At 43.6% G+C, this 144,179-nt stretch overlaps 1 protein-coding gene across 3 annotated transcripts; it reads right to left on the bottom strand.

Annotated features, from left to right (window-relative positions):
* Positions 1 to 52,525: 52,525 nt before the first annotated feature.
* FBXL4 (F-box and leucine rich repeat protein 4) lies at positions 52,526 to 138,328 on the bottom strand. Of its 3 annotated transcripts, none has more exons than XM_077289678.1 (8): positions 113,639 to 113,806; positions 96,057 to 96,652; positions 94,178 to 94,520; positions 83,658 to 83,902; positions 62,206 to 62,419; positions 57,283 to 57,354; positions 56,333 to 56,645; positions 52,526 to 53,206 (listed from the first exon to the last, which is right to left on the bottom strand). In XM_077289678.1, exons 2-8 carry the CDS (start codon positions 96,566 to 96,568, stop codon positions 53,043 to 53,045), a joined length of 1,863 nt encoding a protein of 620 aa, XP_077145793.1. In that variant the 5' UTR covers positions 96,569 to 96,652; positions 113,639 to 113,806; the 3' UTR covers positions 52,526 to 53,042. The 3 variants fall into 3 exon arrangements, with proteins under 3 accessions (XP_077145793.1, XP_077145792.1, XP_077145790.1); XM_077289677.1 differs by lacking the exon at positions 113,639 to 113,806 and adding an exon at positions 138,306 to 138,328 and having other exon boundaries at positions 52,650 to 53,206; XM_077289675.1 differs by having other exon boundaries at positions 52,650 to 53,206; positions 113,745 to 113,880.
* Positions 138,329 to 144,179: the final 5,851 nt, after the last annotated feature.

The raw sequence follows: 144,179 nt of genomic DNA, 5'->3' as shown, positions 1-144,179 counted from the left end.
CCACACTGTCAGTTCACCGCGGGTCAGGCAGGGAGTCTGCACAGCCTCAGGGACGTCAGCGGTAGTCACTGAGGCTGGCATACTCCCCGCGGATGACATATGTATCACTGTTCGGGAACATTTCTGCTAATCTCAGCGGTGAAAAACAACCAATTTTGTATACCTTTTCAACAGATTATAGAGTAAAAAACCTATATAAAACTATTACACGCACTGTATACTCCTAAATTTATATTCCTTTCAAATACAGCATACACTAGATGACACTGTGAGGGTGGTGAGGATGGCATACTCATGTCGTTTAAATGAATGAAAATGCATTTTACTGTATTGTACTTTATTTTATCCTTCTGTGGCTGCAGTTCCTGTTAGTTGGGGATAACAGGGTTAATTGTAGGGCTGGGCCATAGTGGGGAGGAGGCCTGGAGAATTTCTGGGTAGTTTCAGGGATAGGAAGTTAGTTAAATGTTGGCACGTAGAAGTAAGGACACCCTCTGGTCAAGGTGATCTTAACCTGGGTGTGTGTAGAAGAAGTCAGTTGAGATAGTAGTGAAGGAGAGAAAAAGGAACATCTAAAGAGAACTACATCTGTGTCAGCAGAATACTCTCAGCAGGCAAGTTTGGGAAGGGAACGAATGGCCAGCAACTTTGATAGAGTCCCTAAGGGTCTCTGGGGAATGGGGAAAGTGTCAGCCAGGTTTTAGAAGCGGGTCTGAGAAGAGATGAGTCAGCAAGGCTGCGGGCACAGTCAGTAAAGGGGCAGCCACAGGTGCTTCTTTTATGTGGTTCCTGAAAAAGTGGGCTAAAGATAGTGATCACTAAAAGGATGAGCTAGGAAGCCTGGAAGCAACTAACTCTGTTCTGCATATTTCATCAACTGGGCCACTGAAGATGTGCGCTGGAGACATGTCCCTGTGTTGTAACTTGAAGGACGATGTCTGCATCTCCTTCTACCTTTTGTGTACAAGTGAAACTGTTAGTAAACATGAGTTTTTTTATCGACTGCTGTGGTTTCCCATTCGTGGGGTTGCGGTAAATCAGAGCCATGCAATGCATGGCAGACCAGAGGAGCTGGCAAGTGTCCATTGTGGTTATCTGTTCACACACACACACACACACACACACAGACACACACACACACACACACAAAACAGACCTTCTTTTTCTGTAGGGGGCCAGAGCGTGGAAAACGAGTACCTTATTCACGGTTATCGCCCTGAGCCACGTTACAACATAACCATGTTAAACCACAGCACTTTTCTTTTTTTCCCTGCACATTTGGTCTTTTTGACCTTGCACAGGCAAAGTACCTTAGCCTGAATGGTGCCCTATGAAAAATTGCAGTTTAGTGCCCTATCCTATTGATTTTTTACACTGTTCACCAGAACACAAATGACAACAGAAGACCTTTTTTGTATCTGAAGAAAATTTAATTGAGCTTTCTTTACAGTTTTGTTCTGGCATTAAATGACCCTCTCACATGTATTGTACTATAAACTCCTCCGAATATGTGGTGTGCAAAGTACACCTCAAATCCACATAAATTCCATCAAGTCTGGATTCACTCTTAGGGCTCATACCCATCACCGTTAAAAAAACGGTCTGATTTTTCTCCTGAAAAGTGGGATGGGTGTCATGCATGTGTCGTTTTCATATGAGTACAATCCATTTGTTAACCCCTAGCATCCAATTCATATCCGATCTCCATGCGAACGCGATCTGATTGCAATGCGATTTTAACATGAGCTTTTATATAGAGCAATTCACTATGTAATTTACACATAGTTTTCCAAATAAATATTCTTCAAGATATATATGTATATACTGTATATATATAGTACAGACCAAAAGTTTGGACACACCTTCTCATTTAAAGATTTTTCTGTATTTTCATGACTATGAAAATTGTACATTCACACTGAAGGCATCAAAACTATGAATTAACACATGTGGAATTATATACTTAACAAAAAAGTGTGAAACAACTGAAATTATGTCTTATATTCTAGGTTCTTCAAAGTAGCCACTTTTTGCTTTGATGACTGCTTTGCACACTCTTGGCATTCTCTTGATGAGTTTCAAGAGGTAGTCACCAGGAATGGTTTTCTATTCACAGGTCAGGTTTAATAAGTGGGATTTCTTGCCTTATAAATGGGGTTGGGACCATCGGTTGTGTTGTGCAGAAGTCTGGTGGATATACAGCTGATAGTCCTACTGAATAGACTGTTAGAATTTGTATTATGGCAAGAAAAAAGCAGCTAAGTAAAGAAAAATGAGTGGCCATCATTACTTTAAGAATAATTGGGCAAACTTTGAAAGTGTTCCCAAGTTCAGTGGCAAAAACCATCAAGTGCTACAAAGAAACTGGCTCACATGAGGACCACCCCAGGAAAGGAAGACCAAGAGTCACCTCTGCTTCTGAGAATAAGTTTATCCGAGTCACCAGCCGCATAAATCACAGGTTAACGGCAGCTCAGATTAGAGACCAGGTCAATGCCACACAGAGTTCTAGCAGCAGACACATCTCTACAACAACTGTTAAGAGGAGACTTTGTGCAGCAGGCCTTCATGGTAAAATAGCTGCTAGGAAACCACTGCTAAGGACAGGCAACAAGCAGAAGAGACTTGTTTGGGCTAAAGAACACAAGGAATGGACATTAGACCAGTGGAAATGTGTGGTTTGGTCTGATGAGTCCAAATTTGAGATCTATGGTTCTAAACACCATGTCTTTGTGCAACGTAGAAAAGGTGAACAGATGGACTCTACATGCCTGGTTCCCACCGTGAAGCATGGAGGAGGAGGTGTGATGGCGTGGGGGTGCTTTGCTGGTGACACTGTTGGGGATTTATTCAAAATTGAAGGCATACTGAACCAGCATGGCTACCATCCGGTTTGCGTTTAGTTGGACCATCATTTATTTTTCAACAGGACAATGACCCCAAACAGACCTCCAGTGTGTGTAAGGGCTATTTGACCAAGAGGGAGAGTGATGGGGTGCTACGTCAGATGACATTGCCTCCACAGTCACCAGACCTGAACCCAATAGAGATGGTTTGGGGTGAGCTGGACCGCAGAGTGAAGGCAAAAGGGCCAACAAGTGCTAAGCATCTCTGGGAACTCCTTCAAGATTGTTGGAAGACCATTCCCGGTGACTACCTCTTGAAGCTCATCAAGAGAATGCCAAGAGTGTGCAAAGCAGTCATCAAAGCAAAAGGTGGCTACTTTGAAGAACCTAGAATATAAGACATAATTTCAGTTGTTTCACACTTTTTTGTTAAGTATATAATTCCACATGTGTTAATTCATAGTTTTGATGCCTTCAGTGTGAATGTACAATTTTCATAGTTTGAAAATACAGAAAAATCTTTAAATGAGAAGGTGTGTCCAAACTTTTGGTCTGTACTTGTATTATATATATATATATATATATATATATATATATATATATATATATATATATATATATATATATATATATATATATATATATATATATATATATATATATAAACCCCATTGAAAACCTCTGGAATGTAATCAAGAGGAAAATGAATAGTCACAGGCCATCAAACAAAGGACTGCTTAAATTTTTGCGCCTGTAGCAGTGTGAAAGACTGGTGGAAATCATGCCAAGATGCATGAAAGCTGTGAGTAGAAATCATGGTTATTTCATGAAATATTGATTTCTGAACTCTTCCTGAGTTAAAACATTAGTATTGTAGTTTCTAAATGATTATGAAATTGTTTTCTTTGCATTACTTGAGGTCTGAAAGCACTGTTTGTTTTTTAATTTTGACCATTTTTCCTTTTCAGAAAAAAATACAAAATGTATTGCTTGGAAATTCAGAGACATGTTGTCAGTAGATTATAGAATAAAAGAAAATTTACATTTTACTCAAAAATATACCTATAAAGAGAAAAATCAGACAACTGAACATTTTGCAGTGGTCTGTTAATTTTGCCAGAGCTGTAAATTAGATTACTAGATAGATAGATACAATAAGCCAATAAGGTATATATAAATACAGTGGGGGAAATAAGTATTTGATCCCCTGCTAATTTTGTAAGTTTGCCCACTAACAAAGACATGAACAGTCTATAATTTTAAGGGTAGGTTAATTTTAACATTGAGAGATAGAATATCAAAAATAAAATCCAGAAAATCCCATTGTATAAATTATATAAATTTATTTGCATTTTGCAGTTGGAAATAAGTATTTGATCCCCTACCAGCCATTAAGAGTTCTGACTCCTACAGACCATTTAGATGCTCTTAATAAACTCGTTACCTGCATTGAAGACTCCTGTCCACAGACTCAATTAATCAGTCAGACTCTAACCTCTACAACATGGGCAAGACCAAAGAGCTTTATAAGCATGTCAGGGACAAGATCATAGACCTGGACAAAGCTGTAATGGACTACAAAACCATAAGTAAGACGCTGGGTGAGAAGGAGACAATGTTGGTGCAATAGTAAGAAAATGGAAGAAATACAAAATGACTTTCAATCGACATCAATCCAGGGCACCATGCAAAATCTCACCTCGTTGGGTATCCTTGATCATGAGAAAGGTGAGAAATCAGCCTAAACCTACATGGGGAACTTGTGAATGATCTTAAGGCAGCTGGGACCACAGTCACCAAGAAAACCATTGGTAACACATTATGCCGTAAAGGTTTAAAATGCCAGCAAGGTCCTCCTGCTCAAGAAGGCACATATGCAGACTCATCTGAAGTTTGCCAGTGGATACCTGAATGATTCTGTGAATGATTAGGAGAAGTTTCTATGGTCAGATGAGACAAAAATTTAGGTCTTTGGCATTAACTCAACACGCCGTGTTTGGAGGAAGAGAAATGCTGCCTATGACCCAAAGAATACCATGCCCACTGTCAAGCATGGAGGTGGAAACATGTTTTGGGGGTGTTTCTCTGCTAAGTGCACAGGACTACTTCACCGCATCAATGGGAGAATGGATGGAGCCATGTACCATATAATCCTGGCAAGTGGGGTGACAGTGTTGGGGTTGATGCAACCTTTGTATTGTCAGGTGACATGAAGCCCAGGGGTTAGTAGTGGAGAGGTGTCTATGCGACGCTCCCATTACTAACCCCATAGTGATATTATAAAAAAATACACACATAATAAAAGTAATGTCTCTGCTGGATAGCAGGCTGTATAGTTGCATTATGCAACAATCCTGCATTCTAGTTGTAGCAGAGCTAGATTCGTGTCAGGACACATGGATTATTATCGTCTTGGCGGACACTTGAGGAATATAGTTGTTTATTATTTTAATTCTGTTACAGGAGACATATACTCAGTGCAACCCCCAATCCACTGAAGTCAAAGTGTTTTTGATAAATGTAGGTTCATTAACTGAGTCTGTGTTACTATTTCAATTAAAGGTTTTTATTCTGGGCGTGTGTGTTTTTTTATACAATATCACTATAGGGTTAGTAATGGAGGCATCTTATAGCCACTTCTCCATTACTATACTCTGGGCTTGATGTCACCTGACAATACAAAGGTGACATCAACCACCCAACTATCACCCCACTTGCCACCGCACCAGGACAAGTGGGAAGAGCAAGGCTGAGTGCCAGAATTGGTGCATCTTATGGATGCGCCTTTTGTGGGGCAGCTGAGAGCTAATGTTTTTAGTCTGGGACAGGGCCAATATCCAAGGGCCCTTAGTAGGCTAATAATATTAGCCCACAGCTGCCTGCCTAACCTTAACTTGTTATTATTTATAGGGGGACCTTATGTCATTTTTGGGGGAGTTCCCCATTTTAATAACCAAGAAAGGCTAAGTATACAGCTGTGAGCTGATATTAATAGCCTGGGAAGCTCCATAGGTATTACCCGCTTCCCAGGCTATAAACATTTGCCCCCAGCTGTCCGCTTTCCCTCTGCTGGTTAATAAAATGTTGGGGATCCCATGAAAGTTTTTTTTTCAGAAAACAATTTAGCAAGTAAAGAAATACATATACAGTAAGCTACACAAGCACAGTACTAATTATATATGTCACTGACATCTGTATATCTATGTATTCTATGTGTTTATTTCTATTCTGTGTATTCTATTCTGTTGGGTCACACTGTGATTTTACTGTATGTGGCAGATGAATAGCCAGCTTTTCAAAGGACATCAGTATGTAAAAATCAGACAGCACTCATGTGGTCTGGATGCCATGCAATATTTTTATTATGCTCATTGGCAAGTCTAGTCTGAGATACGAGGACAATCACAACATGCTGAGATTTTTTTCTCAGTCCGATTTTGGCTGAGAAAAAAATCGCAGATGAGCAGGGAATAATAGATAAACATTGGTCACAGTGCAATGCAAATTTTATCAGATTGCACTAATCCGTTTTCCTCACAGATGAGTTTTAGTCCTTGAAGGTATATTCTGATCTCATATATGTATGCCGTATCATGGATATTACATAATGGATAGTATATGTGGATCTCACCAATGTGACCCACATCTATCTTAAGAATGAGGCACTGTTGCTTTTCTAAAACATTAAAATGTAAGTGTCCTGAGTGGTTGATACCTTTTAATGGCTAACTGAAAAGATGGTAACAGATTGCAAACTTTCTAGACTACTCGGGCCTCTTCATCAGGCATGGAATCATGTTGCTTTTCATGGAGAGGTGGTAAAAATTCCAATCACATGAATGGGAATTCTGTCCATCTCTTGGCTGAGAGTGGCATTGCCATGGCCACATTGTGGGGGATCTGCATCTACTGTACATTTTTGACAAATTCTGTGGCTATGTTATAAATGTTTAAGATGTGAATACCCAATGTATCTGTTGGCCTCACTGTACATTTACTCAGGGCCAAACAGGCTAAAATACAAATATTAAAGGGGATTGTACAAAATTAGAAAAAAAAATCTGCTTTCCTGCATAGTAAAGTGTCCATGAATGATATCTGGAATTACCTCTCAGCTCCATTAACCTGAACAGGGCAGAGGTATAGCACCACATACACAACATAAGGTTGGTTAACAGAGCTGTGTATGGAAGAATACCAACAGGTTTATCCTGAATAACCTCTCAAACTAGTTGGCAATGCTGCAAATAATTCTGCAGGAAATCTGTAAAACGAATGCACACCAAATAATGGCGCAGATTTGCGTCTGATTTTCTTGTGTGTTAAAAAAAGAAAAAGAAATCAATGATCTTGAAATTCACAGGAAAATATACAATACAGTACATTGTACATAGTACAGACCTCAGCTGCTGCAGAACCTCATAATGCACACCTCAGGTGCTGCAGAACCCCATGAGCCACATCTCAGATGCTGCAGAAACTCATAATGCACACCTCAGCTGCTGTAAAAAAACAACTCAGAATGTACAGCTCAGCTGCTTCAGAACTTCATAATGCATCTCAGCTGATAATGTTTCCTCATTGAACCATTGCATGTGATCTGGAGATAGCAGTGATTGAATGTAAAGGTACCGTCACACTAGGCGATGTCGCCAGCAATCCGTGACGTTGCAGCGACCTGGATGGCGATATCGCTGTATTTGACACGCAGCAGCGATCTGGATCCCGCTGTGAAATTGCTGGTCGCTGCTAGAAGGTCTGCACATTATTTGGTCGCTAGGTCGCCGTGTATCGCCGTGTTTGACAGCAAAAGCGACGATACCAGCGATATTTTACACTGGTAACCAGGGTAAACATCGGGTTACTAAGCGCAGGGCCGCGCTTAGTAACCCGATGTTTACCCTGGTTACCAGCGTAAAAGTTAAAAAAACAAACAGTACATGCTCACCTGCGCGTCCCCCAGCCTCTGCTTCCTGACACTAAAGCGCCGGCCCTAAACTGAAAGTGAAAGCAACAGCGGTGACGTCACCGCTGTGCTGTTAGGGCCGGAGCTCAGTCAGTGTCAGGATGCAGAGGCTGGGGGACGCGCAGGTGAGCATGTACTGTTTGTTTTTTTAACTTTTACGCTGGTAACCAGGGTAAACATCGGGTTACTAAGCGCGGCCCTGCGCTTAGCAACCCGATGTTTACCCTGGTTACCCGGGGACCTCGGCATCGCTGGTCGCTGGAGAGCGGTCTGTGTGACAGCTCTCCAGCGACCACACAGCGACGCTGCAGCGATCGGCATTGCTGTCGCTATCGCTGCAGCGTCGCTTAGTGTGACGGTACCTTAAGGTATGAGACTGAGATTTCCAATGTTATTTTGCCACAAGATAAGGGAACTTAGTAGCTGATCCTACTGCACAATCCATGCATATATATGTGTGTGTCATAAATAAGGTGTAAATTATAATATATAATATTACACCCTATATTATATATAGGGTGTAATATATTATATCTATATAGTGTGTGTCTCATGTGTAGGGTGTAATATTAAATATTAAGTTATACCCTATGATACATAAAGATTACAGTCCTTCTGGAAGCCATGTGTGCAACTGGAGGAACAAATGAAACATACTGACAGTTTTTAGAAGACACTTTCTTCAAGCAGTGGTAAAAGAAAAAGGCTACATATTTCAAGAAAACCATGATTATACAGGCATATTCTCCATCCCATACATCTAAGTAGTCTAATGCTTGGCTAGACAGTAAAGGCCTTAAATATGAGAGAATAATGACATGGTCCCTTCCTCACCTGACCTAAACCCTATTAAGAACTTGTGTTCCCTTAATAATTCCTTCCAGACATGCACCGTGTATGTATATGGCGCTGTGGGAGCTGCGCTCCAACAAGCCGTAAAAATACGGTGCCAAAATCGCGCGGGCTCACGCTGAGCACCTCCGCAATCGAGTGCGGGTGTCAGCTGTATGTGAGAACTGACACCCTGCAGCGACGCCCAGGATCAGAGCTAGCACTGATCAAGGGCCTTTAAACCCTGTGATGTCACTGTCAATAGTGACAGCGACATCGCGGGGCATCGCAGAGAGAGTGATTTCCCACTGTACTCCCGTTGGCACAACGCGATGCGATCGAGTTATGCCGATGGTCTCTATGTTGACTCCTGGGTGAAAGATGGCAGAGGGGTTATCCAGGGACGATGGCCTGTCAGCTCATGCTCAAAGCACGAGCTGACACAACTCCTCCCTGAATGTCAAAACAAAATTTTGATGGTAAAAATGTAATTACTTTTTCTTCACTGCCCAATGGTATAACATTCTGTGACACACCTGTGCTGTCAATCGGCACCCATAGATTAATTCATTGAGAGGTGTAATTTGTAAAAGAGGGCCAGTTATGGGGGATCTGCTATTTTGACACATCAGGAGAACTGATGTGCTTTCTGAGATTTGCACTGTGCCTCAAAAGTAGTTTTCGGCCACATATATTAGTGTACTCAGGTGAAATTTTAAAATGCATTTTGGGGTCCATTTTTCCCTGTTATCCTTGTGAAAATAAAAAATATGGTGCTAAAAGAAAAAGTTTGGGGGAAATAATGTGATTTTTTTATTTTCATGGCTCAATGTTATTAACTTCTGTGAAGCACCTTCAGGTTCATGGGGCTCACCACACATCTAGATAAGTTCCCTGAGGTGTATAGTTTCCCAAATGAAAAAAAATAATTTCACCCCCAATTTTTTATTTTCCCAAGGGTAACAGAACCCAAAAGAACCCCAAAAGTTGTTGTGCAATTTGTCCTGAGTACGCTGATACCCCATATGTGGGGGTAAACCACTGATTGGGCACAAGGAAGAGCTCGGAAGGGAAAGAGCGCTGTTTGACTTTTCAATGCAAAATTGACTGGAATTGAGATCGTGTTTGGAGAGACCCTGATGTGCCTAAATAGTGGAACCCCCCCCCCACAATTGACACCATTTTGGAAAGTAGACACCCTAAGGTATTTATCTAGATGTGTTGTGAGAACTTTGAAACACCAATTATTTCACTACAGTTTATAACGCAGAGCCGTGAAAATATAAATTCTTTTTTTTTCCACAAAAAATATTTTTTAGCACCCAGTTTTGTATTTTCCCAAGGGTAACAGGAGAAATTGGACCCCAAAAGTTGTTGTCCAATTTGTCCTGAGTAGGATGATACCCCATATGTGGGGGGAACCACCGTTTGGGCGCATGGCAGAGCTCAGAAGGGAAGGAGCACCGTTTGGAATGCAGACTTAGATGGAATGGTCTGCAGGCGTCACATTGCGTTTGCAGAGCCCCTGATGTACCTAAACAGTAGAAACGCCCCACAAGTGACCCCATATTGGAAACTAGACCCCCAAGGAACTTATCTAGATGTGTTGTGAGAACTTTGAAGTCCCAAGTGTTTCACTACAGTTTATAACGCAGAGCCGTGAAAATAAAAAATCATTTTTTTTCAAGCAAAAATAATTTTTAGCCCCCAAATTTTTATTTTTCCAAGGGTAACAAGAGAAATTGAACCCCAAAAGTTGTTGTACAATTTGTCCTGAGTACGCTGATACCCCATATGTTGGGATAGACCCCTGTTTGGCTGCACGGGAGAGCTCAGAAGTGAAGGAGCACTGTTTTACTTTTTCAACGCAGAATTGGCTGGAATTGAGATCGGATGCCATGTCGTGTTTGGAGAGCCCCTGATGTACCTAAAGAGTGGAAATCCCTCAATTCTAACTGAAACCCTAACCCAAACACACCCCTAACCCTAATCCCAACTATAACCATAACTCTAACCACACTCCTAACCCCAACACGCCCCTAACTTTAATCCCAACCACACCCCTAACACCAACACACCCCTAACCCTAATCCCAACCCTAACCACACCCCTAACTCCAACACACCCCTAACCCTAATCACACCCCTAACCCTGACACACCCCTAACCCTAATCCCAACCGTAAATGTAATCCAAACCCTAACCCTAACTTTAGCCCCAACCCTAACTGAAGCCCTAACCCTAACTTTAGCCCCAATGCTAACCCTAACCCTAATGGGAAAATGGAAATAAATATTTTTTTTCCCTAACTAAGGGGGTGATGAAGAGGGGTTTGATTTACTTTTATAGAAGGTTTTTTAGCGGATTTTTATGATTGGCAGCTGTCACACACTAAAAGATGCTTTTTATTGCAAAAAATAGTTTTTGCGTCTCCACAGTTTGAGAGCTATAATTTTTCCATATTTTGGTCAACAGAGTCATGTTAGGTCTTATTTTTTGAGAGACGAGTTGACGTTTTTATTGCTACCATTTTCGGGCTCGTGACATTTTTTGATTGCTTTTTATTCCAATTTTTGTGAGGCAGAATGACCAAAAACCAGCTATTCATGAATTTTTTTTTTTTTTTTTTTTTTTTTTGGGGGGGGGGGGTTTATACTGTTCCACGTTTGGTAAAATTGATAAAGCAGTTTTATTCTTCTGGTCAGTACGATTACAGCGATACATGATTTTTTTTTTTTAATGTTTTTGCGCTTTTATACAATAAGAACTATTTTATATAAAAATTATTATTTTTGCATCACTTTATTGTGAGGACTATAACTTTTATTTTTTTGATGATGACGCTGTATGGCGGCTCGTTTTTTGTGGGACAAGATGACGTTTTCAGCGGTACCATGTTTATTTATATCTGTCTTTTTGATCGCGTGTTATTCCACTTTTTGATCGGCGGTATGATGATAAAGCGCTTTTTGCCTCGTTTTTTTTACCGCGTTCACTGAAGGGGTTAACTAGTGGGACAGTTTTATAGGTCAGGTCACTAAGGACATGGCGATACTAAATGTGTGTACTTTTCTTGTTTTTTTATCTACATAAAGAAATGTATTTATTGGAACAATATTTTAATATTTTTTTATTTTTACACATGTAAATATTTTTTTTTTTTTACTTTTTGACTTTGTCCCAGGGTGGGACATGGTTGTATAGTGTCAGATTACTGATCTGACACTTTGCAAAGCACTGTGTCAGATCAATGATCTCACAGGCAGTGCTGCAGGCTTGCCGATGCCTGCTCTCAGCAGGCGTTTGCAAGCCTCCTGACGAAGCCTTAGTGGCGAAACGCGCGTCGAGGTGCCCGCCAGCATGATAGCAGGGGAGATATACCAGCTCTAGCTATGGCCACAGGTACTACATGAATATTTGTTGATGCTATGATCAGTTGTGACTTTTTCATAAGTCAGTAACTGTACCTAGTCAAAAGCTCACAAAAGTTCCATCATATGTGTACTGTGAATGGAACTTATGCTATATTAATGATGTTATGTTGGTACAGCTCCTCCTCTTGTGCAGTTGCAATTTGATATCTCAATATATCTGGTCATAGCTATCTATATATCTTATCATAGGTATATATATGTTTCCTCTTATTGAGGTTTTTTCATCTTTAGTACTGTTGGCCTATAGGCACCCCTGGTTACTTTCACTATGGTGGATGTTGCTGTTTTGTCTCAGATTGCCCTCTTTGTACTTGCTCACAGTAATTGATTTGTCCATGTGATTTTATGTATTATCTTGATATATATAATAAAATTTGTAATATTTCATTATATACGTATAGACTATTATTTGGTCTCCTTTTGAATCTATATAGCCCGGGATGCATTAAGCAACAGTATTATGTTGTGGCAAATCTAGGACTATATGGTGATGGGTAAAATGTGTATACATCGATTGATGTTTTTGGGAGCTTTAAATACATTTGGAAGCATAAATTTATAGGTCTTGTTTGCAAGCCACCTCCCTGCAGGACCCGGAAGGAGCCCCGCGGCCATCTTGGATTCGGGGCCTGCAGGGAGGAGATGCTCGGAACAACGCAATCACATCGCAAGCAGAAAGCAGGGAGGTATGGCGGTGTATGCCTGAATATGGGAATTGCCCTTTAACCCCTTCGCGCCATGCGCCATACTAGTACTGCGCTGCTGGCACTGCATTTGTGCACCGATCACCGCGGTCTCATGCTGAGCGCCGTGGTGATCGGGTGCGGGTGTCAGCTGTATATGACAGCTGACACCCCGCAGCAATGCCCACGATCGGCGCTAGCGCCGATCGCGGGCATTTAACCCCTCTGATGCCGCTGTCAGTAGTGACAGCGGCATAGAGGGGGATCGCGCAGGGACGGGGGCTCCCTGCGCTCTCCCACCGGAGCAACGCGATGAGATCGCGTTGCTCCGGTGATCCGGAAGGAGTCCCTGGATCCAAGATGGCCGCGGGACTCCTTCCGGGTCATAAAATGACCTGGCTTGCCGGCGCCTGCAAGAGCTGCTGAGAGCAGGCGCCGGAAAGCCTCCTAAGCTTGCCTGTCAGATCGTTGATCTGACACAGTGCTATGCACACTGTCAGATCAACGATCTGATGTAATACAGTGATGTCCCACCCTGGGACAATAGTAGAAAGTTAAAAAAAAAAAAAATAGAATGTATAAAAAAAAAAAAAAAAATCCCCAAATAAAGGAAAAAAAAAACATTTCCCAGTAAATCCATTTATTTATGTAAATTTTAAAAAACAATATAAGTACACATATTTGGTATCGCCGCGTCCGTAACGACCCGCTCTATAAAACTATCCCACTAGTTAACCCCTTCAGTGAACACCGCAAAAAAAAAAAAAAGGTAAAAAACAACACTTTAGTATCATACAGGCGAACAAAAAGTGGAATAACACGCGATCAAAAAGACGCATATAAATAACCATGGTACCGCTGAAAACATCATCTTGTCCCGCAAAAAAAAAGCCGCCATACAGCATAATCAGCAGAAAAAGAAAAAAGTTATAGCTCTCAGAATAAAGCGATGCAAAAACAATTGTTTTTTTATATAAAATAGTTTTTATTGTGTAAAAGCGCCAAAACATAAAAAAATTATATAAATGAGGTATCGCTGTAATCGTAGTGACCTGAAGAATAAAGCTGCTTTATCAATTTTACCACATGTGGAACGCTATAAACGCCCCCCCCTAAAAGAATTTCAGGAATTGCTGGTTTTTGTTCATTCCGCCTCCCAAAAATCGGAATAAAAAGCGATCAAAAAATGTCATGTGCCCGAAAATGTTACCAATAAAAACGACAACTCGTCCCGCAAAAAACAAGATCTCACATGACTCTGTGGGCAAAAATATGGATAAATTATAGCTCTCAAAATGTGGTGATGCAAAAACTATTTTTTCCAATAAAAAGGATCTTTTAGTGTGTGACGGCTGCCAATCATAAAAATCCGCCAAAAAAAGCTATAAAAGTAAATCAAACCCCCCTTCATCACCCCCTTAGTTAGGGAAAAATAATAAAATTTTAAAAAATGTATTTATTTCCATTTTCCCATTAGGGTTAGGGTTAGGGTTAGGGCTAGGGTTAGGGCTAGGGTTAGGGTTGGGGTTAGGGCTAGGGTTAGGGCTGGGGTTAGGGCTAGGGTTAGAGTTGGGGTTAGGGTTTCAGTTAGAATTGGGGGGTTTCCACTGTTTAGGCACATCAGGGGCTCTCCAAACGCGACATGGCATCCGATCTCAATTCCAGCCAATTCTGCTTTGAACAAGTAAAACAGTGCTCCTTCCCTTCCGAGCTCTGCCGTGCGCCAAACAGTGGTTCCCCCCATATACGGGGTATCAGCGTACTCAGCACAAAATGGGCAACAACTTTTGTGGTCCAATTTCTCCTGTTCCCTTGGGAAAAAATAATGTGGGGGCTAAAATATCATTTTCGTGGTAAAAAAAATATTTTTTATTTTCACGGCTCTGCGTTATAAACTGTAGTGAAACACTTGTTGGTACAAAGTTCTCACAACACATCTAGATAAGTTCCTTGGGGGATCTAGTTTCCAATATGGGGTCACTTGTGGGGGGTTTCTACTGTTTAGGTACATCAGGGACTCTGCAAATGCAACATGACGCCTGCAGACCAATCCATCTAAAATGGGGTCACTTGTGGGGGGTTTCTACTGTTTAGGCACGTTAGGGGCTCTCCAAACGCGACATGGGTTCCGATCTCAATTCCAGCCAATTTTGGATTGAAAAGTCAAACAGCGCTCCTCTTCCGAGCTCTGCCGTGCACCCAAACAGTGGTTCCCCCCATATATGGGGTATCAGCGTACTCAGCACGAATTGGACAACAACTATTGTGGTCCAATTTCTCCTGTTACCCTTGGGAAAAAAAGTTGCGGGCTAAAACATCATTTTGTGGAAAGAAAAAATGATTTTTTAATTTTCACGGCGCTACATTCTAAACTTTAGTGAAACAATTGGGGGTTAAAAGTGCTCACCACACATCTAGAAAAGTTCCTTAGGGGGTCTTCTTTCCAAAATGGGGTCACTTGTGGGGGGTTTCTACTGCTTAGGCACGTTAGGGGCTCTCCAAACGCGACATGGGTTCCGATCTCAATTCCAGCCAAATTTGGATTGAAAAGTCAAACGGCACTCCTTCCCTTCCGAGCTCTGCCATGCGCTCAAACAGTGGTTTATCCCCATATGTGAAGTATCAGCGTACTCAGAACAAATTGCCAACAACTTTTGGGGTCCAATCTATCCTGTTACCCTTGGGAAAATAAAAAATTTGGGGCGAAAAGATCATTTTTTGTGAAAATTAATATGAAATTTTTTTTTGACGGCTCTACATTGTAAACTTCTGTGAAGCACTTGGAGGTTCAAAGTGCTCAGCACACATCTAGATAAGTTCCTTAGGGGGTCTACTTTCCAAAATGGTGTCACTTGTGGGGGTTTCCACTGTTTAGGCACATCAGGGGCTCTCCAATCGGGACATGGGTTCCGATCTCAATTCCAGCAAATCTTGCATTGAAAAGTCAAATGGCGCTCCTTCCCTTCCGAGCTCTGCCATGTGCCCAAACATTGGTTTACCCCAACATGTGGGGTATCGGCGTACTCAGGACAAATTGTACAACGACTTTTGTGGTCCAATTTCTCCTGTTACCCTTGGTAAGATAAAACAAATTGGATCTGAAGTAAAAATGTTGTAAAAAAAAAGTTAAATGTTCAATTTTTTTAAAACATTCCAAAAATTCCTGTGAAGCACCTGAAGGGTTAATAAAATTTTTGAATGTGGTTTTGAGTACCTTGAGGGGTGCAGTTTTTAGAATGGTGTCACTTTTGAGTATCTTCTATCATATAGACCCCTCAAAGTGACTTCAAGTGTGAGGTGGTCCGTAAAAAAAATGGTTTTGCAAATTTTGTTGCAAAAATGAGAAAATCGCTGGTCAACTTTTAACCCTTATAACTCCCTAACAAAAAAAAATTATCTTTCCAAAATTGTGCTGATGTAAAGCAGACATGTGGGAAATGTTGTTTATTTACTATATTATGTGATATAACTCTCTAATTTAAGGGCATAAAAACAAAAAATTTGAAAATTGCTAAATTTTCATAATTTTTGACAAATTTCTGTTTTTTTCACAAATAAATGTAAGTCATATCGAAGAAGTTTTACCACTATCATGAAGTACAATATGTCACGAGAAAACAATGTCAGAATCCCCAGGATCCGTTGAAGCGTTTCAGAGTTATGACCTCATAAAGTGACAGTGGTCAGAATTGTAAAAATTGGCCCTGTCACTTAGGTGAAAACAGGCTTCGGGGTGAAGGGGTTAAAGTCCAAATCGGTCAATACAAATAAATTTTACCCCTTTGTTAACACCCATCATAATGATGCTCTTTTTTTGTCAAAACCAACCTTTTTAAAAGGTTCAGGCTGCCATATTGATTGAAGAAATGCATGGCTTTTCCCCAACATAAAGCAATTGATAGTATCCTTGATGGGAATCGGCCATTGGTTTAAAGAAAAGAGCTGCTGTGTACGGAAGGAGGTAGATACATTTATAGCATAACAGCCTTATAGAGAGCAGACAAGAAATAGGTCAGTAAAAAAACAGATTATAAAGATACAAGAGATTTGTGAAGTCACTGCCTATATTGATTGTTGCTGAACACACATATATATTATGAAGCAAGAATAGAGAATTGCGCTGTCTTCTTCGTTTCAGGTAAGAATTTATTAGGAAATCTCAAGTTCTCGCTACTACAGGGCTATAAACAGTAAAGGTAATTTGTCTCTCTAGATTGCATAACAATAAATACTGCATGCAATGAATGATGGAGAAACAAATATGTAGGAGCCTCCTTTGTAAGTATTGTGGGGGTATTATGACTGTCCATGAGCATTTAGTATAGGGCTCATTTTAGTAGTTCGCCGAGCAGCAGCGGAGGCACAGTAGAAAGGAGAAGGCCAAGAACATGCTACATTTGTCTTTTTTACTACAAAAGCAGATCAATGGTGTGTAAGAAGGTGAAGGCAGAAAATTCTGTTAATATCAAAAACTGGTCAAAATGTGAACGTTGAATACTGAATAAGTGAATGATGCACATCACCATTATCTCATTTACTAAAAACTCATTTTCCCACCATGTCACATAAACTTCCATTAGTAATATACAGGGGCTGGCTGGCAATTTTCAGCCTGGGGGGAAATCACAAGGCAGTGGCCCTCGTGTTGCAGTGGCCCTCCTTTTTCCTGCTTATATCTGGCCACTGCATTAAAGTAGCAGAGATAACAGGCTTTAAAAACAGGCTGGTACACAGATATGGGAACAGAACGGAGCTTGCTGCATAGATATGGGAGCAGAATCGAGCTTACTCCAGAGATATGGGAACAGAACGGAGCTTACTACAGAGATATGTGAGCAGAACAGAGCTTACTACAGAGATATGGGAGCAGAACAGAGCTTATTATAGAGATATGGGAGCAGAACTGAACTTACTAGATTCAGAGATATAGGAGCCGAACCGAGCTTACTGCAAAGATATGGGAGCAGAACCGAGCTTACTACAGAGATATGGGAGCAGAACCGAGCTAACAACAAGGATATGGGAGCAGAACCAAGCTTACTACAGAGATAGGGGAACAGAACCGAGCTTACTACAGAGATATGGCAGCAGAAATGAGCTTACTACAGAGATAAGGAAGCAGAAACGAGCTTACTACAGAGATATGGGAACAGTACCGAGCTTACTACAGAGATATGGACGCAGAACCGAGCTTAGTGCAAAGATAATGGAGCAGAACCAAGCTTACTACAGCGATATGGGAGCAGAACCGAGCTTAGTGCAGAGAAATGGGAGCAGAACCGAGCTTACTGCAGAGATATGGGAACAGAATCGACCTTACTACAGAGATATGGGAGCAGAACCAAACTTACTACAGAGATATGGGAGCAGAACTTAGCATACTACAGAGATAAGGGATCAGAACCAAGCTTACTAGAGAGAGAAGGGAGCAGAACCAAGCTTACTACAGAGATATGGGAGCAGAACCGAGCTTACTGCAGAGATATGGGAGCAGAAACGAGCTTACTACAGAGATATGGGAGCAGGACCGAGCTTACTGCAGAGATATGGGAGCAGAACCGAGCTTACTACAGAGATAAGGGAGCTGAACCGAGCTTAATAAGTCTACTACATGGAACCAAGTCTGCGACATAGAAACTGGAGCAGAACTGAGATTACGACATACATACAGTACCATAATCTAGATTACTACATTGATAGAGTACCAGAACCAAGCTTATTGCTTAGATATGGTGCCATAACGGAGCTTACTTACAAACATACAATACAGCTACACAGTGCCTAGTACTATCACCACTACACAGAGAATACATAATATTATAATATCACCATTACCTCTACATGAAACTACATTCTATACAAAGACCAATGATGCCACCATACACTCCCTGACAGAAGTTATGTCGCTTATCCATGTTATGTAAATAAAAGCTTATAACCTGATGTTAAATTCATCCATTGGTTGTATAAGTTATTCTTTTGAAAGCTGGAACCCTCCAAAATGTGATTTAGGTTAAGAAAATAAATTGTTATCAAAGCAGAAATATTGATCAGTTAATGGACACAGAATGGACAGATTTTGGCAAGACAACATTTTTGTTGCCCATAGACAAATAATTAACTTAAAATACAAATATATGTTGCATAACATTGATGAATGAAGTTGTGGTGCTCATCTACATTCTTTGGTTTTGTCTTCCAAGCTTCCTCTTTCATCCTTCCCCAACATGCTCAATGATGTTCATGTCTGGTGACTGGGCTGGCCAGTCCTTGAGCACCTTGATCTTTTTTGCCTGGAGGAACTTTGTTGTAGAGATGGATGTATGAGATTGAGCACCATCCTGCTGCAGAATTTGACCTCTTTTATGATTTGGAATATAAGCGGTAGCTAATACTTCTTGATATTTTAGGCTATTGATATTGCCTTCCACCTTGCAAATGTTTCGCACACCCCCATACTGAATGTAACCCCAGACCATGATCTTTCAACCACCAAATGTAACTGTCTTCTGGGTGTATTTTGGATCCATACGGGCTCCAGTAGGTCTCCTACAGTATTTGCGGCTGCTGTGGTGTAATTCTACTGAAGAGAAATCCATCTTCTGCCACTTTTCCAGTGTCCATCTGTTTAGCAGGCTGTGGGAGTTTGCAAATGCCACACGGTTTTTTATTTGCCTTTTGTTAGTGCTGGCTTCTGGGCACTGATTCGACCATGGAGGCCATTTTGAGACAGAATCCTACAAACTGTTCTAGTTGACACAGGTAAAGGTTTAGGTGTGCACTCAGCCTTAATATGGTGAGGTGCTGGTGTAATGGAGCAATGGCCCAGAATAACAGTAAAAGTTAAATTCACTGCACTCTCTCTAGGTTTCTTATGCAAAGTCTGGTATAAATTTATTATACATAAACTGGGAGCGTAACAGAATATTACAGCATCTGTGATTTTTTATATACGTTTCGGCTCAACCAGAGCCTTTGTCACGTAATCGCTTGTTCCAGCTAAGATAGTGATACACAGAGAAGGCGGAAAGTCCCAGCGGTGCAATATAAGCTCTATTGTAATCTAAATGTCCGCCTATGGAAGATCCTGTCCAGTAGTGTGGACCTGCAGTGTCTGTTATGACAAGCGGCGCTCCCGCGCCTTGCTAATGATCGGCGTGTCACGTGCGGTGAATTTAACTAGTTGACACAGGGACTTGAGGTGACCAGACCTGTTGGAGCTCTACTGCTGTGGAAGAGGGGCTTGCTTTGGATTTTCTAACCAACAAACATTCCTCGTGAGCAGTTGTCTTGCGGGGTCCGGGTAATCAGCTGTAGTCTACCCAGTACCCCTGTGACATCCAGTCTCTTCAAATCTTTTTTTTAATTCTTTGTACTTGATGCTGAGACACATTAAAGGTGCCCGCCACCTCTGCAGTGGATCTGGTCTTCAGCCTCTTGATAATCCAGGCTTTGATCGCAGGGTTTATTTTTGGCATGTTGTCAAGAGCTCAAGTTGCAGTGCAAATGAAGGTCTGGGGTGCTGGGTTTCTTTTTATACACACACACTAAATAACCGATCATTTACTGAGCACAGGTGAGGATGTAATCTAGGATTGGGTGCATTATATGACCAGGCGACAAAACTTTTGTCTTGCTAAAATCTGACCATTCTGTGTCCATTAACTGATCAATATTTCTGCATTGATGTCAATTTATTTTTTTAACCTAAACCACATTTTGGAAGGTTTCAGCTTTCAAAAGAATAATTTATGCAACCAATGGATGAATTTAACTTCTGGTTATAAGCTTTTATTTACATAACATGGATAAGCGACATTACTTCTGTCAGGGAGTGTACAACTTTTACTACTTGTATACTACAATACTGATCATTAATTTTAAAAAAGCACAACACTAAGTGCCATTGTATACAGGAACTCTGTATTTACGGTCAGTGTAAAGATATTACAGTGATCACTGGTGACATTATACACAGGAGATCTGTATAAGGTGTCAGTGTACAGGTAATACAGTGATCACCACTGCCAGTGACATTATACATAGGAGCTTTGTATATAGTATACAGTGTATAGTGTCAGTGTACAGGTAATACACTGACTCACTAGTGACGTCTCTAGCTGAAGTCCTTGATCTTTGCTTTTCATTTTCATCCAGCACAGACTGCCATCACTTCTTCCAGCCAGGACTCGTCTCTGCATAAAATAACACAGTTACCTAGAGCACGGCTTCCAGACCACATTCCCCACTTTTTCCCTTTCTTCTACACCATGTTCCAAATTATTATGCAAATTATATTTTTCTCAGATTTTCCTAAATGGTTGGTGCAAATGACAGTCTAATAAAAGTCATCACCCGTTAGAGTATACATCGAATTTTATTGGAGAAACCTCCCAATGATAACAGTATAATCTCCAAAATGAAAAACTCAAAATGCACTGTTCCAAATTATTAGGCACAGTAGAATTTCTAAACATTTGATCTGTTTTAAAGAACTGAAAATGCTAATTTGTGGAATATGCAGCATTAGGAGGTCACATTCACTGAACAAAAAAGCTATTTAACTCCAAAACATCCTAACAGGCCAAGTCACATGTTACCATAGGAACCCTTCTTTGTTATCACCTTCACAATTCTCGCCTCCATTGAACTTGTGAGTATTTGGAGAGTTTCTGCTTGTATTTCTTTGCATGAAGTCAGAATCGCCTCCCAGAGCTGCTGTTTTGATGTGAACTGCCTCTCACCCTCATAGATCTTTTGCTTGGTGATACTCCAAAGGTTCTGTATAGGGTTGAGGTCAGGGGAAGATGGTGGCAATACCATGAGTTTATCTCCTTTTATGCCCATAGCAGCCAATGACTCAGAGTTATTCTTTTCAGCATGAGATGGTGCATTGACATGCATGAAGATGATTTTTATACCATGGAAGAAAGTTGTCAGTCAGAAACTCTATATACTTTGCCGAGGTCATTTTCAAACCTTCAGGTACCTTAAAGGGCCCTTCCAGCTGTTTCCCCATGATTCCAGCCCAAAACATTACTCCTCCATCTCCTTGCTGACGTTGCAGCCTTGTTGGGACATGGTGGCCATCCACCAACCATCCACTACTCCATCCATCTGGACCACCCAGGGTTGCTCGACACTCATCAGTAAACAAGACTGTTTGGAAATCAGTCTTCATGTGTGTCTGGGCCCACTGCAACCGTTTCGGCTTGTGAACACTGTTTAGGGGTGGCCGAATAGTAGGTTTATGCACCACAGCAAGCCTTTGAAGGATCCTACACCTTGAGGTTCGAAGGACTCCAGAGGCACCAGCAGCTTCAAATAACTGTTTGCTGCTTTGTAATGGTATTTTGGCAGCTGCTCTCTTTATCCAATGAATTTGTCTGGCAGAAACCTTCCTCATTATGCCTTTATCTGCATGAACTCTGTCTGTGCTCTGTTTCAGTCACAAATCTCTTCACAGTATGATGATCACTCTTAAGTTTTCGTGAAATATCTAATGTTTTCATACTTTGACCAAGGCATTGCACTATTTAATGCTTTTCAGCAGCAGAGAGATCCTTTTTATTTCCCATTTTGCTTGAAACCTGTGGTCTGCTTTATAATGTGGAACATAATTTTTAAGTAGTTTTTCTTTAATTAGAATCACCTGGAAAACTAATGATCACATGTGTTTAAGATTGATTTCAGTGATCCATTGAGCCCTGAGACACAATACCATCCACGAGTTTATTTGAAAAACAAAACAATTAAATCTTTATGACACTTAAATCCAATTTGCATAATAATTTGGAACATGGTGTACACTAGACATCTGAATACAGAGGTGCACCCACAAAATATATAATTGGTTATTATGCAACCTCATAGATTGTAAGCTTGCGAGCAGGGCCCTCATTCCTTTTGGTATCTGTTGATCTATGTGTTTACTGTTATGCTTAATGTCCATTGTCTGTACAAGTCCCCTCTAAAATGTAAAGTGTTGGCACTATATAAATAAAATTATTATAATTATTATTATTAACTGACCATTCCAAATATAAATTATAATCCACCACTGTGCACCCACTAACTATAAATAGCCACTTTCCCCATTTAATATATAGATTAATTAGCACCTGTACTCTTTCCCCAATGCATTACCAGTCACTTCATCCTCAACGCCCTGCACTATGTACCACTCTAACCCTAACCCCGATTCATTATAGTTACATGCCCCTCCCACCCCAATTCATTGTCATGTCTTTCTCTCTCACCCTCTATTCATTATCAACTGCTCTACCCCACATTCAATACATCATTTACTTCCCCACCCTTAAAATTCATTATTTGTTCTTCCCCTAGATCATCATTTGCTCTCCCCACCCTCTTCAATTGATCATTTGCTCTCCCCACCTTCAATTAAATTGCTGTCCCCTGTCCCTCACACTGAATTTATAATTTTGCAGTCCCCCCACTTTAATTTGAAGTCCCCTTACTTCATTCATTGCAGTCCCCGATTACCCCCTCACTTCATCTGCAGTGACTCTTCATCATTTGCAGCCCCCTATCCCCCTTCCATTTCATCATGAGCAGTCCCACATCAGACACACTTCATCATGTGCAGTCCTGCAGTCCCCTTCTCCCACTTCATCATGTGCAGTCCCCTTACCCCCCACTTCATCATGTGCAGTCCCCTTACCCCCCACTTCATTATGTGCAGTCACCCTTACCCCCCACTTCATGTGCAGTCCATCTTACACTCCACTTTATCATGTGCAGTCCCCATTACCCCCACTTCATGTGCAGTCCCCCTTACCCCCCACTTCATCATGTGCAGTCCCCCTTACCCCCCACTTCATGTGCAGCCCCACTCCCCCTTCATCATGCGCAATCCCCCTTCATGTGCTGCCCCATTCCATCATGTACAGCCCCACTCTCCCCACTTCATCATGTGCAGTCTCCTTTATCCACTAAACTATCATGTGCAGCCCCACTCCCCTTCATCATGTGCATCCCCACTCCATGTACAGCCCCACTCAACCTTCATGTGCAGCCCCACTTACCCCCTCACTCCATCATGTGCAGTCTCCTTTAACCCACAAATTCTATCATGTGCAGCCTCCTTACACCCCCCACTTCATAACTTGCAGTTACCCACCATTACATTTATTTTATAAAGAAAACAAAAAAGTTCTTCATACTTACCTCACCAGTCGCTCCCCTGCAGTGCCTCTCTGCTCCTAGCATCCGGGTCATGTCGGCGTGTGCGTGAGGACGCCATCGCGCATGTCCAACAGCTAACCTGGAAGTATAGAGAACATGAAGGGAGCAGTAGCTGCGCAGCCGTCAAGGTGACAGCCAAGCATAGCTCCTGGCCCCAGCGCAGACGTGTGTGCTAACTGTGATGCGGCTGTGTCTGCTGCCAGCCACGTCACAGTACAGCAGACATGGCTGCGCACAATTTGCTGTGTGGCTGTAGCCACCACCAGGCAGCCGGCCCTGAACAGCGGCTGGGGGAGCGGCCCGGGGGGCATTTGCCTCTTTGCCACCTGGGCCAGTCAGCCCCTGGTAATATACAAACAGGTTAGTATATATTCAAAATGTCAGAAATGACCAATATTTTCCCACTACTCTTAAAGAAGAGCCCATTACTATTCAGTGCAAACTGTAGCATAAGGAAGGCTGTGATTATGGATTTAGGTGGAGTTACCCTTTAAAAATGTAAGAGATATATAGTAGATACATACTGATAAGCCAATAAATTTAGACATTTTTGTAGCAAAACAACTAAGAAATTCCGATCAGGCGTCTGCTAGCTGAATGCTGTAAATTAGCCGAAAATAAGCACTGTGAAGGAACTAGGAATCTCGTGTCTTGTGTACTGTAGACTCCCTTGGTTGCAATATAACGCCAGCCTGGTGCAATTTATCAGTGTCCTCAAAATAGATACTTCTAACATTGCTGCGGGATGTAAGTATTGACAGCAGTAAATGCTCCTGATGCTTCATAAAATAAAATTAAATAGACTCACATTCTAGAAATCATAAATTAAGCTCAACCTAACTCAATTATTAATTGAGACTTCATTAGCAAAAGAGTCTCAGGGCGGTTGTTACTGCAGTTGCCATTTATTCTCAAACCATTAGACAGAGGCTGTCAGATACAATCTTTGTGGATGCATGCGGAGTTCAACAAGTTATAGTAATAGTCAAAGTAGGACATAAGCAGCGTGCAGCAAGCAGAAGACAAGGTTTACGGTGTAATCAGTGGCGTTCACTTCATAGGGAACAGGAACATTTCTTTTCGGGAGAATCAGTTCTTCACTATGTGCAGTTGCTGCTTGTTTTATTGCCAACTTTCTTTCAGCAAATATGCAGTGACTAACATACAGGATCCAGTTGGATAAAACACGTAAGGTGGGCTGCGCTTCTGGAGTATTATTATTGTTCAACAATGATGATAATAAGATTTTTTTATATACAACATGTTTCAAAGCCGTTTCGGCATCTTGATCAAGTGACAAAAAAACAACAAAAAATAACCAAAAACAACATTTGTTTTTTTCACATGATAAAGATGCCAGTACGAAACACATTGTAAATAAAAAATAAACCTTATAATCATCATCATGGTTGACTAATTGGATTACTCCAACAGCTTAGCCCACCTAACATGTTTTATCCAACTGGGTCCAATATTTCTTGGAAGATTTACCCACTAGCATGTGAGCAGTCTCACTCCTGATTCTGGAAGAGCTGGCCACACCATGAAGACTAGAGGTAACATTGCAACTGATGCCACGTCTAGTCTCTGCCAGACCATAGGTCAAGGCAGCAGTGGCATGACTCAGCTGATTGGACAAACCAACTCTATCAATTGTTAGCAGGCACTGCAAAAGTGAAGATGGAACAAAAAGCTGAAAGCTCATTCCTCCACTGTTCAATCTCAGGAAAGATTGAAGATCCTGCCAGGACTTTTGGGTCACATGATAGACTCATGTGACTGGAAGAAAGAAATAAGAAGCTGCTGCTGAACCCTAGGAAGGAAAAAGCATCTACATAGGGGAGTATAATGTGCTTTGTGTGTTTTATTTGTAATGTACTTTGAGTTATCTATATGTGTCATGCATGAGATGTGATATAATTTATAATCACATTTCATTCATGATGCACATATCTATCTATTTATCTATCTGCAGTAGAGAAAATAAGTCTTTGATATACTGATAATTTTTGTCTTAGATACACTTCAACTGTGAGAGACAGAATCTAAAAATTATAACCAGAAAATCACATTGTATGATTTTTAAATAATTAAATTGCATTTTATTTCATGCAATAAGTATTTGATCACCTACCAGCAAGAAAGAATTGTGGCTTTCACACACCTGTTAGTTTTTCTTTAAGAAGCCCTCCTACTCTGCATTCATTACCTGTATTAATTGCACCTGTTTGAACTAATTACCTGTATGGAAAACACCTGTTCACACAATCAATCACACTCCATGGACAAGACCAAGGAGCTGTCTAAGGACACCAGGGACAAAATTGTAGATCTGCACAAGGCTGGGATGGTCTACAAGACAATAGGCAAGCAGCTTGGTGAGAAGGCAACCATTTTCACAATTATTAAAAAAATGGAAGAAACACAAGATGACTGTTAAATTTCCTTGGTCTGGGGTTCCATGAAAGAACTTGTCTCGCCGGGTAAGGAGGATTTTGAAAGGTCAAGAATCAGCACAGAACTACATGGTAATACCTGGTCAATCAACTGAAGGGAGCTGGGACAACAGTCTCAGACATTACTGTTAGTAACACACTACGCCGTCATGGATTAAAATCCTGCAGGGCACCAAAGGTCTCCCTGCTCATGCCAGCACATGTCCAGGCCCATTTGAAGTTTGCTAATGACCATCTGGATGATCCAGAGGAGGCATGGGAGAAGGTCATGTGGTCAGATGAGACCAAAATAGAACTTTTTAGTATCAACGCCACTCACCTTGTTTGGAGGAAAAAGGATGAGTACAACCCTTAGAACACTGTCCCAACCATGAAGCATGGTGGGGGGAAACATCATACTTTGGGAGTGCTTTTCTGCAAAGGGGACAGGACGACTGCATTGTATTAAAGGGAGAATAGATGGGGTCATGGATCATGGGATTTTGGCCAATAACCTCTGTCCCTGAGTAAGAGCATTGAAGATGGGTCGTGGCTGCGTCTTCCAGCATAACAAAACCCGAAACACACAGCCAGGGCAACTAAGGAGTAGCTCCATAAGAAGCATTTCAAGGTCCTGCAGTGGTCCAGCCAGTCTCCAGACCTGAACCCAATAGAAAATCTTGTAGGGAGCTGAAACTCAATGTTGCCCAGCAACAGTCCCGAAACCTGAAAGATCTGAAGAAGATCTGTATGGAGGAGTGGGCCAAAATCCCTGATGAAGTATGTGCAAACTTGGTCAATAGTAATATACCTTGTAGGAAAAAAAAAGCGCAAATAGTGTCTTATCTCACGATTTAAAGGAAGATTCGCCAGTAATGTAACTGCTCACCTGATGTAGAAGATTCATAAGCATATAGTGCTGGCTGCCGCAGATCCACCGGTCGATACGTGACCGTAGCTAAATCGCTGAATAGGAGGATTTGTGGGTTATGATCCGCGCTGCCAGCTCATCCAGAAACAGACAAAATGTACAGTTGAACAGTGGTTTGAACCACTGTTCAATTGTACATTTTGTCTGTTTCTGGATGAGCTGGCAGCGCAGATCATATCCCACAAATCCTCCTATTCAGCGATCAAACTTGGTCAAGAACTACAGGAAACGTCTGACCTCTGTAATTGCAAACAAAGGTTTCTATACCAAATGTTAAATTCTAGTTCTGTCTTTCTATTGTATCAAATATTTATTTCATGTAATAAATTGTAAATTAATTATGTAAAAATCATACAATGTGACTTTCTCATTTTTTTTTAGATTCTATCTCTCACAGTTGAAGTGTACCTACGATAAAAATAACAGACCTCTCCATTCTTTGTAGGTGGGAAAACTTGCTAAATCGGCAGTGTATCAAATACTTATTTTCCTCAATGTATCGAGCTGTCTATCTTTCTATCTACTATCAATCTATTACACTGTTCTGCATATTTTCAAAAGTTGTTAGGTTCAGTTATGAAATGAGTCATTCAGTTATGAAATGAGCCATTTCTTAATGATTTTGACCTCCTGAATTCAAATCTAAAAATGAGAATGTTTAGTTGGCTCTTTCTTATATGATATCAAACATTATTCCTTTTACTGCTACATAGAATGAATACATAACAGTTTCAGTACCTTGAAACATTATTATTTTTTCAAATATAAAGATGCAGAATATTTTGTTATGCCATTTTTTCTGCTATCTATTTAGAGGAAACTAGCAACAATTCTAATATGGTAACTAAAATATATCTTAACTAGTGTTGAGCATTCCGATACCGCAAGTATCGGGTATCGGCCGATACTTGCGGTATCGGAATTCCGATACCGAGATCCGATACTTTTGTGGTATCGGGAATCGGTATCGGATCCATATTACTGTGTAAAATAAAGAATTAAAATAAAAAATATTGATATACTCACCTCTCCGGAGGCCCCTGGACATCACCGCTGGTGACCGGCAGCCTTCTTTGCTTAAAATGAGCGCGTTGAGGGCCTTCCATGACGTCACGGCTTCTGATTGGTCGCGTGCCGCTCATGTGACTGCCACGCGACCAATCACAAGCCGTGACGTCATTCTCAGGCCCTAAACTCCTCATTCTAGGAATTTAGGACCTGGGAATGACGTCGCGGCTTGTGATTGGTCGCGTGGCGGTCACATGAGCGGCACGTGACCAATCAGAAGCCGTGACGTCATGGAAGGCCCCCAACGCGCTCATTTTAAGCAAAGAAGGCTGCCGGTTACCAGCGGTGATGTCCAGGGGCCTCCGGAGAGGTGAGTATATCAATATTTTTTATTTTAATTCTTTATTTTACACAGTAATATGGATCCCAGGGCCTGAAGGAGAGTTTCCTCTCCTTCAGACCCTGGGAACCATCAGGATACCTTCCGATACTTGGTGTCCCATTGACTTGTATTGGTATTGGGTATCGGCGATATCCGATACTTTTCGGGTATCGGCCGATACTATCCGATACCGATACTTTCAAGTATCGGACGGTATCGCTCAACACTAATCTTAACACTATTTGCGAATTATAAACAGCTACAAACATTGCACTACATAATTTGGTCCTCATTCAGTGACAACTCTTTTTTGCTTGTCTCCTGTACTTGTGCATCAGATCATCTCTGACAATTGTCCAACAGTAATCTGCTTGGTTTTCAGTATTGATGGTTTCCATTGTCCTTGATATCTTTTCACCATAGCCGCAATACCTTGGTGAAATCTCTCACTGTGCTTTTTGTTCACTGCTCCAAAATTTTGTGTAAAAACGTCTAGATGCAAATATAAGAAATTAATCTTTAAGGCCATGTTACAGTCAATATCCTTATATGTTTTGAGGAGATTTTCCACCAACTCTTCAGTTATCTGTTCTTGAGTTTCCCAAAAATTTGTCACCACTAAAGCGAAACCTACCCATGCAGCCTACCCTTGCCCTGCAACAAACTGAGAAATTCCTCATCTTGAAGAAGTTTATGAATCTTAGGTCCAGTAAAGACTTCCTTTCTCTTTGCTTTGCTCAAACTTGGAAATTTATCATTGAGATTCATTGAGAAACTGGAATGCTTTTTCCTTTTTAACAATTGCCTTTAAAACCTTTTTCATTAGGTCCAAAATGAGATGTAATGGTGGTAATCTTATACTGGTCAACAAGTGCTGGATGCAAGATGTTTTAACTGAAGTGAGTGTTGGAGAGGCTAGTCTCTTTTACTCTAGTGATATTCTCTTCCATGACTATCCCACTCACAAAGAAAGCAGACGTACTTTCTGTTTCCACCCTGGAGACCAAGTAAGAGGGCAACCACTTTTAAGTCCCTACAGAGGGGCCTCAATGTAGGTCATAGTTCAGGCATCTCAACAGCTGCTTCATTTTGTCATAGGATTCTTTCATGTGGACTACATAACCAACAGTAATTGATGGTAGCACATTGCCATTATGCAGCAAGACGGCTTTTAGGGTTGTTTTGGACGAATAGATGAAGAGCCTCCATTCCTCTGGATTATGTCTTATCTTTATAGTTTCCATTAAACTGTTGATGTTATTGCATGACATAAGATCAACCTCCATGAAGAAGCTTTTGACAAGATCTTTACCAAGTTTGCAGAACAAAGAAATCAGAACATTGCTCGCTAAGAGATTCAACTGCTGTAGCCTAAAGCCTAAGAGCTCAGCCTTAGGGTACCATCACACAGTGCCATTTTCATCGCTACGACGGCACGATTCGTGACGTTCTAGCGATATCGTTACGATATCGTTGTGTCTGACACGCTACTGCGATCCGGAACCCCGCTGAGAATCGTACGTCGTAGCAGATCGTTTGAAACTTTCTTTCGTCGTCTAGTGTCCCGCTGTGGCGGCATGATTGCATCGTGTGACACAGGTTGTATACGATGTGCGCACAGTAACCAACGGCTTCTACATCGCAAATACGTCATGAAATTATCGCTCCAGCGCCGTGTATTGCAACGTGTGACCGTAGTCTACGACGCTGGAGCGATAATCATACGACGCTGCAACGTCACGAATCGTGCCGTCGTAGCGATGAAAATGGCACTGTGTGACGGTACCCTTACTCTTGGGAGGATCCAAATCTCTAACAAGATCATTCAGTTCCCTTTGTGTTTTAAGGTGTGGTTCAGTTGAGGTTGCGTACAGAAAGTCTGGGTTGTGAGAGAAAGATGCTTCATGACACCATGAATGTGGTAATGGGCATATTGAAGATGGAATGTTTAGATACTGTAAAGTCTACTTCCTTGAAACGCCTTTCCTAATGGGGGCACCATGCAGAAATAGCAGTTGGTAGTGTGATAGACTGGTTCTCTCCAGATCATTGGGACTGCAAAAGACATAGATTGCCTCTTCCAATGCAATCACTGGGTAAGATGTGATGAACATCTATTGCAGCATATGTGTGGAGCCCAACTTTTGTCCTTATCGCTTACTCTGCTGCCAAAATACAGGTTGTAGGCTTTCTTTATCATGGTAGTCAAGTTTCGCCTTTGTGACACAAAAGTGAAATTTCTGCATATGTAGCAAATGCTATCTGCTTTGTTAATGCAAGAACAAGGCATATCTGAAAAACTATAGAAACTAAGCTAAGAAATCCTAAAACTATATACCTTACACAGAGAGCATTTATAAAAGTAGGTGATGCACCTCTAGTTAGGAATATGTCATCGGAGCTGATTTCGCGTCTTTTGATTGGTCACTCTAAAATGATAAAAAACTGAAGGCTCAATAGACTAAATGGATGATGTAATAGGCGAGGTACTAACAATGCAATAATTATTATGAAGTAATAAAGACAATTGTTCTATAAGCCTACATGAAAGGTGTCAGAAGTCATTACAACCTCCTCTGGATCTTGACAATTAGAGCCAATCAGCAAAGCATCATATATGTTTTCAGTTTTCAGCACCACAAAATTGGATACGCTCAACTGTTTTCATCTCTGGAACAATTTGGCTGCAGAACAGTGTTATTTATCCCATATTTATCTATCTATTTATGTATTATCTATCCCATATCTATCAATCAATCTATAATATAAAAAGAGGAAGGCACCATTCCAAAATAAATGCAAAAAAATGTGGACTTTATGAAGCACAGATGGCAGAAAGAGTTTAAAGGTTGTGTGAAACCGAAACATTGCTATCTGGGCTTAATAATGTCCAAATTTTTTGCATTTATTTTGGAGTGCTGAATTCCTCTTTTCACATCTTGTGTACTATAACAACTGGACAGTTGTTTCGGAGAGCCTGAAATCTGCTGAACATTATTGTGGTGCTGTGCTACTATTTCTTCTACTGATACCTATTTATCTAATATATCTATCTATCTATATAGTAAGATGGCCGCCAGACAGGTCCTTGAGGGGAGATATGCATCATAGAGGTTGTAAGCTTCGGTGATGTGAGCACAGAAAGCATGTTTTAGTACAAATTGTGATGAGATAGTTATTAGGGCATTCCAGTGCTAGGTTTTATGAGCAGTCAAAAGAGATGGGTGGGAATGAGTGCTCACATACCCCATCCTAGGGGCGTGGTTTGGCAGATAAAATGGAGACCAAGTGTCTCATTCAATGTCTGGGGCTGGAGATGTGTGGATCTCCTATGTGTTGGTCTGTCCTAAGGCCTTAAGAACCGGACACTATCCTGAGTGGGCAGACCCTCAATATTGTATGGACATTTGTGTTTTCACTTAGTGCTGGAAAATGCTATCTTGTGTTTGCTTATTCTTATTCAGGTTTATGGAGGTTTAATAAACCTGCCTGGACAATTTAATGAAACTGCTTCCTGTGCCTACCTCAACTGCATATATATACGCATACAGTGGGGAAAATAAGTATTTGATACACTGCCAATTTTGAAAGTTTTCCCACATGTAAAGAATGGAGATGTCTGTAACTTCAACTTACAAAATCTTAAAAAAAATCCAGAAAATCACATTGTATGATTTTTATATAGTTAATTTGCATTTTATTGCATGAAATAAGTATTTGTTACAATAGAAAAACAGAACTTAATATTTGGTACAGAAAACTGTGTTTGCAATTACAGAGGTCAGACATTTCCTGAAGTTCTTGACCTAGTTTGCATCCAGTGCAGCAGGGATTTTGTCCCTCTCATCCATACAGATCTTCTCCAGATCTTTCAGGTTTCAGGGCTGTCGCTGGAGATCTGAAGACTTGCTAGGCCACTCCAGGACCTTGAAATGCTTTCTACGCAGCCAATCCTTGGTTGCCCTAGCTGTATGTTTTGGGTCATTGTCATGCTGGAAGACCCAGCTGCGAGCCATCTTCAATGCTCTTACTGAGGGATGGGGGTTGTTGGCCAAAATCTGGCAATACGTGACCTCATCCATCCTCACTTCAACACAGTGCAGTCGTCCTGTCCCCATTCCTGAAAAGCACCCACAAAGTATTGTTTCCCCCACAATGCTTCACGGTTGGAATCCTTGTACTTCCTCCATACACGGTGAGTGGCGTTGATACCAAAGAGTTCCATTTTGGTCTCATTTGACCTATGCATCCTCTGGTTCACCTAGATGTTCAGTGGTGAACTTCAAACGGGCCTGGACATGTGCTGGCGTGAGCAGTGGGACCTTGGATGCCCTGCAGGATTAAAAATCCATGATGGTGTAGTGTGCTACTAGTGGTAATGTTTGAGACTGTGGTTCCAGCTCTCTTCAGGTCATTGACCAGGTCCTCCGGTGTAGGTTTGGGCTGATTCTTGGAGATGCTAACAGCCAATGAGTGTGTAGTGGGCGGGCAGAGGCGGTGCTGGACACTCAGGCAGGGGGTTGGGCTACATCTGTCTTTGACCTTAGAAAAATGCACAGGAAGCTGCTTGGTCTGGGAGAAAGACATGTTAGACTGGGTGCAGATAATGAAGTGTAATTCAGGAGGAACCAAAGGTAGAAATAAAAAACAAATTTTATTAGGTTGTTGTTGCATATTACAATACTGAACAGATTAGTTTAAAATTTTTGAGGGGATATATACACACCCACACATAGATACAGTGGCTTGCGAAAGCACGCACATCCTTTGGCAGTTTTTGTTTTGCTACCTCATTACTTGGAATTTGTTTTTTTGAGGGTTTGCATCAGTTCATGCAAAGAACATGCCTACAACTGTGAGCATTTGGTTTTATTTTTATTGTGAAGCAAACAACAAATAGGGCAAAATAACTGAAAACTTCACTGTGCATAATTATTCACCGCCCCAAAGTCAGTACTTTGTAGAGCCTCCTTTTGTAGCAATTACAGCTGAAAGTCACCTTGGATAAGTCTTTATGAGCTTTCCACATCTTGCCACTGGGATTTTTGCCAATTCTTCAAGGCAAAATTGCTAAAGCTCCTTCAAGTTAGATGGTTTCCTCTTGTGAACAGCAATCTTCAAGTCCGACCACAGATTCTCAATTGGATTAAGGTCTGGGCTTTGACTATGCCACTTCAAAACATTTAGGCCATGTTCACACTTTGCGGTGTGCTCTGCAGGTTTATCCCGCAGCGGAATTGATAAATCTGCAGGGCAAAACCGCTGCGGTTATCCCTGCAGATTTATCGCGGTTTGTTCAGCGGTTTCCGCTGCGGGATTACTCCTGTACTATTGATGCTGCATATGCAGCAATATGCAGCATCAATAGTAATGATAAAAATAATAAAAATTGGTTATACTCACCCTCTGATGTCCAGATCTCCTCGGTGCTGCACCCGGCGGTCCGGTTCCAAAGATGCTGTGCCGAGAAGGACCTTCGTGACGTCACGGTCATGTGACCGAGGCGTCATCACGGTCATGTGACCGCGACGTCACCACAGGTCCTGCTCGCACAGCAAACTGAAGACCGGACGGCCGCGGGCAGCGCTGAGAGGTGAGTATAACATCATTTTTTATTTTAATTCTTTTTTTTTACACTATTTATGCTTCCCAGGGCCTGGAGGAGAGTCTCCTCTCCTCCACCCCGGGTACCACCCGCACATTATCCGCTTACTTCCCGCAACATGGGCACAGCTCCATGCGGGAAGTAAGTGGTTCAATGCATTTCTATGGGTGCAGAATCGCTGCGATTCTGCACAAAGAAGTGACATGCTGCGGGTTTTAAACCGCTGCGTTTCTGCATGGTTTTTCCCGCAGCATGTGCAGAGCGGTTTGCGGTTTCCATAGGGTTTACATGTTAATGTAAACGCTATAGAAACTGCTGCGGGGTCCGCAGCATCAAAATCACCGCGGATCCGCGGTAAAAACCGCAAAGTGTGAACATGGCCTTACAGTTTTCCATTTAAACCACTCGAGTGTTGCTTTAGCAGTACACTTTGGGTCATTGCCTTGTTGGAAGGTGAACCTCTGTCAAACAGATTTTGCTCAAGAATATCCGTTTTCACACCATCAATCTTCCTCTCAACTTGGACCATTTTTTGTCCCTGTTGTTGAAAAACATCCCTACAGCATGATGCTGCTGCCACCACCATGTTTCACCTTGGTGGCAAAAAACTACAATTTTAGTCTCATCTGACCACAGCACTTTCCTCCATACATTTAGGGAGTCTTCCACATGTCTTTAGGCACTCAAAACGAGCCTTACAATTTTTATGTGTAAAGAGCTTTTTTTCTACCCCCTCTTCAATAAAGGCCACCTCTGTAGAGTGTATAGCTTATTGTCGTCGTATAGACAGATACTCGTCTGTGCCTGGAAACTCTGAAGCTCCTTTGGTCTCTGTGCTGCCTCTCTGATTAATGCCCTCCTTGCCCGGGCTAAGAGTTTTGTTGGGTGGTCATCTCTTGGCAGGTTTGTTGTGGTACCATGTTCTTTCCATTTGATAATTGATTTGATGGTGCTTCGGGGATCATTAAAGGTTGGGATGTTATTTTATGAGCCAACTCTATCATGTACTTCCCAACAACTTTGCCCCTGGCTTGTTTGGATATCTCTTTGGTTTTCATGGCTTTGTTTAGTCAGTGGTCCCTCTTTCTTAAAAGTATTGTAGACTTGTGGCGTTTCAGAAAAGGTGTATATATACTGACAGACATTGTGACACTTGGATTGCACACAGGTGGACTTCCTTTCACTAAGCATGTGACTCATGAAGGTAATTGCTTGCATCAGAACTTTTTAGGGGCTTCATAGTAAAATATGCATATGCCAAGTTTTAGTTACTTGATCCCATACATTTAATGTCTATATTTTTCTCACTTCACTCCATCAACTTAGAGTATTTAGTGCTGATGCATCACACAAATCGGATTACAAAAATATTTAAAACACAGGTTGTGATGTAACAAATTAGGTAAAAATCCAAGGAGGTGAGTACTTTTGCAAGCCACTGTATAGTGAAAATCATGAATTCATATGAATGCCAGCCACGGGTTGGTTTTCACAGGAGGATCATAATGACAGGCACGGGTGTCTTGAACAGACTTTGCTGTCATGACAACCCACTGGAACCCTGCAATCAAGTCACAGGTACAACGCATACCCATTAACGCGTGTTAAATGCCACTGTCAGAGATTGACAACAGGATTTAACAGGCAGTGCCCCACTCTATCTGAGGCTGCTAGAGGCATATGATACCTGATTAAATCAGCTGTCATGTGCAGGGGAAGATGCGGGATTGACGTGTGAGCCTGCAAATGGTATACTGTGTCAGAGATCGCAGTCTGGGAAGATCACGCAGAACCACCGGCTATGATCTTTGTGTCGAACAGCTCTCTGCTATCCTCTATCGTCTGGGCAATTACACGTTATACAAATGATTAACGGAGGAGGCCGCAGGCTGTTTCCCCTAATAGGCTGGTTATTGGGAAGCTAACAATGAGCATATGGTATATACACCTCTAATTCCAATGCAGGAAATATATGTATATACCCCCTATACCGACACTGCAAACTCCACAATACCTCCAACACTACTTGCTGCCACCATCATTTAATTTTTATATTCAGGCTGACTGGAGGCCTGGCTCTGGTAGCGTATGGTTTTCAGGAGCGGTTTACAGAACAAAAGGAGCAGAACTAATTAATTTTATATTTAATCCAAACATTAGGCAGTGTTTATAAAAAATATGCAAAAAATGTTTCACATGGGACAAAACAATACAACATATACAGTACATAAAATAAAAATCAATAACGAAAGAAACTTACTACGCCGCTCACAGAGATGAGTGAACTTAGCCAAAGGAGAGCACTTAGATTTGGGGGACGTTCAGTGATGTGTACAGTGGGGGAATTAATTATTTTATCCCTTCCTGATTTTGTAAGTTTGCCCACTGACAAAGACATAAACAGTCTATAATTTTAAGGGTACGTTAATTTTAACATTGAGATAGAATATTAAAAATAAAATCCAGAAAATCACATTGTATAAATTATATAACTTTATTTGCATTTTGCAATGAGAAATAAGGATTTGATCCGCTACCAACCATTAAGAGTTCTGGCTCCTACAGACCAGTTAGACGCTTCTAATCAACTCGTTACCTGCATTAAAGACAGCTGTCTTACATAGTCACCTTTGTAAAATACTCTTGTCCACAGACTCGATTAATCAGACTCTAACCACTACAACATGTGCATGAGCAAAAAGCTTTATAAGGATGTCAGGGACAAGATCATAGACCTGCACAAAGCTGGAATGGGCTACAAAACCATAAGACGCTGGGTGAGGAGACAACTGGGTGCAATAGTAAGAAAATGGAAGAAATACAAAATGACCGTCAACTGACATCGATCTGGGCCACCATGCAAAATCTCACCTCGTGGGGTATCCTTGATCATGAGGAAGGTGAGAAATCAGCCTAAAACTATACGGGAGGAACTTGTTACTGATCTCAAGGCAGCTGGGACCACAGTCACCAAGAAAACCATTGGTAACACATTACACCATTAAGGTTTAAAATCCTGCAATGTCTGCAAGGTCCCACTGCTCAAGAAGGCACATGTGCAGGCCAGTCTGAAATTTACCAATGAACACCTGGATGATTCTGTGAGTGATTGGGAGGTGTTGTGGTCAGATGAGACAAAAATTTAGGTCTTTCATATTAACTCAACACACCGTGTTTGGAGGAAGAGAAATGCTGCCTATGACCCAAAGAACATCGTCCCCACTGTTAAGCATGAAGGTGGAAACATTATGTTTTGGGGGGTTTCTCTGCTAAGAGCACAGGACTACTTCCCCGCATCAATGGGAGAATGGATGGAGCCATGTCCCATAAAATCCTGAGTGACAACCTCCTTCCCTCCGCCAAGACATTAAAAATGGGTCCTGGCTGGGTCTTCCAGCAAGACAATGATCCAAAACATACAGCCAAGGCAATGACCCAAAACATACAGCCAAGGCAACAAAGAAGTGGCTCAAAAAGAAGCACATTAAGGTCATGGAGTGGCATAGCCAGTCTCCAAACCTTAATTCCATAGAAAACTTATGGAGGGAGTTGAAGCTCCGAGTTGCCAAGCAAGTCTCAAAATCTTAATGATTTAGAGATCATCTGCACAAAGCTCCATTTACCATTGAGCCAGAGAAGAGAAGATCACCAGATTTTGCACTCACTCTGATAAGGTGACATTATGACAGGTATTGCTGTAATGCAGATGGCAATCATTCAATTTGAATTACATGTACAGTATAGGAAAAAAAAAGACTGACATTTTTGCTTTTCTTAGCAGCAATAAGTCCTCTTTATATGTCTCAACATAAAGATTGGGTCTTGACACGAGAGAAAATATTCCCTAACATTTCCATAGGAAATATTTTTTGACCCTCCTTTCATTCAACATACACATTGGAGAATGGATCTTTCAAATTTGATTTTAGCGGGCATAGCACTGTCCATGATTTCATTAGTCTAAAACTTTTTTAAAAAAAACCCACAAGTTTAATAATAAATCATCAAGTGTACAGAAAAAGTCAGTTAATGGCACTTCACATCGATTAGACATCAGAAACCCTGGTGCAAATACATCCAGGTCCTATATAGCCCAATACGATAAATGCCATATTCCAATCAGTGTGGATGGATACATTACAAAATGACAGTCAGTACATTTAAGACATAGAAAGACAAAGAGCCCAATTCATCTAAAAAAGTCGTGATGGGGTCTCCTCACCCCCTGAAGAAGCCAGCAGCTAAACACGCGTCGGGGTGAGGAGACACCACTACATTTTTTTCAGTTGAAATGGGCTCTTTATCCATTTCCTACATGTACTGATGGTCATTTTGTAACGTATCTCTTCACACGGTTTGGAATATGGCATTTAGGCTATTGGGCTATATAGGACCTGGGTCATTATATATCTTGAGATATAGAGTTCCTGACACCTTTCTCTCTTTATGTTAATTCCTTTTGGGGTATGGGTGTATACTAATCCATTATTTGCACTAAGCACTTTTTATTTTTGGATGGGTAACCATCATCATATTGGATTTCTTGTATTTTTCTATGATTGATATGTATTGATGGACATTGTAGATATATCCTTGCACATTGCTGTGATCATAGAGTTTATACTACTGAGCATTTTATGACTGAGATCACTCACATTACTTTGTGTCTTGAGATAGATATCAGACAGAAATCACTTGAATAGCACTGTGTACCTTATTTTAGTTGGATATCCACGTTATACATGCCCCTTTGATTATTCCATTATAACCCCATTCTTTCCATATTAACAATGTATATAAATAAAGTTTGACCACTGTGTAATTATTAGTTGGCCTAATATGGGCAGTTGAGGTTATTACTAGTGATGAGCGAATATACTCGTTACTCGAGATTTCTCGGGCATGCTCGGAGGTCCTCCGAGTATTTTTTAGTGCTCCGAAATTTAGTTTTCATCGCCTCAGCTGAATGATTTACATCTGTTAGCCAGCATAAGTACATGTGGGGATTGCCTAGCAACCAGGCAACCCCCACATGTGCTCAGGCTAGCTAACAGATGTAAATCATTCAGCTGCGGCAAGAAAAACTAAATCTCCGATCACGTCTCCCTTATTTGAGACACTCTGCCTTTTTAACTTTGTCTATGTTACTTTTGTATTAACTATATTGATATAAACTTATATATTTTATTTTCTATGGATCTCTTCTTTACCTTGGATGTATTTGCACCAGGGTTGCAGCTGACAAGTTTAATAATGTGGAAGCCCTGCAAAAAGGGAATATGTCAGCATGTTTTTGCTATGTAATAATGAAAGCAGCATGTTTTGGGGGCTAAGACACCGATTCCAGCAATGTGTTACTTGCTGGTCTGCATGCTGTCATTTTGATACAATCACTGTTTTCTCTGCTGAAAATCTAGCAGTCCTCTTGAATGCTGAGCCTTGTACAACTCTGCCATTACACCAGTCATTGGCAGAAAGCTGCTAATCAGTGGTGGGGACGGGGGAATTACACACAGCAGTTGACTAGAATACAGAAGAAACCGAGTGCTGTAGTGATAATCTATTGCTGATAAAAGACTGATTTATTGAAGCAGAAGCACATAGCCTATTAAGTGGCACATCACTTGAATTAGGCTCTCAGCCCCTACTTCAGATAACATAGCAAAGAGCTGATGACAGATTCCCTTTCAGAAACCTTTGCCCTGCCATCTCATGGACTACACTTTCTAAATGTACTCAGATATGGAAATATTGAAAGAACCAGCTCTGATTTTACTTGTGGATCACAAAAAACCCCTGGGTATGGATTTTATACTTGAAGTACTTTTTTTTTTTTAAAGATAGTCTAGCACGCTTAAATTATAAAGCTGCCAATTATTTTAGGTTTGAAATTATTCCATGGCTTTGCCAACTGCACATAATGAATTGCTGACGCACTTAATACCCATTATCATTATTTCAATTAAAGCAGAACTTTAGATCAGTCTTCAAAGTTTTCACACAACAAACTGTGTAAAGTTCACATTTATATAGATTTGTAAAATTAGCAAAGCTGTCAAAATGCTGCTGACATAATATTTTAGAGATGCACCATAAAAAGCTTATTTGTAGTCTTGTAGTAGGGAGATGCATAGGTCTGCACAGGAGCTGTGTACACACAATGAAAGATCAGAATTTCTATCCAGAAGATTCAAATTTCCGTGAGATTGTATGTCTGACAAGCGTCTCCTTATGAACAGGGAGGTTTAGATCAATGGTGTTTACTTTAAATTAATGTTAGAAAGTTGTTTGCTTTTTTACACTTGCAATGCACCATATGCCCATTACGCACAGGCTCGCCAACCTGGCATTGTACTAACATCGTTTTGTTTCAGGAGCTCTTTCTAAAGATTAGGGAGCTTGGAACAAAACACAAACTATTTTTTAGCACTGTCCAAACAGCAGTTGGAAGATTGGGATGATATTATTACATCCCCCCTCCCAGACATACCATTTTATTCCTCTCACCTTCTACATATTTTTTTTTCTATTATGCTATATATTAAACTCTAGAGACAAAACCCAAGTCAAAAACAAAATGAACATCTACCCTGCTGTAAGTAAATAAGTAAAAGCAATAGTGCATATACATTACATTGGGTACTTCGGAAACACCGTTTTTGATTAAAAATAAAAAATAGAAAATCTATACCACAAGGGTCAAGGTGTACCACAATCGGGATGGTCCTTAAGGTACCGTCACACTAAACGATATCGCTAGCGATCCGTGACGTTGCAGCGTCCTCGCTAGCGATATCGTTTAGTTTGACACGCAGCAGCGATCAGGATCCTGCTGTGATGTCGCTGGTCGCTGAATAAAGTCCAGAACTTTATTTGGTCGTCCGATCGCTGTGTATCGTTGTGTTTGACACCAAATGCAACGATACCAGCGATGTTTTACACTGGTAACCAGGGTAAACATCGGGTTACTAAGCGCAGGGCCGCGCTTAGTAACCCGATGTTTACCCTGGTTACCAGCGTAAAAGTAAAAAAAACAAACAGTACATACTTACATGCGTCCCCCAGCGTCTGCTTCCTGACACTGAGCGCCGGCCCTAAAGTGAAAGCACCAGCGGTGACGTCACCGCTGTGCTGTTAGGGCCGGAGCTCAGTCAGTGTCAGGAAGCAGACGCTGGGGGACGCATGTAAGTATGTACTGTTTGTTTTTTTTACTTTTACGCTGGTAACCAGGGTAAACATCGGGTTACTAAGCGCGGCGCTGTGCTTAGCAACCCGATGTTTACCCTGGTTACCCGGGGACCTCGGCATCGTTGGTCGCTGGAGAGCTGTCTGTATGACAGCTCTCCAGCGATCAAACAGCGACGCTGCAGCGATCGACATCGTTGTCGCTATCGCTGCAGCGTCGCTTAATGTGACGGTACCTTAACATAAACCTTATATAAGTACAGGTCCTTCTCAAAAAATTAGCATATAGTGTTAAATTTCATTATTTACCATAATGTAATGATTACAATTAAACTTTCATATATTATAGATTCATTATCCACCAACTGAAATTTGTCAGGTCTTTTATTGTTTTAATACTGATGATTTTGGCCTACAACTCCTGATAACCCAAAAAACCTGTCTCAATAAATTAGCATATCAAGAAAAGGTTCTCTAAACGACCTATTACCCTAATCTTCTGAATCAACTAATTAACTCTAAACACATGCAAAAGATACCTGAGGCTTTTAAAAACTCCCTGCCTGGTTCATTACTCAAAACCCCCATCATGGGTAAGACTAGCGACCTGACAGATGTCAAGAAGGCCATCATTGACACCCTCAAGCAAGAGGGTAAGACCCAGAAAGAAATTTCTCAACAAATAGGCTGTTCCCAGAGTGCTGTATCAAGGCACCTCAATGGTAAGTCTGTTGGAAGGAAACAATGTGGCAGAAAACGCTGTACAACGAGAAGAGGTGACCGGACCCTGAGGAAGATTGTGGAGAAGGACCGATTCCAGACCTTGGGGAACCTGAGGAAGCAGTGGACTGAGTCTGGTGTGGAAACATCCAGAGCCACCGTGCACAGGCGTGTGCAGGAAATGGGCTACAGGTGCCGCATTCCCCAGGTAAAGCCACTTTTGAACCATAAACAGCGGCAGAAGCGCCTGACCTGGGCTACAGAGAAGCAGCACTGGACTGTTGCTAAGTGGTCCCAAGTACTTTTTTCTGATGAAAGCAAATTTTGCATGTCATTCGGAAATCAAGGTGCCAGAGTCTGGAGGAAGACTGGGGAGAAGGAAATGCCAAAATGCCTGAAGTCCAGTGTCAAGTACCCACAGTCAGTGATGGTGTGGGGTGCCATGTCAGCTGCTGGTGTTGGTCCACTGTGTTTCATCAAGGGCAGGGTCAATGCAGCTAGCTATCAGGAGATTTTGGAGCACTTCATGCTTCCATCGGCTGAAATGCTTTATGGAGATGAAGATTTCATTTTTCAGCACGACCTGGCACCTGCTCACAGTGCCAAAACCACTAGTAAATGGTTTACTGACCATGGTATTACTGTGCTCAATTGGCCTGCCAACTCTCCTGACCTGAACCCCATAGAGAATCTGTGGGATATTGTGAAGAGAAAGTTGAGAGACGCCAGACCCAACACTCTGGATGAGCTTAAGGCCGCTATTGAAGCATCCTGGGCCTCCATAACATCTCAGCAGTGTCACAGGCTGATTGCCTCCATGCCACGCCGCATTGAAGCAGTCATTTCTGCCAAAGGATTCCCGACCAAGTATTGAGTGCATAACTGAACATTATTATTTGATGGTTTTTTTGTTTGTTATTAAAAAACACTTTTATTTGATTGGACGGGTGAAATATGCTAATTTTTTGAGACAGGTTTTTTGGGTTATCAGGAGTTGTATGCCAAAATCATCAGTATTAAAACAATAAAAGACCTGACAAATTTCAGTTGGTGGATAAGGAATCTATAATATATGAAAGTTTAATTGTAATCATTACATTATGGTAAATAATGAAATTTAACACTATATGCTAATTTTTTGAGAAGGACCTGTAAATGGGTAAAAGCAATAATGCATATACACACGTGGTCACAGTTGTTGGTAACTTAGGCCTTTTTCACACTTAAGTCTTTTTGTTTCCGTCAAATCCGTCGTTTTTTCTCATAGACTTGTATTAGCGACGGACTATGACGGATGGCCTCACGTTTCGTCCGTCGTGCGCAGGATCCATCGGAATTTGTGTATCCATCGTCTTGAGAGAACGTACAAAGGGGCAGCGACGGATCCAGCGATGGATTCCATTTTTTGGAAACTGAGCATGCCTGGAAGAATTTCTCTTCATTATATTTAACCCATTTTTCCATTCCGGGGAAAGAATAAAAAAAAAAATTCTCCCTCTCTCTCATTCTGTTCCTTTAAATTCTGGCAGCAGCTGCTTCGACAAAGCCATAAAAAAAAACGGATCCAGTGCATCAGTTTTTTACACAGGATCCGTCTTTTCAGCACTTTGACGGATTGTGACTGATTGTAAAATGCTGATGTGTGAAAGAGGCCTAACCCTCGTTTAATGACAGAAAAACCCACAATGGTCACAGAAATAACTTGGATCTGACAAAAGTAATAATAAATAAAAGATCTATGAAAATGAACAAATGAAAGTCAAACATTGCTTTTTAACCATGCTTCCACAGAATTAAAAAAAAAATAAACTTCATGAAATAGGCCTGGACAGAAATGATGGTACCCCTGAAAATAATGTGACAAAAGGGACATGGTAAATCAGGGTGTGTCCACTGATTAGCATCACCGGTGTCTACAATGTTGGAATCAGTGGTGGGTCTGCATATAGGGCTACAGATACTCACTGCGCTGTTTGGTGACATGGTGTGTATCACACTCAACATGGACCAGAGGAAGCTAAGGAGAGTCAGAAAGCTTGGTCTCAGTCGCAGGTCATGGGTCTTGCAACACGATGACCCAAAACACACAGCTAAAAACATCCAATAGGCTAAGAGGAAAACATTGGACTATTCTGAAGTGGCCTTCTATGAGCCCTGACCTAAATCCTATTGAGCATCTTTGGAAAGAGCTGAAACATGCCATCTGGAAAAGGCAACCTTCAAACACAAGACAACTGGAGCAGTTTGCTCTTGAGGAGGGGGCCAAAATATCTGTCGAGAGGTGCAGAAGTCTCAATGACAGTTACAGGAATCGTTTGATTGCAGTGATTGCCTCAAAAGGTTGTGAAACAACATATTAAGTTAAGAGTGCCATCATTTCTGTCCAGGCCTATTTCATGAGTTTTATTTATTTTTTTTAAATTCTGTGGAATCATGGTTGAAAAGCAATGTCTGACTTTCATTTGTTCATTTCCATAGATTAATAATAATTAATAATAATTTTTTTATTTATATAGCGCCAACATATTCCGCAGCACTTTACAATTAAGCGGGCACATGTACAGACAATAAATTCAATACAAGTTAAGACAATTTAAACAGTGACATTAGGGGTGATTTTTTTATTATTTATTTATTATTACTTTTGCCAGAGTCTAGTTATTTCTGTGACCATTGTGGGTTTTTCTGTCATTAAACGATGGGTACCAACAATTCTGACCACATGTGTAAATAACGGAGTACAAAGTAAACAGTTTTTGATAACAAAAAAAAAGCATGAAAGCCATTCCACCAGCATCAAGGTGTACCACAATCGGAATGGTCTTAACCTCTAGTATTAAAACCTTACCATGCGTCAAAGTAACATTAGTGTGAATGAGGGCTGAGCAGGACCGGGGCTTGAATGGATACCCAGAATATAGGAAGCTATATAAACATTAGACTCCATATACTATGAGATACTATAGAGACATGATAAAACATTGCTACGCTTGTTAATAAAGTTTCTAAAAACCTTATCAGATTCTGAAGCCCCCCTAGATCAGACTGATAAAAAAGGCACCTTTTTAAGATTTTTTTGTGGATCTCATCCCATACTTATTTCACATGTGCATCCATGGTCAATTAAGTACAATTATCTCTCTTCGTTAGTTAATATGCATACAATAGTCCTAAGAGGGTGACCCTATACCATTAGTTTAATAGATATTGTATAAACACGAGACGCAATCTGTTCAAATACATTTCTGCATTTGTACACATTACAGTATTTTTTTAAATGAAAATTACAAGGGATTTTTTACTGCTTCAAATTTAGAGGACTATAAATACATTTACAGCATACTTATCGTTTTAGGTAACTTTTCAGATAATGTCACTTGTGAGTGTACAAGAGGAATAACAATTTCTGGCTAGTGTATTGCTTGTATCCTGCATTTTTATCCAGATTTCCCCTTGGCAGGGGACTATTTTCAATAGTCTCTGAAGTAGAGGATGGAAACTAGCTGCTGTCACTGACACACAGTGACATGAGGGATTTCTGCACTCCTGTGTCTATGTATTACATGTTTAAGAAATAGCAGCGTGGATGATATATTACACAGAACTGTTGAGCAGTGTAGCTGTGAATCCAGCCCTTGGGTGAAATTAAGCACTTCCTGGAAAACAGAAGAGTCCCAACGTCTTTCTCTCTCATTCTTCTGCTCCAACCTCTTCTTTCCATAGACTTCAAAAGGCAACTGTAATCTGATCACTCAATGAACTGCAGTTTGTCTTAAAGGGCCACTGTCACCCCCTCCAGCCGTTATAAACTAAAAGAGCCACCTTGTGCAGCAGTAATGCTGCAGTCTAACAAGGTGGCTCTTTTAGTTTTTGATTCCGTTATTCCCTCAATAAAGCGTTTTAAAATTTGCCCTAAATACCTGTCCTTAGACCTGGAGGCGGTCCAAAGCCTCCTCTGTGAATCTCCCAACGGCCGTCACTCTTCTCTTCTGGGGATGTGGTCGCCGCCCCCTTCGCGCTGTTTCTTCTTAAATCCGGCGCCTGCGCTGTGCGTGCCTGCCTGGGACAGACGCAGTCTTCATTGTCCGTCATAGGTCAGATGCAGGGTGCCTGACTGCACCTGTGCCGGCAGTGCGGCCACCCTGTTGCTGAATCCCCGCCCCGCACTGTGTTATTCATTATGCACAGTGCGGGGCTGGGGTTCCTGGGCATGCGCACTGCGCTGTTCAGACGCTCCCCCGGTCCCCCGCCTTCCAGCGTTGCCGTAATATACAGGTTTCCTTGCCAGCGTTTGGAATGAAGCAGCCGCAAATAACAACGCTGGAAGGCGGGGGAGCGTCTGAACAGCGCAGTGCGCATGCCCAGGAACCCCAGCCCCGCACTGTGCATAATGAATAACACAGTGCGGGGCGGGGATTCAGCAACAGGGTGGCCGCACTGCCCACACAGGCGCAGTCAGGCACCCTGGATCTGACCTATGACTGACAATGAAGACTGCGTCTGTCCCAGGCAGGCACGCACAGCGCAGGCGCCGGATTTAAGAAGAAACAGCGCTCAGGGGGCGGCGACCACATCCCCAGAAGAGATGAGTGACGGCCGTTGAGAGATTCACAGAGGAAGCTTCAGACCGCCTCCAGGTCTAAGGACAGGTATTTAGGGCAAATTTTAAAACGCTTTATTGAGGGAATAACGGAATCAAAAACTAAAAGAGCCACCTTGTTAGACTGCAGCATTACTGCTGCACAAGGTGGCTCTTTTAGTTTATAACAGCTGGAGGGGGTGACAGTGGCCCTTTAAGAAAGATGGATGGTAGCAGTATTTCTGAGTGAATGAGTAAGAAAAAATCCCAAGAGCATGTTTTTTTAAGTTTTAAAATTGTCAAAAAAAAAAAAAAAAAAAGTGAAATGTAGCTAGAACAGACTTCCAGCAATGATCTATTACTTAATACTCAGTGGAAATACCAAATTAGCATAGTACCAACTAACATTTCGAAGCTGGCCAAGAAAAAAATATTAACATTAAGGGTTATTTATTTATTTATTTTTTTAAGAGAACTGATGTTTTAAATATGCTGCGTAATCATTCCATAATACCATAGATATACGGGAGAGATGAAGTCATTACGTGATAGTGCTATGTAGTGAAATTTAATGCTCTAACCTCCGCTTCAAAACTTGTCATTTCAGAAGTCAAAGGGGAATACACAGAGATTGGAAAATGAAAGATTGATCCGCTGCTGTATTATTGACAGAACATAACCACGAGTTGTTATATGTTGCTAAAGAAAAAACTAAATTGGGCATGCACTTTTATTGGCAATCTATTATAAAAGAATAACCAGAAGTGCAGAATTAAATTTAGATCAGACAATCATTTATTGATATTATGTCTCATGCCGCTGCAGATTACTACTTAATAGTTTTTTTAGCTAAATAATTGCGGACATTTAAAAAACAATTCAGGTGACAAAAAGTTTTTATTTAATTAGCAGTGGAACATAAATAATGAAGAAAGGAATAAGAGCAGCTGAATTACATAAACCTGATAGATGTTCCTTTATGTGACATCTGGACAATGGTAGTGGAAAAAGGCTAGGGACTGTATGAGCTGGAGCGTCTAGTATATTCAGACCATGCGGTGGAAACCATTTAATAAATAAATCACAAATGGATGAAGCTGCAGTTGTGACAAGTTTCCACTGTGCAAACTGCAATCGCAGCCAGAAAAAAAACTTGAGTGTTCTTTTTTCAGATGCTGTTTTTACTGCACAATCTAAATATACCGGAAAAGATATAATCTGCTGTAAACTATTTTCAGATTAGAGAAAAGTACGCCATTAGCTTACAATAACCTGTCTTCTGTCCGCCGTAATACGCAGCAGACTCCCTATACACAATGCGCTCATTACGGAAAATCCATACTTCTGAGCTACTCATTCACTCCTCGTCTGCAAATCGTTAATAGTGCTTACAAATAAATCTATAGTTATCCCTATCACAATAACTAATAATTATGTCGGAAGTCATTTCCTTCTGATTCCTGGATGTTGCACTCTACAGCCCCCATTAACAACCACTGCGACACCAAGACTAAACCTGACAGTGGCCATTAATGGATGCTACACAGGGGACCGTGGGTTACATTAGGCCTCGGACTCCCGCCACATCCTGGCGAGAATCTGTCGGTACCGTGACGCCTCTGAGTTTTGCATAGACACAATTATGCACTCCATTTAGGTTTATTGCATTGTGGGGGGATCGCTGCATCTATAAAAGTGACTGATGTTAACAATTAACAAGAGTATAAATTAGTCTTCTGCCATTACAGTTCTGTACTGGACTTAAAGGGAATCTGTCACCCCAAAAATCGTATATGAGCTGCGGCCACCGGCATCAGGGGCTTATCTACAGCATTCTGGAATGCATTCTGTAATGCTGTAGATAAGCCCCCGATGTATCCTGAAAAAGAAGAAAAACAAGTTAGATTATACTCACCCAGGAGCGGTCCCGGTTCGTTTCGGGTCCGATAGGCGCACCGCTCCGGCACCTCCTATCTTCTTATGATAACGTCCTCTTCTTGTCTTAATGCCGTGGCTCCGGCGCAGGCGTACTTTGTCTGACCTGTTGAGGGCAGAGCAAAGTACTGCAGTGCGCAGGCGCTGGGCCTCTCTGATCTTTCCCGGCGCCTGCGCACTGCAGTACTTTGCTCTGCCCTCAACAGGTCAAAGTACGCCTGCGCCGGAGCGTGCAAACAATAAGAGGATGTCATCGTATGAAGATAGGAGTCGCCGGACAGGACCGGGACGCCCATTGCAGCGGGACTGCCCCTGTGTGAGTATAATATAACCTGTTTTTCTTCTCTTTCAGGATACATCGGGGGCTTATCTGCAGCATTACAGAATGCTGTAGTTAAGCCCCTGATGCTGGTGGCCTTAGCTCACCTTTGATTTTGGGGGTGACAGGTTCCCCTTTAAGAATAAATCATGCTGGAATTACTTTGTGTACTGCAGGTGTAGTAGGCGGTGGAAAGCATTGCTGGCATAATTTACGGTGATGCCTTGCAGCAAGATATCCTTCCCTGCAACACTGCCTGTTGGATGAGAGCTTGGAAGCGGGGGAAAAAATATATAGGTATCACTCAGGGATTTCTTGATGACTAGACATGAGCGAATATTGTCGGCTCCCTCCTTATTCGGCTCGCTAATAGTGATGAGCAAATATACTCGTTACATGTACTTACTAGCAACCAGGCAACCCCCACATGTACTTATGCTGGCTAACAGATGTAAATCATTCAGCTGCGGCAATGAAAACTAATCTCCGAGCACTAAAAAATACTCGGAGGACCCCCGAGCGCGCTCGGGAAACCTCGAGTAACGAGTATATTCGCTCATCACTACTCGCTAATAGTGCTTACCGAATAGCTGCGCCGGTACCCAGATACCTGGAGCGCTCCCAATAACCAGGTGTCCGGCACTGCAGCTGTGTGACAGTCACAACACACAGGCTCTCCATGCATATGTTGTGAATGTCACACAGCCGCGACACATGCAGACCTGATTACTGGGAGCGCTCCAGGTATCTGGGTTCCTGACGCAGCTATTCGGTAGGCCGACGACGATATTCACAACCATTCCCCCCTGGTCAGTTCTTACTTTTTACTTTCCAGGAATGTAACTATTAGTAACAAACTAAAGATGGCACATGAACACGTTTCACTCAAGGACATTGACATCAGTATGGCTTACTGAATCTTTGTAAAAATAAATGAAGGAAAAAAACAAAACAGATTTTCCTCTTTGCTTATGCATGTTACGGCATCATAAAATCAATGTTAACTTGTTTTTTTGCTTGGCGCAGATGTTATTTCTACAACTGTTCATTTACAGAAGTGGTCTCCAACCTTGTATTACGTGGAGAACAACATTCGGCTCGGAGAGAAGGTCATGAGCCACATCCAGCACCCCCACTCCCTCTGGAGTAGTGACATCCTGCTCTCGTCCCCTCACAGTAGCAACACCCAGAGCCCCCACTACCTGTATAATGACAGCCAACAATTGCCCACGGAGACCACGCTGAGCCCACAGAACACCAACCCATTTAAGACCATGTCCGTGTTATTTTGAGGACCGAGTGTCTGTGCAGAAATTATGGAGATCCGTCCGTTATTTACTGTCTGCACAGATGAAGAGTGCTAATACAAGTCTATGTTGGGGGAAAATCACGGACAGCACATGGATGGCTTATGTGTGATACCGTGTGCTGTCCAAGAGGAGCCTTGTAATGGATTTATCCACACAAGTGTGAAAATCGCTGATGAAACACTGACCAACCATTGATGACACACGTACCATTTTTTTTCCGTACGTGAAAAACACTGACGTCTGCACGAGACTTCAGGCAGCATACTTCCATCCAGGGGTTCTCACTTTGCCCCGATTCAGTATTCTTGCATTATGTACTCTCACCACACTCTTCCATTCAGCTTCAAGCACCTCTATGCTTTACAAGTATCATCCTATCTCCAGATTACTTCATTTATCTTTAAACCCACCGTGTCTAGTAGAGGAGCATCCAGATCTGTTCTTCTGTTCAAGGCTACTGCTTGCTACATCTGGCGCTTGTGTACCATACTGGCACACAACCACACATCATGGTCCTGCAATCCATAGCTATAGATATAGTATAAAGCTTTGCAACCAAATCTGAGAGCAGCATAATGTAGGGACTGAGACCTTGATTCCAGCGATGCGTCACTTATTGGGCTGCTTGTTGTAGTTTTGATAAAATCAGTTTATCAGCAGGAGATTATTACTAGAGGTATAGTAGACCTGCTGCCAGGTATTCCTCCATATTCTTGTGTATTTTGGTCCAACTACTGACCAATAATCATCATTTTTACATCTTTTGTTGTTGCATATTTTTTCATCTTTTGCAGGGTGCAGCCAGGGCTTTTACTGTTAAATGGTTAATTTGGGTGTCTGTGCTTGTAGGCTGCACGTACATACTGCTGGTCAGCCAGCGTGATCTAATAGTATGGGCATCACTAATAGGCTTCAAGTCACGCACTGTGCGCTACATCAGTGTGACCGGCGCCCTATACAAGTCTTGTCCGTCTGCATTTATAATACTAGATGGGTCCCGTCAATGAATAGTATGCACGTAAGTGGTTGTTTCATAAGCATTTTGCCCCTGTGCCTTGGCCTTTATTATGGGGATCTGCTGTTGGTAAATCCAGCTAACTTATCTGTGATGTTTTTTGATTTTTATGTCCTTTTCCATAAGTTTCTTGTAGACATGACGGCGAGTAAAATGCACATTTTTTGGGCTATTATAGTGTGTACGTGCTGGCAAAAAGAAAATCATCATTATCACAGGCACATCATCCTGTGTAAACAGGGAGTGTGCTTCAGATAACATGAGGCTGAACGGGGACGGAGCAATCGCATTAACAATTTCTTTGTTTCAATAACTTTTCGTCACCCTGTGTAAACCGTCCCAGTAAAAAAGAAAAAAAAAACACAAATCAAGAATGATCCATTCAAATGTATACTAAGGCTGTAATCAATATTAACAAATAGTTAGGAATATCAGAAAACTTTAAGACATAGTTTAATGAAGAGGCTGGTGAGGAAGTCATTCAAAAAACCAATGATTTTCCAGCTATCAATTGTTCGATGCAATTTAAAGCTCCCTCGATGTGTATATGAAAAAAAGCTTTTTGGACAAAAAAAATCTATAATATTTAGCATAAAAAAAATAGAAAAAAAGAAAGAAAACTATTCCCTTTACTTATTGCTCGCAGCTCTCCTGGCTGTGACCACCTCGTGATCACAGGAGCTAGACACTTACAATGGCAGTGTCTAATGCATCGTTGCCGAAGGCCAGTGATTGGCTGCCATGGTCACATGCCCATCAGAGCGGTAGATGACATGCACCGCAGGTTCACATTAAAGGGACACTGTCACCTGAATTTGGAGGGAACAATCTTTAGCCATAGGGGCGGGGTTTTCGGGTGTTTGATTCACCCTCTCCTTACCCGCTGGCTGCAATATTGGATTGAAGTTCATTCTCTTTCCTCCATAGTACACGCCTGTGTAAGGCAAGATTGCCTTGTGCAGGCATGTACTACAAAGGACAGAGAATGAACTTCAATCCAATATTGCAGCCAGCGGGTAAGGAGAGGGTGAATCAAACCCCCGAAAACCCCGCCCCTATGGCTAAAGATTGTTCCCTCCAAATTCAGGTGACAGTGTCCCTTTAAAGACACTGAACGAAAAAAAAAAAAAAATTAACATTTTCTGGTATTGATTTCATTGCTGGCTGACTCCGTAATTATTAGCTTTTATAAAGCCAAACAACGTAACATCCCATAGGTTCATGGTTAAGAGAAACAATATTTAGCATTTGAAGGGTTATGTTAAAGTTCACAAGAATTTTAATGAAGTTTGTTTTTGCTGTCCTTATCACATCACAAAACATTTCATTTAAGGATATTTTTATAAATAAATAAAACACATTAAGCCTACTAAAGAGTTAGATCTGTACAGATCAGTATATCGGCCCTGGAGACCTCAAATAAGTGGTTTTCAATAGAAAGGTGCATTTGAAAAACAAGGCAAAAATAGAATAATTTATCTAAAAAAAACACTTAAAGAACAAAATTGTCTTTTTGAGCATAAAACAGTTTTCTATTCATATTACAAGTTAGCTCGGCAAATATATCTATAGAATACAAGATGACATCCGGAAGAGCTAGGGTTAAAAAAAAGTTGTATATTATCTCGATATTTAGCAGGAAATACCATATTTACTGAGTAAAACTCTTTTTGATGGACACATTAGGAAATCTGGAGGCTAGTTCCTGAACTATGCGGCTGTCAATCTGTGAACAAAAGGAAACATCTAGTAGGACAAGCTCCTTGCAGCACTCCAGCAACTTTCGCAAAGATGGCGGACTCACCAGTCTGGTACCTGGAAAAAAAGGAGACAAATGCAGAGGATGGTACTGATGACCACAATTCAGGTTGGACATGTGACACAAAACTGGAGCTGGAAATGGTGTACAAGTTGGTTTGCACTTTATGTGTCTTAGGAGTACAATAAAGGGAAAAAAAAGTCTTCGATAAGCCTGAATTGCATTTTTTTTGCAATGCAATAAGGGAGCAAAACATCATAACTACCCCAAAATTGTAGAAATAAAACTACCAGCTCATCAAGCAGAAAACAAGCCCTCACACAATCTATGGAAAAATAAGTTATGGGAATTGGAAAATGGCAGCACAAACCATTTATATATATTTTTTTTCAAAGTTCAGATTTTTTTTACGCCACAATAATAATATTAAAAACCTATAGATGTTGGGTATCATCATAATAGTGCAGACCTGGAAAATCATGTTGTCGGGACGTTTTATGGCTCGTTGAAAAGGAGAGGGAAAAACATGAAAATGCAAACGTAAAAATTATCTGTGTGTTTGAGAAGTTAAGAATGTATGGGAATTTTACAATAAATAAGAACAGGCTCAGCATACAACTGGCTCAGTGGTTAGCACTATTGCTTAGCAGCTCTAGGTTCCATAGACACCAATGACAACATGTGCCAGGAGTTTGCTTGTTCTCCCTGTGTTTGTGCGGGTTTCCTCCCATACTATAAAAACATACTGATAGGGAATGTAGATTGTGAGCCCAATGGGGACAGCGATGGTGATGTCTGTAAAGCCTTGTGTAATATATTGGTGTTATATAACTGAGTAAAATAAATACATATACTTCAATACTTTTTTCAAGGACTGAGATCTGAAAATTAAATATCAACGTCCTGCAGATCAGCATCAAGAAAGCCATGCTAAATTAAACATGACGATGCACATTTTACAGACCCCCCCCCCCCCCCCCCAATTTTTTTTTCACCAATCCTAGATAACATAAATGACTGCATTGCTTATCTTGTAGGCAGTTTAAAGATTTATACATGTCTACAACAATTTGCCTTCCCACTGCAGCAAATTTCATTTTTGTGCTTTCATTTTTTCCTCCCCTTCTACCAAGAGTTATAACTTTTTATTTTTCCATCCACAGTCATATGAGGACTTTGTAATTGGTACAGTGAAATACCAATCCACCCTCCCAAACCTCACAATTCTGTCATAGAAATCTTTATTTTTGATGGATGAAAAAAAGGGGTGATTCCAATTGTAATATTTTTAAATGCTTATTGTTTTAATTTATTATTACTATTAGTCCCACTAGGGGACAAGAACTTGCAATAAAATTCATGCATTTCAAATATATTGCAAAACCACTGTAATGCAGTATATAGGCAAGATCTCAGGCTACGATGAAGCGTATAGCATGCACCTGGGACCGTGTATCTTAATTGCCGCTGCCAGGGACCGACAGCGGCATTTAAGAAGTTAAAGGGAACCTGTCACCCCGTTTTTTCGGTATGAGATAAAAATACTGTTAAATAGGGCCTGAGCTGTGCATTACAATAGTGTATCTTGTGGACCCCCGTTCCCCACCTATGCTGCCGAAATACGTTACCAAAGTAGTCGTTTTCGCCTGTCAATCAGGCTGGTCAGGTCGGATGGGCGTGGTGTCTTCCCCCAGATCTTGCGTAGTTTTCCGTTGGTGGCGTAGTGGTGTGCGCATGTCCAAGGTCCCGAATCCTGCACAGGGGTGTGAAAATAGCAGCGATGTCCGTTATTCCATTGGTGATCGGTGGGCGTGGCCATCTTGCTTTGGCCGCGCGTGCGCAGAAGCGGCGCTCTGCTGGCCGCGGCTTCAGGAAAATGGCCGCGGGCATCCGCGCGTGCGCAGATGGCTATCGCGGCGGCCATTTTCGTGAAGCAGAGTTCGCATCTCGGCTTCACGAAAATGGCCACCGCGATAGCCATCTGCGCACGCGCGGATGCCCGCGGCCATTTTCCTGAAGCCGCGGCCAGCAGAGCGCCGCTTCTGCGCACGCGCGGCCAAAGCAAGATGGCCGCGCCCACCGATCACCAATGGAATAACGGACATCGCTGCTATTTTCACACCCCTGTGCAGGATTCGGGACCTTGGACATGCGCACACCACTACGCCACCAACGGAAAACTACGCAAGATCTGGGGGAAGACACCACGCCCATCCGACCTGACCAGCCTGATTGACAGGCGAAAACGACTACTTTGGTAACGTATTTCGGCAGCATAGGTGGGGAACGGGGGTCCACAAAATACACTATTGTAATGCACAGCTCAGGCCCTATTTAACAGTATTTTTATCTCATACCGAAAAAACGAGGTGACAGGTTCCCTTTAAAGATCAAAGTCCAACTTTGATCACTGCTCTTACAACCTGGTGCTGGTCTGGTAACATAGCCAGCATCTGAGAGGTATGGGGTGGACTCAATTCAAGTACCCGATCCATTCATCTCCCCCACACCATGACGTAATGTGTCATGCAAACAGAAAGGGTTAAAAAAAGAAGAGAAAGTGTCCTACTTTCCCAGATGAAAAATACATACAGCTCTGGCAAAAATTAAGAGACCACTGCAAAATGTTCAGTTTGCCTGATTTTCCTCTTTATAGGTATATTTTTGAGTAAAATGTAAGTTGTTCTTTTATTCTACAAATGTCTGACAACATGTCTCCGAATTTCCAAGCAGTACATTTTGTATTTTTTTTTTCTGAAAAGGAGAAATGGTCAAAATAAAAAAAACAAACAAACAGTGCTTTCAGACCTCAAATAATGCAAAGAAAACAAGTTCATAATCATTTAGAAACAACAATACTAATGTTTTAACTTAGGAATAGTGAAGAACTCAATATTTTGTGGAATAACCATGATTTTTAATCACAGCTTTCATGCGTCTTGGCATGCATCCACCAGTCTTTCACACTGCTTCTGGCGCAAGAATTTAAGCTGTTCTTTGTTTGATGGCTTATTATTATCCATCATCCTCTTGATTACATTCCAGAGGTTTTCAGTGGGGTTCAGGTCTGGAGATTGGGCTGCCCATGACAGGGTTTTGACGTGGTGGTCTCTTAATTTTTGCCAGAGCTGTATATGTGAAATAATGTGAAATAATGAAATGTAATGTGATTTAATACTTGCCTAATATATCAAGGTATTGAAGATGTTGACAATTTGCTGCTAATTCTTCAATATCAGAGTCGCACACAGAGCGGTTCGCAGTAAGAAAGAGCTTTCGCAGATGTGGGAGCTTACGGGCAATGTTTGTAAAGCATCCAGTACCGCTGTGAAGTGTAGGACACCAACCGAGGTCAAGCTCTTCAAGAAGAGGACAACCAGAAGCGATATCTGTTATACCCTTTTCTGTAATGTTTTTACACCTCCACAAGTCTAAACAGCGCAATCTTTTGCACTTGGCTCCTATAACTCCAGCTATTAGGTCATAGTCTTCAATCTAGTGAAAGAAAAATATTCCGTATTTAACGTCTCATATCATAAAACAATAACATAAGAAGATACTTTCTCCCATAGCTTTCATCTGCAGCTCAGCTTCACACACCTTATTGGAGCTTAATATCTCATTTATGTATGGGCGTGCCCCAATTTTCTCCTGAGGGCAGATTTTAGTGTAGAAAAGGACCGAGCACCTTGGATTACAACATGCCCGATTGGCTTATTCTTCTTTATATACTGAGAACACACGTAACAATCTGCTGAGAGAAGGCTTGGGGTGCTTCAGCTGTTAGAAGAGCGGTGACTTGGTGAACAGCCATCTAGGTTGACACTTGTATTGGAGACAACTTCAGGAGGCTCGGTCACAAGATCTGCCATTGCTACTGAAAGTAGAAGCACAGCACAACGAGTACCATACAGACCCCAGTATTGTCAATGGGTTCCATCGGTCACCATTTGCCAGTTGTTGAATGAATACTTTCTTGCACCACTTCTTACGTTCTGTTCCAATGACAGAACATAAAAAAGGAAGTCCCAAAGCTCGTGTAAACCTAGCCAAACGTGTAGCCACAAATGCACATGAAAATCATTGAACATATATGGTGAGAATCGCTGATAACAGAGTTCGGGGTACTTACCAGGACACAGCTGCCAAGGTTAAGGTGCTGTAGTTCTGGACAGAAGTTCAGGATGCTTAGCAAAGCTGTTTGCTGCCATTGGAATTATGTCAAAAGACAATTTGAGAGGACAGGAAAAAAAATGAGAGAGAAGAGGGGTCAATTGGGTCATCACCTGCCATGCTTAAAATGCAGCTTTAGCCTTCCTACACAAACATTACAAATGCCATTTAATGAGTCCCTAGGTATCTGAAACATTGATTAGTTTATAGTCTAAAAATCATTACAGGCCTAAATGTCTGTCACTTTGGATGTGATTTCTTATCCTCTGGAGAGATCTATTCTTTAACGTTGGCAGGCATTCTCCCAAAGGATTTCTGTTTGAAAGAATTGTTAAGTTCAAGATGTAGGGAAGCTGGGTCGTAAGCACAGAGACCTACGAGCATCCTATAAAGGTTTGCAATACAATCTCTGACATCTCCATCCAGACGAATAGAAATGCCAATAGAGCGGAAGGGAATCAGCATTGAATTTCTGACCTCTGTGTCACAGGATTCACTGAGCTGACGAGTCTACTACCAAAATCTATCCGGTGGCACAAACCCACCAGAAGGCAACATTGCTCGGAGCACTGAGGAGTCCAGATTTCTCTATACAGGGATGTGTTACACAACACACAACAAAGATGGCATTAATGCTAGTAGTTTGTATACACATGGCACATAAAGTCCATCTTTATTTCCAAATGTTGAATAACATGTAAGAAAACAGGTCAACCCACAAACTAATCATTATCACATTTGGGATGTTATTAAATTAATTTCTGATCACTTTTTATTTTTTTAGGATTGCATTTCTAAGATTGTTAAGCAATGGGAATCGGACTCGTCCCTGATCCCAACAATTGCAGGTGGATGTCAGTTGCTACCGAGAACACCAGTTAATCCTGACTTACCATTATGTTTGTGAGCGTTAAAGCGAACATGTCAAGTTACAGATAAGCTATTAACATGCAGATATGGGGTTAATCTGCATTTTAATAGCATTCCAAAGCTGTTCGGCCACTGTACTAAAAGCCTGGCTAATGAGAGAAAATGAACTTTATTCCTCCCAGCAGCCTCGGGCTTTCAGTCACAAGCCACGGCTTCATTCACTGCTCGGTACATAGCAAGCAGCGTCTGTAGCCATGTCTCTGGCACTAAATGACATCTGGCTCAGCAGTGCATCAGTACAAAGCCGGCTGTCAGCCAAGGCGTATTTACATCTGTGAGCGAAGCTGCGCCTCCATGACTGAAAGCTGGAAGAATGAAGTTGATCTGCTGGTACCCAGGCCTTCCGTGCAGCAGCCACATGGCTTTACAACACTATTAACCTGCATATAACCCCATATCTGCAGGTTAATACCATTCTGAGAGGTGACAGGTTTCCTTTAAAGGGAATCTATAAGCAGGTTTTTGCCATTAAATCTTAGAACAGCATAACGTATGGAGCAGAGAGCCTGATTCCAGGGGTATGCCACTTGCTCAACAGCTTGCTGTGGTTGCAATATAATTAATGTTTTATCAACAGGAGATTATCACTGCAGGACTAGGTGTCACATGCAAGCCAGTCCAGGTTATCAGCGTAACCCCACCCCCATCACTGATTAGCAGCCTTCTGACAATGCACTGCGTGTACCGGAAGCTGCCAATCAGGGCTGTGGGTGGGGTAATAAGCAGCCACTGCTACATCTACAGCAGGGAAAACTGGGATTCTATCAAAACTGCACAAGCAGTCTAGTAAGTGATTCAACACTGGAATCAGGCAGTCTGCCCCTACATCATGTAGCTCTTAGATTTCATGGCAAAAACCTGCTGACAGATTCCCTTTAACAGGTTTCTATTCATGACATACAAAATGGAGCAGGAGAAGGTTAAAAAAAGTACACATGATAGTAACATAACACTGGTCAAAAACAGAAGATTATGACAGTTAACATCTTTTTTTATTATTTAATTAAAAAAGCAAATGGCAGAACAAATCAAACAACAGTTGAAATCAGCCATACTTGAAGAAACACAAAGCTGAACAAAGAACATAAGTAAGGACAATTCAGTGTCCAGGCTTCTGGTACAACTGTACTCATTGCTGAACACCGTGGACATGGATTTGACTTCAACGCTATAAATGAACTAGTCATCAGATTGAAAAAAAAATACAAAACCCTGCTTGGAATGAAGGCAAAAAACTAGAGACGTGAACAAAATGAGGGTAAATACCCAAGCATTCAGGAAACAAGCATATGAATACCTATACTTCTTGTAGGCCTTTTAATGACTGACTGGAGAAACCAGAAGGACTAACCCAATTCTCCAGCCAACGTCAATAAATCGGAATGTCAACTAGCTCAGAAGTTTTTCGATTTTCTCTAAAATATCTGCCTGCTGAAATTGGACAAACAAGCTTTATTTGGATCTATTGCATCTTGCGTTCTGTTCTCCGATGTACCAGACAACTGACAGTACATAGAATATATTAAAAGCCAGACCCACTACTTTGTATCCTTGGACAGCAGTCAGTATGTTCAGAAAATCATATTCTGGCTCCAACAAATAAAGCATAAATATTAACCGTTGTTTTCATTTTTATTTCATACGTCAACAGTACATATGAAAATAAGAAACTTTGTAATATAATTTATCAGAGAAGTCTTCTTTCCGCTCCTGGACTGATCTGTCACTTTGGTGGTAAAATGTGTATTCAGTGAAGACAGATTTTTCCAGAATTGACAGAGGAGATGGCAGTTGCTGATTTTAACCCCTTCACCCCCCCCCCCCCAGCCTGTTTTCACCCTCATGACCAGACCAAATTTTACTATTCTGGCCACTGTCGTTTTATGTAGCAATCACTCCGAAATGTTTCAATGGATCCTAGTGATTCTGAGACAGTATTTTTTTGTGACATATTGTACTTCATGATAGTGGTAAAACTTGTTAAAAAATCGGAAATTTGGAGAAAATTTGGAAAACGTTTCAATTTTCAAACTTCTAATTTTTATGCCCGTAATCCAGAGTTATGTCACACAATAACATTTCCCTTCATGTCTACTTTACATAAGCACAATTTTTGAAACACAATTATTTTTGCTATGAAGTTAGAAGGGTTAACATTGACCAGCAATTTCTCATTTTTCCAACAAAATTTACAAAACCCCTTTCTTTAGGGACTACATCACATTTGAAGTGACTTTGAGGGGTCTATATGATAGAAAATACCCCAAAGTGACACCATTCTAAAAACTGCACCCCTCAAGGTGCTCAAAACCACAATCAAGAAGTTTATTAACCTTTCAGGTGTTTCACAGGAATTAATAAAATGTGGTAGGAAATAATTAACATTCAACTTTCTTTTCACAATGTTTTTACTTTAGACCCACATTTTTTATTTTCACAATGGTAACAGGAAAATGGACCCCAAAAATTGTTGTGCAATTTCTCCTGAATATGCCGATACCCCCTATGTGGGCAAAAACCCCACTGCTTGGGTATGCAGCAGGGCTCAGAAAGGAAGGAGCACAGTTTGATTTTTTGAACACAAAATTGACTGAAATCGAGAGCGGACGCCATCTTGTCTCCCGATATCTCAGCTGCGCATGTGCCTCCTTCGGCAGTCATTTTCCCGGAGTTCATCGCATTGAAAAGCATGGAAAGTGTAAGGATCCGAGCTCTCGCAAAATGTTGGCGGAGCCCCCACACCACCGAACACCAGCTTCTACCAGCCTAGGGCCACCAGTATCGCCCCACTCCTACCTCTGCCGAACACCATCACCTACCAACCTGGGGCCAGCATCTCCTGCCTTTGACAGCAGCCCCGCTCCATCGCCGGCCCCCAGGTAAGTTACCGTAAAAGCGGATTATAACGCACCATCATTTTGTGAAAAAAAATCCAATTTTCCTCCCCAAAATTTGGGGTGCATTTTATAATCTGGTAATCCACAAAATACGGCACAGTCTAAGAGGCTTGCCATTGCCTGGTGACACGGATGATGACGTCGGGTCACCATTGCAATAATCAGAGCCCCGCGGTGATGTCGCTGGGCCCCGATCAGAGAGCAGAGGGAGCCCACTCCCTGCCTTCTAAATGCTGCAATTGATATTGATAACATTTAGGAGGTTAAACTGCCGGGCGCGGTGTGGGCCCACTACTGGCAGTAAGAGCCGGGTGTCACCTATATTAGCTGAATACAAGGAGGCGATTGCGCGCGCAAAGCTGCTGTGCTTGCAAATTCACCAGCATGTTCCTCGTACCTCCAAGGTAGGGAAGGGGAGAAAATCCAATGGAGGAGGGAGAAGGAGAAGGAGGAGCAGCGAGGAGCTGGAGGCAGACACAGACATTCTGCTGCAAGCTCTCCTGAAATGACGGTTACTGTTCTTCGTAGAGTTTTATTAGCACCTACTGTCATAGATTCAATGAATACAGATTTTATCCCTGAATTGAAAATTTTAAGAATGACCAGACCAGGAGAAGAAAGAGCAGATTTCTCTGATTAGACATATTATGAAGTTTCTTATTTTCACGAGTACTATTGGATTTATGAAATATAAATATAAGATGTTACACTTTAATCTATTTTTAATTTTTTTTTTTTTTTAAATTTTCACTCTTAAGACCATCACCATCCGTTATAAATGAAATTTAAATGTTTTAATGCATGTCAATACAAAGATATATATCTATAACACATATCACTGTATTGCCCTGCAGAAAAACACTTAAATATCATTTATAACAGACGGTGATGGTCTTACATGTGAAAATTAATCTAGAACTTCATATAGAAAAAAACCTCTACAGTGGAATACCTCCCATCTGGTCATTTTCGCCAGCCTATTTTCCCTTGTGCTCAATTCATGCAGTAAAGAACTTTGCACGCATGAAGCAGAAACATCAGGATGTCCTCCTCACCTCAATTTTTGTGCGGTAGAGAACAAGGCGTTTCAACCCACAGAGTTTAGAAACATGGCTGAAAGCCTGAGGTGGCAGCTTATCACAAGAGGAGAGATTTAATTCCTGTAGGCTTGGACACATCTCCGCTATGACTTCCAGACACGCTTCATTTAAGAAATGGCCACAGGCCAGCTCAAGCCGTACTAGCTCAGGGCCACACACTTTCAAGAGCCTGAAAATGGAAGACAAAAAAAAGAGAGAGAGTCTGAAGACAGAAATGTTTTGCAGATATGAGATTACAAAAAGGCAAATGATTGCATAAATTCTCTCTATACATTAAACGTGCAGTGAGTCAACCCGTATGACAACAGAGAAAACACTCATTTTAGAATTTTAATATTTACCTTTTTTATCATTGGCGCCTGCCACTCATGCTCGGACTGGCCGACTAGGAGAACAGGTGAATTCCCTGGTGGGCCCCCATGCAATAGTAAGCCTCTCACACCATGACCAGTAGTTGGCCAATACATTTCATTCTCTACGTACAGACAAAAGTAGCATATTATCATTCATTCATTCCACAAACTAATAACTGTATTCACATATAAAAGCAGAGGTCACTTTATGACAGAGGATAATGTAATATTTGCCTGCAGCTGAACAGTGGGCCCCCAGAGTCAAAGTTACAGCGCCAACACAGTCCGACACTGGTGCCAAGGATGAGTTCGTAGCACATTTAACAATGTATTTTGGACTGGACAAAGTAACACAATGTCTGCTGGTCTGGTAAGAAGCACATAAGATACTTATAGAGGCAGAGCAAGATGCAAGTAAAGATAAAAGTTCTACGTAGTGACAATATATCTGTAGAATTAAAGCACGGCATTTAGGAAGGCTTCCAGACAAGAAGCAAGAGATTTTATGACTTGGGCCATAGTCTTAGTGAAAAATAAGTGAGAGATGTAAACTACGGAAGGTTTTCAGCAACTTTTACGGAATTTATTCTGTTTTTGCCAGAAAGTTTAGCCCTTCCAGTTTTCGGTCTCGTCATAGAATGTAGCTAACATGTGCCCTTTACAAACCAAAGGTTTGTGCACACGTTGAGTATTTTTAGTGCATTTTTCAAGTGTAAAAGAGCAGCATTTTACACTACCAGAAAAATTAATGCGATTTCTGAAATATTATGAACATGCTACTTTTTTTTCCATGAGGGTTTTCCTTCAATGCTTCTTTCAAATCTACAGCATTGACCCATTCAAATCAATGCATACAAAATGCAACTAAAAACAGTCTTTATTCAACAATTCCTAGCTGTCATGTGTTACTCTATCTAAGGGCCGGTTTCACACGTCAGTGGCTCCGGTACGTGTGGTGACAGTTTCCTCACGTACTGGAGACACTGACACACGTAGACACATTAAAATCAATGTGTCTCTGCACATGTCAATGAGCATTCACGGACCGTGTGCAAAACACGGAGACATGTCAGTGTTCGTGGGAGCGCACGGATCACACGGACCCATTAAAGTCAATGGGTGCGTGTAAACCCGTACCGCACACGGATGCCATCCGTGTGCTGTCCGTGTGCTTTTTTTAAAGTCATAGGGTTAAAATTGAAACAAATTGTTTCAATACACGGACACACAGCACATGGACGATAAACACGGACACACGGATGACACACGGATGGCCTACGTGCACACAGACACGGATAGCTCAGGGACCGTTTCTTCTGGTACCGGAAATATCTGGAAGTGTGAGACTGGCCTAAGGGCCACCGTACAGATCGACGGTTACGACCGACAGGCTTAGGCCTCTTTCACTCGTCAGTGCGGTGACAGTTTTTACATATACCGAATCGTGTGTGAAACACATAGCCATGCTTGTATTTTCCAGGCAGCACGGTCTGCAATATGGCTCGCACACAGATGACCATGCCATCCATGTGCCTTTTCTAAAACATTGCTTCTTTATTAGGCAGGTGTGTTGAGAATTTGATTAGAAAATCCTTTAACCCCTTAACCCCCGGAGCTTTTTTCAGTTTTACGTCTTTGGTTTTCGCTCCCCTCCTTCCCAGAGCCGTAACTTTTTTATTTTTTGGTCAATATGGCCATGTGAGGGCTTGTTTTTTGCAGGACAAGTTGTACTCTTGAACGACACCATTGGTTTTACCATGTCGTGTACTAGAAAACGGGAAAAAAATTCCAAGTGCGGTGAAATTGCAAAAAAAGTGCAATCCCACACTTGTTTTTTGTTTGGCTTTTTTAATGTCTATTTCTGGAATTTAGACTTCCTGCGCCCAATCATGGAACTCAACCAGTAAGTGACTAGGTATGTGTTTGCTGTAAACACAGGAGAGTGGGCTTGTGAAAGTTAGCCGGCTCACCCTGAACAGTTCTCATTGTTGGTACTCCCACACAAAAACTGTTATAGTCTATGCCTGTGGTAATGTATATACACAAATAGTCAACATTAAACATACACATGGACAAGGCCTTTTCTCTCAAGCATCTTTAACTTTATTTTATATTAAAAAAAAAACATACAGCAAAGATTGCCATATTCAGCCACAGAACATCTCACTGCCGAAATAGAAGTGTCAGACATCACATCCCCTATTGCTTTCTATCATGTGTCCCCATTATGATCTTTAAAAATTTTTTTTTCCAAAAATACATGTTTGTCTCAAAGGTTTAGAAACATGCTTGCCACCAGTAGGCTATTTGTGATTTATTTTTTAAGCATGTAAGTCAGAACTGTTCACTTTGATGTATATGTGAACCCTGTATGCAGCTATTGTTAGGCTACCTTTCAAGTTATCGCTTCCCCCAGATCCCACCACAGCTGTAGAAACATGCCACTGATGGAATATATGTTTAAAAGTTTTATGTTGCTTAAACCCAAACATGTCTGTGTGCAACCATTTGTAAAAATGTAAATGTATTAATTCCTAGGACAGAGGACAACTTGGATGGTTCTGATGATTCACCCACAGTGGCATCCTCTGCGCCGTGTATCTCTGCCTCAGGGACAGACCACACAGCTGACCCTACTCCAACAACACAGGTTGGACAGCCATCTGACGCTGGTGAAGCATCCAACAACACAACCACCATCACCAGCAGCAAAAGCCCCAGCATCGCAGCCATCACCACCAAGTCTACCGCAGTACACAGCACCTACCGACCAATGAAGGTGGAGCAGGAGACATGATGGCATCATCAGGATAGCCAAATATAAGTGTGAAAGATAGAACGGCACTAGAGCAATACGAATTCCAATAGGCAGGACTGAAGGTAGACAGCTGGCAATCAGGCTTCACGAACGCTAAGGGTTTTTTGGTGCTCTGCATGAAAATGTCAAGCGAAAATCCAAATGCAAAAAGAGAAGAATATGCGGCACTCACCCCAGGGTAGCAGTAAACATCGTGGAGAAATCTGTGAAATACGTCCATCAGGACTTCGGGAATGCAGGCATACAGGAGGGTGCGGTATTGGAGTACCCCCCAAACCGAGTATCACATATAGGAGGGGAAGATCGATAGGGGATCGTTTGGTGCACAGTTTGTATCAGAGGCCACCAGGACCAGGGACATGGTTGGAGAGAAGGCCTGTTGGCTTCTTTAGATGTGGGAATTGCACCAGATGCGATTTTATGGCTCAAGGGAAGACATTCAAAAGTGCAGTTAATGGCAGGGTTTTTGTGGTGAGAGATTTTGGGAATTGTAAATCAACTGGTTTGGTCTATAAAGCGACCTGTACATGCCCAATGGATTACATAGGCAAGACCCTGAGGGAGCTCAGGGTAAGGGTAGGAGAACACCTTGGAGATATTAGGCACGGACGTGATACACCGGTGGCTCGCCACATGAACAGCTGCCATGGGGGGAACCCCAAAGAAATTACCTTTAGCACGATTGAACTGATTCGGCCTAAAATTAGAGGGGGAGATCTTGATAAGATCATACAGAGACGTGAGACGGAATGGATCTTTAGAATGCAATCCTTGTCCCCAAGAGGTCTTAATGAGAACCTCTCCTATACATGCTTCCTGTAATCTATCCCTGTTTATTATGTAGGTGTCGGTGATAGGACACCCAGGATGTCTGGAATGTCCTACAATTGTTATAGTATCATAAAAGAATTATGCCGTAATGACTCCATGTCCATGCATGTTTGAACATGCTCCTCATTGTGAGGTTTTTTATTTAATATCTGATATGTTTATTCATTTTAAAGATGTTTGTGTCCCCAAACTATGATTTTTGAATTAAGACCCCCCCCCCTGTTATCCATGGTGACTATTTGCATAGTTTTTTCTTATATATAAGAAGACTTATTCTTTTATAATAATGAAGTATGTTACCAGTTCTGCTGAACGTACCTGAATGCTAAAACGGCTAAGTATATGGGCTGCTTGATGCGGGGCATAGCTGTGAGTGGGGCGCTATCCTTTATGGAGCGTTCCACTGGTTAGAATTTAGTGACGTTACACCATGAACAGTACGCATGCGCCTGGCGACACGTAGATTAGATCGTCAGGAAAATGGCGCTGCGTCTCACCGGATATGTAGTGTCCGGCCGGACTCAGTGACGTTTTGCTATGAGTAGTGCGCAGGCGCTTGTTGACACGCAGTGTAGATCGCCAGGAAGATGGTGCTGCGTTTCATTGGATATCTAGCGCCCGGACACGCGCAAAGGCAACTGTATGTTTAGTGAACGTTATGGATATTGGGGGGGTGTCGGTTTAGGTACGCTCTATGATATACAATAAATAACTGTATTTAGGATACACCGCTATACTTGTGGTACCTGCAGAAGATCATAGGAGCGGCGGTATATTATTATCTTTATTTGAATGGGGACGGAACATGTATTTGACCCGGTTGGGACCCCGTAGAATTGCTAAGGGGGCGTGGCCTATGCGGGCGCGCATTTTTGGATGTGGGCTATTTAAGCTCACAATGTCACTGCCGTCTTATGCCTTACATCTATTCAGCATCCGGCATCATGAATATTGCTTCCTCCTGATGAACCGTGAGAGCGGGGAAACGCATCGGGGAAAGACCGGCACACGCTAAGTCACGCTAATTACCCATTTAGAGATATTTTTCTATGGCCACTGTATGGTGATCTGACTAAGGGTACTATGTGATTTGATATATGATGTGTGGGGGAGATACCGACACATGTCAAGCTACTCATTGAAGTGGGATTTTTCCACTGCTATTATTGTTTTTTGAGTGGATATATCATGTGTTATTAAGGTACCATTGCAGTTGCCATTTGAGGATAATACTTTTGAATATTACAGGGGATTATTTATGCATAATTTGCGTTGTGCTGTAAACCTGTTTGAGTATATGGAGGTACCTATATAGGTCCTTATGATGGCTTATTTATTTATATAGTTGTCCATTTTTCACTACTGCTCTTTTTCTATATTGTTTTCCCACCTGCACTGAGAGGGATATTGCAGGGGAGAGAGGGACAGCCTGCGGTGAGTGGGGGCGCCAAAAAATCGTTTCTTAGGGTGCCAACTCCCACAGTCAGGCAGGTGTAAGTAGTAAGCATATCTAGGACCATAGAAGGTTTTTATATTTTTTGTGACTTACAATTTGGTATCGTTTTCTCCTTTTTATTGGGTCTGGGTTTTTTTCTATATAAATAAAAGTAAAGTTTTAAGGGATTATATGTGCGCGATCATCAGGATGTTGCCAGAGGTCATTGATGCTCAACTCCTGAATATAATGAACTCAGTTATTGCCTGAAACTGACGTTGAGCGTTTTTGTTGCTCACTGTCTCGCTAAAGTACCTACACAATGTCTAGAACGTGTCTGGGCTGCTATACTCACCCTCATTGCTGCCAGCCAGGGAGCGCACGAGGCAAACCAGGTGCTTGCCCCAATAGAACAGTGGCAAACTGCCCAGCATCAGACCCAGCTTCAATCTATACTGTTAATCCACCAGCAGCAACATGTGAATGCACCCTCATATGGGTGGGGGACCAAGCATAAACCAGCTTAGGCTACTTTCACACTAACGTTTTTTTGCATACGTCGCAATGCGTCGTTTTGGCAAAAAAACGCATCCTGCAAAGTCATCTGCAGGATGCGTTTTTTCCCCATAGACTAACATTAGCGACGCATTGCGACGTATTGACACGTCGCAACCGTCGTGCGACGGTTGCGTCGTGTTGTGGCGGACCGCCGGCAGCAAAAAACGTTACATGTAACGTTTTTTTGTGCCGACGGTCCGCCATTTCCGACCGCGCATGCGCGGCCGGAACTCCGCCCCCACGGCCGGAACTCCGCCCCCACCTCCCTGCACCTCACAATGGGGCAGCAGATGCGTGGAAAAACAGCATCTGCTGCCCCCTTTGTGCGGCGCTTGCACAGTATGCGTCGGTACGTCGGGCCGACGCAGAGCGACGGCCCCGTACCGGCGCTAGTGTGAAAGTAGCCTTATACAAACAAATGCCTGCACCCTCTAAGGTCCATGAACCACCCTTTGCATCCAGCCAACAGTTCCATTGTAGGTCACCCTGCTTGTACAACATGCCACCAGCAACAGCCGTACACTCTGCAGCAAGACAACTACCTGCGCAAAATAGATATATGCAGCCAAACCCACTGCCACCAACACAACATACCAGCTGGCCAAACATATCTCTCAGATATCACAGCCACAAAGGCAACCGCAACCTGTTTTGCAGGTTCAACAACACTGTCAATTCTAACTACCCCCAGCAACCACAACCTCTCCAACAATCCTTTTCTGCTGCCTCCTTGGAGCCATACCCTTATCCTACAGCTACCTCTGGGTTCCGTAGAAAATCCGCCACTCCAGCACCAAATGCCACACTCTCAATTGCCCACACAGTCCTCCATCCCTGAAGGTGTAGCCACAGAAAACCCCACCCAAGAGTCGTTGTTAAATCAGGATGCATTTAGAAATTTGTAAATATTGTAGTTAGCCATCTGTTTTCCAATTTAGTTCATGTACCATTATGAAGACAATTTCATATGTTGTTTGGATAATAAAAAACCTGTTAATTTCAATGTTGCTTTATTAACATAAAACTGCCACAAACAACGTCCTGGGGTAAACAGATTGTATGACATATTTGTTTTGTTTGTTGCTGAACCCCAAAGCGACGTGACAGCAATCAAGTCAACCAAAACAAGGCCTCATTGGAAAAAGACATATTTGCTAAACAAAGGACCACCAACACAGAAGCCAAAGGCAAAACCAGTGTATTTAGCATGATTTAAATTAATAAATTAGCACACCTCTTCTACCCTTTAATTACAGCAATAAAAATTGGGCTCCAGTACGCATCCACACGGAAAACACCCATAAGTTACACACAGATAGCACCAGTACTGGTATTTCCAGTACCGGTAATATCAGGATGGAGATAATGCAAGAGTCAGAGATGGAGGAGGAAGAGATGGAGGAGGAAGAGATGGAGGAGGAAGAGATGGAGGAGGAAGAGATGTAGGAGGAAGAGATGGAGGAGGAAGAGATGGAGGAGGAAGAGATGGAGGAGGAGATGGAAGAGGAAGAGATGTAGGAGGAAGAGATGGAGGAGGAGATGGAGGAGGAAGAGATGATGGAGGAGGAAGAGATGATGGAGGAGAGAGAGATGATGGAGGAGGAAGAGATGATGGAGGAGGAGGAAGAGATGGAGGAAGAGATGATGGAGGAGGAGGAGGAAGAGATGGAGGAGGAGGAAGAGATGGAGGAGGAAGAAGAGATGGAGGAGGAAGAAGAGATGGAGGAGGAAGAAGAGATGGAGGAGGAAGAAGAGATGGAGGAGGAGGAAGAGATGGAGGAGGAGGAGATGGAAGAGGAAGAGATGGAGGAGGAAGAGATGGAGGAGGAGGAAGAGATGGAAGAGGAAGAGATGGAAGAGGAAGAGATGGAGGAGGAAGAGATGGAGGAGGAGGAAGAGATGGAAGAGGAAGAGATGGAAGAGGAAGAGATGGAGGAGGAAGAGATGGAGGAGGAGGAAGAGATGGAAGAGGAAGAGATGGAAGAGGAAGAGATGATGGAGGAGGAAGAGATGGAGGAGGAAGAGATGGAGGAGGAGGAAGAGTTGGAGGAGGAGGAAGAGTTGGAGGAGGAGGAAGAGTTGGAGGAGGAGGAAGAGATGGAGGAGGAGGAAGAGATGGAGGAGGAGGAAGAAGAGATGGAGGAGGAAGAAGAGATGGAGGAGGAAGAAGAGATGGAGGAGGAAGAAGAGATGGAGGAGGAAGAAGAGATGGAGGAGGAAGAAAAGATGGAGGAGGAAAAAGAGATGGAGGAGGAGGAAGAGATGGAGGAGGAAGAAGAGATGGAGGAGGAAGAAGAAATGGAGGAGGAAGAAGAGATGGAGGAGGAGGAAGAGATGGAGGAGGAAGAAGAAATGGAGGAGGAAGAAGAGATGGAGGAGGAGGAAGAGATGGAGGAGGAGATGGAGGAGGAGGAAGAGATGGTGGAGGAGGAAGAAATGGAGGAGGAGATGGAGGAGGATGAGATGGAGGAGGAGATGGAGGAGGAAGAGATGGAAGAGGAAGAGATGGAGGAGGAGGAAGAGATGGAGGAGGAGAAGGAAGAGGAGGAAGAGATGGAGGAGGAAAAGATGGAGGAGATGCAGGAGGAAGAGATGTAGGAGGAGGAGATGGAGGAGGAAGAGATGGAGGAAGAGGAGACGAGGAGGAAGAGATGGAGGAGGAAGAGATGGAGGAGGAAGAGATGGAGGAGGAAGAGATGGAGGAGGAAGAGATGGAGGAGGAAGAGATGGAGGAGGAAGAGATGGAGGAGGAGGAGATGGAGGAGGAAGAGATGGAGGAGGAGGAGGAAGAAATGGAGGAGGAGGAAGAGATGGAGGAAGAAGAGATGGAGGAAGAAGAGATGGAGGAGGAGATGGAGGAGTAGGAGATGGAGGAGTAGGAGATGGAGGAGGAAGAGATGGAGGAGGAAGAGATGGAGGAGGAAGAGATGGAGGAGGAGTAGATGGAGGAGGAGGAGATAGAGGAGGAAGAGATGGAGGAGGAAGAGATATGGAGGAAGAGATAAAGGAGGAAGAGATGGAGGAGGTTACATATCAGTGAAAAAAAAACATTACTAGAGACCAGGATGCATAAATGAGCAAGGGACTCAGGAAGCAGTAGCTAAGGAGCGGTGAAGAGAACTGCAAGGATTATTTAGAACAGTATAAACACAAACTAAATTGGGTAAAAATGTCATGGGGCTGGAGAACACTTTTAAAAAGTCCACTTTTGATACAGAAAATAATTACCGTGTTCTGACTGAATAATGCCTCATTCACACATCCAATTTTCATGGATAGAACACATTATAATCTATACAGCTGTACATGTGTCTGTTTCGATTTTGTTTTTTTTAATCCCTACACATCTGCTTTTGATCCCGAAAGTAGATCAAACTCTCCAATACTAATATATGGGTCAGTGAAGAACTCAGAGAGCACATTGATGGCATTTCAGTACTTTAGTCACGGACGTCTAGGGGAAGCTCGAGAAACCCCAATTGGTCAGTGTCAGATTTTACCATTCGGGTGCCATCATTTTATTTCATATGTGCACGCATGCACGTACGTACGCACAAAAGAATAGTGATGAAAATCTGATCCAGCACACTGCTGGAAATCGGTCCATTTTTTTTTATAATGACGGGCTAGATATGGACATCTGAATGTAACCTAACCGCAACCAAATTCAATTAAATCAAAATGTGTAGATTGGATGCATGTGTACTGAAATTTATACCTGCGTTCAAAACGTACACAGCGACCAGCGCACCCATCCTCTATTTAATGCAACTAAAAAAAACAGCATAATATATTACCGTATGTTCGACGCCGGCACAAAGAGGTGTGAAGCCTCTATTGTGGCAGAAAAGACAGAAGCTTCCATATAGCACATTGATTGTGAAAAGGAACAATCATTTACTGCGGGGTCAATAGGTAAACGTGGAAATATATGGACTAGTAAATCGTTGCTACCAGCCAACATCTTGTGCAGGAGAGGAACCTGTGAAAGAATTAATTAGGAAAGGTGCAATGCTTACCTACCCTGGCTCCTGACACGAGACGCTCACGGTGTGATAGCGCCTTCCCGACCTTCTGCTTTCCTACACAAGCCTGACAATTGCACATTTGCAGTGTGCTTCCTAAATACAGCTTTGACTTGCAAAGCACAGCGCGGCTTGGTGTGGAAAATGACAGCACGGGTGGCTCTCATAACTATGCTGAGGCATTCAAAGAATTCGATTTTTCTCCTCACGAATAATAGACAAAGGTATCGGCTTGAAGTGATACTTTGCTCCAGGGACACTTTCCCTCTAAACACGTCATGTTATTCCAGGATGGCATAAGATCCCGTTACCTATAACAGGAAACAACCTGGCTTTCATTTACATTTGTGTGCCTAGTCAGCGATTTTATCATATCTGGGTGTCAAATGTAAAGACTTGACACCGGTATATGTTATTCAGGTCCCAGAGCATTGACTTTACACACGCTATATGTATATGCAAAAAATACATATTTAGAAAAATGGTTTTGCTGTAGTGCTATGTACTAAACATGCGTTAGTGAGAAGACCGCTTTTAAAGGAGTTGAATGACGGGGTTTTAGCAGTAAATCGAGCTGGGCTGCTTCTTTTCCTTTGCTTGAGGCATTAGAGAAGCATACTGGCATTGGTGCTGGTTGGATCGTGAAATAACACCACCTTCCAGTGATCCAGGGCATCTTCAAAGCAGTGCTTACAAGCTCAACAGAAGAAAAGATCTTGTAAGCACAGCACATGTTCAGCCTACTCTGCTAGATTGCAGCTGTGGAGGGTGACCTATGCAATAGGCAGTGAAAAAAATACAGCAAATCACCGGGGGAGGGGAGTTTGTATTTTATTAACGAGTAAATAGGACTGTTGCCAGGTTTCACAAGCACTTTCCATTCACGTAGAAGAATGAAAATGTGAATAGCCATTTATGGTAGAACAGAAAGCTGAAGGACTGTGAAGCAGCCATCTCACACCTCTAAAAGCAAAAAAAAAAATATGTCAAAGCAAAAGAACAGAAATATGCTTTTTAAATTCTTATGCTAAAGGTGCACAGATGCAAAAAAAAAAAGAGGACAGCTGGAGTACCCAGCATCTATTCACAACCATTTCAATTAGGAAAAATTATGTATGCCCTGTCCAGGAAACGATGGGACTAATGAATTTATTTAAAGAGTACCCATCATCAAAATCTACACGTTGTATTCTCTTTATGTAGGAAAGAGTGATATACTGCAGGATGATGCCGTACATAGCGGACTGAGAGGAGCGATATACTGCAGGAAGAGGGTGTATATAGAGGAGTGATGTACTGTAGGACTGAGCTGTATATAGAGAGGAGGAGAAGAGTGCATAGAGATGCTGAGAGGAGTGATATAATGCAGGATGGGAGTGTATATAGAGGAGTGATGTACTGTAGGACTGAGCTGTATATAGAGAGGAGAAGAGTGCATAGAGATGCTGAGAGGAGTGATATACTGCAGGATGGGGGTGTATATAGAGGAGTGATGTACTGTAGGACTGAGCTGTATATAGAGAGGAGAAAAGTGCTTAGAGATGCTGAGAGGAGTGATATACTGCAGGATGGGGGTGTATGTAGAGGAGTAATGTACTGTAGGACTGAGCTGTATATAGAGAGGAGGAGAAGAGTGCATGGAGATGCTGAGAGGAGTGATATAATGCAGGATGGGAGTGTATATAGAGGAGTAATGTACTGTAGGACTGAGCTGTATATAGAGATGAGGAGAAGAGTGCATAGAAAAGCTGAGAGGAGTGATATACTGCAGGATGGCGTGTATATAAAGGAGTGATGTACTGTAGGACTGAGCTGTATATAGAGAGGAGAAGAAGAGTGCATAGAAAAGCTGAGAGGAGTGATATAATGCAGGATGGGAGTGTATATAGAGGAGTAATGTACTGTAGGACTGAGCTGTATATAGAGATGAGGAGAAGAGTGCATAGAGATGCTGAGAGGAGTGATAGACTGCAGGATGGGGGGGAATAGAGGAGTGATGTACTGTAGGACTGAGCTGTGTATACAGAGGGGGAGAAGAGTGCATAGAGATGCTGAGAGGAGTGATATACCGCATGATGGTGGGGAATAGAGGAGTGATGTACTGTAGGACTGTGCTGTATATAGAGAGGGGGAGAAGAGTGCATAGAGATGCTGAGAGGAGTGATATACTGCAGAATGGGGGTGTATATAGAGGAGTGATGTACTGTAGGACTGAGCTGTACATAGAGAGGAGAAGAGTGCACAGAGATGCTGAGAGGAGTGATATAATGCAGGATGGGGGTGTATATAGAGGAGTGATGTACTGTAGGACTGAGCTGTATATAGAGAGGAGGAGAGAAGTGATATACTGCATGATGGTGGTGTATATAGAGGAGTGATGTACGGTAGGACTGTGCTGTATATAGAGAGGGGGAGAAGAGTGCATAGAGATGCTGAGAGGAGTGATATACTGCAGGAAGGGGGTGTATATAGAGGAGTGATGTACTGTAGGACTGAGCTGTATATAGAGAGGAGGAGAGAAGTGATATACTGCATGATGGTGGTGTATATAGAGGAGTGATGTACGGTAGGACTGTGCTGTATATAGAGAGGGGGAGAAGAGTGCATAGAGATGCTGAGAGGAGTGATATACTGCAGGATGGGGGTGTATATAGAGGAGTGGAGTACTGTAGGACTGAGTTGTATATAGAGAGGAGGAGCTTAGCATCACTACAAAGTCAATAACTCCAATACATGACATTAACATATATAGTAGTTAACATACACAAAAGTAGAGCACGTGATTTAATTGGGTCTATAGTGACCTCTACGATTCTTGGTGAGAATGGATGTGGCCTATAATAAGGGTTACAACTTGACAGACATGCCATTTAAAGTGCAATTTTATCAAGCTTACAAGATAATGTAAAAAAATAAATAATACAAGCGGGTGTATATGATGCCAAATGACATATAGCTCACCAATAAATAACATCATCAATAAGTTAAATTACCCTCAGCCTTGCCTCTGGATATTTACATGCCCGAAGCAGTGTACTGTGTATGCACACCACAAATCTAGTGGAAAAATGTATGTCAAATTATTTAGCCAGAGGATGAGGGGATTTGAAAATAGCAAGGTGGTTAAACTTTTACAAAATCTTCTAGAAAGTCTATTAAATTATAATCGCTGTTGCACATTTTGTTAAAAGAGTGATGTGATTTTTAATTATTATGTCATTGCCTCTGGCGGAGTCCAGGAGCGCAGCCAAGGATACATGCTCGGAATGATGCCACACGCTAAACAGTCATTCAAGCAAATTCGGGGTCTGCAGGAAACTATTAGGAAAAAAAAACGTAGCCGGCCTTTTCCCTTATGCAGCCCAGAGGGTTTAATTAAATAGGAAGACTGATATTTCACACCTGACCTGAAATGGTTAACAGGTTCTTTTGTGACCAATTAGCCACTTGTTGTAATTGCACTTTTGGGGGGTGGAATCTAGCTACATTTAGGACTTGATGATAAGAGAGGCCTGGAGAACAAGGGTCTGCTACTAAATCCAAAATGTCACAGTAGTGCGGAGGCGTTTTCCTTGCTGACCCCAAGAAGGATTTTATAGCCATTATCAGTGGTGATGATTGCATGCCGCACTGCGTTCTTCAGTTTGCTGCCTTTTTAGCTTTGCTTCAATACAGTCTTATGTATATCTGAAACTTGTGGTCATTTCGGTATGACTCTTAGGAAACATGCCATAAGAGTCCTACCAGGATGATGGAATTTCTGGATTAGGGTTCATCCACACGTACGATTTTCCCACGTACGAAAAAAAAAACCAGATTATTCTCATCAGAGTTTGTTGCGAGTGTCATCAGTTTTCCCTCGTACGTCGAGAGAAAAAAAAAAAATCTTCACCTTCTCTCTTCTGACAGTTCATTATACTCAGACCGCACTCTGATGTCATTCGAGTGCAGTACGATTTTTTTCACGGACCCATAGACTTGCATTGATGATTTTGATCCGACTCTTGGATCAAACAGGACATGTCTCCGATATTTTCCGCAGAACAGAGGGGAGAAAAATCGAATGTGTGCTTTTCACAAATTATGAGACTTTCAACTCAAAACTTGCACTTCTGATGTGGCACTGAAATTTATGATATCAGAGTTAGTTTCAAAAGATGGATGTAATGAATGTAAAATACAGAAAGTAGCGGTAATTGTTCCTCTGAACTCCTGCTCCAGTGGTGTCTCCCAGGCCTGGAAGTACTAATGTGCAGGTCATGCAGTAACCTAACCACAGAGTGTTGGCTACTGTGACTGATGGACAGGATGTCATACCACTAGAAGTGATAACATCCTGTCAGTCACTTAATGGCAATCTGTCAGCAGGTTTTTTCTATGTAATCTGAGTACATCCTGATGTAGATACAGAGACCCTGATTCCAGCAACGTGTCAGTTACTTGTCTGCTTGGCATAAGTTGATAGAATCCCTGTTTTCTCTGCTGAAGATGTAGAAGTGGTCAGAATGCTGAGCTGTATATAACCCCAACCAAAGCCCAGATTGTCAGCAATCTGCCAAGCAGTGGTGGGGCTGGGTTACACAGAGTAGCTGGAATCAGGCTCTCTGCCCATACATTTTGCTGCTTTTAGATTAAATAGCAAAAACCTACTGACAGATTCCCTTTAACACTGCAGTCAATCAGATATGCTTACTCTAGGTCAGAATCCAACTAGATGGGCACGGCTTTGCATTGAGCTAGTGTGTGGAAACAGTCTAGTCAGAATGTGGCCATGTGTATGTATATTGCATACATGCGGTCACGTGACTGCCGTTCCAAGCGCTGACACCGGAGAATCCTGACAATGTGCAGGATTTGAAGTGAACCTGTCATCAAGATTTTACTATATAAACTACAGGCATTGTCACGTTGCCGCTGTTACACTGATTAAAATGTTGCCTGGGATGAAGAAATCCGTCTTGTGGTTCTTGTGTAATCAGTGTTAAAAGTTTTTTTCAGTTAGGCCCCTTTCACACATCAGTTTTTTGCCGTCAGTCACAATCCGGCAAATGTTGCCACTGGATCCATTTTTTTTTCATAGACTTGCATTAGTGACAGATTGCGAAGGATGGCCTCACATTTCATCCGTCGTTCGCCGGATCAGTCGAAAATTTTTTATCCGGCGGCCTTTCTATGGACATAGTAAAAAATGGACAGCGAGGGATCTGTCGCCGTCCTTCGTTTGCTAGAATGGAAGCCAATGGGCGCCGGGTCCTTCAAATGATGGAATCCGGCAACGGATTCTGTTTGTTTTTTTTTTAACTGAGCATGCTCCGATTTTTTTTAGGATCTAATTAGCTGGATCAGCTAGTCGGATCAGGCGAAAAAATTGATCCGTTGCATCAGTTTTTCACAATCTGCGACGGATCCGGTTTTTCAACATTCGATGACTGATGGCAAAAACCTGATGTGTGAAAGCAGCCTAATAATGAGATGCTCGTGCTCCAGGGAGGGACAGTAGGCAGAGTCTTATCTTACTGCTCTAAGCGACAGAAACCAAGATACACCGAGAGAGACCGTGACACACACAGAGAGACAGAAAGACAGACAGCCAGAGACAGACAAAAAACAGACAAAGACAAACAGACAAAGAGAGAGACAGACAGAGAAAGAGAGTCGGAGAGAGAGATAAAGAAATGCAGTGGCGGGGTTGCTGACACACTCTGTGCCGATATGGCGGGGTCTCTGGAGGGGGCTGTGTACGTATGAGTGGTTGATGTATAAGATAGAGTCTCTCTCCCTCTATGAGGAGGTACAGTACATGTTTGTGCTTTGGGGCAGGCTTGTGCATGTTAATATAATAATAATCATTTTATTTCTATAGCACCGACATATTCTGGAGCACTTTACATTTTAGAGGAGGCTTGTATAGACAATAGACATTACAGCATAACAATAAACACATAGATCAAAACAGATACCAAGAGGAGTGAGGGCCCTGCTCGCAAGCTTACAATCTATGAGGAAAAGGGGAGACACGAGAGGTGGATGGTAACAATTGCTTTCATTGTTCGGACCAGCCATAGTGTAAGAATCGGGTGTTCATGAAATGCTACATGAACCAGTTATCAGCCTAAGTATGTAACAGTACAGACATAGAGGGCTAATTAAATACATAGAGCGTATGAGAACATGACGCGAGGAACCTGATTATGGTAAAAATTTCTAATGGGCAACACAGGGATAGTTAGGTTAATGTATTGATCCAGTACACAAGTCTAAAGAATTCCTTTTTTTAGGGCACGCTTAAAACTGTGGGGATTGGGGATTAATCGTATTAACCTAGGTAGTGCATTAGAAAGAATTGGCGCAGCACGTGAAAAGTCTTGGAGACGGGAGTGCGAGGTTCTGATTATTGAGGATGTTAACCTCAGGTCATTAGCAGAACGGAGCGCACGTGTAGGGTGGTAGACTGACACCAGGGAGGAGATGTAGGGTGGTGCTGAGCCATGGAGAGCTTTCCTCATCATAGAGAGAGTGACTGTCCCTTGCTCTCTCTTATACATCAACCACTCATACATACACAGTCCCCTCCAGAGACCCTGCCACAACGGAACAAAGTATGCAAGCAACAGTGCTACAGCATCTCTCTTTGTCTCTCTCTGGTGGTCTCTCGGCCTGCCTCTATGTATCTCTCTATTTCTATGTGTATCTCTGTTTCTCTGTGTATCTAGGTCTCTATGCATCTCTGTCTGTATCTATGGAAACAACAAAAACCCTCACTGTCGCCCTGATCCACTCCCGCCTGGACTACTGCAACGCTCTATTAATTGGCCTCCCCCTTACTCGACTCTCCCCTCTCCAGTCTATCCTTAATGCAGCAGCCAGGGTTGTCTATCTAGCTAATTGTTACTCGGACGCGTCCGCTCTTCGCCAGTCATTACACTGGCTGCCCATTTATTATAGAATCCAATTCAAAGTACTTGTTCTCACCCACAAAGCTCTCCATAGTGCACTACCCCCTTACATCTCCTCCCTCATTTCTGTCTATCGGCCTAACCGACCTCTGCGCTCTGCAAATGACTTTCGACTAACCTCTGCACTAATCCGTACCTCCCACTCCCGACTCCAAGACTTCTCCCGTGCTGCGCCAATCCTCGGGAATGCTCTACCCCAAGATATTAGGACCATCCACAATTTGCATAGTTTTAGGCGCTGCCTCAAAACACATTTGTTCAAAGCAGCCTATCACGTTCCCTAATCAAAGTCATTTTATGTTTGTGTGTAGCCCAATTCACTATCCCCATCTACCCCCCACTCCCTGAAAATGGCTGGACCATCATTGTATATACATCATTGTAAATACTCACCTGTACTGCATCTCCGCCACCTCATTGTAGATTGTAAGCTCTCACGAGCAGGGTCGTCTAAAGTTGCTTTATTGTATTGTTAACGTTGTTACTTATGACTGTTGTGTTTGAAACTGTAAACTGTAAAGCGCTGCAGAATATGTTGGCGCTATATAAATACATATTATTATTCTATGGGTACCTCTTTCTGTGTATTTCTCTGTCTTTCTGTGTATCTCTCTGTCTATCTCTCTATATCTCTCTCTGTGTATCTCTCTGTGTATCTCCCTATTTCTCTGTATATCTCTCTATCTCTCTTTTTCTCTGTATATCTCTATCTGTGTATCTCTCGGTCTCTCTGTGTATTTCTCTGAGTATCTATTTCTTGGTGTACACTACCGTGTAAAAGTTTAGAGTCACTAAGAAATTTCCTTATTTTTGAAAGAAAAGCACAGTTTTTTCCAATGAAGCTAACATTAAATGATTCAGAAATACACTCTATACATTGTTAATGTGGTAAATGACTATTCTAGCTGAAAACGTCTGGCTTGTAATGCAATATCTTCATAGATGTATAGAGGTCCATTTCCAACAAACATCACTCCAGTGTTCTTATGGTACTTTGTGTTTGCTAATTGTGTTACAAGGCTAAAGGCCCCGTCACACACAGCGACGCTGCAGCGATACAGACAACGATGCTGATCGCTGCAGCGTCGCTGTTTTGTCGCTGTGTGGTCGCTGGGGAGCTGTCACACAGACCGCTCTCCAGCGACCAACGATGCCGAGGTCCCAGGTAACGAGGGTAAACATCGGGTTACTAAGTGCAGGGCCGCGCTTAGTAACCCGATGTTTACCCTGGTTACCAGCGTTAAAGTAAAAAAAACCAAACAGTACATACTCACATTCCGGTGTCCGTCCCCCGGCGTTCTGCTTCTCTCCACTGTGTCTGCGCCAGCCGGAAAGCACAGCGGTGACATCACCGCTGTGCTCGCTTTCCGGCCAGCCGGCACTCACAGTGCAGAGAAGCAGAACGCCGGGGGACAGACACCGGAATGTAAGTATGTACTGTTTGTTTTTTTTTACTTTTACGCTGGTAACCAGGGTAAACATCGGGTTACTAAGCGCAGCCCTGCACTTAGTAACCCGATGTTTACCCTGGTTACCAGTGAAGACATCGCTGAATCCGTGTCACACACACCGATTCAGCGATGTCAGCGGGACCTAAACGACCAAAAAACGGTCCAGGCCATTCCGACACGACCAGCGATCTCGCAGCAGGGGCCTAGTCGCTGGTACGTGTCACACATAGAGAGATCGCTACTGAGGTCGCTGTTGCGTCACAAAACTTGTGACTCAGCAGCGATCTCGCTAGCGATCTCGCTATGTGAGACGGGGCCTTAATGAATGGTTAGAATACCCTTGTGCAAGTATGTTAGCACAGTTGAAAACAGTTTGGCTGATTAGAGAAGCGATAAACCTGACCTTCCTTTGAGCTAGTTGAGAATCTGGAGCATTACATTTGTTGGTTCCATTAAACTCTCAAAATGGCCAGAAAAAAAGAACCGTCATGTGAAACCCGACAGTCTATTCTTGTTCTTAGAAATGAAGGCTATTCCATGCGAGAAATTGCCAAGAAACTGAAGATTTCCTACAACGGTGTGTACTACTCCCTTCAGAGGAGAGCACAAACAGGCTCTAACCAGAGTAGAAAGAGAAGTGGGAGGCCCCGCTGCACAACTGAGCAACAAGACAAGTACATTAGAATCTGTAGTTTGAGAAATCGACACCTCACAGGTCCTCACCTGGCAGCTTCATTAAATAGTACACACAAAACGCCAGTGTCAATCTCTACAGTGAAGAGGCGACTCCGGGATGCTGGCCTTCAGGGCAGAGTGGCAGAGAAAAAGCCATATCTGAGACTAGCTAATAAAAGGAAAAGATTAATATGGGCAAAAGAACACAGACATTGGAAAGAGGAAGATTGGAAAAAAGTGTTCTGGACAGACGAATCCAAGTTTGAGGTGTTTGGATCACACAGAAGAACATTTGTAAGACGCAGAACAACTGAAAAGATGCTGGAAGAGTGCCTGACGCCATCTGTCAAGCATGGTGGAGGTAATGTGATGGTCTGGGGTTGCTTTGGTGCTGGTAAAGTGGGAGATTTGTCCAAGGTAAAAGGGATATTGAATAAGGAAGGATATCACTCAATTTTGCAACGCCATGCCATACCCTGTGGACAGCGCTTGATTGGAGCCAATTTCATCCTACAACAGGACAATGACCCAAAGCACACCTCCAAATTATGCAAGAACTATTTAGGGAATAAGCAGGCAGCTGGTATTCTATCTGTAATGGATTGGCCAGCACAGTCATCAGATCTCAACCCCATTGAGCTGTTGTGGGAGCAGCTTGACCGTATGGTACGCAAAAAGTGCCCATCAAGCCAAACCAACTTGTGGGAGGGGTTTCTGGAAGCATAGGGTGAAATTTCTCCAGATTACCTCAGCATATTATCTGCTAGAATGCCAAAGGTCTGCAATGCTGTAATTGCTGCAAAGGGAGCATTCTTTGACAAAAGGAAAGTTTGAAGGAGAAAATTATAATTTCAAATAAAAATCTTTTTTTTAGAACCTTGTCAATGTCTGGACTAGATTTTAAATTCATTTGGCAACTCATTGATTAATAAAAGCATGAGTTTTCATGGAAAACACAAAATTGTCTGGGTGACCCCAAAATGTGGAAAGGTAATGTCTCTCTGTGTACCTCTCTGTCTCTATGATGAGGAACATGATTGTGCTTCGCGGCGGCCTGTGGTCCCTCCCGGGAGCACAGACACATCATTAACTAAAAAATTCTAACACTGATTACGCAAGAACCAAAAGACGGATTACTTCACCCCAGTTGTCATTTTAATCAGTGTAACAGCGCCATCCTGACAATGCCTGTAGTTTATTTAGCAAAATCCTGCTGACAGGTTCGCTTGAAGACACATCTGGTCCCCCCGACAATAGTGACATCCAGAGGCCCCCATTACTAGGATAATGACAGCCAAAGTTTCCCCACAGAAGTCACACCAAGACCTTGCGCCCCCCTTCCTTGTAGGCAGTATACTTACATCTAGGAGTTCCCGGACTTCGTATCCTCGCTTCTGGCTACAAGCACCTCTCCAAGTGGTAGTATCATCCACTTCACCTTACTACGTCCAGTATCTGCACATCCAGATCTGCTCTTCTGTGCCGAGCTTCTCAGAAAAGTCACCATCTGGAGACCTGCACTTCGCAGCAGTTTGCTAGACCTAGGGCTACTGCCTGAGGGTGTCAGACAGCAGCGAGTCACACACCATGGTCCCACAAGTTAAGGACCCCTGGTCTAGGAGTTCAGTAGCTGGGTGTGATACGTGTAATGAGCTAATGATTACTTGAATACTGGTATAGAGATAATAACTGCTATGTTTCCCCGAAGGTTGTTTTTCTGTGCAACAGTAGGCTATGAACTCTGGCGTGGCAGTATGTGTTTTTCCAATCATCCATACATTCAGTCAGACATGTAATATTTTAATAAAATTGATTAATAGTTATTTTTTGTAATACGTTTGCTTTTTAGAGGTAGAGTTCCAGTAGGTAAATTACACCATTGGCTGTCCCCCTCTAATTATACCTTAAAACTATGTACCCAGTTTATTAATACAGTTATAGCATTGCTGCTGCATAAAGGATTAGGAGCACTGTGAACGACAGATGGGAAGAACCGGGTCCGAGCGCTAGCAGCAGGACATGGGGTCCTGGAAACAGCCAATCGCGAGCTGTGCTACTCCGTTTTAGTAACTCCAATACAAATGAATGAAAGCTACAGGCACAGTGTAGCACTACAAGTTACAATGTTTCCATAACTCCCATTCACCTCTATGTGAGAAACAAAAACAGTGCGGATTAGCAGTACTCAGATGCTTTCATAGCCCTATCTCCAGCAGCTAGCGATTTGCGCTGTTATTCCAGGCTCAGCCATGAATGGCTCAGACAGAATACCCCTTTCACAACATAAGATGGAGACTTCAATTACCTGCTAAATCCCGAGGTAGTGATCAAGCTTCTGTTTCCAGTCCAGGACAGGTTCAGCCACTGGACTAGTGTGCAACGTGGCAAGAGATACTCCAAGGAGGCATCAGTCAGAGTGGCCCAATAAGGCTGTAAACTTAAGTGGGTGTACTGAAGAGGATCACAGCAGTGCTGATACAGGAGCTTGCAAGTCTGTGCCAGGCGACACAAGTCCGGAAGTGCTAAGTGGCTAATGATCAGCTGGATTAGCTAATGGAAAGACAAAACGTAAAATAACATGTTAGTAGTAGTAATGAAGTGTAAAATAAGATGTCAGTAGTAGTAATGCCCTTTTCTTAGTAAACAGTGCCTGCACATGGCACGTATGTATACACATATGACAAATTAGACAAGGACGGATCTCTTATAGCGACCATCTATGAGTACTGACAGATCTACTTTGAAACTAAGGCTCCGTTCACATTAGCGTTCGGCGCCGCAGCGTCGCCGCATGCGTCATGCGCCCCTATATTTAACATGGGGGCGCATGGACATGCGTTGCACTTGCGTTTTGTGACGCATGCGTCGCTGTGGTGCATGCGTCAGGGCGCAGAGGACGCAGCAAGTTGCAGTTTTTTCTGCACCCAAAACCATGCAAAAATGGACGCATGCGTCACAAAACGCTGCGTTGTGCATGCGTTTAAATTTGCGTTGTGCGTTGCGTCGCCGACGCTGCGGCGCACAACGCAAATGTGAACGTAGCCTAAGACGTTTTTGGGGTCTTATTCCAAAACTTCTTGCAAAAAAGGCATATTGTATAATGCACATATATTATAAAAACACCCTCAGGTTCTATGGAGACCTATTTAAAGAAACTACATTAGATACTACTTCTACCAATATCACTGCTCCGGAAATGTAGTAAAAGATTCACCAATCCATTTGGCAGAAAACACTGCAGTATTGTATGATATCTACATTCTGGTACCACATGCCAACAGACACTGGTACGTGTGCCAATCAGGAATATGTCTATAAAGGAGCAGATGGTCTTGTAATGGTCACTTGTATCTTGCCACATTCCACTTCTAAATAAGCAAAGAAAAAAATACACAGCACACACATCCCTTATTTCAGAAAAGCTTCAGGCTAGAATTTGCTGGTCAGATTTTGGACCTCACGATCATGAGAGTAAAATACATACCAATAAGACAGAGATGAAAGCGTCTATCGATATGTTCTACTTTCCAACTAAATAACTACACTGGAATCATCACGTCATAGCGGGGGGTCACAACTTCTAGTTTCCCAATGACATCTACTATTGGACACGGTAGACAAATGTAAGCATTTTCATGGCAATATATTTTTTATTATTTTTTTAAACCACTGCAATACAATGAAAATGTGTGCCCATCTTAACCCCTTCATGACCTTGGGATTTTCCATTTTTCAGTTTTTCTTTCTTCGCTCCCCTCCTTCCCAGAGCCATAACTTTTTTATTTTTCCGTCAATATGGCCATGTGAGGCCTTGTTTTTTGCGGGATGAGTTGTACTTTTGAACAACATCATTGGTTTTACCATGTCGTGTACTAGAAAATGGGAAAAAAAATTCCAAGTGCGGTGAAATTGCAAAAAAAGTGCAATCCCATGTGTGTTTTTTGTTTGTCTTTTATTGCTAGGTTCACTAAATGCTAAAACTGACCTTCCATTATGATTCTCCAGGTCAGTACGAGTTCATAGACACCTAACATGTCAAGGCTATTTTTTATCTAAGTGGTGAAAAGAAATTCAAAACTTTGCTAAAAAAAAAAAAAAAACAAAACAATTGTGCCATTTTCCGATACCCGTAACGTCTCCATTTTTCATGATCTGGGGTCGGGTGAGGGCTTATTTTTTGAGTGCCGAGCTGGCGTTTTTAGTGATACCATGTTGGTGCAGATACGTTCTTTTGATCGCCCATTATTGCATTTTAATGCAATGTCACGGCGACCAAAAAACGTAATTTTGGGGTTTCGAATTTTTTTCTCGCTACGCCGTTTAGCGATCAGGTCAATCCTTTTTTTTTTTATTGATAGATCAGGCGATTCTGAACGCGGCAATACCAAATATGTGTATGTTTGATTTTTTTTAGTTTTATTTTAAATGGGGCGAAAGGGGGGTGATTTAAACTTTTATTTTTTTTTTTATCTATTTCATATCTTTTTAAACTTTTTTTTTTTTTTACTTTTGCCATGCTTCAATAGCCTCCATGGGAGGCTAGAAGCTGGCACAACTGGATTGGCTCTGCTACATAGCAGCGATCATCAAGGTGGCGCTCACAACAAGCCGGCATCAGCAACCATAGAAGTCTCAAGGAGACCTCTGGTTACTGTGCCGACGCGTCGCTGACCCCCGATCATGTGACGGCCGCGCGGCCGTAAGCGGTAGTTAAATGCCGATGTCAGCGTTTGACAGCAGCATTTAACAAGTTAATAGTGGCGGGTGGATCGCGATTCCACTCACCGCTATTGCGCGCACATGTCAGCTGTTCAAAACAGCTGACATGTCGCCGCTTTGATCTGGGCTCACCGCCGGAGCCCACATCAAAGCAGGGGATGTGACCTCGGACGTACTATCCCGTCTGAAATCAGAAAGGGGTTAAAGGGAACCTTTCTCCAGGTTTGGCTGATACAAGTTATGCATCAGCAGTTATAACTTCTTGATACATATGTTTTAGAACTCAAAATTTTGGATTCTAAAATTTTGGTCAAACACCATATTTGAAAGATGGAAAGCAGACAATATAAAAACTTCTTGGCTTTTGAAAGGGATTTTCTGGGCTTATAGACATATGTACTGTAGCAATGCTATTTACCGTATATACTCGAGTATAAGCCGAGATCCCTAATTTTGCAACAAAAAACTGGGAAAACTTATTGACTCGAGAATAAACCTAGGGTGGGAAATGCAGCAGCAACTGGTAAATTTCAAAAATAAAAATAGATATCAATAAAAGTAAAATTATCATACATACATCAGTGTTTTTGAATATCCATATTGAATCAGGAGCCCCATATAATGCTCCATAAAGTTCATGATGGGCCCCAAAAGATGCTCCATATTAAAATATGCCCCATATATTGCTGCATAAAAGGTTAATGATGGCCCTATAAGATGCTCCATAGAATATTATGCCTCATATAATGCTGCACAAAGGTTGATGGCCCCATAAGATGCTCCATAGAATATTATGCCCCATATAATACTGCACAAAGGTTGATTATGGCCCCATAAGATGCTCCACAGAATATTATGCCCCATAAAATGCTCCAAAGGATGATGGCCCCATAAAATGCTCAATAGAATAATATGCCCAATATGCTGCTCCATAAAGGTTGATGGCCCCATAAGATGCTCCATAGAATATTATGCTCCATAGAATATTATGCCCCATATAATGCTGCATAAAAGGTTAATGATGGCCCCATAAGATGCTCCATAGAATATTATGCCCATATAATGCTGCACAAAGGCTGATGGCCCTATAGGATGCTCCAAAGAATATTATGCCCCATATAATACTGCACAAAGGTTGATGGCCCCATAAGATGCTCCATAGAATATTATGCCCCATAAAATGCTGCACAAAGGATGATGGCCCCATAAAATGCTCAATAGAATAATATGCTCAATATGCTGCTCCATAAAGGTTGATGGCCCCATAAGATGCTCCGTAGAATACTATGTTCCATAGATTATGCCCCATATAATGCTGCATAAAAGGTTAATGATGGCCCCATAAGATGCTCCATAGAATATTATGCTCCATATAATGCTGCACAAAGGTTGATGGCCCCAAAAGATGCCCCATAGAATAATATGTCCCGTATGCTGCTGCAATTAAAAAAAATAAAAATGACATACTCACCTCTCGTCGCTGGGAGCCAGGTACCAGTGTCACCGATGGCTGAGGCCCTCGGCACTTGCGATATTCACTTGTCCCCGTTCCACAGCCGCACCCCACTGTGTCTTCCGGGTCCCTGCAGTGACTGTTCAGGCAGAGGGAGCGCACTAACCACGTTATCGCACCCTCTGACCTGAACGTCACAGCCAGAGGACGCGAAAGACAGAGCCTGGAGGTGTAATGGGGACAGGTGAATATCGCTTGGCTCACCCTCCCCCGTCATACTCACCTCCTCCTGGCACGGTCTCTCTGTATGTCCCTGCTTCTCCGATGGTTTCCGGCGCGGGCCAGCAGCTTATTCCTGTGTTCAGCGGTCACATGGTACCGCTCATTAAAGTAATGAATATGCGCTCCGCGCCTATGGGAGTGGAGTAGCGTCCATGTTCATTACATTAATGAGCGGTACCACGTGACCGCTGGACACAGGAAGAGCTGCGGGCACCGGAGACCATCGGAGAAGCAGGGAAGTGCAGAGACCGCGCCGGGAGCAGGTATGATGTGATAGCCGCCGCTTCCCTGGGACAATGACTCGAGTATAAGCAGAGAGGGACACTTTTAGCCTAAAAAAATGGGCTGAAAATCACGGTTTATACTCGAGTATATACGGTACTGATCTCAAGTATCATAGGAACAGTTTCTATTTAAAGTCAGTTTGGTTTATTTCAGTCCTCATAAACCACGTCACAGGAAACTCAAATACAGCCTTTGTCCGACATAAAATAAAACATAAAGTAACAAGTCCATACAATAGCGATGGTTAGCCTGCCTTTTAAGGTACCTTCACACGAAGCGACGCTGCAGCGATAGCGACAACGATGTCGATCGCTGCAGCGTCGCTGTTTGGTCGCTGGAGAGCTGTCACACAGACCGCTCTCCAGCGATCAACTATGCCGAGGTCCCCTGGTAACCAGGGTAAACATCGGGTAACTAAGCGCAGGGCCGCGCTTAGTAACCCGATGTTTACCCTGGTTACCAGCGTAAAATCTAAAAAAAACAAACAGCACATACTTACATTCACGTCCCCCTGCGTCCACTTCCTGACTGACTGAGCGCCGTACAGTGAGAGCAGAGCGGTGACGTCACCGCTGTGCTGCTTTCACTTTCACTTTGCGGCGCTGAGTCAGAGGAGGAAGCAGACTGCAGGGGACGCAATGTGAGTATGTGCTGTTTGTTTTTTTTACATTTTACGCTAGTAACCAGGGTAAACATCGGGTAACTAAGCGCGGCCCTGCGCTTAGTAACCCGATGTTTACCCTGGTTACCAGTGTAAAATATCGCTGGTATCGTTGCTTTTGCTTTCAAACACAACGATACACAGCGATCGGACGACCAAATAAAGTTCTGGACTTTATTCAGCGACCAGCGACATCACAGCAGGATCCTGATCGCTGCTGCGTGTCAAACGAAACGATATCGCTAGCGAGGACGCTGCAACGTCACGGATCGCTAGCGATATCGTTATAATGTCGTTTCGTGTGAAGGTACCTTAAGTCCTTTAGCAAACGCACTCAATCCAGGAGATCTGCACACCTCCATATACACAGCCATGTGTGAGACAAACAGCTGTTAATTTACAAAGCGAATCACGCCCAGGGGTGGAGATGTGGTGAGCAGCCATCTCTCCCAACTCAGCAGCAGCAGCTCACAATCAATCTGTCATGGCCAATTAACCCCATTTAGTCCTACATGTACTGAAGCATTGCTATAAGTTTATCTCCCAACCATTAGGTGTCAGACAGCCACCTTACAGAACCTATACATGTCCGAATGATTACTATGCTATGCTGTCAAACATAAGTAATTATATTCATTGTCTTGTACACTTCTCTTTATTCTTTTGATCTGTCTAGGGATTATTGTTAGTGGGATTAAATAAATCTTATGAGTCCAAAGGAGTACAGTCCATACGGCTTCTCTCCCCTCTCACTGACATTGTTGCCATTCCCAGCAGTCTCCATACCCCACTATTACAGTTTGTAAAGTGGTGCATAGATACTCCTGGTCTGCCCTGCTCTTCTGTTGTCCTCTGGACAGCAAGTGAAGCACAATGGCCCCAATTCAGCAATCATAAAACGCTTTGAAAATGCTGTTGTGCTAAAATTTTGAAACTTGCTTACTCCAATCCCGAACTGGAGGTAGATTTGTGGCGAGGAGCACATCACTTTTAAGACACGCCTGATTCATTAAGAATAATTCTCTATTTAAACAGGTTGTCCACTACTTTATAAGGACAGATCATCAATGTATGATCGGTCAGGGTGTTACACCTGATGCCCTTGAACAGCTGATCCCGATGTTGTCGGCATCTGAAACTGCTCAGTTACGGAGTTGTAAGCATAGCTCCACCAACAGAATAGGGCCACCTGCTGATTTGGATAGGGGTGGATACACAGTACCACCAGGCTGCGGCCACTGTAGAGTGCACTGTGCAGCTCCGTGACTGAGCAGTTCCAGCTGACTGCCAGTGCAGTGACTATTCATTTCTCTTTAGCAGTGGGCACAGGCTTTAGCCACAGCCACCGGCTCCTGCATCTGTGACCCGCTGCTCTGCCACTCTCCCTCCCCCGCCATCTTGTGGGACAGTGACTCGTGTATAAGCCGAGGGGGGTGCTTTCAGCACAAAAAAAGGCTGAAAAACACAAGTATATACGGTATTTCCCCCACTGTACACGCCAGAAAGGCTTATAGAGGCATCTAAGCTACATTAGTGAGTGATCTTATTTCATGCAAATCATGATTTGTACATTTTTAAGATTTATATAATTTTGAGTACATATTTAAGACACAAAAAATAATTGTATGCAAAATTATATTTATTTTTCCGTGATACTCAGGTATTTGTCATTAAATCTAATATACATTCAGGAGGCTGTCTGAGATTATGTTATCTCCATAACAGCAGTCATGTGATAAAATAAAATAACCATAGCGCACATTTAAAGTTAATTACACTTCCAAGTAACTTTTCAGCATTAACTGTCCTGTGTGTGTACGTGAGGAATTATACTTGTGTTTACCGATTTCACCAGTTTTTCCACTTTGCAGGTTCTCTCTCTTAAAGAAGCCCTCCTCCCATCAGTTTCTCTCCTTTTAATATATTGCAGTCATCATATTATATAGCACTGTGTACTTACAATTGCTCATTTTGTCTTTCTACCCAGTTAGTTGTTCTCTTTTCTCTGTTCTAAGTAGAAACAGGAAATCTCTTGTCCCAGCATTCATCATTCTCCTCTTCATTGCCTAACTCATGTCTATTTGTCTATCTGAACAAGGCATGGTGGAGAGGAAGAAACGAGGGAAGGAAGCCAATTTATCTGCTAAGATATACTACCATTTTTTTATATTTGGCTGTACTAATAATTTATGCAGTTTGTTGAAAGCACAGTTCAAGCTTTTCCAGGACTCCCTGATGGTACTGCAGCTGGTCACAAGGTGTGTACGCGGTCATGATGCGGGCATGTATGGCACATGATCATTAAAACCTGTGATTGGCTGCAGAGGTAAAAAGAAAAAAATGCACAGCACAACTGGCAGGGACAACCAGAGCAGTGGAGGATTTGAAAGACTAGATGGGGGTATTTTATTATTGCAAATTTCATATAATTTCAGAAAACACCTCTGCCATTCTCTGTTGTGGAACATTACAGAAATGCTGTGGAGAAACTTTAGCCATTGTTTTCTATTCATTTTTGGCACATTAGTTGTACCCCTGGACCAATATAAATGTAGCATGCAGAGCCTTCTGTCCGACTCTGGTCAACTTTCTAATCCGCTATGTTCTGCACATGACAAGTGGCAATCACAAGTGATGTGTGCCGGGTCGGCCTAAGAGCTCATGTGTATGAATCAGACGTGTGCTGTCCAATTTTTAGCATGTGGTCATGTACATGTTTTATGTACTGTAACTGTATGAAACCGAATCACACACGGACGTAAAACATGTACACACGGATGGCACATAGATGAAAATATGATGACAATTAGTAAATTAATTGTCTGCACTGTCCCATTGAATAACATTGGTCCGTATACTGTCCATTTTCTCATGTACAGCACTCGGACCGAAAATATAGTCCTGTGATCGAGCTCTGAGCCAAATTTGGATAAAGTTAATTGAGGTCTGCATTTTCTGTGGGGTAAATAAATATTTGATACAGTGCCGATCTTGCACGTTTTCCCACTTACAAAGAATGGAGAGGTCTATAATAAAAATTACAGACCTCACCATTCTTTGTAGGCGGGAAAATCTGCAAAATCAGCAGTGTATCAAATACCGTATATACTCAAGTATAAGCCGAGATTTTCAGCCCATTTTTTAGGCTGAAAGTGCCCCTCTCGGCTTATAATCAAGTCATTTACATACCTGCTCCTGGCGCGGTCGCTGCATGTCTGATGGTCTCCGGGCACTGGCAGCTTCTTCCAGCGTTGAGCGGTGACATGGTACCGCTCATTACAGTAATGAATATGGACGCGACTCCACTCCCATAGGGGTGGAGGCGCATATTCATTACTGTAATGAGCAGTATCGGTGACCGCTCAACGCTGGAAGCTGCCAGCGCCCGGAGAAGACCATCAGGGAAGCTGCCAGGGACCGCGCCGGGAGCAGGTGAGTATACTGGGGAGGGTGAGCAGCATTGCACGATATTCACCTGTCCTCGTTCCACCGCCGGCTCCGTCTTCCACGTCCTCTGCTGTGACGCTCAGGTCAAAGGGCACGGTGATGTTGTTAGTGTGTACCCTCTGCCTGAATGTCAGTGCTGATGACGCTGAAGACGGAGCCCGGCGGTGGAACGAGGAGAGGTGAATATTGCAAGTGCTGGGGGCCTGAGCGACGAGAGGTATGTCATTTTTTTTTTTTTATCGCAGCAATAGCATATGGGGCAAATATCTCTATGGAGCATCTTATGGGGCCATAATCAGCATTTGTGCAGCATTATATGGGGCAAATGTGTCTGGAGCATCTTATGGGGCCATTACTAACCTTTGTGCAGCATATTTTAATGTTGTGCATCTTATGGGGCCCATCATAAATTTTATGGAGCATTATATGGGGCGTATTTTGTATGGAGCATCTTATGGGGCCCATCATGGACTGTATGGAGCATTATATGGGGCTCCTGATTCAACATGGATATTCAAAAACACTTAACCTACTGATGTCTCAATTAATTTTACTTTTATTGGAGCCTATTTTTATTTTTGAAATTTACTGGTAGCTGCTGCATTTTCCACCCTAGGCTTATACTCGAGTCATTAAGTTTTCCCACTTTTTTGCGGCAAAGTTAGGGGTCTCGGCTTATACTCGGGTCGGCTTATACTTGAGTATATACGGTACTTATTTTCCCCACAGTGTCTTCTAATTTTACTCTCAGCATTGCTTGATTTCACACTCATTCTACATCCTGAACGGCCAGTGTAACCTAAACTGCCATTTACTAAGGGGTCCGGGCAGTCTGCACATATCGGAGCTAACTGCACGAGCCTTTGGACGCTCACACTACACTCCCAATAAGTTTATTTTCCGAAGGGTTCACTCACACTAGCATATAAATCAGTCAAATGCAATACGGTAAAAAAAATAGAATTGCACTAGGACCAATGTTACTCAATGAGGTCGTGCAGATGTGCGGATTTTTTCTCAGGTGGTGTAGAAGAAATGAAGAGCTGCACTCACCACGTCCTATAGTAAAAGTCCTTTAATCCAATGAACAGGACATCACAGCGGTAGGTAAGGGGTGTGTGGGAGAGGGTAAGGGGACATCTCATCTACAGGATTCGCATTTTCCACTGTCCGCTCTAGTATGCGGCATAAAGCTCAACTATAGGGGAGATAACTGGACTTTCCAGTGTGGACTGGTACCTGTTTAGCTTTGTCTTGTTTCAGTTTTTCTCAGCTGTATTCGCATAAGAACAAAATCGCAGAATGCTATGATTTCACTCCAAAATCTTGACAGTGTGGGAAAAAAAATGGCATGCCATATGGACCATCAGCATACCATGTGATTATTACAGATATATTACAGTTCTGTAGCATAGGAAACTGTAAAAGGCCCTATAAAAGATTACGGTAATAGTTGCTGAGTGAAAAAATGTATTGTACACAGACAGCACACGGATGACAAGCAAGAAAAAATCGTCCTAATCTGGATTAGAATGGGGCCGATATTATTAGACGCTGGTGTGAGCGAACCCTCTCAGTATTGCTAAGGACAAGAACTCCTCGGCTACTTGGGCTACTGAGCCTAGCGGTTACTCTCAGGATGCGGACGTATTCCGGGTTCTCAGCTGTCCTAATAAGGAGGCTTACAGTAGTTACTGCATTTGGCTGGTTTGGATTTCAGGGTAAATACATTACCACATCCTTCTCTACAGAGGAGTAAGTTGGTGCCAAGTCCTCACGAACAGTGTCTGCGCCGACGCAGCCCGTGATAAGGCACGTGCCAGACACTTGACCACAGCAGGGGTGAACACTTTTACACGTGGCTTCCCACTGGAAACTGGTTACTAAATACATAAATGATGCATCTCATAATAACAATATGTTTTCTGTATGACTTATTAATTCCACCATAGCCACTCACGTATGTATGTCATCTTACCTCATAAGGTAGCTTGTCAAAATAGCCATTATTTGTCCACTCCCTGAGGCTGGAGCTACTGAACTGATTAGTAAGGCAGTCAATTCCACAGCCATCTTTATCATATTCATCATCATCCAGATCATTCATATCAATGGCGACTGTCTTTAAGGAAAGCATGGGTTTCTCTTTTACACCATGTAATTCCACAGCATCTAACTCGGTGTAGTATTCCAAGAGACCGCTATTAATTTCCAGGCGCAGGAGATTTGTTGGGAAATTGATCTCTTTTATACAGGGTGTGAACTGGCGAGCCTGAGGAGAATGGACACGGGTGGGTTCTGCCGACCAGATTGTTTCCCATCTAGACATGACACAGAGTATGTTAGCATTTCCACCAGCTCACAATTGCTTCTATATTTCATTATATCTTTCTCATTTATATAGTGCCATTAATTCCACATGGCTCATTTTCCTCGCTTATATTGCGCTTATTCTGTAACACTTTGCAGACATCATCATCACTGTCCCCAATGGGGCTCACAATCTACATTCCCTATCAGTATGTCTTTGGAGTGTGGAGGAAACTCGCACAAACACAGGGAGAACATACAAACTCCTTGTAGATGTGGTCCTTGGAGGGATTTGACCCCAGTGCTGCAAAGCAATAGTGCTAACCACTGAGCCACATATGAGTGTTAAATCAAGTGCATAAGAAGTTTTCAGGAGCAGCTGGGGCTTCAATACAAGTTTGTTAGTACTAAAGAAAGACCTTTCTTTACATACATCTTTTATATCGATTCATCTAATATTAAAGGGGTTGTCCCCTACTTTGATATTAACCTATTCTTAGGCTACGCACATCAATATTATATCAGCAATGGTCCGACAAAACAAGTACCCCCCACTGATGAGCTTTGGCTGCAGGTTGGACGAAAGCAGCACATCCCCGTATACTGCTTAGTGGCAGTTCCCTGGCAGCTCAGTCCTTACAAGTGAATCGCTTACACCCAACCACCGCCGGAGCTGAAGTGCTGGGTGCCAGTCCCAAACCAATAGGGGATATCTGGGACTGAATAGAAAAAAGGTAAGTAAGCACTAACAGCAGGTAGTTGTTACCTACCTGCAGTTGTGCCCGGCACCATTCTCAGACGGCACAGAGTGGTTCACAAACTTCCACTGACTTCACATCAATGGAGCGGCAGTTTGGTTTCCTGTTGACAGGGCGGGACTACTGGTGTCATTCTGATTGACAGATGGTTCTCCGCTGCCTAATTGGGGGAAGCTGGATGTCAATAAGCCTGAAGCCAGCAGTCCCGTCCTGTCAACAGGAAAAGAAACCACTGCTCTGCTGACAGGGAGCAGCTAAATCTCTGATAAGTGGGGTCAGTGACCAGCGCCGGGTACAAGCGGCAGGTAGTTGCTTTTGTTAGCAATTACATGCCTGTTAGTGCTTAGGCACGTTTTTTTTTGTAGGACTTCAATATCAAAATAGTGGACGATCCCGTTAACGTCTATGGCCTCCTTCAGACTTCCACAACTTAGTGCCCTCATACCCACTTCAGCCACAAATTGAACGGCCCAAACTAAAGGCGGACCCAGCTATTAGTCACACTGAAACACTAGAAATGCAAGCCATTTTGTGAATTGATCTCCCCTGCAGGACATTTTCATTTTCACATTTTTTATGTTTTCATGTACATTATGAATTAAGGAACTGCATCAATAACACATTTCAATATTTTTTCATGTGGACAATCGCTGTAAGATTTACATCCTATGTAAATGACAAGCTTAAGGCTGTACAGATGTTAGACTTCTTATACAGTAGTCTTGTCATCTTCTGTGAGATTTGGAACTCACTCGGACACTAAGTGCCCACTGACATAGGGGGTCTTACCTTACTTCAGTAGGAGTGGTCTGAGAGTAAGGATTTGCAGAACAAGCAAGAATCTTCACAATGGATCCTGGATGGTAGGTTTCAAGGATATGAACCGCTGTAGGATAAACTGGTTCCTCAAACGCAAGTTCTACGTAATCTTGGCTAAAGAAACTTGGTGATGTTCTCTTGAAAGGAACAGCCGAGCTGTCACTTAGATGCCACCAGTTTCCATACGTCCGAAACACAGCTGTCTGGGTGAAATCCCCAGAGCTCGGATAGACGTTCGGTGCACCAGCTAAATTCCACATTGTATAAGACATGCTGTTTTCACTTCCATAGTGAGAACTGAAATCCAAAACTTCTTTGGCATACTGTACAGTTTCAGTGGACATTGGCAAAGCACGGCTGTTTGACTCAATGGCTCTCCGGCTGTTAATCATCTCCCCCCTACTAGCTAACCGGGCTCGGCGCCGGAGGCATATGTAGTAAAACATGCTCAGGACTGTTAACATAGGAAACCAAGACGTCATGTAGCTCAAACAGACGTGACCAGTAAATGGTGTGGTCTAACTTGTTTCTTGTAGTAAGTGGTCGTCGACCCGGTAAACACATCCCTGCAGAAAACAATAAAAAAAAAAAAACAGCTTAGACTGCAACCTTACAAAGCTTCCCGAAGCACAGAAGAGTCTCAGGCATGAAGCGAACACTAAATAGTAGCCATAACAGCAATGATTCCGTATAGCACGGACCCTACATAATGTACCTGGTCTGTACCACAGGCTTATGTGCTCGTTATAATGTGTTACCCAAATGCTATGCTAGGTAAAGAGCATTCAGTACTTCTCTTAGATCTACCAGTTAGTCCACTAGTGTCTGCACAACTTTCTAGGAATTTAAAATTGCACCCCCCTTATTAAAGGGAACCTGTCAACTGTTAACTGATTCAGCAGCCAGTAATACTGCAACACAAAGGCTTCACATGGTTAATAGTGCAAAATTTGTACTGGGATCTAAAGGGTAAGGTTTCTCCTTGTGGGGAGTGACATGCCTGGCATGCGAGTGTGAGGAGGCTTATTAAAGGGAACCTGTCACCCCCAAAATCAAAGATGAGCCAAGCCCACCAGCATCAGGGGCTTATCTACAGTATTCTGGAATGCTGTAGATAAGCCCCCCGAAGTAATCTAAAAGATGAGAAAAAAGGTTAGATTATACTCACCCAGGGGTGGTCCCGGTCCGATGGGCGTCGTGGTCCGGTTCGGCGTCTCCTATCTTCATCAGATGACGTCCTATTCTGTTCTTCACGCTGCTGCTCCGGCGTACTTTGTCTGCCCTGTTGAGGGCAGAGCAAAGTACTGCAGTGCGTAGGCGCTGGGGCTCTCTTACCTTTCCTGGTGCCTGCACACTGCAGTACTTTGGTCTGCCCTCAACAGGGCAAAGTACGCCTGCACTGGAGCCTGAAGACCAGAAGAGGATGTCATCGTAAGAAGATGGGAGGCCACGGACCGGACTGCGACGCCCATCGGATCGGACCGCGACGCGCATCGGACCGCCCCTGGGTGAGTATAACCTAACCTCTTTTTCTCATCTTTCAGGATACATCGGGGCTTATCTACAGCATTACAGAATAGCCCCTGATGCTGGTGGGCTTAGCTCATCTTTGATTTTGGGGGTGACAGGTTCCCTTTAATAAGCCTCCTCACACTCGCATGCCAGGCCAGGCATGTCACTCCCCACAAGGAGAAACCCTTAGATCCCAGTACAAATTTTGCACTATTAACCATGTGAAGCCTTTGTGTTGCAGTATTACTGGCTGCTGAATCAGTTAACTGAAAATCAAATCAGTAAGCTCGTTTTCACAGTCTAGTAGGAAAGTGTCACTTTTTGGCTAGAGTAACAGTGACTGTATTTTACATCTTCCAAGAAAATCGGTTTAATTATGCTAATCCCACTCTGATCACAGTGTGATCATAGTGTCATCTGATTTTCTGGTATAAGGAGAAAATGGTAAATTAAAATTTCTCCATTCTATCAGTCAGTGAAATTCGGAATCAATGATTTGCATGGCCAAGTGCAAACTGAGTAATGGATGCAAAACATGCTTGCTGCAATTTTTTTTCTCGGACACATTCGGTCCCTGTAAAAAAAAAAATCACACGTGCATGGCTCCATAGAATAACACTAGTCTAAGTGCGATATGATGTTTTATCGGATAAGACTCGGTCCAAAAAATCAGTCGCCTGCCTTGTTCCGAGTTCCTCTCTGTTGATTTATGACCATCTCAAAGTTAAAATGTGCAGGGAGACCTGTAAAAGTCAATTGATGCAATTTTTTAAATAAGACTCAATTGCAAAAATGATTTTGACCTAAGGGGTTAAAGTGCTGCAATCTGAGCTAGCTCCAGTCGCACTGGTTAGACTCCAATACAATGTGTGTATGGAGCAGGCTCAGCTCCTGAGCCAGTGGGCAGCCCAGATACAGTTGGACAGCGATACCTGGTTATATTTCCCATAACATCATAAAACAAAACCCAAAAGATAATGGCAAAATTGCTAATTTTTCCAATTTCGGCCCTCTAGAATTTCTTTCACATTGTTCAGGACATTTTGGTAAAATAAATTGAATTTTGCCATTCCAAACTACAGCTCCTCCCACAAAAAAACACAGCTCCTCCCACAAAAAAACAATCCCTCATATGGCTATGCTGAAGGAAAGATAAAGCATAAAAAGATGCGCACCACTGCTGTATTCATTCTCTAAGGGACTGGAAACAGCCATAGAGAATGGCAGTCCCGTAGAGAATGCATCATGCTCTGCAGCAGCTCTATTCACACAGGGCATTTCAGAGCTAGAGTTTGCATCAATCCATAAGTTATTACCTATCCTTGATATGTGAAAATGTTTAAAGGGGTTATTCGGGAATTTTGTGTTTGTTTGTTTTTCCCAATAGGGCTAAGAACTTACCGGCGGGTAATTGCTAACTACCTGCCTGATCTGCCAGGTGACAATCTCTTCCGGCTCAGGTAGTAATTCTCCTGCTTCCTGTGATGCCACGTTGACAGAGCAGCTCTTTTGCTTCCATTCTATTTTGTTGACATCATGCTGACTGACAACCGGCTCCTCGCAGATAGGCAGCAGGAAGCCGGCCATCAATCAGCATTTCGTCAGCAGCTGTGATGCCCCATCAACAGAGCAAGGCGAAAGAAAAAGAGCTGCTCTGTCCACGTGACGTCACAGGAAGCAGGAGAATCACTGCCTAAGTTGGAAGAGATCATTGCAAGGCAGACAGTTAGCAACTACCTGCCAGTAAGTTTTTATCCCCATTGAGGAAAAAAAGTCCTAGATAACCAACCCCTTTAATGGGAATTACATGTTTGTTTCCCCCTCCTCACCAAGGTGGCAGGGGATCTCACCCCTCCCAGTACCTTCTTATTTTTAGGTGCTGTTTTAAGCCCCCCTACTCAGTTTTACCGCAGTCCTAGCAGAGAGCAGGTGGGATCTCCGTGGCCACTCAGGCTCATTGCGCCTGAAGGTTCTCACTTTTGAAAGTTTGCACTTTCTGGGGGGGTTCAACACATTTGTTTTTTTGATCATTTCTTGAATGAACAATGCAAAGTTTGTGGATATTTCATAGAAACAAGTAGCATTTTCTTAGAAATGGCCTCTCGGACACATTGTACCCATACACGTAATAATAATCACTGATACAATATTTGACAACCTTGCTTTTTTCTCTGCCAATGTGTTCCTTCTGCTGAACTTTTAACTTCTGAATCTGAGTGAATATGATTCCAGTAGCATCCAAGTGTCTTACAATTAATTTTTTTCTGAATTTTAATGTTTAGTAATAGTTATGTCCTGAAAACTGGAGGCTGTTTGGCAGTAGTAGTGAAATTTGGAACTTTTTGTTTTATTACATTTATGGTTATTAAAGTCGTAGTTACTCACCGATAACGGTGTTTCTCAGAGCCCATGACAGCACTACCAGAGAGAGGGAATCCGCCCTTCAGGGACAGGAAACCTACAGGATAAAAAGGGCGGTACCTCTCTCCTGCCTCAGTTTAGTTTACAGAGCATCAGAGGTCCTCCAGGTTAGTGATAACAAGAAATACACATATTTTAGCAAAATACTTATGAAGATTACACCGTGTCTAAATCAAACACACACTTCGTATAATAAAGTGCTCACCGCACACGTGATAAGGGGGGGAATAAGCAGGTGCTGTCATGGGCTCTGAGAAACACCGTTATCGGTGAGTAACTACGACTTTCTCAGTCGCCCATGACAGCACTACCAGAGAGAATTGCAGAGATTATTGCTTTAGGGGGGGACCACAGCCTGCAAGACCCTTCTTCCGAAGGTTAAGTCCGACGAAGAGGCTAAGTCTAAGCGATAGTGCCTAAAGAAGGTTGAAGGTGTTGACCAGGTGGCCGCTTTACAGATTTTATCTATTGGTACCTCCGACCTTTCGGCCCAGGAGGTCGCCATAGCCCTTGTAGAGTGTGCCTTGAGTCCTTCAGGAACTGCATTTCCCGTGGACGAGTATGCCAAGGCTATCGCATCAGTAACCCAACGAGCTATAGTGCCTTTGGAGGCTTTGAGTCCTTTCCTAGGTCCCTGAAAGCAGACAAAAAGACAGCCTTCCTTCCTACACTGACGGGAGGATTCTAGGTAGTGTATTAGACACCTTCTCACATCTAAGGTGTGGAATTTTTCCTCTTTTTGATTTTTCGGGTTTGGACAGAAGGAAGGAAGGATTATTTCCTGGGATCTATGGAAATTGGAAGCAACTTTGGGTAGATAAGCAGGGTCTGTTCTTAATATTACCCTATCCTCCATGATTTGTGTGAAGGGAGGGTTCGCAGATAGAGCCTGAAGGTCACTAATCCTACGGGCAGATGTTAGGGCTGTAAGAAGGGCCGTTTTGAGGGATAAGATTTTAAGTGGTATCGAATCTATGGGTTCAAACGGGGATTCTGTCAGAGCTGATAGTACTAAATTTAAGTCCCAAGATGGAGGGTTTCTGATTTTTATTGGCCTAGACCGTACAGCGGCTTTAATGAACCTTGCTATCCATGGGTTAGTGGCAATACTATCATTGTATAACGCCCCTAAGGCCGCTACTTGCACCTTTAAGGTGCTCACCGATAGGCCCATATCCAAACCTTTCTGTAGGAACTCTAATATTTTGACCACTGGAACCCCATCTTGTAGTCTTACCCCGGAGGTGGACAGAAACTTTTTCCAAGTTTTACCATAGATTTTAGTTGTTATTGTTTTCCTACTTTTTAATAGCGTGGAGACTAAATTATCTGAGAATCCCCTTGCCCTTAGCAGTGACCTTTCAAGTTCCACGCTGTCAAGTGTAGATTTGCCGACTGAGGGTGGAACACCGGCCCCTGTGATAAGAGGTCCGGAAGATCCGGAAGGACCCAGGGATCTGTGACCGATAGGATTCTCAGCCAGGAAAACCAGGCCCTTTTGGGCCAGAAGGGGGCTATTAGAATGATACTCGCCCTGTCCTGTCTTATCTTCCGTAGGACTGCCGGTATAAGTATATAAGGGGGAAAGGCATATGTCAGACCGTGAGTCCAGGGAATCGAGAATGCATCCAGTGCTCGGGGGTTCCCTCTGTGGTTTAGAGAACAAAACTGTTTTACTTTTCTGTTCTCTATACTGGCGAAGAGGTCTATTACTGGTACCCCCCAGATTTTTGTGATCTGATCGAAGACCCTTTGGTTCAGAGCCCATTCCCCCTGTTTCAGCTGGGTACGGCTTAGGAAGTCTGCCTTTTTGTTCACTACGCCTCTTATGTGTAACGCCGAGAGGGATAGGAAGTGATGTTCGGCTAAGGTGAAGATTTGGGAAGTAGTTTCCATCAGGGCTTGGGATCTGGTCCCCCCCTGGTGGTTCAGGTAGGCCACTACTACTTGATTGTCCGAGAAAACCCGGACATGTTGTCCCCGTAGTTTGGGAAGAAAAACTGACAGAGCATGGCTCACTGCGCAAAGTTCTTTTTGATTTGAAGATACCTGGTATTCTCGATCTGTCCAGACCCCCTGAGTAACACTGTTTCCCAGGTGAGCTCCCCACCCTGTGGGACTGGCATCCGTGGTAACTACTTGATGTACATCTATCACCCACGGAACCCCCTTTGATAGATTGTTGGAATCTAGCCACCAGTCTAGGGAACGAATAGTGTCTGAACTTAGAGTCATGCGACCTTCCAGGCATCCCCTCAGTGTAACCTGATTTTTCAGGACATCCCACTAGAGGTCTCTCGTGTGGATCTGAGCCCACTGTACTGCCGGGAGACAAGCAGAAAGGGACCCTAGCAGTGACATAGCTCCTCTTAAGGTCATATGAGGGTTTGAGCGAGCTCCGGACACAATGCTTAGTATTTTTTGTTTCTTCAGGTCTGGAAGGCGACATTCCTGTAAAACCGAGTCCAGAGTTAGGCCCAGAAACTCCTGCACCATGGTCGGTTCCAGTTTTGACTTCTGGAGATTTAGGAGCCAACCTAATTCTGTTAGAGTTTTTATCACTCTGCTGCATTGTTGGCGACAATGTTGGGCTGAGTTGCTGACAATCAGGAAGTCGTCTAGGTATGGTATTATAATAACATCTTCCTCCCTTATGTGGGCCATCATTTCTGCTACCACCTCGGTAAAAACACGGGGCGCTACCGAAATGCCAAACGGGAGGGCCTTGTACTGGTATTCTTTCACTACTCCCTCCATGACTACTGCTAGTCTGAGGTATTTCTGTGAGTTTTTGTGGATGGGGACGTGATAGTACGCGTCGCTGAGATCCAACACTACCATGAAACAATTTGAAACAGGTTTTTTATTGTAGATCTTATCGATTCCATTTTGAATGTTTGATTCTTTACATAACTGTTTAATCTCCGTAGATTTATTATTGTGCGGAAGGAACCGTCCGGCTTTGGAATCAGAAACAGTGGGGAAAAGAATCCTTTCCCTCTTTCCGGTAATGGAACTTCTCGGATCACATCTTTGGTTATGAGTTTTGAGATTTCTAGTTCCAAGGCCTGTTGTTGCCGCCATGAAGGTTTCAATGGAGTGACCACATAGTGTTGGGGAGGAAGGGTGGTAAAGTTTATTTGAAGTCCCATTTTTATTAGGTTTAACATCCAAGTACTGGAAGAGATTTTTTCCCAGACCGGAAGGTATTGAGACAGTCTCCCTCCCACCCTGGGGGAGGTGTCACTTAAGGGTTTTTTTATTTCTGGGGGAGTTGCCAAAGAGGAAGCCCCTGTCTCCATTTCTCCCCTCCTCCCACCTGTTCTGTTCTCTAGGAGGGCGTCTGCGGAAAAATTTCCTGTTCCGAAAAGGCCGCCTAACGTATGGTGCGGCCAGGTTAGGGAACCCCTTCTTCTTATCCCCTTCTTTTTGTAAAATGTCATCTAGGGTTTCCCCAAACAGAAATTTTCCCTCACATGGGATTGAACAAAGTTTTTGTTTTGTCTGTAGATCGCCTGGCCAGTTTTTCAGCCACAGCGTTCTACGAGCTGCATTGGACAGGGCTGCCGATTTTGAAGTCAGTTTGATAGAGTCCGCCGAAGAGTCGGCCAAGAAGGCTGCCGCCCCCCTAATCATGGGAATTGATTCGATGATTTTTTGTCGGGATACTCCATCCCTTAACTGTTTCTCCAGATTGTCTATCCAAATCATTAGAGATCTGGAAGTACATGCGGCCGCTATGGCGGGTCTTAAACATCCCCCTGCTGACTCCCAGGCCCCTTTTAGGAAGGTGTCGGCTCTTTTATCAAGGGGGTCTTTTAGCGTACCCATGTCCTCAAAGGGCAGTGAAAATTTCTTTGACGCTTTAGCTGCTGCCACGTCAAGTTTAGGGGCTTTGTCCCATGCTGTAGAATCATCTTCCGCAAAAGGATATTTCCTTTTAAGGGAGGGTACAGATGAATTTTTTCTTTCTGGCTTTTCCCACTCCTTTTTAATCAGGGCCTGCACGTTTTCGTTAAGTGGAAAAACTCTGCGTTTTTTCTGGCCCAGGCCGCCAAACATAATGTCCTGTACCGTTTTGTCAGGACGTGGGTCTAGGACCCCCATTGTAGATCTTACAGTTTTTACGAGGGCATCTATTTCATCTAAGGGGAAGCAGTGGCGGCCTCCACTCTCAGAGTCTGAGGAGGAACCTTTCTTGTCTGACACATCCTCATTAGAGCTATAAGGATCGGAGTGAGAAAGGGGGACAGGTGTTCTCTCCTTAACCCCCTCCCCTTTAAGGGATTTAAACACTGTTTCTACCTCTGATCTTATTACTGAACGTAATTCAGAGGCAAAACTAGGGGTTTCTTCACAAAGGACTTGTCCTATACAGGAACCGCATAATTTCTTATCCCAGTTCTGTAACAGGGGTTCTCCACATAAGGGACAGTCTCTATGTTTAGTTTTCTCCGTTTTTTTTCTTGCCTAAAAAATAAACGGAAAAGGGGACCCTATTACTTGGTGAACTTTCACGAAGATCACTCACCCATCTTGCGCAGCTACAGGTACCAGCTCTGGAGGAGGTACGGGATCTTGTATGAGACCCGAAGTAGAAGGTGTCGGCTGGCTGGAGATATTGGAGGTTTTACTCTGCGGCGTGGAATGGCTCCTGGAGCGGGTACTTCGGGTGCCTGCAGAGGTCCTTCCGCCCGACTTGCGCTGGTGGTGACGCTGTTGTTGCTGCGGTGGTGGCTGTAAGGGCTGCGCCGGCTGGAGCTGCTGATCGCTGTCCGCCATAGTGGGACTGCATGCAGCAAAGGGCGCTCTCACAGCGGCGTTTTAAATAGTGCGCCGATCACCCCTCCTCCAGGCTGCGTTGCAGGGTAGCGCTGGTCCCCAGTGCGCATGCGCACTCCCCGGGACCCGGAAGTAGACAGCGTCTATATCCGGTGCGGCGGCCATCTTGGTGCTCTCACACACCAGGTCGTCGCTCCGGACCAGGCCTCTCTGCAGAGGCACGCCTGGTCCCTAAAGCCCCTACCCCAATCCGGGGAGGCAGCCGCGCTCCCCTCCGCCCGCTCTGCAGCCCCATCGGACCCAGAAGCGGCGGCGTCGGACACCGAGCCAGCGGTGACAGAGGCCTCCCCACCGTCATACCTCCACTGGTCGGCTCCGGATACAGGTACCAATCCTGAGGGTTCCCCTGTCAGGGACAGGAAACAAAACTGAGGCAGGAGAGAGGTACCGCCCTTTTTATCCTGTAGGTTTCCTGTCCCTGAAGGGCGGATTCCCTCTCTCTGGTAGTGCTGTCATGGGCGACTGAGAAATGTATCTTTTGCATCTGATTTTGTGTACTCTTTTAATACACCCTGATTAATTTTAGAGCCCAGAAATTGAGATAATTAGATATTATAGGTGGTTTTCTCACCTGTGGCGGAGGGTTAAAGGTGGCTCTGATACAAGTGTAGTTTTTTTTATGTGGCAAAGCAATAAGTGGATGCAGCATGAAAAAATAAAATTGCCCCTTCATGTTTCCCATTGTTTTGTAATCGTCCCCAGGCTCAACAAAACACTACATGTGCGGTTCCAGCCAAAGGATGAATACGGCCATCTGTACAATTGTGCTCAAAGTTTACATACCCCGGTAGAATTTTTACTTTCTTGGCCTTTTTTCAGAGAATATGAATGATAACACCAAAACTTTTCTCCACTCATGGTTAGTGGTTGGGTGAAGCCATTTATTGTCAAACTACTGTGTTTTCTCTTTTTAAATCATAATGACAATCCAAAACATCCAAGTGACCCTGATCAAAAGGTCCCATACCCCATTTCTTAATACTGTGTATTGCCCCCTCTAACATCAATGACAGCTTGAAGTCTTTTGTGGTAGTTGTGGATGAGGTTCTTTATTTTCTCAGATGGTAACGCTGCCCACTCTTCTTGGTCAAACGCCTCCAGTTCCTGTAAATTCCTGGGCTGTCTAGCATGAACTGCGGGCTTGAGATCTCCACAGAGGCTCACAATCAATTTTGCTACACAGTCCATGGGACAAAACGCAGTATACCTTTGTTTTGCACATGAGACAGGCCTAGTTTTAACCCCTTAGTGACAGAGCCAATTTGGTACTTAATGACCAAGCCAATTTTTACAATTCTGACCACTGTCACTTTATGAGGTTATAACTCTGGAACGCTTTAACAGATCACGCTGATTCTGAGACTGTTTTTCGTGACATATTGTATGTCATGATAGTGGTAAAATGTCTTGATATTACCTGCGTTTGTTTGTGAAGAAAACAGAAATTTGGCAAAAATGTTGAACATTTTGCAATTTTCCAACTTTGAATTTTTATGCCCTTAAATCACAGAGATATATCACACAAAATAGTTAATAAATAACATTTCCCACATGTCTACTTTACATCAGCACAATTTTGGAAACAAATTTTTTTTTGTTAGGAAGTTATAAGGCTGTTTGCACACGTTGCAGATTTTTCGTGTTTTTCGCTATAAAAACGCGAAAAAAACCACATACGTTATGCATCCAATCATTTAGAATGCATTCCGCAATTTTTGTGCACATGATGCAGTTTTTTTCCGCGAAAAAAACGCATCGCGGTAAAAAACGCAGCATGTTCATTAATTTTGCGGATTTCCCACTATATTATTGCATTGGGAACCTCCGGAAAAATCCGCAAAAAAAAAACGCACCAAAAACACGGTAAAAACGCAGTAAAAAACGCGCAAAAAATGCATGCGGATATCTTGCAGAAAATGTCCAGTTTTGCTCAGGAAATTTCTGCAAGAAATCCTGAACGTGTGCACATAGCCTAAGGGTTAAAAGTTGACCAGTGATTTCTCATTTTTACAACAAAATTTACAAAACCATTTTTTTTAGGGACCATATCACATTTAAAGTCACTTTGAGGGGTGTTCATGACAGAAAATACCCAAGTGTGACACCATTCTAAAAACTACACCCCTCAAGGTGCTCAAAACCACATTCAAGAATTGTATTAACCCTTTATGTGATTCACAGGAAGTGAAGCAATGTGGAAGGAAAAAATTAACATTTAACTTTCTTTTTTACAAACATTTTACTTCAGAACCAATTTTTTTTATTTTCACAAGTGTAAAAAAGAGAAACTGTAACCACAAAATTTGTTGTGCAATTTCTCCTGAACATGCCGATACCCCATATGCGGGGGAAAACTACTGTTTGGGCGCACGGCAGATCTTGGAACAGAACAGAGTACTGTTTCACTTTTTCAATGCAGAATTGGCTGGAATTGAGATCAGACCCCATGTTTTGTTTGGAGAGCCCCTGATGTGCCTAAACAATGGAACCCCCCACAAGTGACACCATTTTGGAAAGTAGACCCCTTAACGAACTTATCTAGATGTGTGGTGAGCACTTTGAACCCCCAAGTGCTTCACAGAAGTCTATAACGTAGAGCCGTTAAAATAAAAAAATCAAATTTTTTCCACAAAATGATCTTTTCGTCCCCAAATTTTTATTGTCACAAGGGTAACAGGAGAAATTAGGCCCCAAAAGGTGTTGTGCAATTTTTTTCCTGAGTACGCCGATACACTATATGTGGGGGGGGGACCAATGTTTGGGCACACAGCGGGGCAGGGAAGGGAAGTAGTGACGTTTTAAAATGCATACTTTGATGGAATGGTCTGGGGTCGTCTTGTTGCATTTGCAGGGCCCCTGATGTACCTAAACAGTATAAACCCGCCATAAGTGACCCCATTTTGGAAACTAGACCCCCCCAAGGAGCTTATCTAGATGTGTGGTGAGCACTATGAACCTCCAAGTGCTTCACATAACGTAGAGCCGTGAAAATAGAAAAAAGTATTTTTTCCACAAACATGATCTTTTCACCCCAAAATTTTTACTTTCACAAGGGTAACAGGAGAAATTGGACCATGAAAGCTGTTGTTCAATTTGTCCTGAGTACTTTGATAGCCCATATGTGTGGGGGAACACTGTTTGGGCGCGTAACAGAGCTCGGAAGGGAAGGAGCGCCATTTTGGAATGTAGAATTTGATGGAATGGTCTGCGGGCGTCATGTTGTGTTTGCAGAGCCCCTGATGTGCCTAAAAAGTAGAAACACCCCTCAAGTGACCCCATTTTGGAAACTAGACCCCCCAAGAAGCTTATCTAGATGTGTGGTGAGCACTTTGAACGCCCAAGTGCTTCACAGAAGTTTATAACGCAGAGCTGTGAAAATAAAAAATCTCTTTTTTTTTTTCCACAAAAATTATTTTTTAGCCCCCAATTTTTTTTATTTTCCCAAGGGTAGCAAGAGAAACTGGACCCCAAAAGTTGTTGTCCAATTTGTCCTGAGTACACTGAAGCCCCATATGTGGGGGTAAACCACTGTTTGGGTGCACGGCAGAGCTCAGAAGGGAGGGAGCACCATTTGACTTTTTCAACACAAAATTGGCTGGAATCAATGGTGGAGCCATGTCGTGTTTGGAGACCCCCTGATGTACCTAAACAGTGGAAACCCCCAATTCTAACTCCAACCCTAACTCCAACACACCCCTATCCCTAATCCCAACCCTAACCATAACTCTAATCATACCCCTAACCACAACCCTAACCACAACACACCCCTAACCCTAATCCCAACCCTATCCACAAACCTAACCCTAATCCCAACACACCCATTACCCTAATCCCAACCCTAACCCTAATCCCAAACCATAACCCTAATCCCAAACCTAACCGTAATCCCAACCCTAAACCTAACCATAACCCTAATCCCAAATCTAACCCTAATCCCAAACCTAAGGATTCTTTTACACTTACCGGGTTTTTTGCAGCCCATTATTGCGGGCTGTATTGCCACAATGTTCACGGTCCGCTGCAATAACGGACAGCAAAAAACTTGCGTTTCACCGTTTTTCGGGTTAGCAATACTATGGCAAAAGTATTGGGAAAAAAAACGGCGGTCCGCAAAACTGGAAGTCCCGTTGCACTGCAAAAACAATCTTCCGTTGTTTTTGCGGCCCCATTGAATTACAATGGGGGCCGTGTCCGTAAGCCGCGAAAAATATCGAGCAGGCTTGATATTTTTTCACAGCCATAAATACGGCCCACACGGCCATACGGCGCTCTGTGGAATTACTGCGGACCGTTTTTGTAGCCCCATAGAAACTATTGGGACCGCAAAAACGGGACGCAAAACCACGGTAAGTGTAAAAGAAGCCTTACCCTAATCCTAACCCTCATTTTAGCCCTAACCCTAATTTTAGCCCCAACCCTAACCCTAATGGGAAAATGGAAATATATTTTCTTTATTATATTATTTTTCCCTAACTAAGGGGGTGATCAAGGGGGGGTTTATTTACTATTTTTTTTATTTTGATCACTGTGATAGGGTTTATCAGTGACCAAAATGAACCAATAGGAAAAATCTTCCTATTGTTGCTAAGTGCCGGCCAGCAGATCTCGGTGGGCGCACTGCATATGCGCCAGCCATTTTTTTCCCTGATCAAGATGGCGGCGCCCACTGGAGGAAGCAGGAGGGCCGAGGAACACCGGGAGGCACTGGTAAGTATGGGGGGGGATCACATCAAAGAGAGACATTTACTGGCACATAGGACTTTTTTTTTGCAGCCGCCGCTACACGGTTAGTAGCAGCGATCGCAAAACCGGGGTTGGTAAAAACCGACCCCAATTATGTTCTCTGGGGTCTCGGCTACCGCCGGCAGCCCAGACTCCAAGATCTGCTGGGTACCGGCCAGCAGATCTTGGCGGGTGCACTACGCATGCGCCCGCCATTTTTTTTCCAGGGAAAAGATGCCGGCGCCCATGGGGGGGGGGGGGGTGAGGCCAAGGAGTACCGGGGGGGGATCGGAGACCCTATTTCTCTCTCCTCTGATGTGCAATCACATCAGAGGAGAGAGAAATTAGCTGGCACATATGACTTTTTTTTTTTTTTTTTTTTTTTTGCGGCTGCCGCTACACGGTTAGTAGCGGCGATTGCAAAAAAGGGGTTGGTAAAAACCGAGCCCAATTATGTTCTCTGGGGTCTCGGCTACAGCCGGCAGCTGAGACTCCGAGATCTGCTGGGTACCGGCCGGCAGATGTCGGCGGGCGCACTACGCATGCGCCCGCCATTTCTTTTTCCGGGAAAAGATGCCAGCGCCCATGGGGGGGGGGGGGGCAGGAGGCCGAGGAGTACCGGGAGGTACCGGAGACCCCATTTCTCTCTCCTCTGATGTGCAATCACATCAAAGGAGAAAGAAATTAAATGGCACATCAGACTTTTTATTCTTGCGGTCACCGGTAAACGGTTAATAACGGCGATCGCAAAACCGGGGTCGGTAAAAACTGACCCCAATTATGTTCTCTGGGGTCTCAGCTAACTTCGGCTGCCGAGACTGCGAGATCTGCCGGTAGATCTCGGTGGGTGCACTATGCATGCACCCATTTTTTTTTCTGGGAAAAGATGCCAGATCCCATGGGGAGCAGGAGGCCGAGGAGCACCAGGAGGTACCGGGGGGAATCAGGGACCCTTTCTCTCTCCTCTGATGTGCAATCACATCAGAGAGAGAAATTAAATGGCACATCGGACTTTTTATTTTTTGTGGGCGCGGATAAACTGTTAATACCGGCGATCGCAAAATCGGGGTGGGTAAAAACCAACCCGAATCATGTTCTCTGGGGTCTCGGCTACCCCCGGCAGCCGAGACCCCGGAGAAAATCCAACTCTGGGGGACACTATACACTTTTTCCACAGCGCCGTTAAGAGGCGTATCGGCGGTCGTTAAGGGGTTAAAGCACCATTCCAGCATTTTTTCACCGCTGGAGGAGTGCTTAAAATCCAAGTCCCCTGCCCCTTCTCCGATACACAGCTTCCGGCGTTTTCATCTGTTTTCGCCAGCGCTGCGGTCAGTTTCCCGCAGTGTGACCTGCAGGTGGTTCCAATGCTTCATGTAGCGAATCGGAGGTCACTAATCAATGTACATCTTCTATGAGAGCTTCGTTGTGACTCTCATAGACTTGCAATGAGAGCCTGTGACGTAGCTTCTGACTTCCGGCCAGTCAGAAGCTTCGCTCACAGGATGGTGCTGCATGACCGGAGCGGTGCCGAAAAATGGTGAAGACGCTGGAGAACGAGTATATAACCAGAGACTTGCGCTTAAAGCACCATTCCAACACTGGAATGGTGCTTTAATAGCAGATAGTTCAGTTAGCCATTTGCAAAACGGAAGACTGCACAAAGCTGCAAGTTGACCAATGTTTACACAGGATGATGCAATGCAGAGAACAATGATTTTTGTAAGCCTCCTTAAAGATCATTTCACCATTGTTTTGCTCATTCATAAAGTAATCGGAAGCCCATTTTGCTAAATAAAAGACCCGCCAAACATTAAGCATTATTGTGTGCAAAGTTTTGAAAAGTTGCATAGTATTGGCACAACTGGAAGTTATGTGTCTTGAAGTTCTCATACCATGGGTGTAGCTGGTGGGACAGGGGTGTAGGCACTAATGCTTGTTAAATTTATGGCAAGCGGTGTTGTTACCGCAAAGCCTCGAGTAGGATTTATGATGAGGTGTACACCACTCTTTAGTAACTCCTGAATCACAAAGAGGCATATGGCTCTTCCATTTCCATAATAGAAATCTACACACTAAGCAACATAATAACTAAAAAGAGTCTGTTACTTCCAAAATGCATTTTAAACAAGCTACACCATGATATAGGGGACTTAACACCTATAAAAAGCATATTAACACTGTATCTGTGTGCACCTTTGAGATGCCCAAGGTTTTGGTACACGTGCCCTCATATTGCATTTAGGGGGTTTGCCTGTTCATCAGCTGACTTTAGGCAGTGCTTGGTCTGGGAAGGCACTCAGGCACTGGACCAGAAAAAGATTTAATGCTAATAATTTTTATACAGCTTGTTCTTCCTTAATCAGTATTTGAATTCTTCCGGTAATACGATTTTGATGCACAGGGGCCAGACTGCGCACTGGGACTTCTCCTCCCGGTCTGTGATTCCTTGGCCCCCCTCCTGCCTCCGGTCTGTGACTCCCCGACCCTTCCGCCTGCCTCAGGTCTGTGACTCCCAAGCCCCTCCGCCTGCCTCCGGTCTGTGACTCCCCGGCCCTCACGCCTGCTTCCGGTCTGTGACTCCCCGGCCCCTCCGCCTGCCTCCGGTCTGTGACTCCCCGGCCCCTCCGCCTGCCGCCGGTCTGTGACTCCCCGGCCCCCTACGCCTGCCTCCGGTCTGTGACTCCCCGGCCCTTCCGCCTGCCTCCGGTCTGTGACTCCCCGGCCCCTCCGCCTGCCTCCGGTCTGTGACTCCCCGGCCCCTCCGCCTGCCTCCGGTCTGTGACTCCCCGGCCCCTCCGCCTGCCTCCGGTCTGTGACTCCCCGGCCCCTCCGCCTGCCTCCGGTCTGTGACTCCCCGGCCCCTCCGCCTGCCTCCGGTCTGTGACTCCCCGGCCCCTCCGCCTGCCTCCGGTCTGTGACTCCCCGGCCCCTCCGCCTGCCTCCGGTCTGTGACTCCCCGGCCCCTCCGCCTGCCTCCGGTCTGTGACTCCCCGGCCCCTCCGCCTGCCTCCGGTCTGTGACTCCCCGGCCCCTCCGCCTGCCTCCGGTCTGTGACTCCCCGGCCCCTCCCCCTGCCTCCGGTCTGTGACTCCCCGGCCCCTCCCCCTGCCTCCGGTCTGTGACTCCCCGGCCCCTCCGCCTGCCTCCGGTCTGTGACTCCCCGGCCCCTCCGCCTGCCTCCGGTCTGTGACTCCCCGGCCCCTCCGCCTGCCTCCGGTCTGTGACTCCCCGGCCCCTCCGCCTGCCTCCGGTCTGTGACTCCCCGGCCCCTCCGCCTGCCTCCGGTCTGTGACTCCCCGGCCCCTCCGCCTGCCTCCGGTCTGTGACTCCCCGGCCCCTCCGCCTGCCTCCGGTCTGTGACTCCCCGGCCCCTCCGCCTGCCTCCGGTCTGTGACTCCCCGGCCCCTCCGCCTGCCTCCGGTCTGTGACTCCCCAGCCTCTCCGCCTGCCTCCGGTCTGTGATTCCCAGGCCCCTCCGCCTGCCTCCGGTCTGTGCTTCCTCAGACCCTCCACCTGCCTCCGGAGGCAGGGGGAGGGGTCAGAGAATCAGAGTGGAGAAGACTCCGTGTACAGTCCGGCCCCTGTGCACCAAAATCTAATTAGCAGACACCTTCTATGGTGATTAACGAAGAACACTGCGGAGGTCTTCACTAGAGGTATCAATTTCATCTGTGCTACAGCTATTGCTGTGCATTACAAAATCATGCTGACAGGGTCTCTTTAAATATTTACACAAAATTAGAAAACCGATTTGAGCTTTATTTAGAAAAACAATTATTTCCGTATTAGGTGACCCCATAGTGTCAGGAGCGGGGGCAATCACTGCGTCTGCTGCCAACACTAGGAAGAAGCATCCCTATGGGAAACCCTATATGAGACCACTAGTACCACGGGCCAGTCCTCTGCCCAGCATGACCCATGGCAGCAGCCATCACCCCTCCTGTGCCCAGACCCTGGGGGCACCACACACAGCAGTGGGTGTATGGGGGAGGGAAGCAGGCGGCACGTGACACCCCCCTGCAGGAACGCTAATCACTGGGTCACTGCACGCACACCTGGGGGCGACGTACGAGAATGCAGAGGGAGCCACAGACGGCTGCAGGCCAAGAGCAGCGAGTCTCCCCACCGACACATACACACGGCACGGAGCCCACGCGTTACCTTCCAGCAGTACCGAGCCAGCCGGTGCGGTATGGAGCTGCTGAGTAACGGCACAGGACACCGGCTACCGGAAGAGGGCTAGCTGCTAACCAGAGCAAAACATTTCCCTGACCCGCCCACTCCACTCCCCAGCAACCAATCACTGTGCAGACTACGGAGCACCTGCACAAATACGGGGTTTGTGATAGGCGTGACTGGATTCCAAGAGGAACGTTGTGATTGGTCACTCCTGGAAGCACGTGATGTGTAATGTGTAGGCGTGGCCGCTGTCAGTATGTGCCACTGCCTGTGGCTGTCGGCTCGGCTGAGTTGTCAGCAGCCGTTGCCGCTCCCGGTCGCGGTGTGTGCAGCGCTCGGCCGCTTCTGTACTGACAGCTTCACCATGTCACCACACTCCGGTGTTCTTCCCCGGGGAATAGACGGTAGATGCAAGCACTGTCCCTCTACACAGCCAGCTGCTGTGTGGACGCACAAACGGGGACATGCAGCCTAAATGCAAAACATAGTGGCCTAACTGTAGCACTCACATAAAGTACAACGTGGTACACACGAAAAGTCCGGAATCGCTGGACTATGTGGAAACTTTCCTGATTGGTTCTGACAGAAACTGACATCTGAATTGAGAAATTGTGCTTTATTCCTGGGGGTTAACACCGCGCTATTCCTGCATGGTGTGAATACCGGCCTTATATTGCATATGTGATGCCTGCTCCTATATAACCACGTGGCGCCCGGGATGGTGTAGATCTACAGGTGTTTAAGGCTCTGTGCACACCATGCGGGTCCGCAGCAGTTTCCCATGAGTTCACAGTACAATGTAAACCTATGGGAAACTGAAAACGCTGTGCCCATGCTGCGGATAAAACCGCGTGGAAACGCAGCGGTTTACATACAGCATGTCAATTCTTTGTGCGGCATCTGCAGCGGTTTTACATCTGCTCCATAATAGAAAACCGCCGGTGTAAAACCGCAGTGGAATCCGCACAAAAACCGCGGTAAATCTGCAGGAAAAACAGTGCTTTTGCCCTGCGGATTTATCAAATCCCGCAATGGACCATTCTACGTGTGCACATACCCTAAGAGGTTAAATTATTCCTAAGTAGAGATGTTCGGGGTTTTTTATTTAAAAATAACAAACACAGTGTATACTCACCTAACCCCTATTCCACTCCACTGAAGCCATGGTCTGTAAACAAGAATAAGGCTGGTTTCACACTTGCGTTTTGATCTGCATGCGTTTTTGAAAAAACGCATGTGGTGAAAAAACGCATGTAAACGCAGCGTTTTTTTGACGCATGCGTTTTTTGTTTTTTTGTTTTTTTTCCCATGAAAAAATCAACTACAAAATCCACTAATAGTAGAATTGGTTAGGGTTAGGGGTAGCTTTTTATTAGAAGAATGTCCTGGTCACCCTAACCCTACCCCTAACCCCTAAACGTAACTGAAATACGTGGCACTGAAATACGTGATACGTGGCACTGAAATACGTGGTACGTGGCACTGAATACGTGGTACGTGGCACTGAAATACGTGGCACTGAATACGTGGTACGTGGCACTGAAATACGTGGCACTTAAATATGTGGCACTGAAATACGTGGCACTTAAATACGTGGCACTTAAATATGTGGCACTTAAATACGTGGCACTGAAATACGTGATACGTGGCACTGAAATACGTGGTACGTGGCACTGAATACGTGGTACGTGGCACTGAAATACGTGGCACTGAAATACTTGGCACTGAAATACGTGGCACTTAAATATGTGGCACTGAAATACGTGATACGTGGCACTGAAATACTTGGCACTGAAATACGTGGCACTTAAATATGTGGCACTGAAATACGTGATACGTGGCACTGAAATACGTGATATGTGGCACTGAAATACGTTGTACTGAAATACGTGATACGTGGCACTGAAATACGTGGCATTGAAATACGTGGCACTGAAATAAGTGGCACTTAAATACGTGGCACTGACTGTCAGAAAATGTTCATTAAACGGTTAGGGGTGAGGTTAGGAGTAGAGTTAGGGTTAGGGTTTGGATCCCTTTATCACCTTGATGGTGGTGGGTGGCTTTTCAGTCTGTTTTCTGGGTTTTTTCTATAAAAACGCATGCGTTTTTAACGCAAACAAACGCATGTGCTTAAAAACGCATGCGTTTACATAGACAGCAATGCATTTTTTTTTGCCGCGAAAAAACGCATGCGTTTTTTTGCGGCAAAAAAAAAACGCGCAAAAAATACTACAGGTTGCATTTTTGAAAAAGAACGCATGCAGAAAAAAAACGCATGCGTTTGAAAACGCGACCAAACGCGTACAAAAAAACGCATGCGTTTTCAATGTTAAATATAGGGGGAAAAACACATGCGTTTTTGTGCAAAAAACGCTGCAGACAAAAACGCAAGTGTGAAACCAGCCTAAAAAAAACCAACCATATCTGTCACCTGTTGGTCTTTCTGTCCCACGACATAATCCATGTTTGATGATACTACACAGTTTTCAATCTGGACCAAGATGCGACCGCCATGCCTGAGAACCACTGGTGACTGAACTGCGAGCGCAACATCAGTGACTGGCGGTGCTGTCATCGAGGTTACCGCCAGACAGTGAGGCTGCGTACCTAGCTGGGCCAATGAACTGTGGTGACCTCCCTTCAGTGAGATCACTGCTAGCACAGCGAGAAAATGTCTCAGGCTGGAGTCACACTTGGCGTAAGACAATACGCCATGTATTATACGTCCGTACTACGGCCGTAATACGGAGAAATGTTCCCAAAATAGTGATCCGTAGGCAGGGTGTGTCAGCGTATTTTGCGCATGGCATCCTCCGTATGTAATCCGTATGGCATCCGTACTGCGAGATTTTCGCGCAGGCTTGCAAAACTGACATCTAATGGATTTATGTGCTCAAATGTTCGGGAAAACATATATACAGTATATATATATATATATGTCATTGAGACACATATATATATATTCTGTATTTAGATTTCATTCAGCGCGATATCTGTGAACAGCCGGTAATTCAATTGCCGGCTTTTCATGTCTCCTGCACAAACCCGACAGGATATGAGACATGGTTTACATACAGTAAACCATCTCATATCCCCTTTTTTTTTGCATATTCCACACTACTAATGTTAGTAGTGTGTATGTGCAAAATTTCAGCGCTGTAGCTGCTAAAATAAAGGGTTAAATGGCGGAAAACATTGGCGTGGGCTCCCGCGCAATTTTCTCTGCCAGAATGGTAAAGCCAGTGACTGAGGGCAGATAAATAGCATATATTTAGCAGGGCTCGTGCCTGTAATATTAGTTAACCCCTTCAGATGGATTACTTCGTGGGACGAGACGGTTCACCAGAAGGTATGTATCTTGTGCGTTTATTATTTTTCCAAGCGAGGGTGTTCCTGATGGATTGAGAGAACAATAAATTATTACAACAACCGCTGTGTTTATTTCATTAAACTACTTTTAAATCGTGTGTGTGTGTTTTTTAACCCTTTCCAACAATTGGATTAATAATGGATAGGTGTCATAATTGACGCCTCTCCATTATTAATCTGGCTTAATGTCACCTTCCAATAGCAAGGTGGCATTAACCCTTCATTACCCCATATCCCACCGCTACAGGGAGTGGGAAGAGAGTGGCCAAGTGCCAGAATAGGCGCATCTTCCAGATATGCCTTTTCTGGGGTGGCTGGGGGCAGATGTTTGTAGCCACGGGGGGGCCAATAACCATGGACCCTCTCTAGGCTATTAATATCTGCCCTCAGTCACTGGCTTTACCACTCTGGCGGAGAAAATTGTGCGGGAGCCCACGCCAATTTTTTCCACCATTTAACCCTTTATTTCAGCAGCTACAGCGCTGAAATTTTGCACATACACACTACTAACATTAGCATTGTGGAATATGCAAAAAAAAAGGGGATATGAGATGGTTTACTGTATGTAAACCATGTCTCATATCCTGTCGGGTTTGTGCAGGAGAAATGAAAAGCCGGCAATTGAATTACCGACTTTTCACTAACACCGCTGCGTATTTCTCGCAAGTCACACTGCAGGTCCGTGTGGAATCCGTATTTTTCTCGCCACCATAGACTTTCATTGGCGTATTATTTGCGCAATACGCTGACAAACGCAGCATGCTGCGATTTTGTACGGCCGTAGAAAGCCGTATAATACTGAACCGTAATATACGGCTAATAGGAGCAGCCCCATTGAGAAGCATTGTGCCGTATGTAATGCGAGTTTTACGTACGTAGTTTTGGCGCTCTTACGTACGTAAAACATGCATGTGTGACCCCGGCCTCACAGTGAAATCAGGAAGGGGTTTATTTACAATCTGTTTGATTTTGGAAAATTGAAGACTAGATTGAATGGAAACAGATTATATTATTATATACTTACCAGGGCCGGATTTAAGAGGTGGGTGGCCTGGGGCCCATTTTGGAGGGAGGCCCATTTTTCAAGGTGTTGCAATATGTATTGCAAAAACACAAAATGAAACGAACGCAAGTTTATTTACAAAAATCATTTACGCAGAGTAATTCAGGTAAAATCATTCATTTTTTACAATCCAGGCACTTTCCTTGATTTTCGTGCTGCAAAATCACTAATGATGTCAGTAAAGTCCAATTCACGCAGTAGATCTGACTCGATGCTCATGATAGCCAAATTTACAAGTCATTCCTGCTTCATGGATGTCCTTAATCGACTTTCAACTAATTTAAGTTTTGAGAAGGAAGGCTCACCACTGCAGTTTGTTACTATCAAAATTAGATATATCCTTAGAGCTATCTCAATATTTGGGAAAGTGTCCTGCACACCCTTTTCCATGATAGGCTTGTACATGAAAAGTTCAGTGCTGATATCTTTTGGCTCCTCGTCTGTGAATAAATTGGCAAATTACCATGACTCTGCCGCTCTGCGCCAGCCACTGAGATGTAGGACCGTAGCCAGGTCCCTACGCTTTCAATAGTTTCTCTTTTGTTAAATGTTCCTTATCATTAGAAACGGTTCACAGCAAAGAGACGTGTATTTTCCATGTTTTGAGATATGTATCCCTATATTGTGGGAGGCCCCCGCTTGGTGGGTGGCCCAGGGCCCCCCCCTAAATCCAGGCCTGATACTTACCCATACTTGCTTCAGTTTTGCAGCCGGGTGTGGAAAAGTGGCAAAGAATGCACCTCTAGGCAATATTCTCTCTCCAAGTTTTTTCGATTCTTGATCTTTACAAAAAACATGGCTTGCTCATAAAGGTTTTTCCGTTGGGGTCCAAAATGCTATGGAACATGCTTGCAAAGTACTTTTTTCCAATCATCATAACAGTCAGAAATATTATATTAAACAATTCATAAACTGCAATACAAAGAATGTAGTTTATTCTATTGAAAGTGTAGCACCCCAGGTAACCAGTTGTTACAGTGGCATTGCTTTCCTCACAGAGAGAGTGATGTCATGCTTGGAAGTGAAAAGGATCCCTTTAACAGGTATTCAGCACATACAACACCATTCTGACTCCAGGCCAGAAGGGGGAGCTCTACACGTGAATTCAAGGGAGCTGCTTTCTCTGGTCGGAAGGTGGAGTCAGTTGCTAGGATGTTGCTAGGCAGTTGGGGAGAGTTAGTCAGTTGGTGTGAGGATAGTGAGGAATGAGTAAGGAAAGCTGGAGCCATGCAGACGAGTGATTCTGCAGCTCCTGGGAAGGAAAAAGAGAGCAGAGCAAATTGTTAAGAGACTGGAAGGAGGAAGGAGCAAAGGCAAAGTGAAGAGCTGGAGAGAGAAGCTGCTAGTGAGCTTTCTCCACGCTGAGCGCAGATACCGGTAGCCGGAAGACCAAGGTTGTGGGGGTAACTTCATGCCCCACGGCAGAAACCGGTGGACAGCTAGATTTCAGGTTACCTGTCCACCATTAACACCCGAGGACACAGTAGTGGATAGAGCCTGGATTGTGATAGAGATCCTGTAAAAAGGCTCGAGTTACCTGTCGTACAGGTTAGTGTCCTACTTAAAAGGGGACAGAGAGAACGTGAGGACTTTGTGTGAGGCCTAAGGCAGCAAGGGACTACAACAACACAGCGCTAGAAGGAAGGCTTCCAACTCCACCTGGTTAGGGGCATTCCTGAGATGCTTCCAAGCCGGCCGGACCACCACCAGCACCTGTGATCCGGTACCCTGTGGCTGCATGAATTATACAGGAAAGAGGTAAAGAGACTGCAACCCTGTGTCCTCCGTTTATTTCTGGCACTACACCATCCTTGCCAAATACACCAGGAATCCTGGGGACCCAGCTTCACCTGTGGGAAGCCATACCATCCCTGCTGCCATAACATCACCCCAGTGGACCCCTTTAAGCAGCGTCGGTCACCCCTGACCGAATACCAGTGGCGTCACAAATTTTTATTATTTCACACAACCCTTTAAAGACCTTTCCTTTAACATGGGCACCCAGGGCCACAGACCGGGTCACCGCCGCCGTGACACATCCCTTTAAGTACCGGACCCGGTCCCGAGTACCCCACGGCCCACATATACATCACATCAATAATACTGATGGTTTGGGTCATCATATTTCTTCTACAGCTATACATTTTATTTTTGTGCATCATAGACAAGTGACATCCTTACAGATATATGGCTAGGAATAAGCCAACAAGCCTGGACGTGGTGGAGACATGAGAAGACGTCTCCTAACCAGGGAGGCTTTTTGGATCTTTAACTTGAGCACTCGTTTTTCTCAAGGCTTAAATCTAAGAAACAAAATTGTGCATCATTATTATTAATTATTATTGTGGCACCCCAGGGTCCTGGTCGTCACAGTGGCATTGCTTTCCTCTCAGGGAGAGTGATGCTACGTTCAGAGGCAAGAAAGGATAACTCTAACCAGGTACCACAAACATGCAACACATTCACACTCCAGGCCACCAGGGGGAGCTTTTGATCCTATTTACTAGGTGACTCCCCATATATATAACTGGCAGTCTGTAGGGAGAGTTATTTCCAGAGATCCGTCTGAGGAGGGCAGACGGTTTACGGAGCTGTGCATGCCCCCAGAGCTGCAGCTCCCAGAAAGAGACATTTTGAAAGCAGAATTGATTGCAGCGAGCGTGCAGGAGGGGAAGCACAGGAGAGGATACCAGAAGGGGACCAGCCCCGAGCAGGCTGCCTCCTTCTGAGGCCTAGAAACATCAGTAGCCGGAATACCGATGTTGTGAGGACCTCCACGCCTTACATCAGAGACTGGCAGGACAGACAGCTAATTGCACGTTACCTGTCCGCACCCACACCCAGGAGGCATGGTGACACCCCACAGAGCCGGGTCATCTAAGAGATCCTGTAAACAGGCTCAAGTCGCCAGTCATATGGGTTTTGTCCTATCCTAACCGGGGGACAGAGAGAGAGAGATAACATCTGTGAGGACCTTATGTGAAGCTTAGCAGTAAGGGACTACACCACTACAGCGCAAAGGAAGGCTTCTATTCTCCACCTGGATAAGGGGACTCTGGACTTGCCTCCGAACTGGCCGGATCCTACTTGCCCTGTGATCTGGTGCCCTGGACTGTGGCTGCTGAAACCAACAGTAAACAAGGTAAAGAGACTGCAATCCTGTGCCCTAGTTCTTCCCTGCACCTCTCGCCATACCATCATCTACACAAACGGGAGCCCTGGGGATGTACTTCACCTGTGGGAAGGTATACCATCTAGCTGCCATAACATAACCCCAGCAGACCCCTTAAAGCGTGTCGGTCACCCTGACCGAATACCACAGTTGGGGTCACGAACATAAACTTTATCCCTTTAAAGACCTTTCTCCCCTTTTACATGGGCGCCCAAGGGCCATGGACCGGGTTGCCACTGTGACATCCCCCTGTGAAGTACCGGACCCAGTACTGAGTACCCCACGGCCCTGGCCGTTGCGACTCATCTTGGCGTCACAAACAGGATGGACCGACCCTGAAAATCGGGTCATGTGCGCCTAAAAGACTGCCTAACTGCTTTGTGCTGAGAGACTGTGTACTGTGAAAAGACCGCCAAAATTGCCACCATTACAGCGTCACGAGGAGCGCCGGAGAAGAAGGGCGTGCCATCGTGGGCGATCACAGCAAAGCACATCGGTCCCACATCAGCACTGTGATGTGAGGGAGGAGAAAGAACGGATAATCAAGATTGCGGAGGGAAGTGAGCGGACCCCGGAGCATGGGATGGAGCAAGAGGACTCTCCCAGCCGGGACCTGCAAGAACTGCAACCGTCACCGAGGATGAGCCCAGACCTCCTGCTGAGAGAGATGGAGGAGCTGGCCCGACGACCCCTGCGGACCCAGATGACAGCGGTGACCGCATGGAAGGAGTCCCTGATCAAAAAGATGACGACTGTACTGCGACAAAACTTACCACCAGCCCTCACAAACCCGGCAAAGCCAGAAAGTAAGACACCACCAGAAAGCGAGATGCTGCAAACGGAGATGACAGCGCCGCAGTACAAGGCCCTGCAACCCTCAGACCAGGCACCGCAACAAGTGATCCTGACCCCAGCAGAGGAGCAGACTGGCACCGGAGGGACTGCATCTGAAGCAGGTATGAGGAACGACCCTGCCCTGGTGACTGACCCCGCTCCAGCGACTGCTCCTGCCCCAGCAACTGACTCCGCTCCAGTGACTGACCTTGTCACCGCTACCGACGAGTCACTGGTAGGTCTGCTCCTAGCACCATCAGACCTCCGACCTGATTGGGGCCATTACAACGTTCCCTGGGACCATGACTCTGATATGGAGAGACAGCAATGCATGGCCCAGCAAGCATAAGGGAAAGTAAATGAGAAAAGTGATATGACTGTAAAAAGTTAAAAGTTTACCCTTTGCTACAAGTTCCTAAAATGACTGTTGCTGTTCAGAAGTTTATTAAACCTGACCAGGTTTACTCTTAAAGGGGTCCCTCGTTTAAAGGGATCCTAGGTTTTACACAAATTGCCTTTTAGACTAAAGAACTGTGAATCATGAACTGTGCATGATCAAAAACTTTCCATTTTAAATAGTTTGCACCTTCTTAAAGGTGCTTCCTACTGGTTTTACAAAGAAGTTTTAAAAAGACTGCTTCTAACATTGTTGTGAGAACTGCATTGTTTTCCAGAGACCTGAAGAAAAACCCATTTAGCGCAGCAGGATTCCAGGTCTGGATACACGCCTTGTAGACTTGTATGTTGCAAGATAGAAAGTTAATTTATTACAGAGTTAATATAGTAAATGAAAATAAAATTAAGCCTTGAATTTAGATAGATAGTTATGAAGATAACTCATGATGATGCACTTTTGAATAAAATTGAGAAGATATAGCGAACCCATGGGGGTTAGTCGAAAGTTTTGCACTTGAAGAAGAGTAAAGAAAAAATGCTTGATTTTCACTTTGAAGCTTTAAGATAGTATACCCGTAGCGGGTAATTGTTTCTCATAGTTAATTGTTATATTGTTTTCTATTCTTATCAAAATGAGCCCACAATGTAAATATGTTTTGCAACGTTCAAGTGTCCTTACCTCCCATAAAGGGAAGCACCAGTTTGCATTAACTTGTTCACTTTTTTATAGCATTTTAAAAAATTGTATGTCTTTTTGCATTAACATGTATTGTTCTTCTTTTCCCAGTCCGGGAGTACTGGATTTAACGGGGGGGGGGGGGGGGGGGGAGTGTGGCGCCCCAGGGTCCTGGTCATCACAGTGGCATTGCTTTCCTCTCGGGGAGAGTGATGCTACGTTCAGAGGCAAGAAAGGATAACTCTAACCAGGTACCACAAACATGCAACACATTCACACTCCAGGCCACCAGGGGGAGCTTTTGATCCTATTTACTAGGTGACTCCGCATATATATATAATTGGTAGTCTGTAGAGAGAGTTAGTTCCAGACATCCGTCTGAGGAGGACAGAGGGTTTACGGAGCTGTGCATGCCCCAGAGCTGCAGCTCCCAGAAAGAGACATTTTGAAAGCAGAATTGATTGCAGCGAGCATGCAGGAGAGCAAGCACAGGAGAGGATACCAGAAGGGGACCAGCCCCGAGCAGGCTGCCTCCTTCTGAGGCTTAAAAACACCGGTAGCAGGAACACCGAGGTTGTGAGGACCTCCACGCCTTACATCAGAGACCAGCAGGACAGCTAATTGCACTTTACCTGTCCGCACCCACACCCAGGAGGCGCGGTGACACCCTAAAGAGCCGGGTCATCTAAGAGATCCTATAAACAGGCTCAAGTCACCAGTCATACGGGTTTTGTCCTATCCTAACTGGGGGACAGAGAGAGAGAGATAACATCTGTGAGGACCTTATGTGAAGCTTAGCAGTAAGGGACTACACCACTACAGCGCAAAGGAAGGCTTCTATTCTCCACCTGGATAAGGGGACTCTGGACTTGCCTCCGGACCCTACTTGCCCTGTGATCTGGTGCCCTGGACTGTGGCTGCTGAAACCAACAGTAAACAAGGTATAGAGACTGCAATCCTGTGTCCTCGTTCTTCCCTGCACCTCTCATCATACCATCATCTACACAAACGGGAGCCCTGGGGATGTATTTCACCTGTGGGAAGGTATACCATCTAGCTGCCATAACATCACCCCAGCGGACCCCTTAAAGCAGCGTCGGTCACCCTGTCCGAATACCACAGGTGACGTTACGAACATAAACTTTATCCCTTTAAAGACCTTTCCCCCCTTTTACATGGGCGCCCAAGGGCCATGGACCGGGTCGCCATCGTGACATCCCCCTGTGAAGTACCGGACCTGGTACCAAGTACCCCACGGCCCTGGCCGGGGCGACTCATCATTATTATTATTTATTTATATAGCACTATTAATTCCATGGTGCTGGCTGTACATGAGAAAGGGGTTACATACAAAGTTATAGATATCGTTTATAGTAAACAAATTTACAATGACAGACTGGTACACAGGGGAGAGGACCCTGTCCTTGTGGACTTTCGTTCTAAGGGATAATGGAGAAGAGACAGAAGGTCGGGGGTGTAGTAGCTCTGGTGATGGTGAGGCGGCAGCTCGGGTGGTGGTGAGGCGGCAGAATGGTTATTGCAGGCTGTAGGCTTTCCTGAAGAGATGGATTTTCAGGTTCCGTCTGAAGGATCCGAGGGTGGTGGATAATCGGACGTGTTGAGGCGTGGTGTTGTGATCCGCTTTTTGGCTCCCCTGGTGGTGTGTCATGATCTCAATGGCAAGAGATCATAGCATCAGCATATATAGGAACTAGCTCTTGGAAGATGGAAACTGAGCTGACCATGAACTAAACCTAACGCACAACTAGCAGTGGCCGGGTAGCATGCCTACGTTGATTCTAGATGCCCAGCACCAGCCGGAGGACTAAATAAAGCTAGCAGAGGAAAATATTAGTCCTAGCTCACCTCTAGAGAAATACCCCGAAAGGAGACAGAGGCCCCCCACATGTATTGGCGGTGAATCAAGATGAAATAACAAACGTAGTATGAAAATAGGTTTAGCAAATTTGAGGTCCACTTACTACATAGCAGAAGACAGAAAGGACACTTTCATGGTCAGCTAAAAACCCTATCAAAACACCATCCAGAAATTACTTTAAAACTCTGGCATTAACTCATAACACCAGAGTGGCAATTCCTGTTCACAAGAGCTTTCCAGACACAGTAACGAAACTACAGCTGTGAACTGGAACAAAAATGCAAAAACAAACATGGACAAGAGTCCAACTTATCTAGTAGTTGTCTAGGAGCAGGAACAAGCACAGAGAGGCTTCTGATAACATTGTTGACCGGCAAGCAACTAACAGAGCAGCAAGGTTATATAGCGACTCCCACATCTTGATGGGAACAGGTGAACAGAGAAGATGAAGACACCAGTTCAATTCCACCAGTAGCCACCGGGGGAGCCCAGAATCCAAATTCACAACAGTACCCCCCCCTCAAGGAGGGGGCACCGAACCCTCACCAGAACCACCAGGGCGATCAGGATGGGCCCTATGAAAGGCACGAACCAGATCAGAGGCATGAACATCAGATGCATTCACCCAAGAATTATCCTCCTGGCCGTATCCCTTCCACTTGACCAGATACTGGAGTCTCCGTCTGGAAACACGAGAGTCCAAGATTTTCTCCACAACGTACTCCAACTCACCCTCAACCAACACCGGAGCAGGAGGCTCAACGGAAGGCACAACCGGTACCTCATACCTGCGCAATAATGACCGATGAAAAACGTTATGAATAGAAAAGGATGCAGGGAGGTCCAAACGGAAGGAAACAGGGTTAAGAATCTCCAATATCTTATACGGGCCGATGAACCGAGGCTTAAACTTAGGAGAAGAGACCCTCATAGGGACAAAACGAGAAGACAACCACACCAAGTCCCCAACACGAAGACGAGGACCAACACGACGACGGCGGTTAGCAAAAAGCTGAGTCTTCTCCTGGGACAACCTCAAATTGTCCACCACCTGCCCCCAGATCTGATGCAATCTCTCCACCACAGCATCCACTCCAGGACAATCCGAAGATTCCACCTGACCAGAGGAAAATCGAGGATGAAACCCCGAATTACAGAAAAACGGGGACACCAAAGTGGCAGAGCTGGCCCGATTATTGAGAGCGAACTCCGCCAATGGCAAAAAAGCAACCCAATCATCCTGGTCAGCAGACACAAAACACCTCAGATATGTCTCCAGGGTCTGATTAATCCGCTCAGTCTGGCCATTCGTCTGAGGATGGAAAGCGGACGAAAAAGATAAATCTATGCCCATCCTAGCACAGAATGCCCGCCAAAATCTAGACACGAATTGGGTCCCTCTGTCAGAAACGATATTCTCAGGAATACCATGCAAACGAACAACATTTTGAAAAAACAGAGGAACCAACTCGGAAGAAGAAGGCAACTTGGGCAGAGGAACCAAATGGACCATCTTAGAGAAACGGTCACACACCACCCAGATGACAGACATCTTCTGAGAAACAGGCAGATCTGAAATAAAATCCATCGAGATGTGCGTCCAAGGCCTCTTAGGAATAGGCAAGGGCAACAACAATCCACTAGCCCGAGAACAACAAGGCTTGGCCCGAGCACAAACGTCACAAGACTGCACAAAGCCTCGCACATCTCGTGACAGGGAAGGCCACCAGAAGGACCTTGCCACCAAATCCCTGGTACCAAAAATGCCAGGATGACCTGCCAACGCAGAAGAATGAACCTCAGAGATGACTCTACTGGTCCAATCATCAGGAACAAACAGTTTATCAGGTGGGCAACGATCAGGTCTATCCGCCTGAAACTCCTGCAAGGCCCGCCGCAGGTCTGGAGAAACGGCTGACAATACCACTCCATCCTTAAGGATACCTGTGGGCTCAGAGTTACCAGGCGAGTCAGGCTCAAAACTCCTAGAAAGGGCATCCGCCTTAACATTCTTAGAACCAGGTAGGTATGACACCACAAAATTAAACCGAGAGAAAAATAATGACCAGCGCGCCTGTCTAGGATTCAGGCGCCTGGCGGTCTCAAGATAAACCAAATTTTTGTGGTCAGTCAATACCACCACCTGATGTCTGGCCCCCTCAAGCCAATGGCGCCACTCCTCAAAAGCCCACTTCATGGCCAAAAGCTCCCGATTCCCAACATCATAATTCCGCTCAGCGGGCGAAAATTTACGGGAAAAGAAGGCACAAGGCCTCATCACGGAGCAGTCAGAACTTTTCTGCGACAACACTGCCCCAGCTCCGATCTCAGAAGCGTCGACCTCAACCTGAAAAGGTAGAGCAACATCAGGCTGACGCAACACAGGGGCAGAGGAAAAACGGCGCTTAAGCTCCCGAAAGGCCTCCACAGCATCAGGGGACCAATCAGCAACATCAGCACCCTTCTTAGTCAAATCGGTCAATGGCTTAGCAATATCCGAAAAACCAGCAATAAATCGACGATAAAAGTTAGCAAAGCCCAAAAATTTCTGAAGACTCTTAAGAGAAGAGGGCTGCATCCAATCACAAATAGCTTGAACCTTGACAGGATCCATTTCAATGGAAGAGGGGGAAAAAATATATCCCAAAAAGGAAATCCTCTGTACCCCAAAAACACACTTAGAACCCTTCACACACAAAGAATTAGACCGCAAAACCTGAAAAACCCTCCTGACTTGCTGGACATGAGAGTCCCAGTCATCCGAAAAAATCAGAATATCATCCAGATACACAATCATAAATTTATCCAAATAATCGCGAAAAATATCATGCATAAAGGACTGGAAAACTGACGGAGCATTTGAAAGACCAAAAGGCATCACTAAATACTCAAAGTGGCCCTCGGGCGTATTAAATGCGGTTTTCCACTCATCCCCCTGCCTGATTCGCACCAAATTATACGCCCCACGAAGGTCAATCTTAGAGAACCACTTGGCCCCCTTTATGCGAGCAAACAAATCAGTCAGCAACGGCAATGGGTATTGATATTTAACAGTGATTTTATTCAAAAGCCGATAATCAATACATGGTCTCAAAGAGCCGTCTTTTTTTGACACAAAGAAAAAACCGGCTCCTAAGGGAGATGACGATGGACGAATATGTCCCTTTTCCAAGGACTCCTTTATATATTCACGCATAGCAGCATGTTCAGGCACAGACAGATTAAATAAACGACCCTTTGGGTATTTACTACCCGGGATTAAATCTATGGCACAATCGCACTCTCGGTGCGGAGGTAACGAACCAAGCTTGGATTCTTCAAAGACGTCACGATAGTCAGACAGGAACTCAGGAATTTCAGAGGGAATAGATGATGAAATGGAAACCACAGGTACATCCCCATGAGCCCCCTTACATCCCCAGCTCAACACAGACATAGCTTTCCAGTCGAGGACTGGGTTGTGAGATTGCAGCCAAGGCAATCCTAGCACCAAATCATCATGTAGATTATACAGCACCAGAAAGCGAATAATCTCCTGGTGATCCGGATTAATACGCATAGTTACTTGTGTCCAGTATTGTGGTTTATTATTAGCCAATGGGGTGGAGTCAATCCCCTTCAGAGGAATAGGAGTCTCCAAAGGCTCTAAATCATACCCACAGCGTTTGGCAAAGGACCAATCCATAAGACTCAAAGCGGCGCCAGAGTCGACATAGGCGTCCGTGGTAATAGATGACAAAGAGCAAATCAGGGTCACAGATAGAATAAACTTAGACGGTAAGGTGCAAATGGAAACAGATTTACCAAGCTTTTTAGTGCGCTTAGAGCATGCTGATATAACATGAGTAGAATCACCACAATAGAAACACAACCCATTTTTCCGTCTAAAATTCTGCCGCTCGCTTCGGGACAGAATTCTATCACACTGCATACTCTCTGGCGATCTCTCAGTGGACACCGCCAGATGGTGCACTGGTTTGCGCTCCCGCAAACGCCTATCGATCTGAATAGCCATTGTCATGGACTCATTCAGACCCGCAGGCACAGGGAACCCCACCATAACATCCTTAATGGCATCAGAGAGACCCTCTCTGAAAGTCGCCGCCAGGGCGCACTCATTCCACTGAGTAAGCACAGACCATTTACGGAATCTTTGGCAGTAAATTTCCGCTTCATCTTGCCCCTGAGATAGGGACATCAAAGTTTTTTCTGCCTGAAGCTCCAAATGAGGTTCGTCATAAAGCAACCCCAAGGCCAGAAAAAACGCATCCACATTGAGCAACGCAGGATCCCCTGGTGTCAATGAAAAAGCCCAGTCTTGAGGGTCGCCCCGGAGCAAGGAAATCACAATCCTGACCTGCTGTGCAGGATCTCCGGCAGAGCGAGATTTCAGGGACAAAAATAATTTGCAATTATTTCGAAAATTCTGAAACCCAGATCTATTCCCCGAGAAAAATTCCGGCAAAGGAATTCTCGGCTCAGATACAGGTGCATGACAAACAAAATCTTGCAAATTTTGTACCTTCGTGGCGAGATTATTCAAACCTGCAGTTACACTCTGAAGATCCATTGCAAACAGGTGAACACAGAGCCATTCAAAGGAGAAAAAAAAAAAAAAAAAAAAATTTCAGCAGACTACTTATTTCTCTCCTTTCTCAGCCAAGGATTTTAACCCTTTAGTGGGCCGGTCAAACTGTCATGATCTCAATGGCAAGAGATCATAGCATCAGCATATATAGGAACTAGCTCTTGGAAGATGGAAACTGAGCTGACCATGAACTAAACCTAACGCACAACTAGCAGTGGCCGGGTAGCATGCCTACGTTGATTCTAGATGCCCAGCACCAGCCGGAGGACTAAATAAAGCTAGCAGAGGAAAATATTAGTCCTAGCTCACCTCTAGAGAAATACCCCGAAAGGAGACAGAGGCCCCCCACATGTATTGGCGGTGAATCAAGATGAAATAACAAACGTAGTATGAAAATAGGTTTAGCAAATTTGAGGTCCACTTACTACATAGCAGAAGACAGAAAGGACACTTTCATGGTCAGCTAAAAACCCTATCAAAACACCATCCAGAAATTACTTTAAAACTCTGGCATTAACTCATAACACCAGAGTGGCAATTCCTGTTCACAAGAGCTTTCCAGACACAGTAACGAAACTACAGCTGTGAACTGGAACAAAAATGCAAAAACAAACATGGACAAGAGTCCAACTTATCTAGTAGTTGTCTAGGAGCAGGAACAAGCACAGAGAGGCTTCTGATAACATTGTTGACCGGCAAGCAACTAACAGAGCAGCAAGGTTATATAGCGACTCCCACATCTTGATGGGAACAGGTGAACAGAGAAGATGAAGACACCAGTTCAATTCCACCAGTAGCCACCGGGGGAGCCCAGAATCCAAATTCACAACAGTGGTGACTGGTGGTACTGGAGACTTGTGTGTGCTTTTCTGCCTCAGCTCACCTGCTTCCATCAGTTTTGGGAGTTCCCTATTTTGCCTTGCTCTCCAGTCACTTCCTTGCCGGTCATCATTGTAACCTGAGTCTTTCAGTTGCATGTTCCTGCTACTAGTCTGCTGATCAGCTAAGTGGACTCTTGTCCTTATTGTTTTGTTTTTCTTGTCCAGTTTACAGTTTTGTCATTTCCTGTTACTGGAAGCTCTTGTGGACTGAAATTGCTACTCCTGTGTCATGAGTTGACACAGGAGTCTTAAAGTAATTTCAGGATGGGTTTTTGAAAGGGTTTTTCAGCTGACCGTGAAGTCCTCTTTTGTATCCTTCCTCTATCTAGTAAGTGGACCTCGCTTTGCTAAATCTACCTTCATACTGTGTATGTCTTTTCCTCTGAACTCACCGTTAATATACGTGGGGGCTACTATCATCTTTGGGGAATTTCTCTAGAGGTAAGCCAGGTCTGTTCCTTCCTCTTCCAGGCGTAGTTAGTTCTCCGGCTGGCGCATGGCATCTAGGCAGCCGTAGGAATGCTTCCTGGCTACTGTTAGTTGTGTGGTAGATTTAGGTCACGGTCAGCTTGAGTTTCCATCACCCGAGAGCTAGTCTGTTATTTTTGTGTTTCTGATGTTCCCATGCCATTGGGGAATCATGACAGTATGACCGGCCACTGTTAAAGTAATTGGCAGAAGAAAGGAGAGTAAAAGAAGTCTGTAGATTTTTTTTTTTTTTTTTTTTCCTCTCATGTTTGCTACTTAGTTGGCTCAGTTGTATTTCTGCTCTATTTACAGCCTTGCCTTTCTCTCCTTCTAATCCTTGAATGGCTCTGATCTCTCCGGTTTAAGAATGGACCCTCAGAGTTTGGCTGCAGGTTTAAATAATCTTGCTACGAAGGTTCAGAATTTACAAGATTATGTTATACGTACTCCTATTTCTGAACCTAAGATTCCTACACCAGAGGTATTTTCCGGAGATAGATCTCGGTTTCTGAATTTCAAATGTAATTGTAAATTATTCCTTTCTCTCAGACCTCACTCCTCTGGAGATCCTGTTCAGCAGGTTAAGATTGTGATTTCTTTGCTGCGAGGTGACCCTCAAAATTGGGCATTTTCATTGACACCAGGGGATCCTGCGTTGCTCAATGTGGATGCGTTTTTTCTGGCTTTAGGGTTGCTGTATGAGGAACCTAATTTGGAGATTCAGGCTGAAAAAGCTTTAATAGCCCTGTCTCAGGGGCAAGATGAAGCTGAGATATACTGCCAAAAATTTCGTAAATGGTCTGTGCTTACTCAGTGGAATGAGTGTGCCCTAGCGGCAAATTTCAGAGAGGGCCTTTCTGATGCCGTTAAGGATGTCATGGTGGGGTTTCCTACGCCCACAGGTCTGAATGAGTCCATGACAATGGCGATTCAGATTGATCGGCGTTTGCGGGAGCGCAAACCCGTGCACCATTTGGCGGTATCTTCTGAAGGGACGCCAGAGAAAATGCAATGTGACAGAATTCTGTCAAGAAGCGAGCGGCAGAATTATAGGCGCAAAAATGGCTTGTGCTTCTACTGTGGTGATTCCGCGCATGTTATATCAGCATGCTCCAAACGTACTAGGAAGGTTGACAAGTCTGTTTCTATTGGCACTTTACAGTCTAAATTTCTTCTGTCTGTAACTCTGATTTGTTCATTATCAGTTATTGCCGTGGATGCCTATGTGGACTCTGGCGCCGCTCTGAGTCTCATGGATTGGTCCTTCGCCAGGCGCTGTGGGTTTGATTTGGAGCCTCTGGAAGTTCCTATACCTCTGAAGGGTATTGATTCTACACCTCTGGCTTGTAATAGACCACAGTTCTGGACGCAAGTGACTATGCGTATGACTCCAGACCATCAGGAGATGATTCGCTTCCTCGTGTTGTATAATTTACATGATGTTTTAGTGCTTGGATTACCATGGTTACAATCTCATAACCCAGTACTGGACTGGAAAACTATGTCTGTGTTAAGCTGGGGATGTCGGGGGGCTCATGGGGACATACCTTTGGTTCCTATCTCGTCATCTATTCCCTCTGAGATTCCTGCATTTTTGTCGGATTTTGGGGATATTTTTGAAGAGCCTAAAATTGGTTCTCTCCCTCCCCACAGAGAGTGTGATTGCGCCATAGATCTGATTCCAGGCAGTACATTTCCAAAGGGTCGTTTGTTTAACCTATCTGTACCTGAGCATGCTGCCATGCGAGAATATGTTAAGGAGTCCCTGGAAAAGGGACATATTCGTCCTTCTTCATCACCTTTAGGAGCTGGGTTTTTCTTTGTCTCTAAAAAGGATGGCTCGCTGAGGCCTTGTATTGATTATCGACTCCTGAATAAAATTACTGTCAAATATCAGTATCCGTTGCCGCTGCTTACTGATTTGTTTGCTCGCATAAGGGGGGCTAAGTGGTTCTCCAAGATTGATCTCCGTGGGGCGTATAATTTGGTGCGAATTAAGCAAGGGGATGAGTGGAAAACCGCATTTAATACGCCTGAGGGCCACTTTGAGTATTTAGTAATGCCTTTCGGCCTTTCTAATGCGCCTTCAGTTTTTCAGTCCTTTATGCATGATATTTTCCGTGAATATCTGGATAAATTTATGATTGTGTATTTGGACGATATTTTGATTTTTTCTGAGGACTGGGAGTCTCATGTTCAGCAGGTCAGGAGGGTTTTTCAGGTCTTGCGTGAGAATTCTCTGTGTGTAAAGGGTTCTAAGTGTGTTTTTGGGGTTCAAAAGATTTCCTTTTTGGGGTACATTTTTTCCCCTTCTTCTGTTGAGATGGACCCTGTCAAGGTTCGGGCTATTTGTGACTGGACGCAGCCTACTTCTCTAAAGGGTCTTCAGAAGTTCTTGGGCTTTGCTAATTTTTATCGTCGATTTATAACTGGTTTTTCTGGTGTTGCTAAGCCTCTTACGGATTTGACTAAGAAGGGTGCTGATGTTGCCAATTGGTCCTCTGCCGCTGTGGAGGCCTTTCGGGAACTTAAGCGCCGCTTTTCGTCTGCCCCTGTGTTGCGCCAGCCCGATGTCTCTCTCCCCTTTCAGGTTGAGGTCGATGCTTCCGAGATCGGAGCGGGGGCGGTTTTGTCGCAGAAAAGTTCCGATTGCTCAGTGATGAGACCTTGTGCGTTCTTTTCTCGAAAATTTTCTGCCGCCGAAAGAAATTATGATGTCGGTAATCGGGAGCTTTTGGCCATGAAGTGGGCATTTGAGGAGTGGCGTCATTGGCTTGAGGGTGCTAGACATCAGGTGGTGGTTTTGACTGATCACAAGAATCTGATTTATCTTGAGTCTGCCAGGCGCCTGAATCCTAGACAGGCGCGCTGGTCGTTGTTTTTCTCTCGGTTTAATTTTGTGGTCTCATATCTACCAGGTTCTAAGAATGTGAAGGCGGATGCCCTTTCTAGGAGTTTTGAGCCTGATTCCCCTGGTGATTCGGAACCTACAGGTATCCTTAAGGATGGGGTGATATTATCCGCTATTTCCCCAGATCTGCGACGTGCTTTGCAAGAGTTTCAGGCGGATAGACCTGATCGCTGTCCACCTGGTAGACTGTTTGTTCCGGATGATTGGACCAGTAGAGTCATCTCGGAGGTTCATTCTTCTACGCTGGCGGGTCATCCTGGAATTTTTGGTACCAGGGATTTGGTGGCTAGATCCTTCTGGTGGCCATCTCTGTCTCGTGATGTGCGTGTTTTTGTGCAGTCTTGTGATGTGTGTGCTCGGGCCAAGCCTTGTTGTTCTAGGGCTAGCGGGTTGTTGTTGCCCTTGCCTATTCCGAAGAGGCCTTGGACGCACATCTCGATGGACTTTATTTCTGATCTTCCTGTCTCTCAGAGGATGTCTGTTATCTGGGTGGTGTGTGACCGTTTTTCTAAGATGGTTCATTTGGTGCCATTGCCGAAGTTGCCTTCCTCGTCTGAGTTGGTTCCTTTGTTTTTTCAAAATGTGGTTCGCTTGCATGGTATTCCTGAAAATATCATTTCTGATAGGGGTACCCAGTTCGTTTCTAGATTTTGGCGGGCATTCTGTGCCAGGTTGGGCATTGATTTGTCTTTTTCGTCTGCCTTCCATCCTCAGACTAATGGCCAGACGGAGCGAACTAATCAAACTTTGGAGACGTATTTGAGGTGTTTTGTGTCTGCGGATCAGGATGATTGGGTTGCCTTTTTGCCGTTGGCGGAGTTTGCTCTTAATAATCGGGCCAGTTCTGCCACTTTGGTTTCCCCTTTCTTTTGCAATTCGGGGTTTCATCCCCGTTTTTCTTCTGGTCAGGTGGAGCCTTCGGATTGTCCTGGAGTAGATGCTGTGGTGGATCGGTTGTATCGGATTTGGGAACAAGTGGTGGACAATTTGAATTTGTCCCAGGAGAGGACTCAGCGGTTTGCTAACCGCCAGCGTCGGGTTGGTCCTCGCCTTCGTGTTGGGGACTTGGTGTGGTTGTCTTCCCGTTTTGTCCCAATGAGGGTTTCTTCTCCTAAATTCAAGCCTCGGTTCATCGGTCCCTATAGGATTTTGGAGATTATTAACCCTGTTTCCTTTCGTTTGGACCTTCCGGCATCTTACGCTATCCATAATGTGTTCCATCGGTCGTTGTTGCGGAGATACGAGGTGCCGGTGGTTCCTTCTGCTGGGCCTCCTGCTCCTGTGCTGGTTGAGGGTGAATTGGAGTACGTTATAGAGAAGATCTTGGACTCTCGTATTTCCAGGCGGAGACTCCAGTACCTGGTTAAATGGAAGGGCTATGGTCAGGAAGATAATTCTTGGGTAACTGCCTCTGATGTTCATGCCTCGAATTTGGTTCGTGCCTTTCATAGGGCTCATCCGGGTCGCCCTGGCGGTTCTTGTGAGGGTTCGGTGCCCCCTCCTTAAGGGGGGGGTACTGTTGTGATCCGCTTTTTGGCTCCCCTGGTGGTGACTGGTGGTACTGGAGACTTGTGTGTGCTTTTCTGCCTCAGCTCACCTGCTTCCATCAGTTTTGGGAGTTCCCTATTTTGCCTTGCTCTCCAGTCACTTCCTTGCCGGTCATCATTGTAACCTGAGTCTTTCAGTTGCATGTTCCTGCTACTAGTCTGCTGATCAGCTAAGTGGACTCTTGTCCTTATTGTTTTGTTTTTCTTGTCCAGTTTACAGTTTTGTCATTTCCTGTTACTGGAAGCTCTTGTGGACTGAAATTGCCACTCCTGTGTCATGAGTTGACACAGGAGTCTTAAAGTAATTTCAGGATGGGTTTTTGAAAGGGTTTTTCAGCTGACCGTGAAGTCCTCTTTTGTATCCTTCCTCTATCTAGTAAGTGGACCTCGCTTTGCTAAATCTACCTTCATACTGTGTATGTCTTTTCCTCTGAACTCACCGTTAATATACGTGGGGGCTACTATCATCTTTGGGGAATTTCTCTAGAGGTAAGCCAGGTCTGTTCCTTCCTCTTCCAGGCGTAGTTAGTTCTCCGGCTGGCGCATGGCATCTAGGCAGCCGTAGGAATGCTTCCTGGCTACTGTTAGTTGTGTGGTAGATTTAGGTCACGGTCAGCTTGAGTTTCCATCACCCGAGAGCTAGTCTGTTATTTTTGTGTTTCTGATGTTCCCATGCCATTGGGGAATCATGACAGCGTGGAATTCCAGAGGATGGGTGATATTCGGGAGAAATCTTGGAAGTGGTTGTGTGAGGAACAAATAAGTGTAGAGAGTAGGAGGTCTTGGCAGGATCGAAGATTACGTGAGGGAAGATAGTGGGAGGATAGTTCAGAGATATAGGGAGGGGACAGGTTGTGGATGGCTTTGTAGGTCAGTGTTAGTAGTTTGAACTGGATTTGTTGGGGAATTGGGAGCCAGTGGAGGGATTTTCAGAGGAGAGAAATGGGAGTAGTGAGGAGAGAGGTGGCTTAGGCGGGCAGCAGAGTTGAGGACAGACTGGAGTGGTGCAAGAGAGTTAGCGGTGAGGCCATAGAGGAGGGTGTTGCAGTAATCAAGGCTGATGAGGCAAAGATGATAAGGGCATGCTCAAGAGTTTTAGGCTATGTGCACACGTTCAGGAATTCTTGCAGAAAATTCCTGAGGAAAACCTGAAATTTTCTGCAAGAAATCTGCTGTTTTTGACGCGTTTTTGATGCGTTTTTTTCTGGACATTTCCCAATGCATTTTAAGTGGGAAATCCGCAAAAAAACCGCAAAATTAATGAACATGCTGCATTTTTTACCGCGATGCGTTTTTACCACGGAAAAAAACGCATCATGTGTACAAAAAGTGCAGAATTCATTAAAAATGATAGGATGCATAATATAAGCAGATTATTTGCGGTTTTATAGCATTTTTATAGGGAAAAAACACGAAAAAACCGCGAATAATCTGCAACGTGTGAACACAGCCTTAGTAGATTGAGGGCTGAGGAAGGAACGGAGGCATATTTGAAGGCAGAGGAGAAGGTACCAGAAGATAGCAATAGGTTGAAGAGATGGATTAGGGCTATATATTTGTGTATTTCCTTTTATGTCAATATTCATATTGAATGTTGTTATTTTTTTGTTTCTCCTGACTACATTTTCTCTTGTTTTTAAAAAAATTTAAGAAAATTGCATTTTTGTACATTATATACTCTGCAACACCTGTTTTTGATGCGTTAATTATCTGCCTGTGTATTTAAGGTGGATGTTGTGCTCATTGTGAACAAGCTTTAACAAAGAACAGTTGCACACATTCGATGCGCATTGCTTTCCACTTCTGTCTTCTGCATACTTTTTAATGTCATCATGGAATAAAATTTAAAGAATTTTTACCAGGAGCTGGAAATAATTTTTCCTCTTTTTCATTGATAAAAAGTGTCACCCAAGTGCTGTCTACTTTTCACTGAGAAGAAAAAAGTGACCAGCGCAGATTGCAATGTGAAAATAGTGGTGCCTGACAGCAAGTAGGCGTCTCTGGCACAGGTCTGGGTGTAGATATGACCATTCACCCACACCTTTTACGTTACTGCGATACGGGAAGACAATTTATCATAAAATGCTATTGAGAGGTGAGGGACATGAGGACGGAGAAGCTAGAGGCAGACACAGACATTACTGCAGGTTCGCTGAAAAAGACAGTTACCCTTCAAAGGGAACATGTCAGGTCGGATACTGTTATTAACCTGCAGATATAGGGTTACTCTGCAGGTTAAATAAGCTTTATTCCTACCGGGAGATGTTGGCTTTCAGTTATGCAGGTGTACCAGCACGGCTGTAGCCACCGCTCACAGTATTGTGAGTGCCAACTTTAAGCATTCTCCGACAGTTCGACATTTGGCTCGGCACTGATGCATTTCTGAGCTGGCTATCAGTCAAAGTACCAGAGCGTGCTTACAGCCGCTGCTCACTTTGCCATCAGCAGTCACTGTAGCCATGCCAGCATGTCTGCATGACTGAAAGTTGACGTCTCCCAGGAGGAATAAAGCTCATTTTCTCTACAGTACAGCAGCCGGCCACCTTTAAAAGGCTATTAACTTCCAGATTAATCTTATATTTGCAGGTTAAAAGCATGATCCGACCCAACAGTTTGAGTTTCATGCTGCTTTCGGATAACCATACTTTTTCACCAATTCCAAAGCTTGGCCACCTGTATATATCTTATTATCAGATGACATTTGTCTACTCTGCTCCCATCAAGTTGTCTTTGAATTTAGAACAGAAAGCTTTTACCTAACCATGATCTTTCAGCCCTTGGAGTTTCCATCACAGCATCTGAAAAAGAACCAAAACCAAATTACAGAAAAACAGAGCAGTTTTGATGGAGTCTTGATAATGATCGTATTCATTGCAAACTCAGCCAACAAAAGATGTCCAACCAACTCAGACAGTTGATCAGAGACAAAATTCTGAAGATATTGTTCATGTAACTGATTAACACATTCTGTTTGTCTATTGGTCTCTGGGTGGTATATGCAATTTAATGAATAGACTGTTATCAATGTTATTGCAAAATATCCTGCAGAATTTGGAAATGAACTGAACACCCTAGGTCAGAAACAATATATTCGGAAATACCTTGTAGATCAGAGGTCTCAAACTGCATTCCTCGAGGGCCGCAAACAGGTCATGTTTTCAGGATTTCCTTGTATTGCACAGGTGATAATTTAATCACCTGCACAGAATGATTCCAGCACCTTGTGCAATGCTAAGAAAATCTTGAAAACACGCATGGTTTGAGGCCCCTGATGTACATGTTCAATATGTTTCATAAATACCTTACTTAAGGTTTGGAAGTTAGGCAATTTGGACAAAGTGACACTGTTTACAAATTTATGAACTACCGAAATAACAGTTTTCGCATCAGAGGTTGACTAATCAGTGATTAAGTCCATATAGAGGTGGGTCCAAGGAATTTTAGAAATTGGTAAGAATTGGAACAGTCCAGCAGGACAGATTTGAGGCATTTAGGCATGGGCACAGATTCCAAGGCCGAGCACATTTACCATACAGCCCTGAACTATAATTGGCCACCAAAAATGCCTTGTTGCAAGTCGAAGAGTATTATTAATCCCAGGGTGATACGCAAGAATAATTATGGATTTCCTGTAAAACTCAGACTGAATTGCTGAGGAATAACATGTTTTGGGTAGGACTATATTTTAAGTGATCCATAGATTTTTTTCAGTGCAAGATAAATTATGGACATGACTATAACCTTAGTAAGACTGGGAACATCTCAGTCTGAGACGTACCGTCATTTTTATGTTCCATGATTACAATTATTTAATGTTTAGCAACTTTTAGGAAATTTCAACATTCTTAAAAGACTCAATTGATTGCCAACAATTCACAATTTTAGAAATTTTTTTCAGCAGATAAAAATTACAATACCAGTAGGAACATGGATGAAGCTGAGTGAAAGACTGTGTACCTTGTAATCAAACCATTCTAACTCAAACCTCAGAGGCATCTACTTCGACTACATAAGGACACTCTTGTCAGACTGAATCAATACAGAGTCAGATGAGAAGTGTTCCATAAATTCAGTGAAAAAAAATTCCATTCTTGCAAGGTATTTTTGGTGGCCAATTATAGTTTGGTAATGACATTTGACATGATTCAATGGTTTGCCAATCTTAAATTTTTGTAATTGAATTTATAATAGTAGTTCACAAACCCAATACTCTGCAAAGCCTTTAGAGATTTATGTTGCAACTAATCCTTAATAGCAGGGACCTTTGAAGAGTCCATTCGGAATCTCCAGGGGACAAGATTCAGTCATTCCCTCTGTAACTGAGCGTGCGTCCTTCGGCTTTTGTATGAGATATGGTGTTCGTTGGGAACTGTTAATGTGTGATTGGTGTGGATGTGGTGCAGAAGTGAAGTTTTTCCAAGATTTGGTGGTGGGACTATGAAAGATTCGCGAGGTGGAGGTGTAGGTGTAGGTGGCGTCTCAAGGGGACCTGAAAATGTTGCCAGTACGGGGCCCTGAAATTCCTGGTAGCAGCCCTGGTAACACCAATAAAAATGTACGGTATGTGTCCCATCAGCAGGAGGGACTGTGTAATGTACATGGATTCGAAAACGCTCCATGAAAAGATTCACATAACTTGGGGCAAACCGAGTACTCATTGCATAGCCCTTCACGTGCCAAAGGTAAAAGTATTAGGTTCCAATATAAATAAAATCGCACGGTCCTTAAAGAGTTGTGCTTGTTGTTAACTAGGTAAAAATAGGGGGCCTAGCAATGACTTTCAGGAAGGTCTTCAATCCAAATATGGCCACTAACCCTTTCTCAACAAATGACCTACTATTACATCATACACACGTGGTCAAAATTGTTGGTACCCCTCGTTTAATGACAGAAAAATACACAATGGTCACAGAAATAACTTGAATCTGACAAAAGTAATAATAACTAAAAAATCTATGATAATGAACAAATGAAAGTCAACCATGCTTCCACAGAATTAAAAAAAAAAACCTCATGAAATAGGCCTGGACAGAAATGATGGTATCCCTGAAAATAATGTGACAAAAGGGACATGGTAAACCACGGTGTGTCCACTGATTAGCATGACAGGTGTCTACAATCTTGGAATCAGTGAGTGGGCCTGTATATAGGGCTACAGATACTTTGGTGACATGGTGTGTATCACACTCAACATGCACCAGTGGAAGCAAAGGAAAGAGTTGTCTCAGGAAATTAGAAAGAAAATTATAGACAAATATGTTAAAGGTAAAAGCTATAAGACCATCTCCAAGCAGCTTGATGTTCCTGTGACTACAGTTGCACATATTATTCAGAAATGTAAGATTCATGGGACTGTAGCCAACCTTCCTGGACATGGCCGCAGGAGGGAAATTGATGACAAATCAAAGAGACAGATAATAATGGTAACAAAAGAGCCCCATAAAACTTCTAAACAGATTAAAGGTGAACTTCAAGCTCAAGGAACATCAGTGTCAGATCGCACCATCCGTCGTTGTATGAGTCAAAGAGGACTTCATGGAAGACGACCAACGAGGACACCATTGTTGAAAAAAAATCATGAAAAAGCCAGATTGGAATTTGCCAAACTACATGTTGACAAGCCACAAAGCTTCTGGGAGAATGTCCTATGGACAGATGAGACAAAAATGGAACTTTTTAGCAAGGCACATCAGCTCTATGTTCACTGATGGAAAAATGAAGAATATCAAGAAAACAACACTGTCCCTTCTGTGAAACATGGAGGTGGCTCTGTTATGTTCTGGGGCTGCTTTGCTGCACAGGGTGTCTAGAATCTGTGAAATCAGATAACTAAATGAAATCTCAAGATTATCGAGGTATTCTAGAGAGAAATGTGCCGCCCAGTGTCAGAAAGCTTGGTCTCAGTCGCAAGTCATGGGTCTTGCAACAGGGTAATGACCCAAAACACACAGCTAAAAACACCCAAGAATGGCTAAGAGGAAAACATTCGACTATTCTGAAGTTGCCTTCTATGAGCCGTGACCTAAATCCTATTGAGCATCTTTGAAAAGAGCTGAAACATGCCGTCTGGAAAAGGCAACCTTCAAACACGAGACTTCTTGAGAAGTGAGCCAAAATACCTGTCGAGAGGTGCAGAAGTCTCATTGACAGTTTCAGGAATCGTTTGATTGCAGTGATTGCCTCAAAAGCTTGTGCAACAAAATATTAAGTTAAGGGTACCATCATTTCTGTACAGGCCTATTTCATGAGTTTTTTTTTTTAATTCTGTGGAAGCATTGTTGGAAAGCAATGTCTGACTTTCATTTGTTCATTATCATAGATTTTTTAGTTATTATTACTTTTGTCAGATTCAAGTTATTTCTGTGACCATTGTGGGTTTTTCTGTCATTAAACGAGGGGTACCAACAATTTTGACCACGTGTGTATATATGTCAGGTCTCTATCTTTCAAGCAAGCTCACAAGATGAGCCTGTATTATTCCCATCAGGTGATGGATATGTTATTCAGCTATGATCTTCCTCGAATAGTAGGTGGAGCTGAAACCCGCCAACTGCTAACTCCATAAATTCCTTTACAGCAAATGTCCTAATGGCACGCTGTTCCAAACGCCCATCGCCCCCGCTCCCACAATCATGGGTTGTTGATGGGTTGCCATAACAGCTGGGGGTTTGCTTGTGGCTGCCGTTTATCGTAGACTGATTTTTACTGCAAAAATTTCAGGTGCATGTGCTAGCTCATTGTGATACCCAAGATAATGCTCTTTGTTCATTACAAACAACTAAAAGACCATTCACTTAAAAAGATGCTCACACAGAGATAGCTGCTCAAGAACTTGGGGCCTGCTGCATGTTTAGATACCCAAAGTCGCTTTCACTTGTCCAAACACTAAGGCTACGTTTCCACAATGAGCTTTTGTTGAATTTTTTCATGTTGCAGAATTTCTAATCCATTTCTGCACTTATTATTCTTTACGTTAGGTTGCTTGTGTTTTTTTATTGCGTTTTGGTGTGCTTTTTGAACATGCGTTTTTATTGCTGCTTTTTTTTCCTCTTGTTGGTGTATCATACTTTAAATATAGCTGCTTTGTTTTTGAAACTTTTTGAAACTTTCTAGTATATTGCTTTGACTTTATTGACATACTTAGGTGCAGATTACATTTGTTTTTGAAGCATTTCCGCTTCACACTTAAGACGTGCTTTTTCACCTGTGGATTTCTAGAAATCTCATGCTCACTGTGCTTCTTTTTAACGCAGTGTAAGCTCCCCTTCGGTGCGCGTTTCAAATCAGCAAAATCTGTCATGGGTACACTAAGTTTTATATGCAGATTATCAAATTCAAAGATTTTATTGGAAATTTTTTGACAAATCAGAGAAATGTAACACATTACAACAATACAATTAGAATTGTATGTATCAGACAATGCAACAAAAAATGAAAACTAAAATGAAACGATGGGGAGTAGACGTGGACAAAAGGAAAGGTAGAACTGGGAGAGATCATGAAGTAAACCTAACTTCTGATGGTAAACACTAGAGACCTTGTCACAAATGGCTTAAAATACAGGTGAATTATCCATGGATTGATCTGTAAAGGGTTGAAGTTAGAAATGAGTCCCATTGAAACCACTTCATAGCGATTTTACTCTTTTCTTCTTGCGAGTGGGCAATCAACAATTCCATACATTGGGTCATGGCAATTTCCAAGAACCACTCTTCCAGAGATGGGGCAGTTGATGATTTCCACTGACATGGGATAATCGTTTTAGCTGCTTGGAGTAGATGTCTTAAGATCAATTTTTTAAATCAAGGACACCACATAGGGAACATGAATAATAATGTTGCTTCAGGTCTTTTGAGAACCGTAACGCTGGTAACTTCCAGAATCACCTTAAGTACTCCCTCTCAGAATGAATCCAGGGCTGGGCAAGACCACCAAAAGTGAACTATTGTGCCCTCATGTGCTACACAGTGCCAACACAGGCTGGAAACACTTGGGAACCACTTATGCAAAATCACAGAAACCTGGTACGACTGGGAGACATGACAGCATCTCCTCCAACTTTCTAAGGGAATCTTCAGCTGTAACTCAGTCTCCCAGGCCCTGCAAAAGTGGGGAAGGAACTCCTGCTCAGAAAATAAAAGTAATTTGTATAAGACTGAGACCACATGTTCCAGAGTTAAGGAGGATATGCACAATTTTCAAATGGGGATAAGGGACGCGAGTAATCAAGTCTCTTAATGAGGGGGCATAGAAAATGTTTAAGTTGGGTATATTCAAAGAATTGGTGCAATGTGAGAGTCTCAGCCCACAGTATGGCTGAAAGAGGTAGGAGTGATCCCTGGGGAACAACCTGACATAGGCAAAGGGGGGCTTTTTTGAAGCTATTTAGAAATGCGTTAGAGGATGAGCCCGGTGGAATTTCTGGATTATCAGTAATAGGGGCTGGGAGACCTTGTGAAACAATCAGTGGATCCCTGGAGTCAGTTGAATATATAGCTTTAAGACAATGGAACATCCTTATGTCAGGCAATAAAGGGCCAGATCCAAGGCAGGGAAGGGATAGAGAGAGATCGAATGTCTTGAGCAGTTGTGACCCAGAGTTTAGCAGAAGAGCAGTGGACCAAGTCACC

This window comes from Ranitomeya variabilis, chromosome 2 (assembly GCF_051348905.1).
Source record: "Ranitomeya variabilis isolate aRanVar5 chromosome 2, aRanVar5.hap1, whole genome shotgun sequence".
Taxonomy (NCBI): Eukaryota; Metazoa; Chordata; class Amphibia; order Anura; family Dendrobatidae; genus Ranitomeya; species Ranitomeya variabilis.
Note: the sequence above shows the minus strand (reverse complement) of the source record. Positions and strands in the feature narration are given on the sequence as shown.

Bases quoted from the DNA above. Each gene is read 5' to 3' on its own strand.
- FBXL4 (XM_077289677.1), bottom strand. From the start codon at position 96,568: ATGACGTCTTGGTTTCCTATGTTAACAGTCCTGAGCATGTTTTACTAC. The intron at 57,355-62,205 runs GTGAGGAGGACA...TTCCAATGGCAG, and splicing joins TCTACCGCACAAAAATTGAG to CAAACAGCTTTGCTAAGCAT. The intron at 53,207-56,332 runs GCAAGTATTAAA...CTTTTTTTCCAG, and splicing joins TCAATACCTTGATATATTAG to GTACCAGACTGGTGAGTCCG.